The 144,179-nt window shown below is 49.5% G+C and overlaps 1 protein-coding gene across 1 annotated transcript; it reads right to left on the minus strand.

Annotated features, from left to right (window-relative positions):
• Positions 1–14,798: 14,798 nt before the first annotated feature.
• On the minus strand, positions 14,799–117,196 carry LOC140426100 (kynurenine--oxoglutarate transaminase 3-like). Its single transcript, XM_072510455.1, has 14 exons — positions 116,944–117,196; positions 112,101–112,189; positions 107,509–107,567; positions 97,339–97,489; positions 86,526–86,675; positions 84,417–84,503; positions 72,820–72,951; positions 67,355–67,475; positions 65,294–65,370; positions 60,549–60,638; positions 35,709–35,895; positions 34,670–34,743; positions 15,723–15,809; positions 14,799–15,585 (listed from the first exon to the last, which is right to left on the minus strand). Exons 2-14 carry the CDS (start codon positions 112,185–112,187, stop codon positions 15,535–15,537), a joined length of 1,353 nt encoding a protein of 450 aa, XP_072366556.1. The 5' UTR covers positions 112,188–112,189; positions 116,944–117,196; the 3' UTR covers positions 14,799–15,534.
• Between the last annotated feature and the right edge of the window lie 26,983 nt (positions 117,197–144,179).

Here is a 144,179-nt window from a genome sequence, read left to right on the forward strand (position 1 = left end):
CCGGAGAGTGGAGCTGAGTCCACAAAGATCAGCCATGATCTCATTGAATGGCGGAGCAGGCTCGAGGGGCCAGATGGCCTACTCCTGTTCCTAGTTCTTATGCTCTTATTTCCATTAGCTGACCTTTGTCCAGCAGAATATCCACCAGATGAAGCATGACCGTCCGAGGACATTTCCCAGACGCAGGTAGACATTGTTGTGGCGCTCCAGAACTTGGCCCAGTCACAAAGGCTCATGGCTGAGAGCATCGAGAACATTAGCCACACGCTGAAGGACATGCAGCAGTCACAGAGGGACATACATCAGATTGTCATGTCCGAGGCACTGAGATGCGGCATGTTCCAGTCTCAGAGCATCATGGCTGAGGGCTTTAAGACCATGGTTCAAACAATGGAAGCCTCCAGGACTGGCAGCGCCAGATTATGTTGAGGTCACTGGAGTTTATTCCAGTCCCTTCATCCCATGGAGTAACCCCGAGGGCCAGCGAGGATCCTGCACAGGAGGATCATTAAATCCCTGCAATGCAGAAGAAGGCCATTCAGTCCACCGGGTCTGCTCCGAGCATTCCACCTCGGCCCACTCCCCTGCCCTATCACCATAACCCTGTAACCCCACCTAATCTTCACATCTTTTGCCCACCAGCATAACCTCTCTGCTCTTAAACTCTATGCCGAGGCTAATAAAGGCAAGTATACAATATGCCTTCTTAACCACTCTATCCACTAGCCCTGCTACCTTAAGAGACTGGTGTCCACACCAAGGTCCTTCTGATCCTTTGTCCACACTGCCAACCCAGGCCCATCACCCTGGTATGATGTAAATATGACCCGGGGGGGGGGGGGCACTTGTCGTGGGAAGGGGTTAAATGGTAACGGGACGGAATGATTAAAGGATAATGGGAAGATCGATTAAAGGGTGATGGAAAGTGGGGAGGATGATGGGTAGGCATGGTTTGAGGACAAGGCAGGTGATGAAGCTGCCAGACAGTAGGTATCTTAGTCAGTGAATCTTGACTCAATAATACAACCCAGATGCAACCGCCCTGTATGACCCTGTTGATCCTGCTCCCTGTCCTCCTTTGGATCCTCATTGACATCTTCATTGTCCTCCTCATCCTATGAGGCCCGATGTTCCCCATCCTCCTCCTCCCCCTCCTCCATAATATTGCCCCTTTGCTGCTCCAAGTTATGCAGCTCACAGCAGGCCAGCACGGTCTGTGAGGCCCTCTGAGGTCTATATTGTAAAGCCCCACCAGAGCGGTCCAGACAACAGAATCGCATCTCAAGCAGCCCAATACACAGCTCGATGATGCTGCTGGTTGCTGAGTTGGCTTCTTTATAAACAGTTCTCCGCCCCAGTCTGGGGCCTCTGCACAGGCATCATTAGACACTACTTCAGCAGGTAAGCCTTGTCACCCACTAGTCAACCCCTCATCCAGCGCCTTGAAGGTGCTGGGAACTTCAGAATGCGCCAGGATAAAAGGGCTATGCACGCTGTCTGGTTAGCGTGCACATAATGCATGATGTGCAGCTGGTGATCGCACACCAACTCCATGTTCAGGGAGTGGAACCTTTTCCTGTTGATGAAGGGCACCTTGTCGAGCTGGTGCTCGGAAGGCAACAAGTGTACCATCGAACGCCCCGAACCTGAGGCATGGCAGCGAATCCTGTGGTCTGGGCATCCTGGTGGACCAGGCCCAGGTTAAAGGTGATATAGTTTGATGCCTGAACTCATTGAGCATCCATAACATCGCAGATGCTCCTGTGCATCGATGTTTGGGAGATCCCGCACAAGTCCCCTCCCCTCCTTGTGCCCTGGAAGGAACCACAGGCATAGGAATTGAGGGCAGTCATTACCTTGACGCCTACCGAGAGAGGTTTTATAATAATAATCTTTATTATTGTCATAAGTAGACTTACATTAACGCTGCCATGAAGTTACTGTGAAAAGCCGCTAGTCGGCACATTCCGGCGCCTGTTCGGGAACACAGAGGGCGAATTCAGAATGTCCAATTCACCGAACATGTTAACCATCACATGCCACAGGTGCCGCACGCTCTCCTTGTGTCAGCTGGGTCTTCACTGGTACATGGTGCCCGGGAGCTCATTAAAGGACCAGCGCCTTCCTATAGACACTAGGGGCGGGATTCTCTAACCCCCCTGCCGGGTCGGAGAATCGCCGGGGGGGGGGGGGTGGCGTGAATCCCGCCCCCGCTGGCTGCCGAATTCTCAGGCGCCGGGGATTTGGCGGGGGCAGGAATCGCGCAATGCCGGTCGGGGGCCGCTGGCAGCTCCCCTCCCCCCCGGCGATTCTCTGGCCCGCGATGGGCCGAGTGCCGCCCATTTTCGGCCAGTCTCACTGGTGTAAGTTACAACAGGTACTTACTGGCGGGACTTGGCTCCGCGGGCGGCCTCCTGGGTCCTCGGGGAGGCGCGGGGGGCTCTGGCCCCGGGGGGTGCCCCCATGGTGGCCTGGTCTGCGATCGGAGGTCACCGATCCGCGGGCAGGCCTGTGCCGTGGGGGCACTCTATTCCTCCGCGCCAGCTGGTGTAACAGTCCGCGATGGCCGGCGTGGAGATGAACCCCCCCCGCGCATGCACTGGGATGACGCCAGCACACGCTGGCGCTCCCGCGCATGCGTCAACTCGCGCCGGCCGGCGGAGGCCCTTCGGCACCAGTTGACGTGGTGCCAAGCCCCTTCTGTGCCGGCTGGCGCGGCGCAAACCACTCTGGCTCCGGCCTAGCCCCTGAAGGTGCGGAGGATTCCACACCTTCCGGACGGCCCGCGCCAGAGTGGTTCACGCCACTCCCCGGCGCCGGGACCGACCGCACCGCCGGGAAGGGGAGAATCCCACCCAAAACCTATTGTAGTGCGGCCTTGATTTCCCCTCCTTGGCCAGGTTGGGTGGCCGGCACTTGAGCCTCACCACTGGCCCCTGCTGTTGTGGGGCTGACTCCTGTCGTGCAAGGTCTTGCCCGGCTGACCCTGGCAGTCTCGCCACTGTGCATCTGCAACCGCAGCACTGGCCATACAGACAGCTAGCATAGCTGGCTGCATTCCAAAAATCATCTTTTATCTGTGAGGGGGTGAGAAGGAGAGACAGTCAGCTAGGTCTGTTATTTGTGTAAACTAAACTCTGCTAATCCCCTGCTTCATCTGCTGTGGAGCTGTGCAATCAAGGAGTCCCATGATGTGCCCCAACACCTGGGGGTCCTGAGATTCAGCTTGGCCACGCCCATCGCTTTGATTAGAGTGCTAATACAACCATGAGGGTTTCCAGACAGGCGGGGTGCATGGAAGCCACATGAACAGGAGACCTCAGGAGACCTCAGAGCACTTCAATGAAACTGACATCATACAACAGCATTACCAGTCAGGTTCCTGAATGTAACATCTGAGCAGTGAGTTACTAGTCTTTCACAACACCATTAGTATGTTTGGCCACTGCATCCCCACCCTGAGAGTGATTCCCAAGTACAAGCCCTTGCCACCAAATTGATCCCCACTACCCCCAGGTCATCAGACTACCACCCCTCAGAAAATCAGAATAAGCAGCACGGTAGCATAGTGGGGCAGCACGGTAGCATAGTGGGGCAGCACGGTAGCATAGTGGGAGCAGCATTGTAACATAGTGGTTAGCACAATTGTTTCACAGCTCCAGGGTTCCAGGTTCGATTCCTGGCTTGGGTCACTGTCTGTGCGGAGTCTGCACGTTCTCCCCGTGTCTGCGTGGGTTTCCTCCGGGTGCTCCGATTTCCTCCCACAGTCCAAAGATGTGCAGGTTAGGTGGATTGGCCATGCTAAATTGCGCTTAGTGTCCAAAATTGCCTTTCGTGGGTTGGGTTATGGGGATAGAGTGGCGGTGTGGGCTTGGGTAGGGTGCTTTTTCCAAGAGCCGGTGCAGACTCAATGGGCTGAATGGCCTCCTTCTGCACTGTAAATTCTAAAATCTGAAAGGCACTTACCTCCTTTCTCCCCCAGGAACCCATTTTAAATATTTGCACCAAATCATGCAACAGAGGTAGCAATTAAATCAGGCGTCCAACCCGATAATAGCATTCAAATGAATGCTGATGGACACTTGGCACGTTCTCATTAGGAACAGCGGGGTGGGCTAGGAGACTCGCGATGGTTCTAATAAACGACTGATGCGAATCCCAATTTTGGTCCAAGGCGGGATCTTAGAATCACTATAGTGCAGAAGGAGGCCATCGAGTCTGCATTGACCCTCCAAAAGAGCACCCTACCCAGGCCCATGCCGCATCTCATCTCCGTAACCCCACCTAACCTTTGGACATAAGGGACAATTTTAGCATGGCCAATTCACTCTTCCCCCAAGGCTCACGAGTAATAGTGAGTCACATACAGGTGACTAGAAGCTTACTCCAAGAAGTATGTTTTAAGGAGTTTTTTTGAAAGGAGGAGAGAAATGTAGAGAGGTGGAGTGGTTTAGAAAGGGAATTCCAGAGCTTAGCGCCGAGCCTCCAGATGAAGGCTCAGCTGCCAATGGCAGGGTGATGAAAATTGGAGCTGGCAAGAGACCGGCATTGGGGCAGTTCAGGAATCTTGGCTGGTCGAAGGGCTGGAGGGGATTGCAAAGACGGGAAGGGCTGACACCATGAAGAGATTTGCAAACAACAATGGTGCGTATTATGGATCATTGTTCTCTGCTGACTAAAATTAAGTAACATTGCATGATATAGAATAAGGTCAGACTCCCACAGCAGTTCCAATCTATGTGTCAGCAAATCAAGGACACTACTAATGTAGCAGGTTCCAATGAGATTATGCCAAGGACACATCTGGCAGAAAAGGCCTAATTTTGATACTTAGAGAGTGAACTATCACCAAATGGTGTGCAGATATGGCAAACAGTTGAAAAATAACAGAACTGCTAACAAGCCAAGAGGTCTCAAGCTGGTTTAAAAGAAGATAGGGATAAACAACTGAAATTCGTAGATCTAACCTTGTGCTCCAAGTACAATAATTAATCCATGGGCGCTTTGCCCCAGTAAGTGGGTTCTAAGAAGTCTGAAGAGGATAAGTGAAATGGGTATTGTGAGGCAAGAAATACCAATGGCAGGAATAGTAAGACCAAGTCCTTGCTTGAGTCAACAGATCCAGATCGCTTGGGAGGATAGACTGTCAAAAGTCATCGAGGAATATGTAATAAAAGATAATTTTTTGAAACACAACTTAAGTAAAGGATTAAAGGAAATAAGTCTGGCATCCAACTCCCTCTGCTCCCCAGCTGAGTAAAATTAGTGATCATTAATAGGAATAAAGTTGCATTTGTTCCTATACAATGAAATCTTGGGTGATAGAGAAACCCTACATGTCCCAAAATCTTATGACTATAGAGAATTGGAGAGGGGGGGGGGGGGGGGGGGGGTCTATGAGTACAGATCATTAAATTGCTATGAACAGCTACAGATGGGCCAATGGGCGGCACGGTAGCACAATGGGTATCACGGTGCTTCACAGCGCCAGGGTCCCAAGTTCGATTCCCGGCTTGGGTCAATGTCTGTGCGGAGACTGCGCGTTCTCCCTGTGTCTGCGTGGGTTTCATGGTTCACATGTGGTCCCACCCGGCGGGACCTCGGTGTTCTGGCTGCGGGGGGTGTCCTGGTGGGGGAGCCGGGGGGTACCGACTCCGGGGTGGCGGCCTCCACGGTGACCAGGCCCGCGATTGGTGGCTACGGCGGCATGCTCATTCCGGGGGGGGGGGGGCTATGTTCCTCCGCGGCGAGCCCCTGCAGGGCTCCGCCATGTTGCGCGGGGGCCGGTGTGAAGACGGCCGCCACGTGCATGTGTGGACCCACGGCCAGCCGCCGTGTGCATGGGCGGCCACGCGGACATAACTGCAGGGCCCTGCCGGCAGCCAGAGCTGCGGGGCACACGCCGGGGCCCTGCTAGCCCCCTTGAAGATGGAGAATCACCCCAGACTTTCTAGGAAAAGGTCCAGAGTGATTCCCGCCCTTTTTCCGGCAGGCGTGGGGGACTTTGTCCCCAGAGGGAGAATCACGTTGATTAGACTTGAGACAGCCTTCCCGACTCAACACTGAGTTCAAGAATTTCACATCACAACCTCGATCCTCATTTTGTTTTCTTTCTCTTGGCAGGTTTTGGTTTCATTTTTGTTTTCCCCTTTTGCTTTCAGACTAGTGCTGTTCATCATTCTGCCATTCACACCTCCTCTAAAGACACCAGGCACGATTCTCCAACCTTGTTGTGCTCTCGCTCAAGCGTAACGAGGCCAGTGAATAGCGGGAGCGGCCAAAAACGAGGCCACTGTCCTCAGTGATCCTCAACGTGCCTGGCCCTCCTAGTTCTACCCCAGTATGGCTAGCTGTTTTCCCAGGATTCACATCTGAGGTGGAGGCAGCCAGCTGCCTACCTCATCCTGTGGCCCTCGATGCCCCTGGCGGCGTCCTCTGGGGCCGGAGGGCCCCGGTTCATTTGTCGGCGGCACATGCACAGCTGTGCTGCCCTGTCCTGTGTGCTGACCTCGACACGAGGCCTCATCAGATGGGTGGAACTCGGGGGAACTGGTGCCCACCCTCGCCATTACATTGGACGGGTGCAGGTTGACACTCAGTGCCCCTCGTCCCGGTCAGTACCCATACGGCCCTGGGGTCCACCTTGGGGTGGGGAGGCAGCTGGTTCAAGCCCTGGCTGCCCCTGCACCATGTGGCTCTGCCAGCCCTGGTGGTTCCCTAATGTCTGCGCCATGGTGTTAATGCCCTTGGCGATGCTCCTGAGTGACTGGGACATGCTCTGCAGTGCCTCAGCCATGCCCACCTGAGACTGGGACAAGCTCCGCAGCCCCTCGGCCATGCCCGTCTGAGAGCGGGTCATGTCCCTCAGAACTTCATCAAGGCAGTCTGGTGCTGGGTGACATCCCCAGAGAGGCAGTCATTCTGCTGAGGCCCTCAGCCATGGCCGTCACCAACTGCGCAACGCCTTGGACGTTTTCACTCATGGTGCCAACGTCGTGCACCAAGCCCTCCACTGCGGTCGCCACCCTAGCAGTGTTGGCCTCAATGCCACTCATTGCCTGCGCCATCTGCTGCGCCCGTAGCCTCTTGGAATCCTCCAATCAGCTATGGATCTGCTGGAGCGACGCTGATATCTCCCTCTGAACGTCCTGGCCGTTCTCTATCGTCTCCATCAGCTCCAGGTAATCCACCTTCAGAGGCTCAGCATTGAGCTGGGACCCAGCTCGGTCCTGAGATCCGACTACTGTCTCATCTGGCGGTTCCTGCCTCCACCAGATGTGCATCATCAGCGGTGTGGTGCTCACCAGATTGTGCCTCAGATGCCCGACCACTAACATGTCCCACCGAAGTGTGTGTATCTGTGCTGGTGGAGGGTGGGGATGACAGCTGTGCTGCAACTATAACAGTGCATCCTCGAAGCTCCCCTCCGAGGTATTCTCCTCGGAATCAGGAGAGGACGTTCGGGATGGGCTGGCTCTGTCGGCTGTGTGAGAGAATGGGCATGTGGTCAGTGGAAGGGATGGGTCAGTCACTAAGGCAATCGGTACTCATGTTTGACAGGTCCCCCGGGTGGAGCCAAGTGATTCCTCACCTCTGCGGCGTCCGCCAGCCTCCGCGTGGTTGACCGCCCTATCCTCGGCCACACCAGTCACCTCCTGGGCCCACTCCTGAAAGGAGGTGAGGAGTCTGATGTCCGGCACCTCACCACCAATCTGGGCCCTCTCCTGCTGATAGTGGGAGAGCTTATCCTGAGGAGACACAGAGAGGGCGTGGTTCACTGTCGTTGGTGAGGGGTGTGAAGGCGGGTTTGAGGGGGTTGATGGGGGGGGGGGGGGGAGGGGCTGGGGGTTTGCGAGGGTGGATGCTCCCTTGGGGGAGGGGGGGGGGCATTGGTGTCTATTCAGTCGTGCTGCCTGGTGTAGGTTGTTGACCCTTTTCAGGCACTGAAGGCCAGTCTTCCTGGTCACACTCCCCGAGCTGACGGCTGCTGCCACCTCGTCCCAGGTGCCATTATTGCGAGCTGACTGGGGTTGGCTGCGCAAGTGCACCTTGTGCTGCTCGAACCTGGGCCGGGATTCTACCCTACCCGGCGGGGCGGAGAGTCCCGGCGGGATGGAGTGGTGTGAACCACTCAGGCGTCGGGCCACCCCAAAGGTGCGAAGCACTCACCGTGAGGGGCTAGGCCCCTGCCGGAGTGGTTTCCGCTCCACCGGATGGCGTGGAAGGACTTTGGCACCATGCCAGCCGGGGCCGAAAGGACTTCGCCGAGCGGCGGAGGTCCGCGCATGCGCCGGAGCGTCAGCGGCTGATGTCATCCCCGGGGGGTGTCTCTCACGCGTCGGCCATCGCGGAGGCTGTGGCCGAGGCGGAGGGAAAATGTGCCCCCATCGCACAAGCCCGCCTGCGGATCGGTGGGCCCCGATCCCGGGCCAGGCCACCGTGGGGGCACCCCCCGGGGCCAGATCGGCCCGCGCCCCCCCCAGGATCCCGGAGTCCGCCCGCGCCGGCGAGTCCCGCCGGTAAGTGAGGTGGTTTGATTCTCGCCGGTGGGACAGGCATGACAGCAGCGGGACTTCGGCCCATCGCCGGCCGGACACTCCCCGGGGGGGACCCGCCGACCGGTGCGGCCCTATTCCCGCCCCCGCCGAATATCCGGTGCCGGAAAATTCAGGAACCGGTGGGGGTGGGATTCACGCCAGCTCCCGGCGATTCTCCGACCCGACTGAGAGTCGGAGAATCCCGCCCATATTAGCAGGAGGCTGGCAAGCGCGGTCCCGGCGAATCATCAGTCATTTACGGCAAGAAGCCCATGAGGCCTTGTTAAGTGAACCAATTAGCATTGAATTGCGTTGCCGGCCTCGTTGGGCTGAGCGCCGGTAAGCTTGCCGTAATTCCCACTCACTACCACAATAATCCCGCCCATCTTTTGCTTTCCTTATTTGTCCTATTACCACTCCCTTTGGCTCTGTGGCACTGATCCCATGGCTATTAAATTCTTCCTGTATTCAACCCAATGACAAATCTTCCTTTTTGTATCTTTTCCACTCGTCACATTTCACTTGTTTACTTTTCTAACTTTTCCCTGTTCTGATGAAAGATTGCTCTCCACAGATGCTGACTATTTCCACCATTTTCTCTCTATTTCAGATTTCTAGGACTTTGCTTTCTCTCGGGAGTGAATTTAGGAAATACTTATACGAACAAAAGGTGGTAGAAATTTGGAACACCATCTGCAAATGGTAATTGATGCAAAATGAATTGTTAATCTTAAATCCGAGTTTGATGAATTACTGTTGGCCAAAGATAAAGTTATATGGGACAATGGCAGATATATGGAGTTGGATAGCAGATCAACCGTATCAATGGAGGCAGAACAGGCTCAAAGGGCAAAAAGGCCTACTTCCTGTTTCCATGTTCCTAAATTGCTCATGTTAGGGCCTTGGAGTTATGACTTGTGTGTGGAACATGTGTGAAAACTGTGACAAAGATAAAAGGAGACAATAAAAGTAGAGTTAAAAAGTTTCAATGCAAGGTGTGGTATTGCCTTGAGTTTTTCAGTTCAGCGGTGGGGGAGTCTGGAGATGCTCCCCATGTTTCTGCACGTTAGTTATAACAAAAAATGAAGGGAGGCTCCTGTTAATAAAATAATCGTTTGTCCACACTGTACTAAAACATCTCAAACAGGGACCGCAGTGAGGGGGCTCAGTTAAAGATGGGTATGACTGCAGTGCCAAATTGGTTACTATTTCTCCTTCCACTGATATTGCCTGATTTGCAAAATATTTTCCAGTATTTTCTGATTGTAGCATCAAGTGTTACGCTTTTGTCCTCAAAGTGGAAAAGCCGTCACCGGGGTGGGGGGGGGGGGGGGGGTCCTGCATGTTATTTCCCCACAATCCCCTTCTCTACCCATCATATGTGGGAAAGTAGATCAGCCACAATCATAATGAATGGCGGAGCAGTCTGGTCTGGCCCACTGCTCCAATTTCCTATATCCTTTCTTCTGTTAGTTCCTTCATTATTCGCCCAAGATGTGTGAGGACTGCAGAGCTTTGATCTGATTCATTGGTTGTGAGTTTAACAACATGGGACAGAAACAGTGCATCATTTATGCACCCATACGCCACTTAACTGCTGAATTCACCAAATTGTAACGTATGCCCATCTTTTACAAAACATTGGGCAAGATTCCCTGCTCCCGCTCCGTTTCAGAGAATCGCCTGAGTCGCCAAATGTTCCCGCGTCGCCGGTCTGACGCCCTCCCGCGATTCACGGAAGCGGCCAGATCGGCACAATCGCGTTTTGCGCGGCGCGGTCCAGTGAATCGCCCGAGACAGCCAAAATGGCGATTCACCGGTACCCCCGCGATTCTCAGTGCCGGATGGACTGGCCTGCCCAAAACGGCGGGTTCCCCCTGGCGCCGTCCACACCTGGTCGCTGCCGGCGGGAACAGTGCGGGAACGTTGGGGGGGGGGGCGGTCTGCAAGGAGGGGGGGGAGAGGGGGGATCCCGCACCGGGAGGGGGGCCTCAAATGGGGTCTGGCCCGCGATCGGTGCCCACCGATCGTCGGGCCAGCCTCTCTGAAGGAGGACCTCTTGCGGGGAGGACGGCAACCACGCAAGCGCGGGTGACGCCAGTTATGCGGCGCTGGCCGCGTCATGTATGCGGCGCCGCGTCATTTCCGCGCGCCAGGCCTTGGCGCCGCATAAAGGCGGCGCCGCATACATCGGTCGGGAAAAGGGCCGTTTTGCGCCATCGTGAACCTTGACGGCGTTCACGATGGCGCAAACACTCTGTCTCCATTTCAGAGAATCGCGCCCAATAACTTTCATTCATATAGTCCCTTTAAGATAGTTAACCATGTCTCAAGGTTTTGCACAGTTTAACATCTTTTTGACAAAGAGGGTCTTAAACAAGAAGTGAGGAAAGGCAAAGGGTTCTCGGGACGGAATTCCAGGGCAAGGAGACTAAGTGGCTCAAACTACAGTTGTCAATGATGGGCGAATGGAAGGGGCAAACATTATCGGAGCCGATTCAGAGGAATAGCGAGTTCATGGGAGTGAGGGGTTGCAGAATTGGTTGTTGTAAAGATAGTGAGATGTGAGGCCATGGAGGAATTAAACACATGAAACCATTGTCGATTGTGGTGAAAACCCATCAGGTTCACTGATGTCCTTTAGGGAAGGAAATCTGCTGTCCTTGCCTGGTCTAGTCTACATGTGACTCCAGATCTCCAGCAATGTGGTTGACTCTTAAAATACCACTCAGTTCGAGCACAATTGGGGACGGGCCTGTGGCCCCCACATCCCATGAGAGAAAAAAAAAGCAAGGATGAGAATTTTTAAATATGAGGTATGGGGTGGGGAAACAGGGAGTCAAGCTCGATCAGTGAGGATTAGGTTGCTCATCACACAGGACATATAACTAGGAGCAGGAGTAGGCCATCTGGCCCCTCGAGCCTGCTCCACCATTCAATGAGATCATGGCTGATCTTTTGTGGACTCAGCTCCACTTTCCGACCCTTAATCCCTTTATTCTTCAAAAAACTATCTATCTTTATCTTAAAAACATTTAATGAAGGAGCCTCTACTGCTTCACTGGGCAAGGAATTCCATAGATCCACAACCCTTTGGGTGAAGAAGTTCCTCCTAAACTCAGTCCTAAATCTACTTCCCCTTATTTTGAGGCTATGCCCCCTAGTTCTGCTTTCACCCGCCAGTGGAAACAACCTGCCCGCATCTATCCTATCTATTCCCTTCATAATCTTATATGTTTCTATAAGATCCCCCTCATCCTTCTAAATTCCAACGAGTACAGTCCCAGTCTACTCAACCTCTCCTCGTAATCCAACCCCTTCAGCTCTGGGATTAACCTGGTGAATCTCCTCTGCACACCCTCCAGTGCCAGTACGTCCTTTCTCAAGTAAGGAGACCAAAACTGAACACAATACTCCAGGTGTGGCCTCATTAACACCTTATACAATTGCAGCAGAACCTCCCTAGTCTTAAACTCCATCCCTCTAGCAATGAAGGACAAAATTCCATTTGCCTTCTTAATCACCTGTTGCACCTGTAAACCAACTTTTTGCGACTCATGCACTAGCACACCCAGGTCTCTCTGCACAGCAACATGTTTTAATATTTTATTATTTAAATAATAATCCCTTTTGCTGTTATTCCTACCAAAATGGATAACCTCATATTTGTCAACATTGTATTCTAGCTGCCAGACCCTAGCCCATTCACTTAGCCTATCCAAATCCCTCTGCAGACTTCCAGTATCAATGAAATGAAAATCGCTTATTGTCACAAGTAGGCTTCAAATGAAGTTACTGTGAAAAGCCCCTAGTTGCCACATTCCGGCACCTGTTCGGGGAGGCTGGTAGGGGAATTGAACTGTGCTGCTGGCCGGCCTTGGTCTGCTTTAAAAGCCAGCTCTTTAGCCCTGTGCTAAACCAGCCCCTGGTGTTAGATATATTCCTAAAATGGTTATATTTTGGGATTATGACTTTAATTTAGGATAAATGACCGGGGTTATCCAACCTCTTCTGAAGTGTGCCTGACAGCAGATCTGGGTAACGAGGCTGTTAAAGTTTTAAAGGGAAGCTCAGATTGTTTGCTGGAAAGGTGCAAGGTGTTCACAATGGGAGGCAATGGTAGCAGGATTCCAATGGTTTGACTGCTATAATCTCCAAAATTCCAGGAAGATACATACGAATTAGGAAGAGGAATAGGCCACTTCATCCCTCAAGCCTGCACCACCATTCCATAAGATCATGGCGCATCTGATTGTAACTCCAGCTTCACATTTCCCACCTAGCCTTTCATCCCCTTGCTTATCAAGAATCAATCTACCCCTGCCTTAAAAATATTTGATGTGGAGATGCCGGTGCTGGACTGGGGTGGGCACAGTAAGAAGTCTCACAACACCAGCTTAAAATCCAACAGGTTTATTTGAAATCACAAACTTTCAGAGCGCTGCTCCTTCAAAAGAAGTGTTGTGAGATTTCTTAAAAATATTTAAAGACTGCTTCCACTGGAAGATGTTGAGAATATCAGATTATAACCAGTTATGCCTTGAATGGTTAATTTACTTCCAAGATAAAAAGAGAGTTAGGATACCAAGGATAATCAGCATTTCTACCCTGGATATAAGACCCATGTGCTTTATGTCGCCACGGAGATGGGTTTTGAAAGAGAAGATATCCCGGAAGCTGACAGACACAGTTAGTCTGTCAGGGTACAGGAGATAGCCCATTTGTTTTAATGGTTCACCACATAGGAATGCAGCCTAGAGCTTATGCTTGAATTGGAAAGACCAACTTTGCCAGGACTTGAAAAAGGCTGGATGATCTACCTAGGTTATGAAAGATTCTGCAAGAGAATCCTTCACCTGAAAGACAATTTTGGTGTTGATTGTTATCAGGAGCGGGATTCTCCGACATCCCGCCGGGTCCGAGAATCGGCGGGGGGTGGCGTGAACCTCACCCCTGCCGGCTGCCGAATTCTTCAGCACCGGAGATTCGGCGGGGGCGGGAATCGCGCCGGTCGGCGGGCGGGCCCCCCCCCCCGGGCGATTCCCCGGCCCGTGATGGGCCGAAGTCCCGCTGCTGTAATGCCGGTTCAGGCGGCACGAGTGTGCTCCGGGATCCTGGAGGGGGCGTGGGGCGATCTGGCCCTGGGGGGTGCCCCCACGGTGGCCTGGCCCACGATCAGGGCCCATCGATCCAATGGCGGGTCTGTGCCGTGGGAGCACTCTTTCCCCTCCGCGTCAGCCGTGTAGGTCTCCGCGCTGGCCGACGTGGAGGTGACCCCCCCCCCCCCCCCCCGCCCGGGGATGACATCAGCAGCCAATAATGCTCCCGGGCATGCGCGGACTTCCGCAGGCTAGCGGAGTCCCTTCGGCCCCGGCTGGCGTGGCGCCAAAGGCCTTCCACGCCAGCTGGCGGGATGGCAACCACTCCGGTGCGGGCCTAGCCCCTAAAAGTGAGGGCTTGGCCCCTAAAGGTGCGGAGAAATCCGCACCTTTGGGGCGGCCCGACGGCGGAGTGGTTCACGCCACTCCATCCCACCGGGACCCCCCGCCCCGCCGGGTAGGGGAGAATCCCGCCCCAGGTTAGGGAAAAGAAAGGAAAGGAATGGAAGGAAATACTCAGGAGCTAAAAGTTACCTTAGACTGGGTACAGGAAAATCGAAAAGTACTTAAGGGAAAATGTAATGTGTACCTGTGGAGAGTGGGTTTTTTGATTATCATAGAATTTACAGTGCAGAAGGAGGCCATTCGGCCCATCGAGTCTGCACCGGCTCTTGGAAAGAGCACCCAACCAAAGGTCAACACCTCCATCCAATCCCCATAACCCCACCCAACACTAAGGGCAATTTTGGACACTAAGGACAATTTATCATGGCCAATCCACCTAACCTGCACATCTTGGACTGTGGGAGGAAACCGGAGCACCCGGAGGAAACCCACGCGCACACGGGGAGGTTGAAAGTAAAATGAGAAAGTTGTGTTCTGTAATTTGAAGTATACAAGTTGCCTACAAAATGTGTTTAGTCACAGGTGCTTTTAGTCCGTTACAGTAAATTCTTAAAATGTGAAATCTTGTTGTGTCAACTCGTCAACTATTTCACTAGAATTTCAAATTTATTTTTAAACATCGGGGTTTAAATAACAGAGATTGTAGCAGATAAGATATGGCAATTGAGTTTTGAATGAACTGATGGAGTCGATAAGAGGATGGATGATAGGAGGCTGACCAGGAGAGCAATGTAGTAAAAAATTATATGATCAAACAAAAGCAGAAATTCACTTTAATTAGCCATATTAATACATTCAGAAATGTACACAGAAACGTACACAGAAAACAGAATACAACCATATCACCAAAACCCACCTTCACTTTCTCTGTAGTGTAGCGTGCATGCTACATACATTTCAAATAGACTTGTCAATAAAACCTTCTCAAAATTAACTTTTATAAATGATTGCCAAATGATTCTCACTGGTAATCAGAAAATGCAGCATCTCCCTCAAAACAATTGTGGATGGAACAATTTTATCTTTCGTTCTTCTGCTTTGCTGCTGCATTTTAAAGAAATACACTATGGGTAAAAACAAACACTTTTCCAAGTCCTTTGCTGCAGTGAGTGGTACTATCATTGGACCGTCAAGTTAAGAGTAGCAAAAACACAACTTGATGAATCCTGCAAAGAACCAAACCCTGAGCAAGATCTGGATAATCCACTTTTATTCTAGTGCTTTCTGTTCATAGAGAGAACCTTTGCCAGATCTGTACCATATGGATTTCAGCACTGATATATGTGTTACTATATTAAGAAATCGCGCTAATCTCAAATCACTGCCAGGTGAAACCTCAAAGCCCAAATGATATTTAACAGGCTGGTGGTTTTTGCAATCTTTGACCTGTTCAATTCAGTGTTTTGAGGAAAGAAAATGAGTTGAAGACTTCTGTATTAAGGCCAACACAGGTTGATAGGTAGAATTCTGCTCCTTCAGTGAAACAATGGCTTTCATTTCCAGTTCCTCAGAATGGTCTCTGCCGAATCCAATGTGCTATCTTGCTGTTTAAAAAAAAAAGAGGGATTAGAATGACAATTTACATAATCGAGATGTGCATGTACAGCTTTGTGAATTCTCAGCAGCGGGGCTGGTAAGTAGATCATGCCTCCACCCTCAACGTGTAAATCAGTAGACTTACCTTGATAAAGCAGAAGCGAATGTACTTCTCAAATTGACTCTTGTCCTGGTCACTGACAAATGAAGACACAGGGATGGCTGCCAGTCGCTGAAAGAAAATAAATTTAAAATTATAAACTCTCGTGTAGTGCAGTGTACAGAGATAAACACAATTCAAAGTGTAGCTTCAGGTTCAATTCTATGGCGATGATCTAACGGCCACATTGGCCGAGGGTGCAAATCTTTTGATGACCACTAAATTTCACGAGAGGCCTAAAACAAGGTTATAGGGCTCGTCACCATAACATTCGCCCTCTCCCTATCCTCCCACCCATGACGTCACACAGGGACAGGCCCTCTGGGGAACATCATTTGTGTGTGTGTGGGGGGGGGGGTTCCCTGATATGTGGTGGAGGGGGAAGAGTCCAGGGGAGGAGGGGGTGACCCGATGCTTGTGTGGGGAGGGGCTTTTATTTAAATCAGAGACTGGGGCATCCTTTAAAAAAGGCTCCCTAATCTTGGGATTCCTGGCCTTGCCATTTTTCTTAGGCGCTATCCCTTCATTTCAATGCGGCGAGAAAAGTCGACAGTGCTGCTTGCGAGCTTCACACCGGTTTTCTCGCCTGAGACAACCCTGTATTTTTGGTAAGATTCCACACCATGGGCGAAATTCTCCGGTATCGGCGCGATGTCCGCCGACTGGCGCCAAAACGGCGCAAATCAGTCGGGCATCGCGCCGCCCCAAAGGTGCGGAATGCTCCGCATCTTGGGGGGCCCAGCCCCAACCTTAAGGGGCTAGGCCCGCGCCGGACCAATTTCCGCCCCGCCAGCTGGCGGAAAAGGCCTTTGGTGCCCCGCCAGCTGGCGCGGAAATGACATCTACGGGCAGCGCATGCGCGGGAGCGTTAGCGGCCGCTGACGGCATCCCCGCGCATGCGCAGTGGAGGGAGTCTCTTCCGCCTCCGCCATGGTGGAGACCGTGGCGAAGGTGGAAGGGAAAGAGTGCCCCCACGGCACAGGCCAGCCCGCGGATCGGTGGGCCCCGATCGCGGGCCAGGCCACCGTGGGGGCACCCCCCGGGGCCAGATCGCCCCCCCCCCCCCCCAGGACCCCGGAGCCCGCCCGCGCCACCTTGTCCCGCCGGTAAGGTAGGTGGTTTAATCTACGCCGGCAGGACAGGCATTTTAGCGGCAGGACTTCGGCCCATCTGGGCCGGAGAATCGCGGGGGGGGCCGCCGACCGGCGCGGCGCGATTCCCGCCCCCGCCGAATATCCGGTGCCGGAGAATTCGGCAACCGGCGGGGGGGGCGGGATTCACACCAGCCCCCGGCGATTCTCCGACCCGGCGGGGGGTCGGAGAATCTCGCCCCAAGTATCTGCATGGTACATGACCGTAACAAGTAAACAGTTTCATCATTCCAAAAACAACCTATTATGATAGGAATAAAAAGCTATGGGCCAGGATTCTCCGTTCCTGAGTCTAAGTGTTGATGCCAGAGCAGGATTTGTGGTCTTCCATGACAGCAAAATCGGAGCCACATGGAGCACAATCGATTCCAATGAGAAACGGTGCCGGATTCACGATTGACACTCAGGAGGCCGACAAGCTGCAGCTGCATATACACACTTCACACCCCACACACACAATCCCAGTCAACAAGATGGCAGCAAGGAAAGCGGTCCCGAGATTCATAGGCGCCAAGCTCGAGACACTCCTGGCCCTGCGGAAGAGAGTCGGGCAACCCTATACCCCGGCCGGGGAAGGAGGCTGCCAGCCGCCGCCGTTCACTGTGCCTGGGCGCAGGTGGCAGAGGCAGTAAGTGCCACCAGCAACACTGACCGGACTGGCCTGCTGTGCAGTAAAAAAACTGCACAGCCTCAAGAGGGCAGGGTAAGTAGGCAGCACTGTGCCCCTGGCACCAACCCCCTCCCAACCCGGTGGGTGGCCAAACCCCCACCCTGCGCCACATGCCAGCACCCATCCTGGCCGCCATGGCAGAGTGCCCTGGCCACTGAAGCCACCAGCTACCCATCCCCTGGGCTGCACGTGTTGGACTGTATAACACTGTGCATTTTCTGTTCTTCCCCCACCCTCCCCACCCCCAGGTTCCCTGTGACACATGTGTCAACACCTCTCCCCCCCCCCCCCCCACCCCCACTCCCAAACACTATCCTCACCCCCACACCAGCTCCACCCACCAGTCTAATCATGTATCTTCTGTGTCTTGCAGGAGATGCTGGTGATGGGGCGGGCCCTTCTGGTGTCCCTCACCCACAGCCACAACCCCCACTGTGGAAAACCAAACAGCAGGGCCATTTGAGCTCAGTGCTGAGTTCAAGCAAAACCCATTTTTGCCATAGCAAGGGCCTTAACCCACAGTGCAGGAGTTACGAATTTAAGGAGATGTAAATGCTCATGAAGGGCAGATAAGGTATGTAGAACTCAAGCTGTGAAGGTTTTTAAATCCCCAGTACTTTAAAAATTAAAAAATAGCCTGCATGTGTCAATGGGTGTTGAAAATAATCTATTTTAGCAGTTATAATAGTCCAGGGTCTATCAATATATCATTATTAATGGTTGGCTGTTTTTCACAACACATACCTAAAGATGTTCAGGTTAGGTGGATTGGCCATGATAAATTGCCCTTAGTGTCCAAAATTGCCCTTAGTGTTGGGTGGAGGTGTTGACCTTGGGTAGGGTGCTCTTTCCAAGAGCCGGTGCAGACTCAATGGGCCGAATGGCCTCCTTCTGCACTGTAAATTCTATGATAATCTATGATTAATCTAGGACAAAGGTTCGGCACAACATCGTGGGCCGAAAGGCCTGTTCTGTGCTGTATTTTTCTATGTTCTATACTTATCCCAGCAGGAGGGTTGTAAGTTCACAAAGGATTACCTTTGATGTGATGTTATGAATGCACGTCTGTTTATTTTGATAGGCTTTTAAGTACTTAAGGGGCTTTGAAAGTTTTATAAATGCTTTCGTGAGTAGGAGTTTTTTCATTATAGTGAAAGATTAGAATCACATTATTGTGATTGATATTTATATCTCTATTTTATTTCACCTCAACATGGCTCCTCGAGGTCTCCCCATGGTGGATATGAGGCAAGTTGGCATTGAGAGTGTAAGAAACGTAGAAAATAGGAGGCCATTCTGTCCTTCAAGCCTGCTCTGCCATTCATTATGATCATGACTGATCATCCAACTCCATAGACTAATCTCACCTTTCCCCCCTCCCATATCCTTTGAGCCCCTTCACCCCAAGTGCTATATCTAACCGCCTCTTGAAAACATGCAATGTTTTGGCCTCAACTACATTCTGTGGTAACGAATCCCACAGGCTCAGCACTCTCTGGGTGAAGAAATGATCTATCCCAAATCCACAGACTGGCGACTGGTTCTGGACACCCCCACCATCGGGAAAATCCTTCTTGCATCTACCCTGTCTAGTCCTGAGAGAATAGGTTTCTATAGGATCCCTCCTCATTCTTCTGAACTCCAACGAATACAATCCTAACCGAGTCAAACTTTCTTCATGCACAAGTCCTGCCACCCGAGGAATCAGTCTGGTAAGCGTCTGTTGCACTCCCTCGAGAACAAGAACATCCTTCCTCAGATAAGACCAAAACCACACACAATATTCCAGCTGTGGCCTCACCAAGGCCCTGTATAAATGCAGCAAGACATCCCTGCTCCTGTACTCAAATCCTCTCACTATGAAGGCCAACATACCATTTGTTTTTACCACCTGCTGTATCTGCATGCTTACCTTCAGTGAGTGGTGTAGGAGGACACCCAGGTCTCATTGCACATTCCCCTCTCCTAATTTGTGGCCAGGTAATAGACTGCCTTCCAACCTCGCATTTATCCAAATTATACTGCATCTGCTATTCATTTTCTCACTCAAATTGACCAAATCACACTGAAGGATCTCTACATCCTCCTCACAGTTTACCCTCCCACCCTACTTTGTATCATTTGCAAGTTTGGAAATTTTTTAATATATATATATATAAATTTAGAGTACCCAATTTATTTTTTCCAATTAAGGGGCAATTTAGTGTGGCCAATCCACCTACCCTGCACATCTTCGTATTGTGAGGGCGAAACCCAAGCAAACACGGGGAGAATGTGTGATGCGCAATCAATTGCACAAAGACACAGATTGGGTACAACTGTGGCTTTATTGCAGTCAGATGCGTGGCCTCCTGCTGCAGCTGGTGAAATGGCAGGGCACTGGAGGTCACACATATTTATACAGATCTTAGTGGGCGGAGCCAGCCGGCAGGAGCTACCGGCGAACCGTAGTGCAGGTCCTACCTTACATCCCATAATACCAGTGGTTCACCACATTCACCCCCTGTTAAAAATGAGTCCGGCAGGGGTGATGTGAAACTATATACACATAGTACAATTATGTACAGTGTTAAGAATGGGGAAAACAAGGAAGAAAAAAAGTCCATGTTGACGGTCTGGAGTCCGTCAAAGGTTCAGCCGATCCGGTGCTTTGGTGCTTCGTTGGGAGCGGCGTAACGGTGGCGGCGAAGTCGGTGGTGGAGGTGGCACCGATGGCGGTGGTGGCGGTGCTGATATTGGCCAGTCATCAGGGAACTCCGGGAGCTTGCCGAAATCTTCTTCGTCCTCTTGTGTGGGAAGTGGGGTGAAGGGGTTGGTCTGGTGGGGTCAATGTTGGTGGGGGGGGGGGGCGCATGGGTGGGGGAGTGTGTTGAGGTGGAACACTGATGGTGCCAGGTCCCTGAGTGAGACAGTATCTTGGCGGCCGTCGGGGAACTCCACGTAGGCATATTGAAGGTTGGTGTGGAGCAGGTAAACCCTGTCCATCAAGGGGTCCGCCTTGTGGAGTCGGACGTGCCTACGGAGAAGGACCGGTTCTGAAGCTGCGAGCCAAGTCGGGAGCGACACCCCGGATGTGGACTTCCTGGGGAAGGTAAAAACACATTCATGGGGTGTGGTATTAGTGGCGGTGCACAATAGTGACCGGATGGAGTGTAGAGTGTCAGGGAGGACGTCCTGCCACCGAGAGGCTGGGAGGTTCCTGGACCGTAGGGCCAGCTGGACGGCCCTTAAAACCATCCCATTCTCCCGTTCTACTTGCCCGTTTCCCCGGGGGTTGTAGCTGGTCGTCCTGCTGGAGGCGATACGCCTGCGGAGCAGGAACGGACGCAGCTCATTGCTCATGAATGAGGATCCCTGTCACTGTGGATGTAGGTGGGGAAACCGAACAGAGCGAAGATGGTGTTGAGGGCCTTGATGACGGTGGCAGACGTCATATCGGGGCATGGGATGGCGAAGGGGAATCTGGAGTACTCATCGACCACACTGAGAATGTACGTGTTACAGTCGGTGGAGGGGAGAGGCCCTTTGAAATCCATGCTGAGGCGTTCAAAGGGGTGGGAAGCCTTCACCAGGGGCGCACGGTCCGGCCGGTAGAAGTGCGGCTTGCACTCCGCACACATCTGGCAGTCCCTGATGATTGTCCGTACTTCCTCGACGGAGTAGGGCAGATTGCGAGCTTTGACCAGATGATACAATCGAGTGACCCCCGGGTGACAAAGGCTGTCGTGTAGGGCCCAGAGTTGGTCTACTTGTGCGCTGGCACATGTACCTCAGGAGAGGGCGTCTGGGGGCTCGTTGAGTTTGCCGGGGCGATACAAAATCTCGTAATTATAGGTGGAGAGCTCGATTCTCCACCGCAAGATTTTATCATTTTTGATCTTGCCCCGCTGTGTGTTATTGAACATGAAGGCTACCGACCGTTGGTCCATAAGGAGAGTGAATCTCTTACCGGCCAGGTAATGCCGCCGATGCCGCACAGCTTCAACGATAGCTTGGGCCTCCTTTTCGACGGATAAGTGTTGAATTTCAGAGGCATGAAGGATGCGGGAAAAGAATGCCACGGGTCTGCTTGCCTGGTTTAGAGTGGCGGCAAGGGCGACGTCTGAAGCGTCGCTTTCTACTTGAAAAGGCAGTGACTCGTCCACTGCGCGCATCCCGGCCTTGGCGCTGTCTGCTCTGATGCGGGCGAAAGCGTGTTGTGCCTCAGCCGCAAGGGGGAATTGGGTGGACTGAATGAGTGGGCGGGCCTTGTCCGCATAGTTTGGGACCCACTGGGTGTAGTAGGAAAAGAACCCCAGGCAGCGATTGAGGGCGTTGGGGCAGTGGGGGAGGGGGAGCTCCATGAGGGGGCGCATGCGGTCGGGGATGGGCCCGAGAAGTCCGTTTTGGACTATATAGCCAAGAATGGCTAACCGGGCCGTGCTGAACACACACTTCTCTTTGTTATAGGTCAGGTTGAGAAGAGTGGCAGTGCGTAGAAATTTATCGAGGTTGGCATCGTGGTCCTGCTGGTCATGGCCGCAGATGGTGACATTATCTAAGTACGAAATGGTGGCCCGCAAATCGTACTGGTCGACCATTCTGTCCATTTCCCTTTGGAAGACCGAGACCCCGTTTGTGACGCCGAAAGGGACCCCAAGGAAGTGATAGAACCGACCGTCTGCCTCGAACGCAGTGTATGGACGGTCCGACTTCCGGATGGGGAGCTGGTGGTAGGTGGATTTCAGATCAATTGTTGAGAAGACCCTGTACTGCGCAATCTGATTGACCATATCAGATATGCGTGGGAGGGGGTACGCGTCGAGCTGCGTGTACCGACTGAGGGTTTGGCTGTAGTCCACGACCATCCTGTGTTTCTCCCCAGTTTTAACCACTACCACTTGGGCTCTTCAGGGGTTGTTGCTGGCCTCGATAATACTCTCCTTAAGCAGCCGCTGGACTTCGGACCTGATGAAGGTCTTGTCCTGGGTGCTGTACCGTGTGCTCCTGGTGGCGACGGGCTTGCAATCCGCAGTTAGATTGGCAAAGAGGGAGGGGGGGTCGACCTTGAGGGTCGCGAGGTCGCAAACAGTAAGAGGGGTAGGGGCCCGCCGAATTTGAGGGTGAGGCTCTGGAGGTTGCACTGGAAGTCCAGGCCCAACAAGAGTGCAGCGTAGAGATTACGAAGGACATAGAGGCGGAAGTTACTAAATTCTACGCCCTGGACAGTGAGGGTGACTGTACAGAAACCTCGGATCGGGACGGAGTGGGATCCGACGTCAGGCTTACTGGTGTATAATTCTCTGTTTTCTCTCTACCTCCCTTTTTAAATTGTGGGTTAAATTGGCAGGATGGACCGCGAGGGAGCAGCGCCTTACCGTATCTGGGTGTACAAAGCTTTCGGTGCTCCCGGAGTCCAGCAGGCACAAGGTCACATGGCCGTTGATTTTCACCGTCGCGATGGTCCAGCATCATCGAAGTGAGCTGCGGGTAGTCGTCGAATGCTTCGGATGGCGAACGTTTGCGGTTCCGATCTCGGGATGTCCGGAGAACCTGTGGGGAACAAAATGGCAGCGCCCATGGTGCGCACATTGCGGGATCGGGACAAGATGGCGGCGCCATGGGCCGCACGTGGCCGAAGGAGGACAAAATGGCGCGCCCATTGGTCGCACATGGCCCCGGGAGGAGAAGATGGCAGCTCCCATTGTGCGTTTGGCGTGGGGGAGGGGGCGATAGCGGGCGCAATCGCAGCGACTGCGCGGGCCTGGCACACAGCCGCGAAGTGGCCCTTCTTACTGCAGGATTTACAAACGGCAGTGCGGGCTGGGCAGTGTTGACGGGGGTGCTTCTGCTGGCCACAGAAGTAGCAGCGGGGACCCCCGGGGTTCGCGGATCGGTGTGCGGCGCAGGCATATTGGGAAGGCAGGGCCCCAGCTGAGGAGGTCGGTGGCGGGGTCCAGGAGGGATAAGTCTGTACATTACGGGATGCGACCGTCATGGAGAGCGCCAAGGTTTTCGTCTCCGCTAGTTCGAACGTGGCCCCTTCCAGTAATCGTTCCCAGATGCAGCCCAACGCAATCCCTGTCACAAAAGCATCGTGCATTAGGAGATTAGAGTGTTCAGCGGCCGTAACGGCCTGACAGTCACAGTCCCGGACGAGTGGAATTAGGGTACGCCAGAAGTCTTCGATGGACTCACCAGGGAGTTGCGAGCGGGTGGCGAGTACATGCCTGGCGAAGAGCGTGTTCGTCTTTTGAGCATAGTGTTCTTTAAGGAGTACCATTGCTTTCGCGTAATCCGAGGCATCTTGGATCAACGGGAACACGCTGGAGCTCAGTCTGGAGTACAGGACGTTTATCTTCTGAGACTCCGTTGGCGTGGGGTCCAGATCGTTGATGTAGGCCTCAAAACAGGCTAGCCAGTGAGTAAAGGCTTTTCTGGCGTCGGGCAAGTGCGGATCCAGCTGCAGGCAATCGAGTTTGATTCTGATATCCATTCTGTAGAAAAATCTGACTGCAATAAATTGATGCGCAATCAATTGCACAAAGACGCAGATTGGGTACAACTGTGGCTTTATTACAGTCAGATGCGTGGCCTCCTGCTGCAGCTGGCGAAATGGCAGGGCACTGGAGGTCACGCATATTTATACAGATCTTAGTGGGCGGAGCCAGCCGGCAGGGGCTACCGGCGAACCTGTAGTGCAGGTCCTACCTTACATCCCATAATACAGTGGTTCACCACAATGTGCAAACTCCACACCGACAGTGACCCAGAGCCGGGATCAAACCTGGGACCTCGGCGCCGTGATGCAGCAGTGCTAACCACTCCGCCACCGTGCTGCCCCGCAAATTTGAAAATATTGCATTTAGTTCCTTCATCTAAATCATTAATATATACTGTGAAAAGCTGGGGTCCCAGCACCAATCCCGGTCATACCCCACCCCACCAGTCACTGCCTGCCAGTTGAAAAAAGACCTGTTAATTCCTACTTTGCTTCAGGTCTGCCGACCAGTTTTCTATCCACCTCAAATCACTATCCCTAATCCCATGCGCTTTAATTTTGCATGCTAATCATATGGGACTTTGTCGAAAGCATTCTGAAAGTCCAAATAAACCACACCCACTGGCTCTCCGTCGTAACCTCTACTTGTTACTTCCTCGAAGAATCCCAGTCGATTTGTCAAGCATGATTTCCCCTTCATAAATCCATGCTACTCTGTCCCATCACTGTTTTTGAAGTGATGGGGCGGGCCCTACTGGTGTCCCTCACCCACAGCCACCCACAGCCCCCCCCCCCCCCCCCCCTCCCGCCGTGGAAAACGAAACAGTAGGGCCATTTGAGGTCAGTGCTGAGTTCAAACAAAACCCATTTTTGCTATAAAAACTTTAATAATGGATTCTAGAATTTTCCCCACTACCGACGTCAGGCTTACTGGTGTATAATTCTCCGTTTTCTCTCTACCTCCCTTTTTAAATTGTGGGTTACATTAGCTACCCTCCAATCTGTAGGAACTGTTCCAGAGTCTATAGAATCTTGGAAGATGACCAGCAGTGCATCCACTATTTCTAGAGCCACTTCCTTGAGTACTCTGGGATGTAGATGACCAGGCCCTGGGGCTTTATCAACCTTCAATCCCATCAATTTCCCCAATACCATTTCTCTACTAATATTGATTTCCTTCTGTTCTTCCCTCTCACAACCCAGCATTCCCCAATATTTCTGGTATCGTATTTGTGAAGACAGAGCCAAAGTACATTTTTAGTTGAGCCATTTCTTTGTCCCCCATTATAAATTCCCCTGTTTCAGATTGTTAGGGACCTAATATTTGTCTTCACCAATCCTTTGGCTACAGGGTGGTGGCTGGGCTCAGGATAGAGGATATGCTGGCATGGATGAATAGAATAGAATAGAATTTACAGTGCAGAAGGAGGCCATTTGGCCCATCGAGTCTGCACCGGCTCTTGGAAAGAGCACCCTACCCAAGGTCAACACCTCCACCCTATCCCCTTAACCCAGTAGCCCCACCCAACACTAAGGGCAATTTTGGACACAAAGGGCAATTTATCATGGCCAATCCACCTAACCTGCACATCTTTGGACTGTGGGAGGAAACCGGAGCACCCGGAGGAAACCCACGCACACACGGGGAGGATGTGCAGACTCCACACAGGCAGTGACCCAAGACGGAATCGAACCTGGGACCCTGGAGCTGTGAAGCAATTGTGCTATCCACTATGCTACCGTGCTGCCCTAAATGGTGCATTGTGAGTGGGTGGGGCGGGGGGGGGGGGTGATGGGGTGCGCGGGATGAGGGCTGGAGGGTCTGATATTGAACAAAACAACTGGGACAATTTCCCAACTTGAGCTCCATGCCTCAGGAGCAAATGTCCAGGCCCATTAACCCTGTTTTCTCTCCACAGATGATTCCTGACCCGTTAATTTTTTACCAATATCTTCTGCTTTTATTTCAGGACTTCCAGCATCCACAGTATGTTGCCTTTTTTTATACCTTCACTTGGTAAGTGATATAACTAAAAAGCACAAGCAGTCAACCCAATATTTAGAAAGCTGCACAGTAGCAGCTTCATTGATGTGCTGGTTCTATATTTGAATTTGATTGAATAAAAACCTTCGGCTTCTTTAAATATGTACAAAGTATGAAAAAGCTGAAATCCTCCACTGTAAAGATTAGCCAAGTATGCAGAAGCTGCAACAGAAGCTTCCTGTTTTAAATTGCACGTCATCTCCTGAAAAATAATGGTTGTTCTCAGAAACCTCAGACCCAGTCTGCACTTTTTGCCATCAACCTAGCTGAAGGCAGACAAAAGTGAACTGTATTAAACAAACTTTCAATACAACTAAGGTTAGTTGTTAATGTTTATAGACCCTTTAATATTTTTGCACAATACATTGCAGAAAACCTCATCAATTCCATGAACATCTGAAATTAGATTCATGCTAGCATAAGAAAAAAGCTTGTCTACGTCTTCATGCAGGACGCCAATAAGGGCAGGTATGCTATACGTTCATTTAGTTCCGTCTCCAGTAATTCACTTGCCAAGAATCCTTTGACACCAGATTCACTTTTTCCAAACTTACCTCCTTTTCCCACACACTGTTCTTTTTCTACATCAGTTATCTCTTCAGCTCGTTATCTATCTCGATCCACCTCGATCCACTCTTCTGCTGATGATTCCACATCAAATTTATCATCTCCCCATAGGTTACATGTTCTTATTGTGCACATCCTTCATTCCTCCTGCAGTGCAATGGCTGGACCACTGCATCTTCATCCTCATGCTGTCCTTCAATGCATCAGTGACATATCTGGTTTCTTTCAGCTTTTCCTAGACATTTTCTTCACCCATTTCCTTCACACAATCTTTTGCTCCTAAAACCTCAATCTGGCATTAGCTACCTTCAGATTATTTCAGATTAAAAATGTCAATACTGGCCCTGTTCTATGGGAATGGGTCTTTCACCTTAGTTTATCAACTTAAAATAAGACAATGTGGCAAGTGTAGTTTGATGTGAGAAAGTGAGAGGCCGTTCACTTTGAATTTAAGCAAGATAAATCAGCCTATGCTCTTAATGGTGAGAAACAAAGAATGGTGGAGGTTTTGGTGTCCCATGTACATGGCCAAAAATTAATTAACCCTAACCCTAATTAACCTTCATCTCAAGGGCTAGAATGCAGTTGTATAGACACTTGGCCAGTCCACATCTGGAATACTGCGTTCGATTTTGAGTTCCAGAAAGGGTTTACTGACTTCGGAGATGATATGTTGCATATTCACCAGAAGGATATCAGGGCTTAATGTTTCTTAAATTTAGAGTACCCAATTATTTATTTCCCGATTAAGGGGTAATTTAGTGTGGCCAATCCACCTATCCTGCACATCTTTGGGTCGTGGGGGTAAGGCCCACGCAAACACAGGGAGAATGTGCAAACTCCATTCGGACAGTGATCCCGGGACCTGGATCGAACCCAGTAAGTCAGCAATGCTAACCACTGCACCACCATGCCGCCGAGAGGGTCTAAAATTAAAGGTGGGCCATTCAGGAGTGAAATCAAGAATTACCTTTTCCGCGCAAAGGCTAGTGAAAATCTAGGAATTCTCTTGCAAGAAATCTGGGTATACAGGGGGTCAATTGAAATTTTCAAGACCCAGATAAATACATTTTTGTTGAGGGAGGCTACTGAGCCTATGTATTAGGAGGAGTAGGAATAGGCCCCTCCAGTCTGCTCTGCTATTCAATAGATCATGGCTGATCTGATCGTAACCTCAACTCTACATTCCTACCTACCCCAAATAACCTTTCATCCCCATGCTTATCCAGAATCTATCTAGTTCGCTGGTGGCGTGATTCTCCACTCCTGACGCTCGTCAATGGGATTTCCCTAAAAGCCAACTCATGGCCGTCAGGAAACCCATGGGTGGGGGAGTGCTTCTGGCAGGAAAAGCGAATTGCAACTGCTGGTGAATTCCAGCCTCTGTTTCTACTGCCTTTTGAGGAATATTCACTACCCTCAGAGAAAAAAAAAACTTCTAATCTTTGTTTAAAAATAAAGGCTCATCCATTTAAGACCGTGACCCCTAGTTCTAGATTCTTCCCAAGAGGAAATATCCTTTCCACATCTACCCTGTCAAGATCCCTCTGGATCTCATACGGATACAATCCCAGCTTTTCCAACCTTTCCTCAACAACCCTCCCATTCCAGCTATTAGTCTAGTAAGCTTCCTCTGAACTGCTTCCAATATATTTTTCTATCCTTCCTTACATGAAGACCGCCAATACTCCCTGCACTGTACTCCAGATGTGGTCTCATTGATGCCCTGTACAACTGCAGTATAACCTTGTTACTTGAGAGCTGGTTTAGCTCAGTGGGCTAGACAGCTGGTTTGTGATGCAGAACAAGGCCAGCAGCGCGGGTTCAATTCCCGTACCAGCTGGGAATTCTGAATTCTCCCTCTGTGTACCCGAACAGGCGCCGGAATGTGGCTTTTCACAATAACTTCATTGCAGTCTAATGTGAGCCTATTTGTGACAATAAAGATTATTTATTTATTTTATATTCAATTCCCCTCGCAATAACTGATAACATTCTATTATCTTTCCTACGTTTTGCTGTACCTGCATACCAAACTTTTTTTAAAAATTAACCTTTTATTGTCACAAGTAGGCTTACATTAACACGGCAATGAAGTTACTGTGAAAAGCCCCCAGTCGCCACACTCTGGTGCCAGTTCGGGTACACAGAGGGAGAATTTAGAATGTTGAAATTACCTAACAGCACGTCTTTCGGGACTTGTGGGAGGAAACCGGAGCACCCGGAGGAAACCTTTTTTTTGATTCATGTAGTAGGACATCCAGATTCCTCTATAAGACCATAAGACATAGGAATGGGATTAGGCAGTTCAGTCCTTCAAGCCTGCTCCACCATTCAATATGATCATGGCTGATCCATTATTCCTCAGATCCACTTTCCTGGCCTTTCCCCTTTGTGCTGCAACTTTTCTCCATTTACATAACACTGTGCTTTTGTTCTCCTTCCAAAATGAGCAACTTCACATTTTGCATATTATACTCCGTTTGCCAACTTTCTGCCCACTTACTTAAGCTAACAATATCTCTTTGCAAACGGTTATGTGTCCTGCATGCAACTTGCCTTTCCACTTGTTTTTGTGTCATCTGCAAATTTGACTACAATATATTCCCTTCCTTTCTCCAAGTCATCAATGTGTATTGTAAACAGTTGCGGTCCCAGTGCTGATCACTGTAGAACCCACTGGTTACAGGTTGCCAACCTTAAAAAGAACCCCTTATCCCTACTCACTGGTTCCTGCCCATTAGCCAATTTTCTATCCATGCCAATATATTACCTCCCAACACCATAGGCTCTTATCTTACAACTTATTTTGCGAGGTACCTTGTCGCATGCCTTCTAGAAGTCCAAATACAACACATCTACTGGTTCCCCTCTATCCATTCTAGTTGGGAATTCCTCGTAAAACAGACACTATTTCCCTTTCATGAAGCTATGCTGAATCTGAGCGATTAGATTATGATTTTCCAAATATGCCTTATTCTTCTTCAATACCGGATTACAACACTTTTCCAACAATAGATATTAGACTATAGTTACCCAACATTTTGCCTCCTCCCATTTTGAATAGGCGTGTCACATCGGCAGTTTTCCAATCTTCTGGTTCCTCTTTCCAATCCATGGATTTTGGGAAAATTACACCCAATGCATCCACTACCTCTATAGCTACTTCTTTTAGGGTCCTAGGATGCAAGTCATCAGGGCCAAGGGACTTATCTGCCTTTAGCCCTATCTCTAGTGATGGTGATGGTATTTACGTGCTTCCCCCGTATTCTTTAGTGTTAATGGGATGTTCAAAATACCTTCCACTGTAAAGACTAATGCAAAATATCTGTTTAACTCCTCTGCCATTTCCTTGTTCCCCATAACTATCTCCCCAGAGATTTATCCCTCTCTTAGAATCTTTCCTCCTCACTGGTATATACTGCTCAGGTGTAACCCGTCCAGTTTGTACTGGTCCCACACCCAGGCCGGCCTCAATATCCCAGGAATCTGAAACCCTCCCCCTTGCCCCATCTTTCCAGTCACGTATTCATGCAATATATCCTGCGATTTCTACTCGGACTAGCATGGCACTGGTACCAATCCTGAGATCACTATCTTTGAGGTCATACTTTTCAAATTATTTCCTAACTCCCTATATTCTGCTTTTAGGATCGCATCCTTTTTTACCCATGCCATTGGTACCGATGTGCACCACAACCACTGGCTGAACACTCTTCCCTCCAGAATGTCCTGTAGCCTCTCTGAGACATCCTTGACCCTAGCACCAAGGAGGCAACATACAGCCTGGAAGCGTATTTGCGGCCACAGAAATACCCATCTATTCCCCTTACAATTAAATGCCGTACAACTATTGTATTCCCACATTCTTTACTCCTCCTCTGTGCAGCAGAGCCAACTGGGATGCAATGAAATTAGCTGTCGCTGCTCCCCACCCCCCCCCACCCCCAAGAGACAATTCCCCTCAACAATATCCCCCCATTTCCTTCCTTCCTGTGAAGCCTTACCCTGCTGTGTGACCACATCTCTTTACACATGCTATCCATGATACACTATGCTCCACAGTGTCCCCAGCCGCCGCTCCAGCGGCATATATCCAGGGCAGCACGGTAACATTGTGGATAGCACAATTGCTTCACAGCTCCAAGGTCCCAGGTTCGATTCCGGCTTGGGTCACTGTCTGTGCGGAGTCTGCACATCCTCTCCGTGTCTGCGTGGGTTTCCTCCAGGTGCTCCGGTTTCCTCCCACAGTCCAAAGATGTGCAGGTTAGGTGGATTGGCCATTCTAAAAATTGCCCTTAGTGTCCAAAATTGCCCTGAGTGTTGGGTGGGGTTACTGGGTTATGGAGATAGGGTGGAGGTATGGATCTTGGGTAGGGTGCTCTTTCCGAGAGCCATTGCAGACTCAATGGGCTGAATGGCCTCCTTCTGCACTGTAAATTCTATGAAATATTTGTTTGCAGGGCCTGCCTAGTATCTTGCCCTGCCTGATGCTCCCCCATTTCCTTCCTGCCTGTGAAGCCTTACCCTGCAGTGTGACCACGTCTCTTTATACATGCTATTCATGATAAACTATCCTCCACAGTGTCCCCAGCCGCCGCTCCAGCTCCGAAACCCACACTTCCAGGAGCTGCAGCTAGAGTCACTTCCTGCACACATGCTGGTCCTGGGCACTGGAAATGTGGCCAGCTTCCCACAGAGCAGGAGCAAACCACGGCTTTGGGCTTTCCTGCCATAACTTGTCCCTTTGGATTAAACCTTTAAAGGACTCGTACAATAAAATATCATGTATGTTAGGGCCCTTCTTCCCTTGTCCTTGTTAATACAGCCCTTACAAACTGTAACCACAAAATAAGTCTTTATTAACTCTAAGCGATAATAGTAGTATAAATATTCACCGTCTGTACTCCTCCAATCAGCAGCTTCCATTTCATCACCTCAGGAGGCCCTCCTCTGGATTGATTGAAGGTACGCTGGGCTGTTCTTTTAAAAATGTTTCCACTACTCTGCTCAGCTGCTCTTCTCTCTCTGACCTTCAATGCTCTGAACTGTAATAGTTACTTAAAGTCCCTCTTTCCCCTTATGCTTCAAATTCCCCAAGATTATACTTTTATTTTAAAGAGCAGAAATACCAGAGAAAGAAAAGGGACTGATCACCCAGTTCCTTTTTTCACCAAACTCCAGCTGCACTTCTAATGCAACAAGGCAGCACTTGGTGCAGTCTGCATCTCAGAGCTCTGCAATCATTCACCATTTAGATAATATATCTTGGGCAGGATTCTTTGACCCCCCCCGCTGGGTCGGAGAATCGGCAGGGGGAGGCGTGAATCCCGCCCCCGCCGGCCGTCGAATTCTGCGGCACCGAAAATTTGGCGGGGGCGGGAATCGCGCCGCGCCGGTCGGCGGGCCCCCCCCCCGGCGATTCTCCGGCCCGCGGTGAGCCAAAGTCCCGCTGCTGTCATGCCAGGCCCGCCGGCGTGAATCAAACCACCTACCTTCCCGGCAGGACTGGCGGCGCGGGCGGGCTCCGGGGTCCTGGGCGGGGCCCCGGGGGGTGCCACCACAGTGGCCTGGCCCGTGATTGGGGCCCACCGATCCGCAGGTGGGCCTGTGCCATGGGGGCGCTCTTTTCCTTCCGCCTCGGCCATAGCCTCCGCGAAAGTGACCCCCCCCTGCGCATGCGCGGGGATGACGTCAGCAGTAGCTGACGCTCCCGCGCATGCGCGGACTTCCACCGACCGGCGAAGTCCTTTCGGCCCCGGCTGGCGTGGCGCCAAAGGCCTTTCCCGCCGGCTGGCGGCGAGCCAACCACTCCGGCGTGGGCCTAGCCCCTCAAGGGGAGGACTTGGCCCCTGAAGGTGCAGAGAAATCCGCACCTTTGGGGCGGCCCGACACCGGAGTGGTTCACGCCACTCCATCCCGCCGGGACCCCGCACCCTGCTGGGTAGGGGAGAGTCCCGGCCCTTATTTTTCCTCCCAAAATGGACAATATCACATTTTCCCACATTATGCTCCATTTGCCAGATCTTTGCTCATTTAACCTTTCTATATACCTTTGTAGCCTCCTTATGTCCTCTTCACAACTTACTTTCCTAACTATCTTTGTGTCATCAGCAAATTTAGCAACCATGGGGGCGATTCCCCGACCCCCCGCCGGGTCGGAGAATCGCCGGGGGGCAGCGTGAATCCCGCCCCCGCTGGAGGTGCCCCATGGCCCCGGGAGGTGCTCCAGGGTGGTCTGGCCCGCGATCGGGGCCCACCGACCCGCAGGCGGGCCTGTGCCGTGGGGGCACTCTATTCGTCCGCGTCGGCCGTTGTGGTACTCCGCGATGGCCGACCCGGAGATGATCCCCACTGCGCATGCGCTGGGGATGACGCCAGCACATGCTGGCGCTGCCGCGCATGCGCCAACTCGCGTCGGCCGGCAGAGGCTCTTCGGCGCCGGTTGGCGTGGCGCCAAGCCTCTACCCCTACGGCGCAAACCATTCCGGCTGCGGCCTAGCCCCTGAAGGTGCGGAGGGTTCCGCACCTTTGTGGCGGCCTGATGACGGAGTGATTCACGCCACTCCTTCCCGCCGGAGTTGCCCGCCCCGCCAATTCCTGCAGAATCCCACCCTATACCTTTCACCTCTTGATCCAAGTCATTTATACAAATTGTAAAATGTTGAGGGCCCAGCACTGACCCCTGTGGCAGACCACACATTACATTTTGCCAACCAGAAAATGATCCATTTGTGCTTACTCGGTTTCTAGTTAACAAGCCCATTTTCGATCCGCCATGAGCTTTTCTTTTCTGCAATAGGCTTGGATGCGGCACCTTATCAACTGCCTTCCGAAAATCTAAATACGGTACATACACTGGTTCCCTTTCATCCACAGCACATGTTACTTCTTCAAAGAACTCCAATAAATCCGTTAAACAGGATTTCCCTCAAAACCATTTTGACTCTGCCTGATTACGTTGAAGTTATCTAAGTACCTTGTTGCTTCTAACATTGTTAAGCATATTGGCCTATTGTTTCCTGCTTTCTGTCTTCCTCCCTATATAAAAGCTAAATTAGCTATTTTCCAATCTAATGGAACCTTCCCCGAATCTAGAAACTTTTGGAAAACATGATTTCTCTTTCACAAAACCATGATGACTTTGCCTGATTATTTTGAATTTTTCACAAGAGCCCTGCTATAATGTTTTTAACTATAGTTTCCAACATTTTTCCTGTGCCATTTTCCCTATTTCTACCAAAGGGATAAGGGTCAAAGACAAGTAAATGAAAGACACATTGGAAAGACAGATCAGGTTGAATGGCCTCCTCGTGTTCATATGATTCACCAGGAGGTGGAGAAATAATCAAACCAAAAGATTCATCCCATTTCTATGGCTTGAAATTCCAAATCAGAGGTGCAATGAGAAGAATTTAGAGCGCATCTTCATGTCCTGAGGGCTTTTCAAAGTGTTTCACAGTCAATGAAGTATGTTGAAATGTAGTCGCCGTTGTTAGTAAATGCAAACAGGACAGCCAACTTCTACAAGAAATACAGCAATGACAAAATGATGAGATAAACCTTTTAGAGTGGAGGCAGTTAAAGAATTCCCAAGTTATGAGAAATGCTGTACTGTGGTCTCCTTTATGCCCACCGGAGAGAGGGCTGATGGGGCCTGTTTAATGTCTTACCCAAAAAGACAGCCCCTTCACCAGTTGAGCGCTCCTTTAGTAATGCATGCTAGAGTGTTAGCCATGTTCTGTGCTCAAGTCTCTGGAGAGGGGTTGGTACCCTTAACCTTCTGATTCAGAACCACAATGCACATTGTCATAATAATGAATGAAAAATGAAAATCGCTTATTGTCACAAGTAGGCTTCAAATCAAGTTACTGTGAAAAGCCCCTAGTCGCCACATTCCGGCACCTGTTCGGGGAGGCTGGTACGGGAATAATAAATGTCCTCCTTCTGTGCCTTAACATTTGTGATATTCAATATGTAAACACTTATTGCATATCATTGAAATCAAGTTGACCATACCTTGTTTTTAAGCATCCACTTCACAAAAATGTTGTCATAAGGCACATTCCCTTCCACCTTTGGGAGATCCACATCTGGATATTGTGCAAAAGATTAGAAGAAATTGATCATTTTATTAGCTCGGATCAGGTTTGAAATTTCTGAGATCTTGGGGACGCAGCATTGTACAGGACAATGTACCCATTGACCAAACAATTCCAGAGCTCCAAAAGTAGAGTATGAGCCCCCAAAAAGTCTTCCTTCCTTCTTGCCTTTACTGTCCACCTGCTCACGTTCTCTGAAGGCTCACCCAGTGTGTTCATTCCCGAAATGGTGAACCGTGGCAGCAAGTGTCAATAGATTATTCAACCACATTGGAGACATCACCAGTATGTGGATTATTGTCCTGTTCCACCCAAACTTCACACATTTTTCCAGCGTGACAGAATGACAAAGAGCTGGGGTAGGAACCGGCACTTTGTCCTTGCTTAGAGATCAAAAGGCCATTCAACCACTGCTCCAGCTAACATCTGCCAAACCTACCCACACCAAAGATCCACCAAGAACCTTGGTTGACATGGGTGGAAATACCAGATTTAGTTCGCGACTGGACTGGAACACTCCTTAGCCTGGCAGTTTCTGTTTTCATGTCTTACAGCATTTGGCAACTACCCAATAAAGGGGTATTTCTTTAGCGATCTCATCACCATTTCGGATTAGTCCAATAGCAAAAGAAAGCAGCAGAAACGTCCAACTGACAATCTGTCGTCTGCACAAATTCTTGGAATACTTTCAAATCAGAACTGTGAGCCCATTTATCCTGTACCAGGTCTTTAATTTGTTGAGTCTAAAGTCAGACTTGAATATACGATGGGACTAATCCAATTTTCCATTCATAACAAAACTTCTCTGTTACTTTAATGCATCATTCAAGAAATAGAAGAAAACCGCTATGTGTCCCTACTGGCACCAGCACAATATCCAAGCAAAGCTCAACAATTGTGAAGCGTTAATCAACAGCGCTTTAAGTGGGGGAGGGGTGAAGAGGAAAAGCACTTACCTAGAACTGAAATATTTGCAATCATAAAGTATCCGCCTTCAGGGATGACCGGCCTCATCCCGGCAGCATCGAGAAACTTTGCCATACGATTCCGCTTGACTTCCAGTTCACGAGGTAGAGAGGAGAAGTAGCATTCCTGATCGTTCAGGAGGGCATGCTCCTTCTGAATACCTTGGGCAACAGCTTCCTGTGCAATAGAAGACAACAGACAACTTCAGTCAGTGTGCTTTGCAGATTTCCAATTAGGGCCAGATTTACAGGTATTATTTGCTTGTAAATATTCAGTGCGAACATTACACAAGAGTTGACAGCTTAGAAATGGGCCTCTTAGCCCACATGTACATGTGGACGTCAATGGCCACAGGACCCTCCTCCCACCAATCATCTCACCCCGTCAATACAACTTTCTATTTCTTTTTACCTCACATAGTTATAGTTAGCTCAACTACTCCCATAAAGTGAATTCCACATTCCAACCAAAATTCTCTATTGCATTTTTAATGACCATCTTTAAGCTGATCCAAACACAGCATACATTGGGTAAATATTATTGATATATTTTGCTGCTGCATAACAGAGGTCTGTTCAAATTGGGTTCCAGACTTCCGGTGGCGGCTATGCGGAGCTAAGCCGCACGATTCGGCAGCTCCCGCTATCACGGACTTTCGGGCTCTTTAGAGGAGCCCCAACGGAAATTTTTTTGAAGACAACCCGTGGGGAAGGGAAGAGAGAGGTCCCCCTTCAACTTTTGTGGACCGGACCAGAAGTGAAACGGCCAAAAAAGCGGCATTGGAGCAGCGGGAGAAGCGAGGGGGAAAAAGCAAAATGGCGGCGGCCGGGGACAAAGCAGAGTGTGGGCCGGAGCTGCAGGAGATCATCAAGCGCTGCTTCGAGGAGCTGCGGAAGGAGATGCTGGCGCCTATGTTGTCAGCAATTGAAGGACTCGGGATGACCCAGAAGGCCCACGAGGTAAAGATCCAGGAGGTGCAGAAAAGAGTCAGTGAGAATGAGGACGAGATCTTGGGCCTGGCGGTGAGAGTGGAGGAGCACGAGGCGCTGCACAAGAGGTGGGCGGGAAGACTCGAAGACCTGGAGAACAGGTTGAGGAGAAAGAACCTGCGGATCCTGGGTCTCCCTGAAGGAGTGGAGGGGGCCGATGCCGGGGCATACGCGAGCACGATGCTTGAGACGATGATGGGCGCGGAGGCCCCTTCGAGGCCGCAGGAGCTGGATGGGGCACACCGGGTGCTGGCAAGGAGGCCCAAGGCAAACGAGCCGCCAAGGGCGATGGTGGTGAGATTTCACCGTTTCACGGACAGAGAGAGGGTCCTGAAATGGGCCAAGAAGGAGCGGAGCAGCAAGTGGGACAATGCAGAGATCCGAATATACCCGGACTGGAGCACGGAGGTTGCAAAGAGGAGAGCGGGTTTCAACCGGGCCAAGGCGGTGTTGCACCGGAAAGGAGTGAGATTTGGAATGCTGCAGCCAGCGCGACTATGGGTCACGCACAAGGATCAACACCATTATTTTGAAACGCCTGAAGAGGCGTGGATCTTCATTCAAACCGAAAAGTTGGACTCAAACTGAGGGTTTGTGAGGGTGGGGGGGATGTTTGATGTTTGATGGTTGTTGTATATAGGGTGTCAATCACGAGCAGGAAATGTTACATGGGCTGGGGGAGAGAGACAAGGCCGCGACAGGAGCTTCGCCAGAGGGGGCGGGGTAGGCTTAGGAAAGCGCGGGGTTTTTCCCGCGCTAGGGAAGAAAGGCGGAAAGGGGAATGGAGGAACGCACTCTGATTGGGAGACTCCCACACGGGGAGGTCAATGGGACGGCGGGGGAAGCCGGGGTCAGCAGGTGTCAGCTGACTTACGGGAGTGATATGGGGGAGCAAAAAAGCTAGACACGGGTCTAGCGGGGGGGGAGGGAAGGGGGGGGGGGGAAAGGGTTGCTGCTGCACTGGCCGAAAAGGAATGGGACACAGAAGAGGTGGTCGGGGCGGGGGTCTCCCGGCTAGGGGACTGGAGGGTGAGGGCGGCGCGGACACGGGACTGGCCTAGAAAAGGAGATGGCTAGTCGGCGGGGGGGGGGGGGGGGGGGGGGGGGGGTGAGAGCCCCTCCAATCCGGCTGATAACGTGGAACGTGAGGGGCCTGAACGGGCCGGTGAAGAGGGCCCGAGTGTTCGCGCACTTAAAGGGACTGAAGGCAGACGTGGTCATGCTTCAAGAGATACATCTGAAGGTGGCGGACCAGGTCAGGTTAAGAAAGGGATGGGTAGGACAGGTATTCCATTCGGGGCTGGACGCGAAGAATAGAGGGGTGGCAATATTGGTGGGGAATCGGGTGTCATTTGAGGCCAAGAATATCGTAGTGGATAACGGAGGGCGATATGTGATGGTGAGCGGTAAGTTGCAGGGGACGTGGGTGGTGTTGGTAAATGTCTCCGCCCCAGACTGGGATGCTGCTGGATTCATGAAGCGCATGTTGGGGCGCATTCCGGACCTGGAGGTAGGAGGCCTGATAATGGGTGGGGACTTCAATACGGTGTTGGACCCAGCACTGGTCCGTTCCAGATCGAGGACTGGAAAGAGGCCGGCGGCGGCCAGGGTGCTTAGGGGGTTTATGGATCAATGGGGGGGGGGGTGGACCCGTGGAGGTTTGCCAGGCCGCAGGCCAGGGAATTTTCTTTTTTCTCCCACGTGCACAAAGCCTACTCCCGGATAGATTTTTTGTCCTGGGCAGGGCGCTCATCCCGAAAGTGGAGGGAACTGAGTATTCGGCCATAGCCGTTCCGGACCATGCCCCGCACTGGGTGGAACTGGAGCTGGGAGAGGAGAGGGACCAACGCCCGCTGTGGCGGCTGGATGTGGGACTGCTGGCAGATGAGGTGGTGTGTGGGAAGGTGAAGGGGTGCATCGAAAGGTACTTGGAGGCCAACGACAACGGGGAGGTGCTGGTGGGGGTGGTATGGGAGGCGTTGAAGGCGGTGATCAGGGGAGAGCTAATCTCCATCAGGGCTCACAGGGCGAAGGCAGAGGGCATGGAAAGGGAGAGGTTAGTGAGGGAGATTTTAAGATTTTAAGAGTGGACAGGAGATACGCAGAGGCCCCTGAGGAGGGATTACCTGGGGAAAGACGACGTCTCCAGACGGAGTTTGATCTGTTGACCACAGGGAAGGCAGAGGCACAATGGAGGAAGGCGCAGGGGGCGAGTCGGATGCTGGCACACCAGCTCCGTAAGAGGATGGCAGCGAGGGAAATAGGGGGAGTCAAGGATGGAAGGGGAGCCACGGTGCGGAGTGCGACGAAAATAAATGAGGTATTCAAGGCCTTCTATGAGGAGCTGTACAGATCCCAGCCCCCAGCGGGGGAACAGGGGATGAGACGATTCCTAGACCAACTGAGATTCCCGAGGGTGGAGGAGCAAGAGGTGGCTGGTTTGGGGGCACCAATTCAGTTGGAGGAGCTGAGCAAGGGTTTGGGGAGCATGCAGGCGGGGAAGGCCCCGGGACCGGACGGGTTCCCGGTGGAGTTCTACAGGAAGTACGTAGATCTGTTGGCCCCGCTACTAGTGAGGACCTTTAATGAGGCAAGAGAGGAAGGGACCCTACCCCCGACAATTTCGGAGGCGACGATTTCTTTGATCCTAAAGCGGGACAAGGACCCACTGCAATGTGGATCGTACATGCCGATCTCGCTCCTCAACGTGGATGCTAAGTTGCTGGCAAAAGTGCTGGCTACGAGGATCGAGGACAGTGTCCCGGGGGTGATCCACGAGGACCGTGTCCCGGGGGTGATCCACGAGGACCAGACGGGATTTGTAAAGGGCAGGCAACTAAACACCAATGTGCGGCGGCTCTTAAACGTGATAATGATGCCATCGGAGGAGGGAGAGGCGGAGATAGTGGCAGCTATGGACGTGGAGAAGGCCTTTGACCGAGTAGAGTGGGAGTACCTCTGGGAAGTGCTGCGTAGGTACGGGGGAGGGTTTATCAGTTGGGTTAAGCTCCTTTACAGAGCCTCGATGGCGAGTGTAGTGACGAACCAGCGGAGGTCGGAGTACTTTCGGCTGTACCGAGGGACGAGGCAGGGTTGCCCCCTGTTGTTTGCATTGGCGATCGAACCCTTGGTCATGTCATTGAGGGAGTCTAGGAAATGGAGGGGGTGGTTCGAGGGGGAGAAGAGCATCGGGTGTCGCTTTATGTGGATGACCTGTTGCTGTATGTGGCGGATCCAGTGGAGTGGATGGTGGAGGTCATGCAGACTCTAAGGGAGTTTGGGGATTTTTCGGGCTATAAGCTCAATGTTAGGGAAGAGTGAGCTTTTTGTAGTACAGGCAGGGGACCAAGAAAGGTGGATAGGGGATCTACCGCTGAGGAGGGCGGAGGGGAGCTTTCGGTACCCGGGGATCCAGATAGCTAGGAGTTGGGGGGCCCTACATAAACTGAATCTGACGAGGTTGGTGGAGCAGATGGAGGAGGACTTCAAAAGATGGGACATGTTACCGCTCTCGCTAGCGGGTAGAGTGCAGTCAGTCAAAATGGTGGTCCTTCCGAGGTTTCTGTTTGTGTTTCAGTGCCTTCCCATCGTGATCACCAAGGCCTTTTTTAAGAGAGTAGGTAGGAGTATTATGGGGTTTGTGTGGGCGAATAGGACCCCGAGGGTAAGGAGAGGGTTTCTGGAATGCAGTAGGGACCGAGGAGGGTTGGCGCTGCCAAACCTAGGGAGCTACTACTGGGCAGCAAATGTGGCGATGATCCGCAAGTGGGTGATGGAGGGAGAGGGGGCGGCATGGAGATGGCGTCCTGTAAAGGAACAAGCCTGGGGGCGTTGGTGACGGCACCGCTGCCGCTCCCGCCGTCAAAGTATACCACGAGCCCCGGTGGTGGCGGCAACGCTAAGGATCTGGGGCCAGTGGAGACGGTACAGGGGTGCAATGGGAGCCTCGGTGTAGTCCCCGATCAGGGGTAACCACCGGTTTGTCCCGGGGAAGATGGACGGGGGGTTTCAGAGCTGGCATCGGGCGGGGATTAGAAGAATGGGGGACCTGTTCATTGATGGGACGTTTGCGAGCCTAGGGGCACTGGAGGAGAAGTTTGAGATACTCCCGGGAAATGCTTTTAGATAGATGCAGGTTTGGGCGTTTGTGAGGCGACAGGTGAGGGAATTCCCATTGCTCCCGGCACAAGAAATTCAAGACAGGGTGATCTCGGGTGTATGGGTCGGGGAGGGCAAGGTGTCGGCAATATACCAGGAGATGAAAGAAGAGGGGGAAGCGCTGGTAGAGGAGCTGAAGGGTAAATAGGAGGAGGAGCTGGGGGAGGAGATTGAGGAGGGGTTATGGGCTGATGCCCGAGGTAGGGTTAATTCCTCCTCCTAGTGTGCCAGGCTCAGCCTGATACAATTTAAGGTGGTTCACAGAGCGCACTTGACAGGGGTGAGGTTGAGTAGATTCTTTGGGGTAGAGGACAGATGTGGAAGGTGCTCAGGGAGTCCAGAGAACTATGTCCATATGTTTTGGTCATGCCCGGCACTGGAGGGGTTCTGGAGGGGAGTGGCGGGAGCAATATCTCAGGTGGTGAAAGTCCGGGTCAAGCCAAGCTGGGGGCTAGCAATATTTGGAGTACTGGACGAGCCGGGAGTGCAGGAGGTGAAAGAGGCCGGCATTCTGGCCTTTGCGTCCCTAGTAGCCCAGCGGAGGATCTTGCTAATGTGGAAGAAGGTGAAGCCCTCCAGCGTGGAGGCCTGGATAAACGACATGGCTGGGTTCATTAAGCTGGAGAGGATAAGGTTTGCCTTGAGAGGGTTTGCGCAGGGGTTCTACAGGTGGTGGCAACCGTTCCTAGACTATCTCGCGGAGCATTAGAGGAAGGTCGGTCAGCAGCAGCAGCAACCCGGGGGGGGGGGGGGGGGGAAGGGGGGCTTGCCTGGGGGGGGTGGATGAGCAAGAGAAAACATGAAGGATTTGGGAAACTGGCACGTGCGGGAGAGAGCCAGTGTACAAAGCTATGTAACATATAGTTTTACCATGTATATATCTTGCAATGTGCGATTTCTTGCTATTTTGTTACGGGGGGGGGGGGGGGGGTTATTGTTTGTAAGGGTGAAAAATTGTGTTAAAAAACTTTAATAAATATATATATTTTTTAAAAATTGGGTTCCATCATTATGATGCAATGACACAACAATTAAAGCGCAGAAAGATCCTCTGTTCAACCATGGCCTACACCAAGTTACGTGATCCCATCCGAGGAGGCAGGAGTGCAGAATGCCTGTGCCAATATAACCCTTTCCCCACTGTCTTCCAGCCCTTCCCATTTGGACACACTCCTGTGGCCAAGCTATGATGATTTTAAAGTACAGGCTTGGAGACCACAAAGGTACAAAACAAACAAGAGCTTTATTAGAAAGGTGTTTTCTCACAGGCTGCTACAATAGCCTGACTATTAGCCTGCCCACACTGCCGATGAAGTCATCAATAAATCATGTGATCAAACTGTGACCTCCAACTAGGGACAAACATGAATATGCAAAGGGACTTTCCTCCCCACTTTACATCAGAGGTTCCTGCAATGAAACCATAGTATAATGTTATCAAAATGTGCAATAAGAACAATTAATAAACACAAGTCAATAATTTGGATGTTTCAGAGGACGTTGATTCCTGTATAGTTGTCAGTGAACCTCAGGCATCTGCTTTTTCATGCTGACTGAAACCTCTGTTGTTTTTGGTTGAGTTTGGAAGTTGTCCGTAGTTTTCAACCAGAGTCATATGGGATTTGGGGAGTGATGTGGTGTTGAAATGTCCTGAACTGACGTTCCACTGTTGTTTCAGGTATTGTCAGGTTCTCAGGTGTGAACAGGTCTTCACTTGGCAATTTGTTGCGGTCCCTTAGTTTCTAGAAGACTTGTTCTAACTGCTAAAAGTTGGTCAGCGTGTCTTCTCCACACAACATTGTCCAGAGTTTGAACGGTGTAGGAGACCGATCCCGTCAGTGCCAAGACAATGATAGGTATCCACTTCGCACTGGTGGTATTGTTTCTTGCCAGTACTTTGCCAGGCAGGCCCGTTGTGAAGATTAACATGACAGGCGCCTCACATGTATCAGGTGTAACATGTTTTATAAGTGCACACAATAGACATTTCAATTTCCCTAGCTACAGATAATGATCACCTCCGTGCCCCCCAGACGTCTTCATCTTACGTGGCCTAGTGCTACGTCTAGGTGTGTTCCCTGGATGCACCAAGATGGAGGCAACTTACTGTTTTCCACGCCCTGTGGCCTTTGATGGCCATCCTCTGAAGGTCTGGAGCCCTGAGTGGCTTGCCCATGTCACTGGCATCGCTGTGCCATCCTATTCTGCCCGCTGCCCTTGAGATGCACCAGTGTCGGGGGGGCGGCGGTAGAGATTCAGGAGAACTGGAGATTGCTGCCGTCTCCATGATGGCAGGCCCCGGGTTGGATTCCAGTGCTTCCTCCTCCCTGACAGTTACTGTAAGGTCATGGAGTGAGCTCCAAAGACCTCGGAGTCATCTGGTTCTGCCCGTCCTGGCAGTTCCCCATTGTCTCAACACCCTCAGCAATGGTCCTCAGTGACTGGGACAGGCTCTGCAGCACCTCGGCAATGTCCACCTGTGTCAGGGACACGTCCCTCAGAGACTGGGATATGCTGTCAAGGCGCTCAGCCATGTTTGGCACAGACGGAGCCACACCTTGGATGCCACTGTCACGGACATTGTGCAGCAGGCTTTCCACTGCAGTTGCCACCCTAGCAGTGTTGGCCTCGGTGCCACGCAGTGCATGTCATCATCTCCTGCGTCTGAAGACTTTTGTACTCCTCCAATTGCCTATGAACTTGCTGGAGTGTCACTGACGTCCCCCTCTGAATCTCACGGCCATACCCTCGCCTCCGCATCAGTACCGGGATAGCCTGGTCCAGAGGCTCGGCATTTGACTGGGACTCAGCTGAGTCCTGGGGGTCCTGCAGACCTTCGACTGCTGACTCCTCTTGATGTTCCTGCCTCCACCTGATGTGCGGGTGGAGTCAGGAACATCAAGCCTGTCCACTAATGTCGCCCACCAAGGTGTGTGTCTCTGCGCTGGTGGAAGATGCAGGTGACAGCTGTGACTTATCGACGGTGGTCACCTCGGAGCTCTGCTCAGAGGTGGTCTCTTGCTCGTTGGTTTCTTCCGACGCTCGATGGCAATCTTCCTGTACAAGCTGCCCGCACTCACTGCAGCTGCCACTGCCTCCCAGGCGGCATGGCTGGCCGCAAAGCGGACCTCCAACCCCCTAGGGGAACAGGGGTCAGTCTTGCATCCACCGCGTCTGACAGCCTGTCCAGGTCGGTATTGGTGAGGCGAAGGGCTGGTCTGCGTGCGGCCATTCTTCTTTGCTGACTGGAGTGAGTGGTGAGGGAGTGTTTAAAAGCAGCTCCCTCTTGCTAGCGGTGAGCAATTAGGGCGCAAGTCTGGTGAATCAATGGCGAGCGAGCCAGGAATGGCGAGATGGTCATAGGGGCTCATTTTCGGCACATCCCAGCAATCGCGCCCAAAATGACACTTGAATTTTTTACATTAGATTACGGCCAAAAAGGTTGTATAAAGGCTTGAGAATAGTTGCCAGATTAGGGACAGACCATCCATAATACGTTAATAAGCCCAAAAACGATTTATTTACGTTTGAGGCGCAGGTGCCTCAGTGATGGATTTTACTGTTGAAGCTAATTTGGGCAGTCCCTTTGCACCTATTAAGTGCCCCAGATATTCAGAAGATGATTTGAATAATTCACATTTAATCTTCTGTACTCTGTGTTCCATAGTCTCTGGAGTGCAGCATCTTTCCAGTCACTAAGATATCGTCTAAGTAGCACTGGGCTTCTTCCAGTCCGCTTAGAATTTGATCCATGGCACGCTGGAATAATGCAGGTGCAGACGGGTTATCAAATGGGAGTCTTTTATATCTGCACTGCCCTGTATCTCTCAATTATCAAATACTGTTGCGAATCTGAAATCACATTTACCTGGAACTGAGCTTGCCAGAGGCCAACTTTACTGAAATGCTGGCCTCCAGCCAGCCCAGCAAATAAATGATCAATTAAAGTAAGAGGGTCTTGCTCTGCACACTTTACTGGATTGATAGTGACTTTAAAATATGCATAACTGAACCACCTTTCTTCATCACGGATACAATGGCATTGCCCAATCTATTAGATCTGATTTGACATTAGATCTGATAGCATACGGCTACGGCACTGACTAGCCTTTAAGCATCGTGCTTGCCTTTCGTCCTTAATCTTTAGCTTGACAGAGATCTCTTTCATGCTTCCCAGCTCGCCATTAAAGACAATAGCATTTTTCTTTAGAATCTTCGGTAGACATGCCCCAGACTCCGACATGAGATTCACCTCAGCCCAGTTTAGCTTGATTCTCTCCAGCCAGGTTCTCCCCATTATGGCTGGATAGTTACCTTGAACAACGTGCAGGGGCAGGCTGCAGTCTGTCCATTTACATCGATGCAGCCCTTCAACGGAACCACTTCCCCGATATGTTGAGTATGGAGGGTTTCAAGGCGACATGTCATAGTTTCTGGGACCAACGATGATGACTGCGCCAGTGTCCACCTCCGTTTTCACCGGTTGTTCGTCCAGTGAAGGAGTGACCCAATACCGGTTGGTTACACCAGTAATGACCAGTCCATTCAATGACAGTTCGTCATCTGACTGTGACTATCACATGGATACTTTTCCCTTGATTTGATGTTTATTTTGCCCTTGCTTTTTATAATTCTGGTTTGAAACTTCTCCGACATGGAAATTCGATGTGTCCCTTTTTACCATTATCCTTGTAATCTTACTCCAGCAATCAGTTGCTGTGAGCCCATTTTGTGGACATTGATGGCAATTTCGAACCCACGTCTGTGTTCGGGTCTCAGTCGACATGTATTTTGTGCTCGAGCTTAATTATTGCGGTTCCTTTGTTTCTTTGTTCCGTAGCGATCGCGACTTCTAAATTCTTCTTTAGCTCTAAGTTGCTTTCTCCTAACAGCCTTTTTTGGATTTCTTCACTTCTTAACCCACACACAATTCTGTCTCTAATGGTGTCTTCAGGCATCTCCAAATTCACAGAATTCAACTCATTTCTTCAAAGTAGCTATTAATTGTGTGATTGATTCACCTTTGATCTGGTCGCTTTTGTGGAACCTGAACCTCTCGGCCATGACCAAAGGTTTAGGTGAGAAGTGGCCCTTCAATATCTCCACTATTTCACAATAGGTTTTCGAACCTGGTCATTCTGGTTGCATCAGATTTAGCAGGACGATTCCTCTCCCCCCCCCCCCAAAATCGTGCTCAGGAAGTTCGGGACTATGTCCGTCGCAATTTTTTCACCAGTATTTGAATCTTTCAATGTATGAGCTCCAGTGCTCAGTGCTTTCATCATACAGTCCCACAATGCCAAAAATCCTCACCATTCTTACTATGGGAAGGCTTGCGTAAGCAAAAGGGCATAGAGTCATACAGCACAGACATGGCCCACCATGTCTATGCCGACCATCAAATACCAATCTACACAGATCCCATTTACCAGCACTTGGTCCATAACCGCCTCTACCATGGCAATTTAGGTGCTCGTCCAGATACTTCTTAAATGTGGTGAGAGTATCTGCCTTCACCACTCTCTTAGGCAGTGTGTTCCATATTTCCACCACACTCTGGGTGAAAAAATGTTTCCTCAGGTCCCCCTCTAAACCATCTCACCTTAAAACCGATGTCCTCTAACCTCTACCATGGGATGAAGATTCTTACGATTTACCCTAGCTATGCCTCTCGTACACCTCTTATTAGATATCTGCTTAGCCTCCTCTGCTCCATGGACCGGCCTAGCCGGTCACTCCTCACAGCAAAAACGTTCCATCCCAGGCAACATCCTGGGCCACAAAGTTTTTGACATTGCCTCGATTTTTCTTTTCCCTTTCAAACAAGGTAACCCCGAGTTCAGCCTGTTTCTTTCCGAGTGTGTTGCAAAATTCCTCTAGCTCTCAATTAATAGTTGCAGGGTTGTTGTTACCTTACTTGCTACTCATCGAGGGAGCGCTGTTCCCGAACTTTGAGGCAGAGCATGTGGCAAGCTTCTTTTGATGCTGTTTTCACCAAGACCTTTGTTTAAATTTTGGTTCCTTCGATGGTTGCTGCTATTATTCGGCACCCTTCCATTGGCAGCTATGCCAGCATGGTGTAGTCATGTTTTTAAACTCTTTAATCTTTTTTGGATTTAGATGATTTTTCTTACTCCATTGGATTTCTTTTTCGGGTGTTTGCAGTGTGGATCGAACACCTCATCGCCAGTTTCTTTGCGGTATTTTTAAAGTACAGGCTTGCAGACCACAAAAAGTACAAAACAAACATGAGCTTTATTAGAAAAATCAAATTCAAAGTAACTTTGTGCCAACTAGCAACAAACGTGAATACACAACAAAAGTGACCTGCTTACAAAATCCCCCATTTTACTTCTCACGCAGACAGAGTAGGTCGGGTGGAACAGACAGAGGGCTGTCGACATATGTCTCCCCCTCCTCAACTGTCAATGGTAACCAACTCCTGAAAGTGCATGACGAGCAAACCCCAATAATTGTAGAACACCTCCTTCGTCATCCCCCCCCTTTTGAACGTCACCTTCCCCAGGGTCAAAAGCTCCAGTAGGTCCCGCCGCTACACCGAGGCACGGGGTGGAGAAGCAGAGCTCCACCCCAACAAGACCCACCTATGAACGATCAGTGAGGCGAAGGCCAAAACATCTGCTCCCGCCTGCAATTCGGGCTGGTCAGACACCCCGAATATGGCTTTTAGGGAATCAGGCTCCACATCCATATGGAAAACACCCGAGATTGTGCTGAATACCTTCCTACAAAACCTAACCAGCTTCGGTCAGGACCAAACCATATGCACATGGTTCAAGGGGCCCTCCCACACCGCTCACAGACATCCTCCACCCCCTCAAACAGCCGGTTCAGCCTAGACTTTGTGAGGTGCACCCTATGTACTACTTTCAGCTGTATCAGCCCCGACCTCACACACAAGAACGAGGCCTTAACCCTCCGCAGCACTTCACACCACAGTCCCTCATCCATTGGCCCCCAAGCTCTTCCACTCACTTCGCCTTAATCCTCCCCCCGCCCCCCCCCCCAAGGACACCCTATCCTCCTCCAGGATCCTCCCGTAAATCGCCGAAACAACCTCTCCAACTCTCCCGCTGGCAGCACCGCCTCCAGCGACGAAGAGACCGGCGCAACCGGGAAGGTCGGGGAAACCGTCCTTGCAAAGTCCTGAACCTGCATGCATCTAAACTCTTCCCCCTGCACCAACCCATACTTTTCTCCCAATTCCTGTCGGTTCGCAAATCACTCCCCCCCCCCCCCCCCACCCCTCCGCCCAGGAACAAATCCTTACTTTCCTTAATTCCCCCTCTCATCCCACCTTCAAAACCTCGCAAGCATCCCAGCTCAAACCCATGATTCCCCCAATTCGATATTCCCCCCGCCGACCCGTCACTCTGCTTAAAATGCTGCCTAAACTGCCTCCAAATCTTCAATGTGGCCACCACCAGCGGACTCAATGAATACTTTCCTGGAGCCATCGGATGCGGTGCCATTGCCAACACCTGTAACCCCAACCCCCTACACAAGCCCACCTCAGTCTTTACCCACAGGGCCTCCCTCCTCCCTGCTCCAACCCCGCACCTTCTCCGCATTCGCCGCCCAATAATAATAGTCTCCCTTCACCCCCCCCCCAAACCCCACCGCCTGTCGTCCTCTCTGCAGAACCACTCTCCTAATCCTGGCCACCTTCCCCCCAAAACGAACGAGGAGATCAACTTGTCCAACCCCCTGAAAAAGGACTTCAATAAAAAAACCATCAGGCACTAAAATAAAAACAAGACTCGCAGCAAACCATTCATTTTAACTGCCTGCACCTGGCCCACCAACGACAGAGGGAGGTTGTCCTACCTCAACAAATCGGCCTTCACCCTTCCCACCAAACTAGTGAAATTATATTTTTGTACTCCTCCCCATTCTCGGGCAACCCCATGATCGGGCAGCACGGTAGCACAAGTGGATAGCACTGTGGCTTCACAGCGCCAGGGTCCCAGGTTCGATTCCCCGCTGGGTCACTGTCAGTGCGGAGTCTGCACGTTCTCCTCGTGTCTGCGTGGGTTTCCTCCGTGTGCTCCGGTTCCCTCCCACAGTCCAAAGATGCGCAGGTTAGGTGGATTGGCCACGCTAAATTGCCCCTTGGTGACCAAAAAGGGTAGGAGGGGTTATTGGGTTATGGGGATAAGGTGGAAGTGAGGGGTTAAGTGGGTCGATGCAAATCGATGGGCCGAATGGCCTCCTTCTGCACTGTATGTTCTATGTACCTGAAATGGGTTACCGCCAAATCGAATGACAGCCCCACCACCACCTCCCCTACTACTCGCTCTTGCCCAAATTCAATTTATACCCAGAGAACGTCCCGAATCTCTGGACCAGCTCCATCATACTCCCCGCCAACATTCCCGAATCTCTGGACCAGCTCCATCATACTCCCCGCCAACATTCCCGAATCTCTGGACCAGCTCCATCATACTCCCCGCCGCCATTCCCGAATCTCTGGACCAGCTCCATCATACTCCCCGCCGACGTTCCCGAATCTCTGGACCAGCTCCATCATACTCCCCACTGACATTCCCGAATCTCTGGACCAGCTCCATCATACTCCCCGCCGACGTTTCCGAATCTCTGGACCAGCTCCATCATACTCCCCGCCGACGTTCCCGAATCTCTGGACCAGTTCCATCATACTCCCCACTGACATTCCCGAATCTCTGGACCAGCTCCATCATACTCCCCGCCGACGTTCCCGAATCTCTGGACCAGTTCCATCATACTCCCCGCCGACGTTCCCGAATCTCTGGACCAGCTCCATCATACTCCCCGCTGCCATTCCCGAATCTCTGGACCAGCTCCATCATACTCCCCGCCGACGTTCCCGAATCTCTGGACCAGCTCCATCATACTCCCCACTGACATTCCCGAATCTCTGGACCAGTTCCATCATACTCCCCGCCGACGTTCCCGAATCTCTGGACCAGCTCCATCATACTCCCAGTCGACGTTCCCGAATCTCTGGACCAGCTCCATCATACTCCCAGTCGACGTTCCCGAATCTCTGGACCAGCTCCTTCATACTCCCTGCCGACGTTCCCGAATCTCTGGACCAGCTCCATCATACTCCCCGCCGACGTTCCCGAATCTCTGGACCAGCTCCATCATACTCCATACTCCCCGTCGACGTTCCCGAATCTCTGGACCAGCTTCATCATACTCCCCGCCGACGTTCCCGAATCTCTGGACCAGCTCCATCATTCTCCCCGCCGACATTCCTGAATCTCTGGACCAGCTCCATCATACTCCCCGCCGACATTCCTGAATCTCTGGACCAGCTCCATCATTCTCCCCGCCGACATTCCTGAATCTCTGGACCACCTCCATCATACTCCCCGCCGACGTTCCCAAATCTCTGGACCAGCTCCATCATTCTCCCCGCCGACATTCCTGAATCTCTGGACCAGCTCCATCAAACTCCCCGCCGACATTCCTGAATCTCTGGACCAGCTCCATCATTCTCCCCGCCGACATTCCTGAATCTCTGGACCACCTCCATCATACTCCCCACCGATGTGCTCAGTTCCGAGATATACAACAGCAGATCATTAGCGTACAGGGATACCCTATGTTCCCCCCCCCCCGCCCCACACTCCCCCCTCACTATCTCCTTCCTCAGCCCCGAGCTCTTCCATTGCCCCGAGGCAATGGCTAAGGGTTCTATAGCCAATGCAAACAGGAGGCACTCCTGTAGCGTACCGCGGTACAGCGCAATGTACCCAGAGTTCACGTTGCTCGTGCGAACATTTGCCATCGGCTCCTTATACAGCCACGAACCTTGGCCCAATTCCAAATCTCTCCAATACCGCTATCAAGTACCTCCACTCTATTCAATCAAATGCCTTCTCTGCATCTAGTGCCACCACCACCTCCGCCACCTTTCCCGCCGCTGGATACAGGACCACATTTAACAACCACCTCACTTCAAAAACAGCTGCCTTCCCTTCACAAATTCCGTCTGATCCTCGCCAATCACCTTCGGGAGACATCCCTCCAACCTTGACGCCAACATCTTTGCAAATATCTTGGCATTTACATTCAATAGAGATATGGGCCTGTACAACCCACACTCCACTGGATCCTTATCCTTCTTTAGCAGCAACAAAATAGAAGCTTGCCCCATCATTTGTGGCAAGACACCCCTACCTATCGCATCCTCAAACATTCCCATCATCAGCGGCGCCAACTGGTCCTTAAATTTCTTACAAAATTCAACTGGGAACCAGTCAGGCCCTGCCGCCTTTCCTGCCTGCACACTACAAACTGTAAATAATAACAGCAACTCTCGCTCAATTCATTATGTTGCCTCAGTTCATTCGCAGTCCATGGAATCCACCTCAGGTGACCTTTAAGACTGTATTTGCATTATAAGATCCAAATTGATCCCATCGCAGAGTTGAGGGTCAGACTGAGAACATGATGGCTCTGATTTTAACTCGGGTCACGTGTCAGGCCGTCGAGTGGGGAGGGGAGTTGGAAGCTCACCCACTGTTGTAGAAATCAGCCTGGGCCTCAATTTAGTACTACTGACCAATCCCAGGTGATGAATTTTTCATTCTGGAAGTCATAAGCTGTTGGGTGGGGTTCCAGAGCAGAGGGGAGGTCTGAAATGTCCTTATGGTGCTTAGGTTTTAGGTGGAATTCACTCCTGCTGCTCATGGTCTCCCACAAGAAGACAGGAACACACAGGAACTCGCCAAGTCACCTGAGGCAGCACCTTCCAAACTCATGACCATTACCATCTAGAAGAACAAAGGCAGCAGACATATGGAAACACCACCAGCTGGAACTTCTCCTCCAAGCCACTCACCATCCTGACTTAGAAATATAATCACCGTTCCTTCACTGTCATGGAGTTACAATCCTGGAATGCCCTCACCAACAGCATTGAGAGTGTACCTACACCACATGGACAGCAGTTCAAGAAGGCAGCTCGCCTCCACCTTCTCACTGGCAATTATGGATGGGCGACAAATGCTGGCCTGGCCAGTGATATTCAATTCCCTTGAACACTTTTTTTAAAAATTCCGGTCTCACTTGGGGGCAGCTCCTCTTTGTCCCAGATTGAACAGACAGGAGGGCTATAGCCACTTCCATTCATAGGCTTGAGCTAAAAGTGGAGTCGGTCCCATTGACAACATTGTGATCTGACATAATTTTGGAAAGATGCCACCAACTTTGACCAAGCAGGTTAAAATGACTGTGTGGTAGTATGTATTGGGGGTCATGTGGGACTGGAAGCCCTAATGTCATTGGCTGACAGATCCCGGGTCCTGGTTGGCCGTTGACCTCTAGCTCCGCCCTGAAGGCGGAGTATAAGAAGCCGAAGTCCTCCCCCGCAGGCCAGTCTACTATTGAGCTGCGGGGGAACAGACACGCTTAATAAAGCCTCATCGACTTCACTCTATTCGTCTCACGGAGTCTTTGTGCGCTACAATTTATTAAGCGTGCCTAAAAAGGACTATGGAGCTCAGGATCATTCCGGAATGCCTGAGGATCAGCCCCCACGCAGTGAACGTGGCAGCAGCCTTCAAGCACTGGCAGACTTGTTTCGAGGCCTACCTCAGAACGGCCACCGGCCGGGTCACAGAAGACCAAAAACTACAGGTCCTGCACTCGAGGGTGAGCACGGAGATCTTCTCCCTCATCGAAGACTCGGAGGATTTCCAGACGGCGTTCGCAGCATTGAAAAGTCTCTATGTCCGCCCAGTTAACCAAATCTACGCTCGCTACCAGCTCGCGACGAGACGGCAAGGTCCCGGAGAATCGATGGACGAATTCTACGCCGCGCTGCTGATTTTGGGACGAGCCTGCAGCTGCCCTTCGGTGAACGCAAATGAACACACAGACATGTTAATGCGCGATGCTTTTGTGGCAGGTATGAATTCCTCCCAAATCCGCCAAAGACTTCTAGAAAGAGAGTCGCTAGGACTCTCAGAGGCCCGGGCCCTAGCAGCCTCCCCAGACGTGGCCGCGCGTAATACCCGCGCCTACGGCCCCGACCGAGCGGCAGCCCATTGGGCTCCGTACGTGCCCGTCGCGACAAACCCACCCCCCCCCGGACACCCCACAGGCTTGCGCGGTCCAAATGCCGAGTCACACCGGGGGCGCCCGCTGTTATTTCTGTGGCCAGGCGAAACACCCCCGGCAGCGCTGCCCGGCCCGCGCAGCTATCTGCAAGAGCTGCGGGAAAAAGGGCCATTACGCGGTTGTGTGCCGGTCCCGCGAGGTCACCGCTGTCCCGGGAGAACAGGGAGTTCTGCAAGCCGTTTACGCGCCCCAACCCTCCCAGCACGCCATGTACGACCCGCAGGCGCAGCCGCTCTGGGTCCCGACCACCGCGGTCCCAGGAGAACAGGGAGCCCTGCACGCCGCTTCCGCTCCCCAACCCCCCTCCCCGTACCCCATGTATGACCCGCCGGCGCTACCGCTTTGGGTCCCGGCCACCACTCTCCACGGAGAAGAGGGAGTTTTGCGCGTCCCTAACGCCCCCCTAACCCCCACCCTGCGCGCCACGTCTGACCCGCCGGCGCCACCAACTTGCGTCCCGACCACCGCTGTCCCCGGTGAGGGAGCTCCGCGCGGTCCTAGCGCTCCCCAGCCCCCTCAGCGCCCCATGTGCGACCCGCAGACGCCGTCATTTTGGGTCCCGGCCACCACGAGGGGAGGAAGGGCGCCGCCATCTTGGACCGCCCCAGACCTGTACGACGCGTGGGGACGGCCATTTTGTCCACCCCCATCGCCATCTTGTGACCCACCAGCCACGTGCGATGTATGGGGGCGGCCATTTTGTCCATCCCCGACGCCATCTTGGACGGCAACAACGGACCCCACTCCACTACTACAACCACGTCTCGCTTCAATTACGCTCGATCAGGCTCGGCCCCGGACACTCCAGACGACGACGACAACGGTGCTAATAAACGGCCACGAGACGCCATGCCTAGTCGACTCCAGGAGCACGGAGAACTTTATCCACCCCGACACGGTAAGACGCTGTTCCTTGACCACCTGTCCCAGCGCACAAAAAATTTCCCTAGCTGCTGGATCCCACTCCGTACAGATCCAAGGATTCTGCATAGTTACCCTAACGGTGCAGGGGAGGGAGTTCAAAAACTACAAACTAAACGTCCTTCCCCAACTCTGTGCCCCCACCTTGCTGGGATTAGATTTTCAATGCAATCTACAGAGCCTTACGTTCAAATTCGGCGGCCCAATACCCCCATTCATTATCTGCGGCCTCGCAACCCTCAAGGTGCAACCCCCGTCCTTGTTTGCGAACCTCACCCCGGATTGCAAACCCGTCGCCACTAGGAGCAGACGGTACAGCGCCCAGGACCGGACCTTCATTCGGTCCGAAGTCCAGCGGCTACTAAAGGAGGGCATAATCCAGGCCAGCAATAGTCCCTGGAGAGCGCAGGTGGTAGTAGTGAAGACAGGGGAGAAACAAAGGATGGTCATAGACTATAGCCAGACCATCAACAGGTACACATAACTAGACGCGTACCCTCTCCCCCGCATATCCGACATGGTCAATCGGATTGCCCAATATAAAGTCTTCTCCACCGTGGACCTCAAATCCGCCTACCATCAGCTCCCCATCCGCCCAAGTGACCGCAAGTACACAGCCTTCGAGGCAGACGGGCGATTATACCATTTCCTAAGGGTCCCTTTTGGCGTCACAAACGGGGTCTCGGTCTTCAAACGGGAGATGGACCGAATGGTTGATCAACATGGGTTGCGGGCCACGTTCCCGTATCTCGACAATGTAACCATCTGCGGCCACGACCAGCAGGACCACGACGCCAACCTCCAAAAATTCCTCCAGACCGCCAAAGCCTTGAACCTCACGTACAACGAGGACAAGTGCGTTTTTAGCACCAATCGGCTAGCCATTCTGGGCTACGTAGTGCGCAATGGGATAATAGGCCCCGACCCCGAACGTATGCGCGCCCTCATGGAATTTCCCCTCCCGCACTGCCCAAAAGCCCTGAAACGCTGCCTGGGGTTCTTTTCATACTACACCCAGTGGGTCCCCCAGTACGCAGACAAGGCCCGCCCCCTAATACAGACCACGACCTTCCCTCTGTCGACAGAGGCTTGCCAGGCCTTCAACCGCATCAAAGCGGATATCGCAAAGGCCACGATGCGCGCCATCGACGAGTCCCTCCCCTTCCAGGTCGAGAGCAACGCCTCCGACGTAGCTCTAGCGGCCACCCTTAACCAAGCGGGCAGACCCGTGGCCTTTTTCTCCCGGACCCTCCACGCCTCAGAAATCCGCCACTCCTCAGTGGAAAAGGAAGCCCAAGCCATAGTGGAAGCTGTGCGACATTGGAGGCATTACCTGGCCGGCAGGAGATTCACTCTCATCACGGACCAACGGTCGGTAGCCTTCATGTTCGATAATGCACAGCGGGGCAAAATCAAAAACGACAAGATCTTAAGGTGGAGGATCGAGCTCTCCACCTTCAACTATGAGATTTTGTATCATCCCGGAAAGCTGAACGAGCCGTCCGATGCCCTATCCCGCGGCACATGTGCCAACGCACAAATTAACCGCCTCCAAACCCTCCACGAGGACCTCTGCCACCCGGGGGTCACTCGGTTTTTCCATTTCATCAAGTCCCGCAATCTCCCATACTCTTTAGAGGAGGTCCGTACAGTCACAAGGGACTGCCACATCTGCGCGGAATGCAAACCGCATTTTTTCAGGCCGGATGGAGCGCACCTGATTAAGGCTTCCCGCCCCTTTGAACGCCTCAGTCTCGATTTCAAAGGGCCCCTCCCCTCCACCGACCGCAACGCATATTTTCTTAATGTGGTGGACGAATACTCCCGCTTCCCTTTTGCCATTCCCTGCTCTGACATGACCGCGGCCACAGTCATTAAAGCCCTGAACAGCATCTTCACACTGTTCGGTTACCCAGCATACATCCACAGCGACAGGGGGTCCTCTTTCATGAGTGACGAGCTGCGCCAGTTCCTGCTCAGTAAGGGCATAGCCTCAAGCAGGAATACCAGCTACAACCCCCGGGGGAACGGGCAAGTAGAGAGGGAGAACGGCACGGTCTGGAAGGCCGTCCTACTGGCCCTACGGTCCAGGGACCTCCCAGTTTCACGGTGGCAGGAAGTCCTCCCAGACGCTCTCCACTCCATCCGGTCGTTATTATGTACGAGCACTAATCAAACACCTCATGAGCGTCTCCTTGTCTTCCCTAGGAGGTCCTCCTCTGGAACGTCGCTGCCGACCTGGCTGGCGGCCCCAGGACCCATCTTGCTCGAAAAGCATGTGCGGGCACATAAGGTGGACCCGTTGGTCGAAAGGGTTCGCCTCCTCCACGCGAACCCGCAGCATGCTTCCGTGGAGTACCCCGACGGCCGACAGGAGACGGTCTCCCTGCGGGATCTGGCGCCCGCCGGCAACACACACACCCCCCCCGACACCATTCACCCCCCCCCCTTCCTGCCACAGCCGCACCCCGTGACCACCCCCTTCCCAGGAGGATCGGTTCCCCTCCCCTCAGGCCCGACCAAGAATAAAGCCCAAGCTGAAACCGTAAGGCTCCCGGAGACGACAACACCGATACAAGCACCACCACCACCACCGGGACCGAGGCGATCGACACGGACGACCAGACCGCCCGACCGACTCATGGCGTCGATCTAAATCAAAATATGGACTTTTCACAAGAACATTTTGCTTTTCTCTCTATACCCTCTATAAATAGTTGAAACAGGACAAAATTGTACAATACTGTATTGCCATGTGAATGTTTTTTTTTCCTCCCAGGACCAGCCCTGTAAACCCTTACCACCATACGAAGCATCACCCCGCCGGGTTCATTTTTGACAACGGGTGAATGTGGTAGTATGTATTGGGGGTCATGTGGGACCGGAAGCCCTAATGTCATTGGCTGACAGATCCCGGGTCCTGGTTGGCCGTTGACCTCTAGCTCCGCCCTGAAGGCGGAGTATAAGAAGCCGGAGTCCTCCCCTGTAGGCCAGTCTACTATTGAGCTGCGGGGGAACAGACACGCTTAATAAAGCCTCGTCGACTTCACTCTATTCGTCTCACGGAGTCTTTGTGCGCTACAGACTGACAGCCACAGTGGAGCCAACAGGATCTTCCTAAGTAACCCTGGCATTTTAACAGGGATTAAAATCACTCCTAAGGTATATATATATATTTTTTTTACAGGTGGAGAGGAGTTACAGAATCTTTGAAACAAGTAGGAAAGAGAAATATTGCTATCGCATATCCTCAACAAATTAATCCCAATGTTAGCAGACTGGGGCTATCAGAAAACTCAGGGTTGAGAAGAATCCTACAGAAAACAACAAGCCTCCAGTTACAATAGGTGGCACCATACCAGAAACTTGCCCAAACTGAACAAAGCAAACAAGGTTTGGATCAGAGACCTAAGCAGAGAAGGTATCATCATCCAAAGGGATGACAATCATCAACGATCTTGATTCACATCACAGGAAGCACAATAAGAATTAAAGAACAGGAGAAATCTGATCCTCGTTCCTCAAGAAGAACCTTCGATTATATATTTGAGAGAATCAGATGTTGAGAGTTAAACTGATAATGCAGATACTGCAACTCTTGGCAAAGACCAACCGAGTCAAAGCCCAAAGGGGAGACTACCGATCTTCCAAACCTCACACGGACATGATCAGGGAAAGTCGTGAAACCTTCAGACTGCCTAAACCTATAAGGGAGACTTGTGGGGAGAACGGTTAATATGTAAATATACACAGACAAAGATTTGGGAGAGATGTAGCTCTGGGGAGGTCAGAACTGAAAGAGTGGATGTGGGGGCGACGCGGCACGGTGGCGCAGTGGTTAGCATTGCTGCTTCACGCTGCCGAGGATCCGGGTTCGATCCCAGACCACTGTCCGTGTGGAGTTTGCACATTCTCCCCATGTGTGCGTGGGTCTCACCCCCACAACCCAAAGATGTGCAGGGTACGTCAATTAGCCATGTTAAATTGCCCCTAAAAAAATAGAGTTGACGCGTTGGACTGCAGACAAATATTACCGCCCACTTGATGATGTAAGAGGGTCACATGACTAAGAATTTGGAAGGAGAATGTTCATGCCTCAGACCGTCTGATAGTTCTGTTCATCCAATAAGACATGTCCAGACATATCAATGTCTCTGTGACCTTTTGTAGCTAGCCACAATTAACAAACCACAGAGAACGATGGTTTGGAGTTGCAGAAGATGCGAGGGAATCTAGAGGCTGGTTCACAGAAGAGGAGGTTTGAATATGCAGGCCTAAGATTGAATCCACCGAAATAGTTTAAACAATAGTTCAATGAAGCTTTTTTTTTTATAATCTGCCTCAAAACACAATGCCACCTGAAGGCCCCAGCACCAAGGAAGGAATCACAGGTTTGCACCACAATGACCAGAGCCTTTAATTACAGCCAGGCTGAAAGCAGTGGGTGGAATTTTCCAAACCAGACCAGGACTGGGAAGTGTGGCAAGCCATTCACTTTGATGGGACCAGAAGATCTGGCCGGCAGGAGGAGCCAGAAAATTTAAGCCTGTGAGATTATTGACATCTCACCAGATATACTCAGGTTTAGAAATGAAATGCAGAGTTAGGGTATCACAGGCCCTTAATTCATAAACAGAGCATTTAATTGCATTGGTGATCTTCATCTCAACAGCACCTATTGGCATAACAGAACAAAGAACATTACAGCACAGAAACAGGCCCTTCGGCCCTTCCAAGTCTGTACCGGTCATGATACCACCCTTGGCCAAAACCCTCAGCACTTCCGAGTGCCATATCCCTCTATACCCATCCTATCCATGTGTTTGTCAAGATGCCTTTTGAACGCCGTTAATGTATCTGCTTCCACAACCTCTCTTGGCACGCATTCCAGACACTCACCACCCTCTGCGTACAAAACCTGCCTCGCACATCTCCTCTAAACTTTGCCTCACGGACCTTAAACCTATGCCCCCTGGTGACTGACCCCTCCACCCTGGGAAAGAGTGCCTGCCCATCCACTCTATCCATGCCCCTCATAATCTTGTAGACCTCTATCAGGTCACCCCTCAACCTCCATCGTTCTAATGAAAACAGTCCGAGTCTGTTTAGGGCTGGTTTAGCTCAGTGGGCTAGACAGCTGGTTTGTGATGCAGAACAAGGCCAGCAACGCGGGTTCAATTCCCGTACCAGCTGAGAATTCTGAATTCTCCCTCCGTGTACCCGAACAGGTGCCGGAATGTGGCGACTAGGGGCATTTCACAGTAACTTCATTGCAGTGTTAATGTAAGCCTACTTGTGACAATAAAAAATATCATTATCTATTCAGCCTCTCCACATAGCTAACATCTTCCAGACCAGGCAACACCCTGGTAAACCTCCATACAACTGTAGCATGACGAGCCAGTTTTTATACTCGTACTGCAAGGAAATGTTGATGTTTTAATATTGGAATTTACCACAAGTTTTCAAAGTATTTGTCCTCGCTGAACATTTTAATTTAGATAGATATCGGAGGCAGTGCTGTAAACGAAGGACCATTTTGCAACTTCCCTAAATTTCAGCTGAGATTTGCTTTGCTTCCTTTGTATTGTAAGCCTGAAATTATGATGAAAGATTTGTACCGATTGGAAATAAGTTAACACAAACATTTGGCCTGATCTGAGACACATATGTGCAGCAAATTTAAAATTGTACTACTTCCTGAGGATGAGCTGCAGACCAGGAATTCCCATTCCCACATGGAATGAAGGTCATGGAATTAAAATATAACTAAAAAAAAAAAAGAGCTGTGCAGCCCAGTGGTACCAGGGCAGCAGAAATGGAGAAGATAGTTTCACGATCGGAGCTCCAGTTTCTCAGCTGGACTATCATACAGGAAGGTACTGAGCAGCCACTTAAAGTGCTGCAGCGGGCAAGGTCTGGAACCCAATAAGGAAGCTGACCCGACCTTTGAAAAGAAAGCACACTAAGAAACGAGACAGCTGAACGTTTCAATGTAAACAGAATTTGATTGCAGAGTAAAAATTCCCAAATACTTGTGGTTGTTGGTTTTATATTTGGTTGGTTTATATTCGAACTACCAGCTGTCCGGTCATGGGGCCGGTTTAGCCCAGTTGGCTGGTTCGTGATGCAGTGCGAGGCCAACAGCATGGGTTCAATTCCCGTACCGGCTGAGGTTATTCATGAAGGCCCCACCTTCTCAACCTTGCCCCTCGCCTGAGGTGTGGTGATCCTCAGATTAAATCACCACCAGTCAGCTCTCCCCCTCAAAAGGGGAAAGCAGCCTATCGTGATCTCGGACTATGGAGACATTAATTAATATATTTAAACAGTTTTAGTGGCTAATAAAAGCTAAACATTCAAGCATTCATAAACAGATTCAGTTAGTAATTTTCAAACAAGAAATGAATAAATAATTATGGGGGTGGTGAGGGGGAATTACAGGGTTATGCTGTGCAAGTAAAAGCAACAGGACTAACTGGATAACATTTTCAAAGAGCTGGCATCACAGGAACGATGAGGTGAATGGCTTCCTTCTGTGCTTGATTAAACTGTTCAAGCAAGGAACACGGATTGTTTTCTGAAGTAGTCGTTATTTATAAGGATTTTAGAGTTAAACCTTCGTACCTGAATAGGAGTGCAGCAAGTATAAATGGTGTTTTGTTGAACAGTCTGCAGATGTTTTATCAGGTGTTCTGGACCAATAGACCAACCAAGCTGCCAGAGGGGATAAAATCCAAACCATAAATAATTATTCTCTTCATTTTGTACAAACTAAACATTACATTTTTATAGTCATAGTTGTAATGTAGGAAAGATAGCAGCACAACAAGTAACCACAGACAGCAATATGATCATCACCAGGCAATTGTTTTTCAGTGATGCTGACTGAGGGAGAAATATTGGCCAGGAACTTGGGGATAACTCCCCCTATTCTTCTTTGAAATAGTACCAGGAGATCTATTATGCCTGCCAAAAAGGATGGAGTCCACACCAAGTTGCAAGGTTAAACAGGAGGTTTATTTCAAAGTATAAGCAGCGAGTCCAAGCAAGTGCTTCCCAACCGGGTGAGTAAAGCCGGCCGGTTCCATACCGGAAGCTCACGGTTGTTCCGCCCCTTTTAGTGGGGAGCGCAAATGATCCGAGGGATTCTGGGAGGACCAGAGCCCCAATACCATAGGCTTCGGCAGGGCCAACCCCCTCCTCCTCAAAGTCTAAAGGACTGCTGGTCCTCGGGCCCGGATCCTCTGGAACCGTTGGGGACATAAGGTGGTCGGCCCGCCCATAGGTGATCCACATGCCGCCCTAACTGCTGGTTTCCAACCTGAACCCGATAGGACACCGGACCAGTCTGCCGAAGTATAGTCCTGGAAAGCCAACAGGCACAGAGGGTGAAATTTCGAACAAATACTTAGTCCACCTGGGCAAAGACTGGGTGGATCACGCGGAGCAAGGCTGCGCACCTGCTGATCCTGGGCACAGCGCACCTTTGCCCTGATATCCGGAATTAATAAACCCAACTGAATGCGGAGTCACTGGCACACGGGTAGCTCCGCCTGAGCCACCTCGTTATGGTATGTGGCGAGGTCTGGTACGCAAACAAAAATCTGGCCAAGCGTGTGTCCAGTGAGCCCGTTTTCTGCTTGCGGAGGCCCTGCCTGAAGGTTTGGACGCCCTCTTCAGCCAAACCGTTGTATACCCGGTGAGGGGGGGTTGGTGTTCTCACATGCCGATTGCCATTGGTCTTAAGAAATGCCTCGTTAAGGAAGCCCCGTTGTCTGTCACAAGGACCTCAGGGATGCCATGCGTGAAAAGGAGAGATGCATCTTCTCCAGCGTCACATTAGAGGTTATGGTCTCCATCTGATGGACCTATAACAATTTGGGCTAGGTATCCACTAACAAGAGAAACGTTGAGCCCATGAACGGGCCAGCGAAGTCCGCATGGATCCAGGAACAGGGGCTGCCCGGCCACTCCCAAATGTCGAGAGGTACGGCAGCTGCTGGTGTTCCTGGCAAATGGGACATTGTTGAGCCAACTTTTCAATGTCTGCATAGAGTCCCGGCCACCACACATAGCTTTGTGCTAGCATTTTCATCTTTGTCGCCCCGGGTGCCCGTTGTGGAATTCACGCAACAGGAGTGACTGGCTGGTAGCTGGGATCACAACCCGTGTACCCCAAAAGTAGGACCCAGTCTTCAATACCAAGTTCAGACATCCTGGAAGAAAAAGCCCGTAGTTCACCGGGCAACTGTCGATGCTGACCACCTAGGAGGATGACGAGATGTCACACCAGGGCAAGGATGCGATCCATCCGGATCCATTCGCGGATGCGAGACGGGGTGACTGGCAGGGAGTCCATAAAATTCAACACGGCCACCATCTCGTCCACCTGAGGGGGAGATGAGACTTCGGTTGGTAGGGGCAGCCAGCACAGCACATCAGCATGTCCTATCTGAGCCGCCGACCGATGCCCAAAAGAGTACTCGTAAGTGATGAACAGCTGGATGCGTGCCGACGTGACGGGTAGAGTCACCTTATCATCTCAAAGTAGGCCCAGGAACAAAGTGGCAACCACAGATGTATTGGTGGAACTTTTCACTTTGAAGCCCACCGCAAAACTTCTTTCTCCATCTGCGTGTACTTGCGCTCCGTAGCGGTCAGTGTCCAGGATGTGAAAGCGATTGGCTGTTCTCTACCGCAATGGGCCAGGACGGTCCCAATCCCATAAAGCGATGCTTCGCAAGTGACCATCAGGGGTTTAACCGGGTCATAGTGGGTCAAGTCGCCAGACGAGTATAGCTGCCCAGCATTTCTTCAAAAGGAGGTGGAGAGGGGCCAGTACCACTGCCAGGTTTGGGTCGAACTTGCAGGAGTAGTTCACCAAACCCAGAAATGAGCGGAGTTCAGTCGTGTCCGTCAGAGCGGGAGGCAGCTGTATGGTGCAACCCGCCACGGTCCACACAATAATCGAAGTAGACAACCTCATTGGCGTGAAATGGCGCAGGCCTATGCCAAACTCCAAAAACCACCGGAGCACCGCCTCTAGACCCCGCAAATGCTCCTGTTCTGCCGTGACCAGAACATCATCAAGGTATGCCACGACCCGTGGTAGGCCGCGCAGAATACTTTCCATTACACGTTGAAATATCACACAAGTCGACAAAACCCCAAAAAGCAACTGGGTATATTCATAAAGGTTATGCTGCATACTGATGGTGACATATTTCTGATCCAGCGCAGCTGTAGGTAGGCATTACTCATATTGAGCTTGGTGAACGTGCACCCGCCAGCAAGCTTGGCATAGAGATCCTCTATTGGGTATCAGTCCATTCTCGAGGAGGTATTAATGGTTCATTTGTAGTCGCTGCAGAGGTATATGGTCCTATTCGCTTTCAGAACCAAGACCACCAGTGCAGCCAATCAGAAAAACGCGCAGGCCAAATGATGTCCAGGTTCTCCAGGGGGTCAGGTTCTGCGTTCACCTTTCCCACCAAAGCGTGAGATATGGTCCATGTCCTGAAAAAAACTTGGTTGAGCCTCCGGGTTGATATGGATTTTGGCTATGGCACCTTGGATGGTCCCAAGACCGGGCTGTAAAACTTGGCCCAGCCCTCCGGACCCTACCTGTAGGATGCGGTGCCAGTTCAAGCAGATCGCGCCCCAGGAGGCTGGGACCATCGCCTGGAACTATAATCGATCAGAGAGAGTTGGACTGATTGATGACCATAAACAATGGGGGTCTGCACCGTCTGCAATTGTTCCCCAGTGTATGTAGCCAGATGAGCCGAGGTGGTCACCAAAATCAACACTGAATACTGTTGAACGTGCTCTGGCCCACTACCGACACTGCCGCCCCCGTGTCCAGTTCCATGGTCAGTTACCTACACAGGGATGAGGATGGCGACCACGCACGGTGCCACCAGGCAATGGAGCTGCATCTTGGCCTCCTCTCCATCTAGACTTGCGCCGACCTCTACCAGGGCGCTGGAACCATTGGGGTCTGCACTGTCAGCAGCCACGCTGACAACGGCAGCTGCACGTTGCACATGGACGCACATTGCCATAAGCTGGTTCGGGAAAAGGTTCTGGTTGCGGATGCCGGTTTGGCGGGCATTGGCCAGGGCCCCATTGCCTGCTTGACCGGGTTTTGGGAGGGTGGGCGGCGGTGATGGGGAGGGGGTACCACATGAAGATCTGCGCCCCAGGGCATTGACCTCCATTACCTGGATCTCTTGAATGCGCCTCGCTCCACACTCTCTCAAGACAGGGCAATCTGGACGGCCTGCTGGAGCGTCAAAGTGGGCTCACCCAGGAGCCATTGCTGGATTGCAGCGTCATTGATGCCACAGACAAAGCGACCCTGTAACGCTTCTGAGGGAGGAGGAGGTCCCATATTCTCAAAATTCACCAAAGTTGCATTGTCGGGTCATTCAGTCACAGACTCAACTGGGGCATGTGTCGTTGTATTAAGATGGTAAGTCCAGACGATAACGGATGGATGCGGGCTAAAATGCCACCCAACGAGCCCCACAACCTGGGCGAAGGTATTGGTGTCCAGCACCATGGATAACCCCATACGTCTGAGCCCCACACATTGTCAGCAAGAGCACCGTTCATCTTCAGTGATAATATTTGTGTGAAAATAGCAGCGCATGTACTCTGCATATCGAACCCAGCATCGAACGCGTCTAAGTGGCCAAACAGATGGATCACGGGTCATGACCTGCAACTGGAGTCTCAGGAGGTGGCTGAGCAGGAAGGCCTCAGCGTCGACAGGGTCTGCTTTTGCTCCTCGTCGCCAGTATTATGTCCGCCATAAAAGATGAAGTCCACACCGAGTTATGAGGTTAAACAGGAGGTTTATTTCAAAGTACAAGAACAGAGTTCAAGCAAGTGCCACCCAACCGAGTGAGTGCCAGCCGGTTCTAGCCCGGCTAGGTTTATAAGCTAGATGTAGCTCCGTCCCTTTTAGTGGGGAAGCGCATATTCCCCGAGGGACTCTGGGAAGACCAGATTCCTGACGCCATAAGCTTCGGCAGGGCCTAGGTTATGATTATGACAGGATCTTTCCTCATTCACCTGAGAGAGAGAGAGCACGAGTGACGGAGCCTTGATGTATTTCTTCATCAAAATACAGCACCTCAGACAGTGCAGCACCCCCTCAGTATTGCAGTGGAGTGTCAACCTAGATTTTGTTCAAGTCTTCGGAATGGGTCTTGAACTCATAACCTTCGAACTCAGAGGTGAGAGTACTACCCACTGAGTCACGGCTCAATGATCAGAGGCTTTACGGCGAGGTAATCATGACATGTTATGTAATGAGCTGCTGACTTTTAGTCCAAAACAAGCAAATAGATAAAGCTACTCACCTTCCAGCCAGTCACACTAAACGCTTTGCCAGCACTTCCTATGGTAATAGTCCTCTCCCACATTCCTGGCAAAGTGGCTATGAAAGTGAAGAGAAGAAAATATATCAGACGAAAACAATTGACCACATAACACTGTTGCATTAAAGAACTAAAAAACATAACGTGGTACACACCAGCCTAGTGAAAACACAAGGGATTCAAAAATAGCTCAGTCTGCTGTGGAGAAGAGTGGATGAACCAGGCGGAGGTGTGGTTGTTGTGTCCGTTCCCAATCACTATCCAGTAGTTTGAAGCATCATGCTTGACCAATTGATACTCCCTTTGATAAAATGACCCACGTGGTTTGGGGCAGAATTTCATCCATTTTCCCACCCAAAATCAGGCAGCGGCGATCCTGCCAGGAGCCCTCTCTGAATGTCCGACCGCATCCCATCCGGAAGAAGTGGCCCTGGTCAGGGTGCCCTTACAAGGTAAGGGCAGGAAGAGGCAATGACTGGCTACATGAGATACCAGGGGGGCAATCAATACCCCTGGAAATGTAACCCACCATGGAATCAATGGTTTCAGGGAGAAAGCAAAGATAAAAAGAGCAAGTCCACCTTTAATTGTTGCATGTTAAATAGGAAAAGGCGAGCAGAAGTGAATCAGGTCATTAATGATTTTTGATGAGGGCAGCAAGTTTAACATACTTTTGTTACAGTACTGCAAATGTTATAAAGTTGCCAAGATGCATGTTTTTTTCCATATCTCTCTACGAACATATTTGGGGCGGCACGGTAGCACAGTGGCTAGCACTGTTGCTTCACAGCACCAGGGATCCGGGTTTGATTCACGGCTTGGGTCACTGTCTGTGCAGAGTCTGCGAGTCCTCCCTGTGTCTACGTGGGTTTCCTCCGGGTGCTCCGGCTTCCTCCCACAGTCCAAAGATGTGCGGGTTAGGTGGATTGGTCACGCACGTTAGGTGGGGTTGCTGGCTTACGGGGAGTTAGGGTGGAGGTGTGGGCTAAGGTAGGGTGTTCTTTCAGGAGCCGGTGTAGACTCGATGGGCCGAATGGCCTCCGTCTGCACTGTAAATTCTATGATTTATTTAAAATTCATCTATTTCAGATTCTATTCACCAGCATTGACTGCATTGCCGTTGTTTCATATTAGTTAAGGCACTGTATCATCCTTAGCGTCATCCATGGTGAAAAAGGAAGCTTAACAGGGACTACAAAATTAAAACTTCCACAGAATTTACATCAATCTTTCTCAAAATATTCTTGCTAAATCGAGCTGTCAAATCAGACCAGATCTGTTAAGGCAGGTCACAAATTTTCCCTCGTAGAAGTCAGTGCTGATCCAAGAGGCTGGGAAGAGCTGAAGCATAAAGAGAAAGTATTTCATACCCATCATGGAAAAAAATGTAGCAGAGGAGAAACTCATGTCAAAGATCCATTTGAATGATATAACCACACAATTACTGTTCACCATTGAAGTGAGGACTGGCAGCTTTGCTGGTCTGTTTGGAGACAATGCTCAAGGACAGCCAGAACACAAAATCATCTATTTAAACCTCAGCCAGCAGACCCATCGTAGTGAGTCTCGAGAAAACTTTAAAATGCTTCCCGAAAAATATTCTTGGGGTGGAGGCAGAGTTGATAAGAATACTTCCTCGCCTACAGAGTGCAGTCTTTACCTCAGCGGGTTTATAGAAACTGCTTTACATCAGTTAGAGAAAAGGTATGAAGTTTTGTCGTCGAGAAAAGAACAAGCATTTTTATAGAGCCTCTAATGTTGGAAAAAGTCTCAAGGCCCAACACAGGCGTGCAATCAGACAGAAATTCACATTTAGCCGAAGGAGGAGCTATCAGGACACCTGACCAAATGTTTGTTCAAAGATGTAGGTTTTAAGGAGTGCCTTGAAAAAAGAGAGAGAGGTAGGAATGTTTAAGGACGGACCTCCAGAGAAAAGGGCCCACACGGCTGATGTGAAGTATTGTTTTCATGATGTGCACACACCCCAGCACAGGCCTGGCTTCTTTGGTGACTTTTTCAATAATCTGACATGTTCAGTATTACCTATTTTGATGTGCTTATGTCCACTGTACACGAGCCACTCATACACCTCGTCGCTGATGCAGAGAACATCATGTTTAATGCACAGGTCTGCAATTATCTTCAGCTCTTCCATTTTAAATATCTAAATGCATAAACCACAGTTCATTAGGAACGAAAAAGAGCTCCTGGTCAAAGCGGTAATTTGGCCAATTTTTTTTAAGGCTAGGCTAATTAAAAAACAATCTCCTTCCTTGTAAAAGCTGCAAAAGCAGCACTCAAGTGGCACACAACAGTGCAAAACTCTAATCACAATGTTCATCCTAACCCATTTAAACAAATGGGTTACTGACAGCATTGCAATCAGATAATCTGTGCCAATTGTTTATCAACAAAGTCTTCTGGCCCTGCATTGTCATTTTTATTTTGAAGGGCAGTAACACTTGCAAAGCCTCTTCCGTTTCTTTGATTTGAGGAAGTACAGCTACACTTGGTAAGACCGCTTTAATGGAAGCTATGATATTTTCAGAAAGCAGAAGCACAAAGTGTACGTTAAGAGAACATAATAAACATCCGAGATTTAGAGAAACACACAAGCCTTGCTGTTATAACCCGCATGGGACTCGTCCAGCTGGGGTGGATTGTTCCCTAGTGCCCCAACCCTCCCAGCACCCACTCTCCTTCACAAACCACCCCCCCCCCGCCCCGCCGCCACAACTGTGAATCATGCGAGTGGCTAACGATGCATTCTCGGTCTCCTCAGGAAAAGCTCTCCCATAATCGGCGGGAGATGGCCCCGACAGCCGGTGGGGTGCCGGACTTGAGAATCCTCACCTCCTTCGACGAGCGGGCCCTGGAGCTGACTGGCGTGGTCGAGGACAGGGCACTCATCCATGCAGAGGCTGGCAGACGCCTCAGAGATGAGGAACCACTGAGCTCCTCCTGGGAGGACCTGTCAAACACGAGTAGTGATTGCCTTACTGACTGGCCCATCCCTCCCACTGACCACATGTCCATTCTCCCGCAGGTCCTCCAGCCGACGGCGCGGCCCATCCCGGGCGGTACCATCTCCTGACTCCGAAAAGAACACCTCGGACAAGAGCTCCAAGGATGCATAATCACGGCACTGCTGTCATCCCCACGCTCCACCAGCACAGATACACACCGCAGCGGGACATGTTAGTGGACAGGCTTCTGGGGCACAATCCGGTGAGCACCACAATGCTGATGATACACATCTGGTGGAGGCAGGAACCTCCAGGCAAGACAGCAGTTAGAGGGCTGCTGGATCCCTGGACGCAGCTTGATATTGAGCCTCTGGAACAGGGTTAGCCGGAGCTGATGGAGAAGATAGGGAGCAGCTGGGACGTTCAGATGGAGATGTCAGTGTCATGCCAGCAGATCCATAGCCGATTGGAGGAGCCCCAGATGCTACGGGCGCAGGAACTGGCACCGGCTAGGAGTGGCACCGAAGCCAACATTGGTAGGGTGGCGACCGCAGTGGAGGCCCTGGTGCATGGTATCGGCACCATTAGAGAAGGTGTCCAAGGTGTCGCGCAGTTGGTGACGGCCATGGCTGAGGGTCTCGGCAGTATGACTGCCTCACTGGGGGATGTCAGCCAGTACCAGGCTGACTTTGATGAGGTTCTGCAGGACATGTCCCACTCCCAGATGGGAATGTCCAAAGTGCTGCGGAGCTTGTCCCAGTCGCAAGTGGGCATGGCTGAAGCGCTGCAGAGCGTGTCCCAGTCACTGCGGAGCATCGCCGAGGGCTTCTACATGATGGTACGGACCATGGGGTGCCGCCAGGGCTGGCAGAGCCAGATGATGCAGGGGCAGCCAGGGCTCAAACCAGTTAACCCTCTGTCCCAAGGTGGACCCCAGGGCCCTATGGCACTGACCGGGAGGAGGGGCGCTGAGTGCTAACAAGGACCCATCGTATGGGGCGGTGACGGTGGTCACCATCACTCCTGAGTTCCACCGCATCTCGGGGTCAGCACACTGTATAGGGTGCCATCGACAGGTAAGCCGGGGCCCTCCAGCCCCAGAACTCGCAGAGGATGCCCATGGGATGAGGTAAGCAGCTGGCTGCCTCCACCTCAGATGTACATCCTGCGAAGACACCTAAACGTAGTAGAGCTAGGAGGACCAGGGGAGAGGTGGACCATCAGGAAAGTGGGGACCTATATTGAACAATAAACACCCTTGTGCACAACCAGTAGGCTGCCTCAGTCACTTTCTTCTGCAATGCATCACCGTGTGCAGGTGATGTGTGTGAGCGAGCACTCAGCAGATCGGCAGGGGTCAGTCTCTGGCATAGATTGAGGAGCACCAGCACTCTGCAGGTTATCACCACACTGCCCTCGACAGTGCCGACACAGTCCCTGCACCCTGGAATGATGTGACACATACCCTGGGAGAAGGGGGTGGTGGGTGGGCAAGGTTGAGATGATGGACGAGGCCAGGTCCTCGGTGAAGCGGGTGAGCGTGGGGGCCTCCTTGGCCTTCCGGGCTTGCCAGGTCCTCATTGCTGCCACCCGCCCTGCAGTCTCCGGCTGTGCCTCAGATTCCTCCCTGGCCTCGTTCTCCAGCCCCTGCTGGTCTGGCGCCTCCTCATCCTCGGAGGTGGCCACGTGTTTCTCATCACCAACCTCCAGCTCGTCGCCCTGCTGCTGTGCCAGGTTGTGGAGAACACAGCAGACCAGAACAAAGCGGGCGATCCTCCGGGTGGTGTACTGGAGTACACCACGGAGCGATCGAGGCATCGGAACGCATGTCGAGTCCGATGACCTCTCAGTGACACTCGGTGGTTGCATGGGCCTCGTTCTACCGGGTCTCCTCTTCAGTCTCCGGCCTCCGTACTGGCGTCATGAGCCAGGTCCTCAGCAGATACCCCTTATCCCCCAGGAGCCACCTACCCATCCTGGGGAGCTCCTCGAAGAGGGCAAAAATGTCCAACGGCCCCAGGATGTAGCTATTGTGCACACTACCCGGGAAGCGTGCACACACATGCATTATCTGCATCTGGTGGTCGCACATGAGCTCTATGTTTAGGGAGTGGAAATCCTTTCTGTTAACATAGGGCAACCCCCAGATGGCCCGGTGAGCGCAGGGCCACATCCGTGGCTTCCATGACCCCCTGGACCTGGGGCGACCCGGCAATGGCGGAGAATTCTGTAACCCAGGCATCTTGCTGAGCCTGGTCCATGTCAAAGACTATATAGTCTTCCGCCCGGGCATACACGGCATTTCTGACCTGCCAGGTGCATCTGTAGCCTGTGAGATACCACAAAAGTCCCCACTCGAGTTCTGGAATGATCCCGTGGTGTTATGGCTGAGGGCTGCAGTGATCTTGATGGCCACTGGGAGTGGGTGTCCTCCTCCTCCACGTGGTGCTCGGTCAGTGAGGATACCGCACAGGTGCCGCACCGTTCCTTGTTGAGGCGACGCCTCCTGCGGCACACGCTGTCCGTCATTTGTTCAATGGACCTGCAATGTCTGTACACCCTGGACCATAGCAGGACTCCCGCCTGGGTCCTTCCCTGGCCTGATTGGCGACCGGGTCCAGCACATGGGCCGTCCAATATTCCTGCTATAGCATTCAATAGCTATAAGGCATTGGGACAGGGGGTGGGATTCTCCGACCCCACGCCGGGTCGGAGAATCGCCGGGGGGGCGGCGTGAATCCCGCCCCCGCCAGCTGCCGAATTCTCTGGCGGCGGGGATTTGGCGGGGGCGGGAATCGCGCCACGCCGGTCGGCGGCCCCCCCGGCAATTCTCCGGCCCGCGATGGGCTGAGTGGTTGCCTGTATTTGCCTGGTTCCGCGGGCGGCCTCTGGGGTCCTCGGGGGGTGCGGGGAGATCTGGCCCCGGGGGGGTGCCCCCATGGCGGCTTGGCCCGCTATCGGAGCCCACCGATCCGTGGGCGGGCCTGTGCCGTAGGGGCACTCTATTCCTCTGCACTGGCTGGTGTGCCATTCTGCCGCGATGGCTGGCACGGAGATGAACCCCCCCCTGCGCATGCGCTGGGATGACGCCAGTGCATGCTGACGCTCCCGCGCATGTGCCAACTCGTGCTAACCGGGCGTGGGTTGGCATGGCGCCAAGCCCCTTCCGCATCGGCTGGCGCGGCGCAAACCACTCCGGCACCGTCCTAGTCCCTGAAGGTGCGGAGGACTCCACACCTTCGGGGCAGCCCGACGCCGGAATGGTTCACGCCACTCCTTCGCACCGGAGTTGCTGCCCCGCCGGTTTCCAAAGAATCCCACCCAAGGTCTTAGACTGACAAACAGCAGTGGCTCCCACCCCAGAACCCTCCATTCCTCTACTGATTCACTCCACCGGGTTGCCCGCCCACGTACTCCCGGCTGCAGTGGACACCCGTCAGCGGGCCCCAGACCATGTACCCCGGACGCTGGCCCCCTCCCCGTAGCACTGGCCCACCCTCCGGCCCTGGACATGTCCCCCAGAGCTGCGTCCCATCCCCTAGGAGTTCGGATGTGAGCTGCTGCGTTGTGTGGTGTTGCCTTCCTCAGTGTTCAGCACAGTGTCCAGGCATCGTGGTCTGATTGGGATCCTAGGCAATGACTCCCACATACTACATGGCCCGCCCACTCACGGGAATCCACTTGGGTTTTGTGAAGTGCTCACTTAACCATTATTACCAATCCCCTAAAGGCTAAGCCTTCAGCCGCACGGCCAGTGGCCTCAGCAGTTGGTGGGGGTTATGGATGGTTGGTGGGGCAGATGGGCAGGGACAAGTTTTGCCCTCGGAACGAGTACACACAATACAGGGGTTGATATGGTGGTGATGCGAATGGTTCCCCCCTCCTGGTTGCCCCCTAGCAAACCCCCCCCCCACCCTACCATGGTGGCCCAGCCCTGTGGAGGGGCCCCCACCTCCCACTGAGCACAGGCGCAGCAAGCCCAGTGCCCCCGGGCTCTTTGCCTCTGAGCAACCATGGCTACTCACCTCCTCGGCTCCCCACAGAAGCCCTTCCGCCAGGTTCACGTTTTTTTAAAAGGAGTACTAATCTGCACCATCTCGAGCACTTGCTGGGGTGGTCGCTGAATGCCAGGAGGCGATTGGAGAAGGGGTGGCTCTCGTTAATTGTATGGAAATGGGACTTAATTGTTTTTTCGCCACGCTACGGCGAGATCCCGATTCCACCTAGGACAGCGGGCTGGTTGCATCGCAAACTGTTTGGCGCCTGGTTGGCACGGGTCTCGTTTTTGGCCTCTCACACTATTCACCGGCCTCGGTTCGCTTGAGCGAGAGTGTATCGAGGCCGCAAGATCGCGCCCAGAGTCAAGGTCAGTGTTGTTTGATTTAATTTTAAATTCACAGGTCTTGTTTTTGGTGCAGTCCAAACAAACCCCGTGATCCAACATAGAGAACAGTTTCCTTTGCAAATCGGATTAGATATACAAGCAATATATTTGATGCCTGACTTTTCAAAAAGTCGAAAAGCTGGATATTGCATCCTTACCTTGCCCAATGGATTGTTGGGCGTATTAATGATTATTGCTTTAGTCCGAGAATTAAATTTACTAGCAAGTTCTTCTTCATTGAGTTTCCAATCTCCACTGCTGCATATGCCCTGCTCACCGTTTTCTTGTACCTTTAACAAAGACACAAACAGCATATTTGACATATCCACCAGATATCCTAGCATTGACAAAAAGAAAGGGTGCAAAATATTTGAACATAAGAACGAGGAGCAGAAGTAAACCATGAGGCCCTCGCCCAGCAAACTCCACCATTCAGTGTGACCATGGCTGATATTCTCAGTCAACTCAAAACTTTCCTGACTCCTCCCCAAATCCCTCAATTCCATAGGACAGGGGTGTCCAAATTGTGGAATGATCATTTGGTGTTGTGAGGCAGCAGTGGTAACTGTCGAGCAGAGACTCTGGCGGGACAACCTTGGGATTGGCTCCAAGGTTCCATTAAATGCTTGTGCATGATTCTTAGCTCCGAGATTGCAACAGTCTTTGAAACAGTTATAGACACACCATTGGCTCCCTGTACATCAGCACTCCCCCTCCCCATGTTCAACAACTCCTCCAGCTCAACAACTCTCCACTCCCCCAAGCACTAATATTCAAGAATAAAAATGGGACCATACTCAGAAAACCTTTGAGAAGCACTGACAAAGGAGATCAAAAATCTATTTATCTCAGCCTTGAATATACTCAATGAAAAAGTATCCACAACCATCTGGGCTAAAGAACACCAAAAATCCACAATCCTTTCAGTGAAGAAATCTCTCCACATCCTAGACGTGAAGTAAAGGGATAAGGTGCCCTTATCCTGCGACGACATCTTGATTCCCCGGCCAGAGGAAGCAACCTGTCAGTGGCTACTCTGTCGACCCTTCAAAATCCGGCATGCATCAATGAGATCACCTCTCGTTCTTCTAAACCCCAAAGAGGTTTTAACTTTTAAAGAAAATTACCAGAAGCAGCAAAAAAATCTAAGCAGTGAAAGAGAAAAATACATTTATCGGGATATTCTTTCCTAGGGAGGGAGGGAAGGAAAAGGTACAGAACAAAACTGTTTGCAAGAAGCAATCATGTGGAATTTCCATGTTTCTGGATTGTGAATCTGTCATGTTGCGTGGGCAATATAGGTTTTAGGTCCAACCATCTTCAGCTGCTCCATCAATGACCTTCATTCCATCAGAAGGTCAGAAATGGGGATGTTCGTTGACGATTGCACAATGTTCAACACCATTCGTGACTCCTCAGGCACTGAAGCAGTCCATGTCCAAATGCAGCCAGACCTGGACAATATCCAGATGTGGGCTGACAAGTGGCAAGTAAAATTCACGCCACACAAGCGCCAGGAAATGACCATCGCCAACAAGAGAATTCAACCATTGCCCCATGACATTCAATGACATTACGATATTCAATGGCATTACAATTGCCAAATTCCCCAACGATCAATATCCTGGGGGTCACCATTGACCAGAAACTTAACTGGACTAGCCATATTAATACTGCGGCTACAAGAGAAGGTCAGAGGCTAGGAATCCTGCAATGAGTAACTCACCTCCTGACTGCCGAAAGCCTGACCATCATCTGTGAGGCTCAGGTCAGAAGGATGATGGCATACTCTCCACTTGCCTGGACGAGTGCACCTACAATACTTAAGAAGCTTGATACAATCGAAGACAAAGCAGCCCGTTTGATTGGCACCCCATTCACAAACATTCACTCCATCACCGATGCACAGTGGCAGCAGTGTGTATTGAAGGTTTTGGAGGACGTAACTAGAATAGAAAATGGATGTATTGCATTTGGATTTTCAGAAAGTTTTTAATAAAGAGCCACACCATTGAAAAATTAAAGCACATGGGATTGGGGGTAATATATTGGTATAGATTAAGAATTGGTTGGCAGACAGGAAATAGAGTAGGAATAAATGGGTTCTTTTCAAAGTGGCAGGCGGTACGAGTGGGGGCAGCTATTCACCATAGCCATCAATGATTTAGGGCGCCATCTAATGGGAAAATGTCAAAGTGCTGTAGTGAGCAGAAAATGCCGGGTGTTTCCCAAACAGTTTCTCAAACGGACTAGCGAGTCCATCACCGGTATCTAATATTAATTAAGGCACTTAATGATGCCCCACAGGCTTCACACCGCAAATGACTGTCCCGCCAGCTGATTCCGAGCCTGTGCCCGGCAGCTCCCTGCTAACGAGGGGGAACAGCACTTAAACCAATCCCGCAGAGCAAACCCCAGACAGCACGCAGCCATGCATCCACGCAAATCTGCTCCGCGATTTGGAGTTGCCAACCTGGCCAGACTGATGGACGCGGTGGAGTCCAGATGGAATACCCTGTTCCCAGAGGGGCTTTGAGGTCAGCCAGAGCTGCCTGGGAGACAGTGGCTGCAGCCGTCAGCTCGAGCGCCACCAGAAGGACCACCACCCAGTGCCACAAGAAGCTCAAATGATCTCCACCGGGCCATATGGATGAGCTGGCATCGGCCCCCTGGCACCGGTCCTGCCCGCTATCCCCGGAGAGCAACCCTCCGCACCGCTAACAACCCCACGTCTGATACCACCACCCGCCCCCAGCACAAGACCACAACATGCCCCAGCACACCCTGGCATCCACCAACCCACTCCTCACATTCCCAGCAGTGTTGCACCTGCCTGTTCCCAGTCTTTCCTCTCTCCTCAACAGCCCCCCCCCCCCCTCTCAACCCCTTAGAGGAACAGAACCTGGAGGTCACGGGGTGGCTGAGGACAGATCGGTCACTTATGTTGAGATTGGCGTTCACCGCAGAGGTGAGTATCCACTGGGCCCCACCAAGAAGACCTGTCACACATGAGTTGTTCATGCCAGCATGATGATTCTTCCCTCCGGCTGACCACATGTCCACTCGCAGGATCTCCAGCCAGCAGTGCCGACCCATCCGGGGTCCCTCCGGGGTGGACTTTGGCGAGGCATGGCAGTGCTTGGCGTACTCACAGAGGAGTATCACCAAGGCCATTGACACCATGGTGCAGACATTGGGGAGCAACTGACCTCAGGTTTATCCAGTTGAAATCGCAAGTTGGGTAGCAGATGGTGAAATTTAATTTTGTAAAAATATCATCTGTAATTAAAAGTCTAATGATCATGAAACCATTGTTGATTGTCGCAAAAACCCATCTGGTTAACTAGGAACAAAGAACAATACAGCACAGGAACAGGCCCTTCGGCCCGCCAAGCCTGTACCGGTCATGACACCAATGAAAGATGCTAATGTCCTTTAGGGAAGAAAATCTGCCGTCCTTACCTGGTCTGGCCTACATATGACTCCAGACCCACAGCAATGTGGTTGACTGTTAAATGCCCTCAGGGGTGGGCAATAAATGCTGACCCAGCCAGCGACGCCCACATCCCATGAACAAATGTTTTAAAAATGTTCTCGTGACTGTCACCAGTATCAGCAATAGCCATTGCTCAGGATTGTCTCGTCTGGTATAGAAGGACTAAGATTTGATGGATCTTGCTGCTCCACCTGTTTTTCATTGCCAGGTTTGCTGAAATCCTCATTCCTATACCCACATGCAATGCTACTAGCCTTGAAACCTGCCTTGCCCTTTCTACCAAGCTCTTCAGTTCTGATGAAAGCTATACACCCCAAGAATATTGGCCTCTCTTTTCTCCTGCTGATACTGGCTGACCAACATTTTATGTTGTCGACTTTTCCTCGACTTTCTTGCTCAAGACCCTGGAGCGAACAAGAACACGGAGTGAATTTACAGCTGTGTCTGAGAAATATTTTAAAACATAGAAGCAGGAGTGGGGCACTTAGTCCTAGTCGGTTTTGATCTCTCTGGGAAATACAGAATGTGGGGAAAGGATTGAACAGCAAAGCAGGCTTGGAGGGGCCGTCAGGCTTACGCCAGCTCCTATTTCTTATGTCATTCAATGAGACCATGACAATCCTCAGGTCTGCTGTATCTTCTCCATTGAGGGATATATTTCACCATAGGATAGCTAAAAATGCACAATGGGCTAAACTCTAGAACACACTACAGGTTTTGTGGTAGTATTTCTGCATATTTTCAATTGCCTGCTTCAATCCAAGAGAAAAATGTGTAACAAGTCAATTGCACCATTTGTCTGAACATTTCTGGAAAATTGTTTGCCTTAATAAAGGTGAAAGAACCCTACTGCAACTCAGGCACTTATCTCTGACTGAAGCACTTTGGTTAGTTTCTTTTGGATTGGCAAATTAAAGCATGCTGATGAGCAGAGTGTTACTCTAAACCTTACAGAATTGGGCAGAAGTGACTATGCCCAGTCAACACAGAATCATTGTTGCAGTTGGTGCCTTTTATCTTCCCCCAGATAAGTGGTACTCAGCATGCACAAAGATCTTCTCAGGTGACTTATTTTCCCCAGGTATGGTGCTACTGACAGCAGATAAACATGGCACGTAGGAAGTTATATGGGGCTCGATTTTCACAGTAAAAAATGCGACCAGGATCCAATTCTGGGATTCCCAACCCCATTTCCATGGTTTCAATATATTTACCAGTGCCTTTTAAGGAGGAGGGCTGGTTTGGATCATTTGCCCACATCTTGCACTCCTGACCTGGTTGGCTCTATTGCAGGGATATTCTCGTCCTCTGCATGGAGTCAGGCCAGCTTTTCAAAGTGTCATGGCTCACGGCACCTCAGTTGTCATGAACCATGCTATGGTACTTCAATGCCCATGTATCCGCTATAAATTGTATAAAACCAAAGAATGCTGTAGTGACAGCAGGATGCATTAAAAAAAAAGCTTTTAAAAATGCATTTTGCTACAATAAAAGTGTCAATCATTTAGACCATTTAAAGTATCAATAGAAGAAATTGCAAGTACTTGAAACCTCTTAATTTTGTGTAAATAAACATTGTGAAATTGATCGCATAGATCAGAGACAAAGTTCTCAGCCAAGTAATGTTTCCATGGGGCTCTGATGTTTCAACAGGCTAATGGATTTCTGGGTTCTCAGGCAATCCTCATCATGAGAGCCCAGACATCCATTAGGAGTGCTAAAAGAGAGGGTACAGAAAAGATTTATGAGAATGGTTGCAGGGATGAGGTACTTCCTCATGTGAACCATTGGAGAAGCTGGAGTTTTTCTCCTCGGAGAAGAAATGTTGAGAGGAGAAATGTTCGAGGTGTTCAAAATGAGGGGTTTCAACAGAATAGATAAGGGGAGATTGGTCGTGTTGATAGAATGCTCGAGAACCTGTTTGAGGATTGGCAGAAGAAGCAATGGCAACATGAGGAAAATAATTTTTATGTTGTTTATCTGCATCCTCCTTAAAGGGTAGTTCCCAGAACTCCAATTGATGCCAAATCAGTTCCTTAGAATATAGGTGTCGTTGGTAAGGCCAGCATTTATTGTCCAATTTTTTAATGCAACAAATGGTTAGAATCAGGGCAACAGTGGGGGCGTGGGGCGAGTGGAGTTGTTCTTGCAGCGAGCTGGCACAGATACATGGACCGAATGGCCTCCTTCTGTAACCATTTCATGTCTCTATGAAATAAATATATTTTTTTATAAATTGCTTTTTAGAGGTTGTAACACTACCTTCAGTGGAAAGGATAACAGGCATTCAGTTTCTTTCTAATGAGGTTACAGCACCTCACTTAGAACAAAGATGAATATGCTTTACCATTACAATTGGTTGTAGATTGGGCAGACAAGTGGCAAATAACATTGCACCATACAAGTGCCAGGAAATGATCATCGCTAAATGGGAATCTCCCCATGACTTTCAATGCCATTACCATCACTGAAACGCCCACTATCAACATCCTGGGGGTTACCATTGACCAGAAACTGAACTGGACTAGCCATATAAATACTGTGGCTACAAGAGCAGGTCAGAGGCTAGAAATCCTGCTCACCTCCTGACTCCCCAAAGACTCACCATCTACAAGGCACAGATTAGGAGTAAGATGGAATACTCTCCACTTGCCTGGATAAGCGCAGCTCCGATAATTCTGCAGAAGCAGCAGAGGGCAGTAGGGCGGAGCTGCTGATTGGCCATTGCAGGGGAAATTTGCATACGTCCGTGTGCTCACCCTAACTTGGAGGCATACCTGAACAAGGGACCCTAGCTGTTCAAGTGAAGACAAGCATCCAGCAGAGGGCAGTAGAGTGGAGCTGCTGATTGGCTGTTGCAGGGGAAATTTGCATACGTCCGGGTGCTCACCCTAACTTGGAGGCATACCTGAACAAGGGACCCTAGCTGTTCAATTGAAAACAAGCATCCAGCAGAGGGCAGTAGAGCGGAGCTGCTGATTGGCCATTGCAGGGGACATTTGCATACGTCCGTGTGCTCACCCTAACTTGGAGGCATCCCTGAACAAGGGACCCGAGCTGTTCAAGTGAAGACAAGCATCCAGCAGAGGGCAGTAGAGCGGAGCTGCTAATTGGTCGTTGCAGGGGAAATTTGCATACGTCCGTGTGCTCACCCTAACTTGGAGGCGGTTTGTGGAGGAGCTGTTGTCAAGTGACACTTAAACCCGAAACACTTCTTCAGTGTTTCCCTCCCTACCCCCTCCTCTAACCAAAAAAATCCAACCGCTGTAAGGATCAAGAGGAAGGCTCGAGGGCAGGTAGAAGTGGAAAGTTGAACCATGACGTCACAGCCTGCAGGTAAGGGATTGGCTGGTGACTGGTAAGTAGTTTTTCTTTTATTTTCCCTCAGGTGTTATCGTGCGGGGCGCAGAGTTTGCTGAGTGAGTGCTTGCTGAGAAGGGGAGTGAATAACAGGTAAGCTCTTTCTTTCTTTTTCTTTTTTTTAAATCTAGAGGGGATGACAGGGAAGGTAGTGCAATGTTCCTCCTGCAGGATGATTGAGGTGAGGGACGCCGTCAGTGCCCCTGCTGATTTCATCTGTGGGAAGTGCACCCATCTCCAGCTCCTCAGAAACCGCGTTAGGGAACTGGAGCTGGAGTTGGATGAACTTCGGATCATTCGGGAGGCAGAGTTGGTCATAGATAGAAACTTCAGGGATGTAGTTACTCCGAAGAATAAAGATAGATGGGCGACGGTGTGAGGAGCTGGGAGGAAGCAGTCAGTACAGGGATCCCCTGTGGCCGTTCCCCTTAGTTACAAGTATACCACTTTGGATACTGTTGGGGGGGGGGGGGGGGACTTATCAGGTTTAAGCCATGGGGTACACGTCTCCAGCACAGAGTCTGTCCCTGTTGCTCAGAAGTGAAGGGGGGAGAGGAGTAGAGCATTAGTCATTGGAGACTCCATAGTTAGGGGGATAGATAGGAGATTCTGTGGATTCTGAGAGAGACTCACGGTTGGTGTGTTGCCTCCCAGGTGCCAGGGTGCGTGATTTTTCGCATCGTGTTTTCGGGATCCTTAAGGGGGAGGGGGAGTAGTCCCAAGTCGTGGTCCACATAGGTACCAACGACATAGGTAGGAAAAGGGATGGGGATGTAAGGCAGGAATTCAGGGAGCTAGGGTGGAAACTTGGATCTAGGACAAACAGAGTTATTATCTCTGGGTTGTTACCCGTGCCACATGATAGCGAGACGAGGAATAGGGAGAGAGAGGAGTTGAACATGTGGCTACAGGGATGGTGCAGGAGGGAGGGTTTCAGATTTCTGGATAATTGGGCTCATTCTGGGGTCGGTGGGGCCTCTACAAACGGGATGGTCTACACCTGGACCAGAGGGGTACCAGTATTCTGGGGGGGAAATTTGCTAATGCTCTTCGGGAGGGTTTAAACTAGTTCAGCAGGGGCTTGGGAACCTGAGTTGTAGCTCCAATATACAGGAGGTTGAGAGTAGTGAGGTCATGAGTTGGGTTTCAAAGTTGCAGGAGTGTACCGACAGGCAGGAAGGTGGTTTAAAGTGTGTCTTTTTTAATGCCAGGAGTATCCGGAATAAGTTGGCTGAACTTGCGGCATGGGTTGGTACCTGGGACTTCGATGTTGTGGCCATTTCGGAGACATGGATAGAGCAGGGACAGGAATGGTTGTTGCAGGTGCCGGGATTTAGATATTTCAGTAAGCTCAGGGAAGGTGGTAAAAGAGGGGGAGGGGTGGCATTGTTAGTCAAAGACAGTATTACGGTGGCAGAAAGGACGTTTGATGAGGACTCGTCTACTGAGGTAGTATGGGCTGAGGTTAGAAACAGGAAAGGAGCGGTCACCCTGTTAGGGGTTTTCTATAGGCCTCCGAAAAGTTCCAGAGATGTAGAGGAGAGGATTGCAAAGATGAGTCTGGATAGGAGCGAAAGCAACAGGGTAGTTGTTATGGGGGATTTTAACTTTCCAAATATTGACTGGAAACGCTATAGTTAGAGTACATTAGATGGGTCCGTTTTTGTCCAATGTGTCCAGGAGGGTTTCCTGACACAGTATGTAGATAGGCCAACGAGAGGCGAGGCCATATTGGATTTGGTACTGGGTAATGAACCAGGACAGGTGTTAGATTTGGAGGTAAGTGAGCACTTTGGTGATAGTGACCACAATTCGATTATGTTTACTTTAGTGATGGAAAGGGATAGGTATATACAGCAGGGCAAGGGTTATATCTGGGGGAAAGGCAATTATGATGTGATGAGGCAAGACTTAGGATACATCGGGTGGAGAGGAAAACTGCAGGGGATGGGCACAATGGAAATGTGGAGCTTGTTCAAGGAACAGCTACTGCGTGTCCTTGATAAGTATGTACCTGTCAGGCAGGGAGGAAGTGGTCGAGTGAGGGAACCGTGGTTTACTAAAGCAGTCAAAACACTTGTCAAGAGGAAGAAGGAGACTTATGTAAAGATGAGACATGAAGGTTCAGTTAGGGCGCTCGAGAGTTACAAGTTAGCTAGGAAGGACCTAAAGAGAGAGCTAAGAAGAGCCAGGAGGGGACATGAGAAATCTTTGGCAGGTAGGATCAAGGATAACTCTAAAGCTTTCTATAGATATGTCAGGAATAAAAGAATGACTAGGGTAAGAGTAGGGCCAGTCAAGGACAGTAGTGGGAAGTTGTGCTTGGAGTCCGAGGAGATAGGAGAGGTGCTAAATGAATATTTTTCGTCAGTATTCACACAGGAAAAAGACAATGTCGTCGAGGAGAATACTGAGATTCAGGCTACTAGACTAGAAGGGCTTGAGGTTCATAAAGGAGGAGGTGTTCGCAATTCTGGAAAGTGTGAAAATAGATAAGTCACCTGGGCCGGATGGGATTTATCCTAGGATTCTCTGGGAAGCTAGGGAGGAGATTGCTGAGCCTTTGGCCTTGATCTTTAAGTCATCTTTGTCTACAGGAATAGTGCCAGAAGACTGGAGGATAGCAAATGTTGTCCCCTTGTTCAAGAAGGGGAGTAGAGATAACCGCGGTAACTATAGACCAGTGAGCCTTACTTCTGTTGTGGGACAAATCTTGGAAAGGGTTATAAGAGATAGGATGTATAATCATCTGGAAAGGAATAATTTGATTAGAGATAGTCAACACGGTTTTGTGAAGGGTAGGTCGTGCCTCATAAACCTTATAGAGTTCTTTGAGAAGGTAACCAAACAAGTGGATGAGGGTAAAGCAGTTGATATGGTGTATATGGATTTCAGTAAACGTTTGATAAGGTTCCCAATGGTAGGCTACTGCAGAAAATACGGAGGCATGGGATTCAGGGTGATTTAGCAGTTTGGATCAGAAATTGGCTAGCTGGAAGAAGACAAACGGTGGTGGTTGATGGGAAATGTTCACACTGGAGTCCAGTTACTAGTGGTGTACCACAAGGATCTGTTTTGGGGCCACTGCTGTTTGTCATTTTTGTAAATGACCTGGAGGAGGGCGTAGAAGGATGGGTGAGTAAATTTGCAGATGACACTAAAGTCGGTGGAATTGTGGACAGTGCGGAAGGATGTTACAAGTTACAGAGAGACATAGATAAGCTGCAGCGCTGGGCTGAGAGGTGGCAAATGGAGTTTAATGCAGAAAAGTGTGAGGTGATTCATTTTGGAAGGAATAACAGGAAGACTGAGTACTGGGCTAATGGTAAGATTCTTGGCAGCGTGGATGAGCAGAGAGATCTCGGTGTCCATGTACATAGATCCCTGAAAGTTGCCACCCAGGTTGAGAGGGTTGTTAAGAAGGCGTACGGTGTGTTAGCTTTTATTGGTAGAGGGATTGAGTTTCGGAGCCATGAGGTCATGTTGCAGCTGTACAAAACTCTGGTGCGGCCGCATTTGGAGTATTGCGTGCAATTCTGGTCGCCGCATTATAGGAAGGATGTGGAAGCATTGGAAAGGGTGCAGAGGAGATTTACCAGAATGTTGCCTGGTATGGAGGGAAGATCTTATGAGGAAAGGTTGAGGGACTTGATGCTGTTTTCGTTAGAGAGAAGAAGGTTAAGAGGTGACTTAATTGAGGCATACAAGATGATCAGAGGATTGGATAGGGTGGACAGTGAGAGCCTTTTTCCTCGGATGGTGATGTCTAGCACAAGGGGACATACCTTTAAATTGAGGGGAGATAGATATAAGACAGATGTCAGAGGTAGGTTCTTTACTCAGAGAGTAGTAAGGGCGTGGAATGCCCTGCCTGCAACAGTAGTGAACTCGCCAACACTAAGGACATTCAAATGGTCATTGGATAGACATATGGACAATAAGGGAATAGTGTAGATGGGCTTTAGAGTGGTTTCACAGGTCGGCGCAACATTGAGGGCCGAAGGGCCTGTACTGCGCTGTAATGTTCTATGTTCTATGATCCAGAACAAAGTAGCCCCGCTTGACTGCCACACCCTTAACATATATTCACTCCCTCCACTAGCAATGTGCAGTAGCAGCAGTGTGTACCACCTACAAGATGTACTGTAGGAACTCATCAAGAATCCTTGGACAGCACCTTACAAATCCATGACCATGTAGAAGGACAAGAGCAGCATATACATGGGAACTGCATCACCTGGAAGTTCCCCTCCAAGTCACTCATCATCCTGACTCATCGCCATTCCTTCATTGTCACTGGATCAAAATCCTGGAACTCCCTCCATAACAGCACTGTGGGTGTACCTACACCACATAATTGATCATAGGATCCCTACTGTGCAGGAGGAGGCCATTCAGCCCATCAAGCCCACACCAACGAAAGAGCACCCTGCCCAGCCCCATTCCACGCTCTATTCCTGTAACCGTTGGACACTGAGGGGCAATTTGACATGACTAATCCACCTAACCTGCACATCTGTGGGCTGTGGGAGGAAACTGGAGCACCCGGAGGAAACCCACAAAGACAACGTGAAAACTCCACATAGACATTCACCCAAGGTTGGAATCGAACCCGGGTCCCTGGCACTGTGAGGCAGTAGTGCTAACCACCATGCTGCCCATGGACTACAGCAATTCAAGAAGACAGCTCACCACCACCTTCTCAAAGATAATTGGTAGACAATAAACGCTGCCCTAGCCAGTGAATCCCACTCCCTTGAATGAATGTACAGAGTTGGAGACAATAGAATTGATTACCATACAAATCATGAGTTTAAAACAATTATTTCTGTCCATGCAAATTCAACATCACTGCCAAACCTTAATAGAAAATAGTGTTTCATTGGATCAAATACTCACAGGCCTTAATGCGATGAAGACTGGGATGCCTCCAGCCATTTTAACCATTGGCTCATAACAGTCAAAGAATGGCTCTATGATTATCACCTGAAATTAAAATAGGAATTAAACATCCAGGTTTATTTTTTAAAAAAACAGTACAGATTTGTATTTCGGACAACGTAAATGCACACCCCCGGCAAAGAATTATGACTGACATGCCACTTGTAATGTAGACCAACACAGCAGCCAATCTACACACAGTAAAAACCCACACCCAAAGAAAATCCTTTTTAGCGAGTAACAAACATGCAAGTTTCAAAAGACATTTCTTACTCAGAAAGGTGAATCTGCTCCCTTTCACTTCAGTGGTGTGTGCCAGTGGCAAAGCACTTGCTTTGGCTGTTAACTTTTTATACAGCTTCTCTACTGTTGTGACTAGGTTACTTTGAAAATTCTTTTTATATGAACCAGATTACACACGAGCAAATCAAGAAGTTGAAGTTGCAAGACTGTCCCCCGATTCAAAATAAAGGATTTGTAAGAAGGGCAGGAGCGTAGTGAGATACTAGACAACGTGATTATGACTGTAATTTCTCAGTTGTAGGGAACAACTTAATGTAGCTTTGCTTAGCTTTTTGACTTCTTGTTTGTAGCAACATAGACCGCAAAGCAAAGTTTTTTGTTCAGCGGGGCAAGCAAGAAGTTAAAATCTCCATTCTTCATATCAGCGGGACCAGAAGATCTTGCTGGCGTGAGGGGTCTGAGAACTTCAGCTATGGTGGAAAGCTAATGGGCGGGTTACCCTGTCCAGCGACGCTGGAATCATGAATCACGATTGAGCGGAGAATTGTGCATCAGCCTAAAATAGAGGTCCGTGCCTGGCTCTCAACGGAACGTCACGTTCCAGCGTTTGAGGCAGTGTAAATGCGTCCCACACCCTGCGTCGGCATGGGCATGCAAATTGTACAGCTGTTAGCATATCATTAATGGGCCTGACCCGATAGTCTCCGGCCTCCTGCGATGCTTCGCCTCTACCAGGCAGAACTGATGCCAGTGTGGAACCGGGTACCGTAGCTGCTGAGGGCAAAAGAGGGGGTCAGCCAAGTTTCCAAAGGCGCAACTGTGAGCTGCCAGTTGTGCCGTGGCTGTGGGGAGGGGGGGCAATTCGCCAGGGCGAGTCATGGGGGGTGACGCAGGAGATGGGCTGAGGGTTTGGGGTGTATGTCCCGGACCAGGGTGGCCGCACAAAGCCACCATTGCCATGGTCTGCAAGGCAGCCATCTGGCTGCACCCTCCACTGACTGCCCCCTTGACCCGTAAATGTGCCGAGCGCCACCGGCCGTAAGGGCACTCCCCCTCCCCGCCAGTCCAGCAGCGGGATGTGCATGGCCCAGCATAGCCAGTGGCTCACCAGTTGCTGGCGCCTCTCAGTGCACCCACCGAGGCGCTGCCCTACTGCTGGGAAAGGGGGGAGGATAGTTTTCAGAGGTTGGGACTGTTCTCCTGGGAGAGAAGGCAGCTAAGAAGAGATTCTATAGAGATGTTCAAAGTCATGAGAGGGGCTGGACAGGGTAGACAGGCAGAAACTGTTCCCCATTGTAAAAGGATTGAGAATGAAAGGACACAGATTGAAAGTGATTTACAAAAGAAGCAAATGTAATGCGAGAAAAAACTGTTTCACACAGCGAGTGGTTTGGGTCTGGAATGCGCTGCCTGGAAGCGTGATGGAGGCCAGTTCAAACAAGGCACTTAAGGAGGGCACCTGATGATTACTTGAATAGAAACAATGTGCGGGAGGTACCAGGAATTAGCGGCATTCTACTGCCAAGTCATAGCGCTCATTTGGACAGCTAGTGCAGACACTGTGAGATGAATGACCTCCTTCTGCACCAAGCAATTCTGCGATTATGTTTTAACTTAACAGAGACAACAGAATCCAGATGGATCTTCCCACCTCCATTCCAGAACAAAGCACAAACTAAAAGTGGAACTGCCCTGATCATGGTTCACGTTCACTCATTGGACAAACCCATGGAACAACTGCAAGAACCACAGCACATGGAACTTTTGTAAATTGATTAACACATACCCGCTTGCATGCGCAGAGAAATAACTTTGTTACTTTACCTCATCTCCCTCGTCAACCAGTCCTTGTATAGAGTTGGAAAGGGAACCGTACCCCCCAATTGTTACCACAATCTCTTTATTTGGATTGATGGAACGTCCGCATACATGTCCATAAAGGTCAGCAAGTGCCTTCACTAATGGAGGGTGGCCCTGATGTAAAAAGACACAATATAGTGAGAAATGAGAAGTACAAAAGAATATTCTTTCAGCATTTTGCAAATTCTGTGAAAGCCGCTTTATTTCTGAATATTATTGCGGCGAGTTAGGTTTTGGATTCCAGCAGTGCACTAGGGCAACGTGTTCTTCCTGGGCACTGGGACCCACCAACTTTGATCAACTTCAACTGCACCTCTATACAATTTTTTTTACTGGGCCCAAGGTCAGAAGCAAAAATGTTTTTCTTTTTAAAACAAAAACACATTTGGATAAGTGACCTCATGATTTAAACACCCGATTAGGTCATTTGTGGAATACGAATACATCGAATTAGGAGCAAGAGTAGGCCATCCAGTCCCTTGAGCCTGCTCCACCATTCAACATGATGGCTGATCGGATTGTGGCCTCAACCCCATATTCTGCCGCCCCGATTGACTCCCTTTTTAGTCAAGAATCTGAGGTTATCTATTTCCGTCTTTAAAATATTCGATGATCCTGCCTCCACTGCTCTGTGGGGAACAGAGTTCCAACGACTCAACCATCTGAGAAAACATTTCTTCTAATCTGTCTTAAACAGAAGGCCCCTTATTCTTGAACTGTATCCTTTAGTTCTAGTCTCTCCTGCAAGGGAAGACATCCTTTCAGCGTCCACCCTGTTAAATCCCCTCAGGATCTTGTATGTTTCAATACGATCCCCTCTCCTTTTTCTAAACTCCAATGGACACAGACCCAGTCTGTCCAATCTTTCTTCCATGATAACCCCTCAATCCCAGATACCAGTCAAGTGAACCTTCTCTGAAATCTTTGAATGCATTTATACCCTTTCTTAAATAAGAAGATTAAAATTGTACACAGCACTCCGGATGTGGTTTCACCAATGCCCCATACAACTGCAACAGAACATCCCTAGTTTTCTATTCCATTCCCCTTGCAATAAACAACAACATTCAATTTGCCTTCCTAATCACAGGCTGTACCTGCATATTAACTTTTCCTTATTCAGGGGAATGGGAACCGGATTTGTCGTCCAGCAACTAAGGTAGCCGATGTTCAGGACGCCAAAGCGTGTAGTGAGGCAGTGGGGAAGGGAACACTGACAAAGGAGAGTACTTGCAGGCACGGAGATGGGTTGAAGTGTGTATACTTCAACACAAGGAGCATCAGGAATAAGGTGGGTGAACTTAAGGCATGGATCGGTACTTGGGACTACGATGTGGTGGCCATCACGGAAACTTGGATAGAAGAGGGGCAGAAATGGTTGTTGGAGGTCTCTGGTTATAGATGTTTCAATAAGATTAGGGAGGGTGGTAAAAGAGGTGGGGGGGGGGGGGTGGCATTGTTAATTAGAGATAGTATAACAGCTGCAGAAAGGCAGTTTGAGGAGGATCTGCCTACTGAGGTAGTATGGGTTGAAGTCAGAAATAGGAAAGGAGCAGTCACCTTGTTGGGAGTTTTCTATAGGCTCCCCAAAGCAGCAGAGATGTGGAGGAACAGATTGGGAAACAGATTTTGGAAAGGCGCAGAAGTCACAGGGTAATAGTCATGGGTGACTTCAACTTCTCAAATATTGAATAGAAACTAGATCAAAAAGTTTGGATGGGGTGGTGTTTGTGCAGTGTGTCCAGGAAGCTTTTCTAACACAGTATGTCGATTGTCCGACCATAGGGGAGGCCATATTGGATTTGGTACTTGGTAATGAACCAGGGCAAGTGATAGATTTGTCAGTGGGGGAGCATTTTGGAGATAGTGAACACAATTCTGTTACTTTCACTTTAGTAATGGAGAAGGTTAGGTGCGAGCAACAGGGCAAGGTTTACAATTGGGGGAAGGGTAAATACGATGCTGTCAGACAAGAACTGAAGTGCACAAGTTGGGAACATAGGCTGTCAGGGAAGCACACAATTGAAATGTGGAACTTGTTCAAGGAACAGATACTACGTGTTCTTGATATGTATGTCCCTGTCTGGCAGGGAAAAGATGGTCGAGTGAGGGAACCATGGTTGACAAGAGAGGTTGAATGTCTTGTTAAATGGAAGAAGGAGACTTATGTAAGGCTGAGGAAACAAGGTTCAGACAGGGCACTGGAGGGATACAAGATAGCCAGTAGGGAACTGAAGAAAGGGATTAGGAGAGCTAAGAGAGGGCATGAAAAATCTTTGGCGGGTAGGATCAAGGAAAACCCCAAGGCCTTTTACACATATGAGAGAAATATGAGAATGACTAGAGCAAGGGTAGGTCCGATCAAGGACAGTAGCGGGAGATTGTGTATCGAGTCTGAAGAGATAGGAGAGGTCTTGAACGAGTACTTTTCTTCAGTATTTACTAATGAGAGGGGCCATATTGTTTGAGAGGACAGTGTGAAACAGACTGGCAAGCTCGAGGAGATACTTGTTAGGAAGGAAGATGTGTTGGGCATTTTGAAAAACTTGAGGATAGACAAGTCCCCCGGGCCTGATGGGATATATCCAAGGATTCTATGGGAAGCAAGGGATGAAATTGCAGAGCTATTGGCAATGATCTTTTCGTCCTCACTGTCAACAGGGGTGGTACCAGGGGATTGGAGAGTAGCGAATGTCGTGCCCCTGTTCAAAAAAGGGAATAGGGATAACCCTGGGAATTACAGGCTAGTTAGTCTTACTTCGGTGGTAGGCAAAGTAATGGAAAGGGTACTGAGGGATAGGATTTCTGAGCATCTGGAAAGACACTGCTTGATTAGGGATAGTCAGCACAGATTTGTGAGGGGTAGGTCTTGCCTCACAAGTCTTATTGAATTCTTTGATGAGGTGACCAAGCGCGTGGATGAAAGTAAAGCAGTGGATGTAGTGTACATGGATTTTAGTAAGGCATTTGATAAGGTTCCCCATGGTAGGCTTATGCAGAAAGTAAGGAGGCATGGGATAGTGGGAAATTTGGCCAGTTGGATAACAAACTGGCTAACCAATAGTAGTCAGAGAGTGGTGGTGGATGGCAAATATTCAACCTGGAGCCCAGTTACCAGTGGTGTACCGCAGGGATCAGTTCTGGGTCCTCTGCTGTTTGTGATTTTCATTATTGACTTGAATGAGGGAGTTGAAGGGTGGGTCAGTAAATTTGCAGATGCTATGAAGATTGGTGGAGTTGTGGATAGTGATGAGGGCTGTTGTCGGCTGCAAAGAGACATAGATAGGTTGCAGAGCTGGGCTGAGAAGTGGCAGATGGAGTTTAACCCTGAAAAGTGTGAGGTTGTCCATTTTGGAAAGACAAATATGAATGCGGAATACAGGGTTAACGGTAGAGTTCTTGGCAATGTGGAGGAGCAGAGAGATCTTGGGGTCTATGTTCATAGATCTTTGAAAGTTGCCACTCAAGTGGATAGAGCTGTGAAGAAGCTCCATGGTGTGCTCGCATTCATTAGCAGAGGGATTGAATTTAAGAGCCGTGAGGTGATGATGCAGCTGTACAAAACCTTGGTAAGGACACATTTGGAGTACTGTGTGCAGTTCTGGTCGCCTCATGTTAGGAAGGCTGTGGAAGCTTTGGAGAAGATGCAAAGGAGATTTACCAGGATGTTGCCTGGAATGGAGAGTAGGTCTTACGAGGAAAGGTTGAGGATGTTAGGCCTTTTGTCATTAGAACGGAGAAGGATGAGGGGAGACTTGATAGAGGTTTAGAAGATGATCAGGGGAATAGATAGAGTAGACAGTCAGAGACTTTTTCCCCGGGTGGAACAAACCATTACAAGGGGACATAAATTTAAGGTGAATGGTGGAAGATATAGGGGGGGATGTCAGAGGTAGGTTCTTTACCCAGAGAGTAGTGGGGGCATGGAATGCACTACCTGTGGAAGTAGTTGAGTCGGAAACATTAGGGACCTTCAAGCAGCTACTGGATAGGTACATGGATTACGGTAGAATGATGGGGTGTAGATTAATTTGTTCTCAATCTAAGACAAAATTTCAGCACAACATCGTGGGCCGAAGGGCCTGTTCTGTGCTGTATTTTCTATGTTCTATGTCCCAGAACATCCAGATCCCTCTGTACCTCAAGAGGTCTGCAATCTCTCTCCATTTAAATAGTATACTGTTTTCTATTCTTCCTGCCAAAGTGGATAAGTTTACATTTTCCCACATTATGCTCCATCTGCCAAATTTTTGCCCCCTTTCTTTTGCAGACTCCCTCTGTCCTCTTCACAACTTACTTTACTACCAAATCTTCATGTCATCAGCAAATTTAGCAACCACACCTTCGGATCCTTCATTCAGTCATTGGTACATGTTGTAAATAGTTGAGGACCCAGCAATGATCCCGGTGACACACCACTCATCATATCCTGCCAACCCTTAAATGACCCATGTTACCGCTTCGCTAGCCAGTCTTCTATCCATTCTAATATGTTACCCCTTACACCACAATTGTTTTGAACAGTAACCTCTGATATGACACCTTTTCAAATGCCTTCTGGAAATCTAAATACAGCACATCCACAGGTTCCCCTTTATCTACATTGCTTGTTATCCCTTCAAAGAACTTTAATAAAGTTGTCAAACATGATTTCCCTTTCAAAAACCATGTTGACTCTGCCTGATTGCCCAGTTCCCCGCTTTAACAGACATAGTAATAGATGCCAGCACTCTCCCCACTATAGATGTTAAGCTAACTGGCCTGTAATTTCCTACTTTCTGTCTCTTTCCTTTCTTGAATAAAGGAGTTACATTCATTATTTTCCAATCTGATGACACCCAAGATGGACCAGGGAAATATGAGAAGGAACAAAAAGAGCCTTGATGTCATTGGGAAACAAACCCATGGAATATTTGACATACTATTTGGACCTGGATGGAGACAAGGAACCAGAGGCAACAGAAACTCTACTATCAGCTGGGTGGAAGACATTCCTATTGAGAGACCAAATAGTTCAGTTCGTCCTCAACCTCAAAACGAAAACAGGACCGAATCATGGAGATTAGTCAGGGCACTGCAAATACTGGCCCTGTCTGCGACTCTAGGGAGAGATGTAGGAGTGTGTTTATAGTTAGGATAAAGACGTAGAGTAAAGGCTTATCACATGCACGTGACACTGATGTAACTGTGATGTAATGGTATATGATTAAGTAACTGAGATCTGGTGGGAATCAGAAGTTCAACCTCATTTAGAGTTAGGTAGCATAGTGGTTAGCACATAAAATTCTTATAAAATTGGTTCAATTCCCGGCTTGGGTCACTGTCCGTGCGGAGTCTGCACATTCTCCCCATGTCTGCGTGGGTTTCCTCCAGGTGCTCCGGTTTCCTCCCACAGTCCAAAAATGCACAGGTTAGGTGGATTGGCCATGATAAATTGCCCTGTGTGTCCAAAAAGGACAGACGGGGTTATGGGTATAGGGAGGAGGTGTGGGTATAGGGTGGAGGTGTGAGTATGGGGTGGAGGTGTGGGTATAGGGAGGAGGTGTGGGTATAGGGTGGGGGTGTGAGTATGGGGTGGAGGTGTGGGTATAGGGAGGAGGTGTGGGTATAGGGAGGAGGTGTGGGTATAGGGTGGGGGTGTGAGTATGGGGTGGAGGTGTGGGTATAGGGAGGAGGTGTGGGTATAGGGTGGGGGTGTGAGTATGGGGTGGAGGTGTGGGTATAGGGAGGAGGTGTGGGTATAGGGTGGGGGTGTGGGTATAGGGAGGAGGTGTGGGTATAGGGAGGAGGTGTGGGTATAGGGAGGAGGTGTGGGTATAGGGAGGAGGTGTGGGTATAGGGAGGAGGTGTGAGTATGGGGTGGAGGTGTGGGTATAGGGAGGAGGTGTGGGTATAGGGTGGAGGTGTGAGTATGGGGTGGAGGTGTGGGTATAGGGAGGAGGTGTGGGTATAGGGTGGGGGTGTGGGTATAGGGAGGAGGTGTGGGTATAGGGAGGAGGTGTGGGTATAGGGAGGAGGTGTGGGTATAGGGAGGAGGTGTGGGTATAGGGAGGAGGTGTGGGTATAGGGAGGAGGTGTGGGTATAGGGAGGAGGTGTGGGTATAGGGAGGAGGTGTGGGTATAGGGAGGAGGTGTGGGTATAGGGAGGAGGTGTGGGTATAGGGAGGAGGTGTGGGTATAGGGAGGAGGTGTGGGTATAGGGAGGAGGTGTGGGTATAGGGAGGAGGTGTGGGTATAGGGAGGAGGTGTGGGTATAGGGAGGAGGTGTGGGTATAGGGAGGAGGTGTGGGTATAGGGTGGGGGTGTGGGTATAGGGTGGAGGTGTGGGTATAGGGTGGAGGTGTGGGTATAGGGGGGGGTGTGAGTATGGGGTGGAGGTGTGGGTATAGGGTGGGGGTGTGGGTATAGGGAGGAGGTGTGGGTATAGGGAGGAGGTGTGGGTATAGGGAGGAGGTGTGGGTATAGGGTGGGGGTGTGGGTATAGGGTGGAGGTGTGGGTATAGGGAGGAGGTGTGGGTATAGGGAGGAGGTGTGGGTATAGGGTGGAGGTGTGGGTATAGGGAGGAGGTGTGGGTATAGGGTGGAGGTGTGGGTATAGGGTGGGGGTGTGAGTATGGGGTGGAGGTGTGGGTATAGGGAGGAGGTGTGGGTATAGGGAGGAGGTGTGGGTATAGGGTGGAGGTGTGGGTATAGGGAGGAGGTGTGGGTATAGGGTGGAGGTGTGGGTATAGGGAGGAGGTGTGGGTATAGGGAGGAGGTGTGGGTATAGGGAGGAGGTGTGGGTATAGGGTGGAGGTGTGGGTATAGGGAGGAGGTGTGGGTATAGGGAGGAGGTGTGGGTATAGGGAGGAGGTGTGGGTATAGGGAGGAGGTGTGGGTATAGGGAGGAGGTGTGGGTATAGGGAGGAGGTGTGGGTATAGGGAGGAGGTGTGGGTATAGGGAGGAGGTGTGGGTATAGGGTGGAGGTGTGGGTATAGGGGGGGGTGAGTATGGGGTGGAGGTGTGGGTATAGGATGGAGGAGTTGGTATAGGGGGGGGTGGGTATAGGGAGGAGGTGTGGGTATAGGGAGGAGGTGTGGGTATAGGGAGGAGGTGTGGGTATAGGGTGGGGGTGTGAGTATGGGGTGGAGGTGTGGGTATAGGGAGGAGGTGTGGGTATAGGGAGGAGGTGTGGGTATAGGGTGAGGGTGTGGGTATAGGGTGGGGGTGTGAGTATGGGGTGGAGGTGTGGGTATAGGGTGGAGGTGTGGGTATAGGGAGGAGGTGTGGGTATAGGGTGGGGGTGTGAGTATGGGGTGGAGGTGTGGGTGGAGGTGTGGGTATAGGGTGGAGGTGTGGGCTTGGTTAGGGTGCTCTTTCCAAGGGCTGTTGCTGACCCGATGGGTCTTTTTCCGATTGACAGGCAGTGACTAGTGGGGTATCCTAGGGATCTGTGCCAGGATCCCAATTGCTCACATTATATATTAATGATTTGGCCGAGGACACTAAATGTAGTATCTCCAAATTTGCAGATGATATAACGTTGGGTGGGAGAGTGAACTGTGAGGAGGATACAGAGATGCTTCAGTGGGATTTGGACATGCTGAGTGAGTGGGCATATGCAGTATAATATGGATAAATGTGAGGTTATCTTTTGCAAAAATAGGAAGGCAGATTATTATTTGAATGGGTGTAAATTGAGAGAAGTGGATACTCAGCAAGACCTTGGTGTCCTCGGGCGGGATTCTCCGACCCCCTGCCGGGGGGCGACGTGAATCCCGCCCCAGCTGGCCGCCGAATTCTCCGGCACTGAAAATTTGGCGGGGGCAAGAATCACGCAGCGCCGGTCAGCTGCCCCCCCCCCCCGGCAATTCTCCGGCCCGCAATGGGCCGAAGTCCCGCTGCTGTCATGCCTGTCCCGCCGACATGAATCAAACCACCTACCTTATCGGCGGGACTGGTGGCATGGGCGGGCTCTGGGGTCCTGGGGGGGGCGCGGGGCAATCTGGCCCCGGGGGGTGCCCCCACGGTGGCCTGGCCCGCGATTGGGGCCCACTGATAGGCAGGCGGGCCTGTGCCGTGGGGGCACTCTTTTCCCTCCGGCTCGGCCACAGCCTTCACCATGGCCGATGCGGAAGAGACACCCCCTGCTGCGCAGGCGCGGGGATGACGTCAGCAGCCGCTGACGCATGCGCGGACTCGCGTCGGCCGGCAGAGTCCTTTCGGCCCCGGCTGGCTTGGCGCCAAAGGCATTCCACGTGAGCCGGTGGAGCGGAAACCACTCCGGCGCGGGCCTAGCCCCTCAAGGCCCCTAAAGGTGCGGAAATCCGCACATTTGGGGCGACCCGAAGCCAGAGTGGTTCCCGCCACACCATCCCGCCGGGACCCCCCGCCCCGCCAGGTAGAGGAGAATTCCGCCCCTCATGTATCAGTCACTGAAAATGTGCAGGTACAGCAGGCAGTAAAGAAGGTAAATGGTATGCTGGCCTTCATAGCGAGAGGATTTGAGTGTAGGAATAGGGCTGTTTTATTGCATTGGATAGGGCATTGGTCGGGCAGCACGGTGACCCAGTGGGTAGCACTGCTGCCTCAATGCGCCAAAGTCCCAGGTTCGATCCCGGCTCTGGGTCACTGACCGTGTGGAGTTTCCACATTCTCCCCGTGTTTGCGTGGGTTTCGCCCCCACAACCCAAAGATGTGCAAAATAGGTGGATTGGCCACGCTAAATTGCCCCTTAATTGGAAAAAAAATAATTGGGTAATCTAAATTTTTTTATTTTTTTTAAAGTATAGGGCATTGGTGAGGCCACATCTGGAGTATTGTGTGCAGTTTTGGGTTTTCTTATCTGAGGAAGGATGTTCTTGCTAGGGAGGGAGTGCAGCGAAGGTTTACCAGGCTGATTCCTGGGATTGTGGGACTGTCATATGAAGAGAGACTAAGTCGCTTAGGATTATATTCATTGGAGTTTAGAAGAGTGAGAGAGATCTCATGGAAACTTATAAAATTCTATCAGGATTAGACAGGATAGATTCAGAAATAATGTTCCCTATGGTGGGGGAGTCCAGAACTAGGGGGTCATAGTTTGAGGATAATGGGTAAGGACTGAGTTGAGGAGACATTTCTTCATCCAGAGAGAGTGTTGAATCTGGGATTCACTTCCACAGAAAGTAGTTGAGCAAAAATCTTGTGTACTTTTAAGAAGGAATTAGAAAAGCTCTTGGGGCTAAAGGGTTCAAGGGATATGGGGGGGGGGGGGGGGGGTGAATGTGGGATCAGGGTATTGAACTTTAAGAACTTTTAGATTTGTGACCAGTAAAGGAATTAAGGTTAGTGGGTGGGTAAGTGGAGCGGAGTCTACAAAAAGATCAGCCATGATTTTATTGAATGGCGGAGCAGGCTCGAGGGGCCAGATGGCCTACGCCTGCTCCTAGTTCTACTGTTCTTATGTTGCTTGATGATCAGCCATGATCAGAATGAATGGCTCAAACGGCCGAATGGCCTCCTCCTGCTTCTATTTTCTATGTATGTTTCTATGTATACCCAAGGTGAACCAAGGGCAAAGTCAGAAAATGTAATGTATCAGATCAGCACCAATATTGGCTTTTCTTAGCGGTCAGTTTGAGGAACCGAAAAGCCAATTAAGCATTGAACTCAAACTACTTTAAATACTGTAGCACTATTGAGTTTGCAACAATCTAATTAAAATTTGGTAGCCTTTATTCTTTTGGCATCTCCCTGGCCATGATCCGAAATTATGTGACTCAGACTTCCGCCTCTCTACTATACTTGATGCCTGCATCCTGTCAGTGCCGACAATAGAGCAGGAAAGAGGTGGCAGCAGTGAGTGATGCCATCTCATTCTTTAATGCCAGGCCTCCAAGTGGAACCTCTACCTGCCCCCGACCAATTACAAATTCATACTCAACCAGCGTTTGAGAGTGGAAACCTGACGGGAACAGACCCCACGGAAAGTATAACATAGAGGGAGTAAAATTACATGAACGAGCCAAGGAACCACATCAAATTGTGATGAAAGATCACCAATACGATGAGTGAACAATAGGCATCTAAAACGTGAAGTATGGCACACCAATAAATTGAGCCACTCTTCCATTGCGCTAGGGTATTTTTCCAAAATTAGCTGCTCCTCATAAAAAGGAGTCCATGTGGAATCCATGGCAGAGGTAGCCGTCCTCCATCAACCTGCACATTTTTCTTTGCAGCCAAAGGCTGGTAGTTATAGAGGATCTGATGGAACACAAACAAATCTATATCGGAGATGTTACAGAATGGCCTTTCATGTGGCCGTTGTGAAGCTCTTGCTCTCAATTAACAGCAATGTCTTGTCCATAAAATCCACAAGCGGCCAAATTGGTGAGACTATCTTTTAGGGCAGTTTGGGAAGAATCCTTAGCTTACTACTGGAGTGGCCAGCAGGGACAATTCAAAGACACTGGATGGAATATCTGCCCCCCACCATCCCCTGTTGTGGCAGAGGCAGCCCATCATTGGTTGGCAGCAGGTTCTCCCGCCCCGCCGTTGTCAATGGGGATTTCTGTTGTTTGCAACCTCAGTTGCCAAGGAACCCACGAGGGGGCTCACCATCGACAAGACCGGATGATGCCGTTGGTGGACACGGCCGGACAAGCCCACCCCCTGAATGATAACTTTGCCAGATCCACACGTTGCATTAATACATAACAGTAAAAAAAAACTTTTCAAATATACCATTATTCCAGTACTCAACACTGTAGATTAAAAACTAACTTAGGTAAGAGAGTCATGTGAAGAACTTACAAATCCTCTTGTATACTGGTTCAACATGAAATTTCCACCCACCGCAGCATCAGCCAAGGCCTCTCTGAGATGAGGTGGAGGGGGCATGTCGGGAAATCCCTGACCAAGATTGACCACCCCTGGCTCAGCAGCCAATTTGGTAAATTCAACCCTACAAAACAGGGCAAACTTTAGCAAACAGAGCAAGTGGTAGAAATAACAACTCAATCTGTGAAGAGAAAGACAGGTTAAGACATTCTGGGTGCTAATATTGCATTGGACAGGAAAATAAAAAAGAGTGGATGGATAATTGGAAAGACTGCGTCGGACTCTCCCCCATGCACTCAATGCAGACGATTATTTCATATCGATGGTTGAGAGAAAATCTTCGAAAATTGGCCTTGTACTCTGGGATTGGCAGATTTGAAAGCATATTACTTAACTAGTAATCCAGAGACGTGGCCTAATGAACTAGAGGCAAGAGTTCAAATCCCACTGCAACCCACCTGGGGGATTTTAAATTCTGTTAATTAAATAAATAAAATGTAAAACGAATGAAATTAAAAACCAAATGGATTGAATTTCTGCTCCCAAAGTGTAACTGCAGAATTGAGAGAGTTTCCAATCTGCAAACCTTTCTTGGAAGAAAGTGCCCCAAATCTTCTGATTTTTGTTGCCGGGGTGGTGGGGAGAGGCAGCAGGTGCCCACCTACCCTCAAAAGAGTTTGTAAGGGCTGCAGGGTACCGAGGCAGGCTGCACAAGAGGCCCGAGTCAGTGCTCTTAAACTGAAAAAGCCCACTAACCCTCACCCCTCAGCTCCACATGCCCCATCTATGCCACCTCACACCATCAATGCCAACCCATGCCCTCCATCGCCCCTATGCAAACTTAATGCAAACTCATGCCCCCCATACACACTACCCTTTGCATTTACACCCTCCATGCCAATCCATGCCTCTCCACCTACCTGGTCCCTCATACCTCCATACCAACCCATGTTTCTCACTCATCCTCATACCTCCATTCCAACTCATATTTCCCACTCATTCCCATAACCTTTTGTAGCCCCCATCCACCACTCTTTTCTCTTACACCCTCCATGTCAACTCACCCAGTATTCACAAATGACAGACCTCAGGGGCCACGGTGAGATGAAATGAAATAAAGCTCCAAGCGTCTATTTCTGACTTCACAATATTTAAAAATAACACTATCATAAATAACATTTATTCTTTAAATTACTTAATGACTTATAAAAACAAACATTTCCTTCAAGTACTTAATCCTTCAAAACAAAACCCCTTCAAATGCTTAATCCTGTGTGAAAATAAATATTTGTATTTCTAGTCCCACATCAAGTACAGCTAATCTGTTAATAACCACTTGGAAACTATGAACCTGATAGGTTGTGGAAATAGTCAGGTAGCATTAACCCCTATCATGATAACCTTCAGGCTTGGGTCACTAAACAATGAAATGGCAAACACCATTTTTTCCATCTGTATGCTGTTTTGTCAAAAACTTTAAAGAGCCTGGGAATTTAATTGACTTGACAGCTTGGCAATTCCTAGAAGCTTATCCATTTTTTTTTTTAAAACATACATTCATGTCTACACTTTATAATTCTAATAACTGTCCTCCCTCAAAGAGGTTCCTGATCTCTCCAAAACGTCACCTTCCAAGGGACCATTTTTCTCCAAATAACTCAGTAGCTTTAGAACTTTTCCTCAAATGGTTAAAGCTCAAGTGGTGTTTTGCACATCTCAGTAATGGAAATCTCAGTTTGAAGGCGGAAACGCTTATATATGCGTAGCTGCCACCATGGATTGAAAAGTACAACCCTTCCCCATTCCTCCTCACCCCTGCTGGTGAAAATGGCGAGTACCGGGTTCACGGCTCCAGCACTGTTTTGGCTAAGGCATGGAATCTTCCACCTTTACAAAATTTCAGGCCCTAGTATCAGTTAACTACCAGATTGTCGTGATCATCCATCTAGTTCATTAAGGTTCGTGATCATGTATCTAGTTCATTAAGGTTCTTAAGAGGAGGAAATCAGCCATTCTTATCCAGTCTGTCCTATTTATGACTTGTGATGAATGTAGAAATTGGGCGGTATGGTAGCACAGTGGGTAGCTTCACAGCTCCAAGGACTCGGTTGTGATTCCCAGCTTGGGTCACTGTCTGTGCGGAGTCTGCACGCACTCCCAGTGTCTGCGTGGGTTTGCTCCGGTTTCCTCCCAAAAGTCTCGTAAGACGCGCTTGTTAGGTGAATTAGACATTCTAAATTCTCCCTCAGTGTGCCCGAACAGGCACCCTAGTGTGGTGACTAAGGGATTTTCACAATAACTTCATTTCTGTGTTAATATAAGCCTATTTGTGACACTAATAATTATTATTGTAATGGTTATATATTATATTTCATACTTGTGGCAGTAATGTTATTAAAAACCCTGGTTTAAAATACATACAGACAGTATCTACTAAAACTACAATTAAGAAGTCATAAAAGGTGATGTAATCATTGATTTTAACCATTTACTTGTTAACAGAGAGAGGGTTAATGGAACTCTATTGATGTTTTGGATGGTTCTCTGGGGTATAGACCATTTGAGGGATTGTATTTAGTCCTAGCTAAGCAGGTCGTGGGTGGGACATCTTAGTGGAATATTCAGATGATGTAATTAATGGGAGGAACCAGATCAGTCTGCAGCTTGCAGTATTGCCAAATGCTGTTTAGTTGACCAGCAGCTTGCCATGGGATTAGAGTCTGACAAGATAGAAGGATTTTCAGGTTGTTCCTATAAAGGATCCCTCTCCAAAGGTCTGTGCAGATAAGCAAGTAACCTGTTTTGTTAACTTTATTTATAAGTGACATTTGAATTGTATTGGGTTGCTTAATTGGAATTAGTGGCAGGTATAGATAGCAATTTAAATGTTTTCCTTTTATTTGATAATCATAGAGAAATTTATTTCATGCTAATGTGGTTAATTCTGTTTAAATTAAAGTTTGTTTTGTCATGTGAGAGTACCTTTAAGAAATGGGTGTATATAAATATCTGTAGTGTGAATACCTTTAAGAAATGGGTGTTTTTACTGCAGTGATGTCAGAGAGTGGGTGGAGCTGGGCTGTCTGTCAACTTTTTACTTTTGTTTTAGGCTGTTTGCTGCAGGGTGTGTTTTAGTTTCGTTTCCAGAGCTGGATAGCTGCAGTCACAGCCAGAGGGTGTATGAATCTCTCTCAGTAATCTAAAGACTGCAAATCGATCCTGGTGATTTAAAACTAATAACAGTAGTGACTTTAACCTGATGTGCTTCTGATAAAGGTTTTGTTTTTAAGTCGTATGGATGTTAAAAGGCAAGCTTAAAGGATTACTTAATGTTGTATTCTTTCGGAGTTGTATTTGAATTAATGATTGCTAAGATGTTCACTGTATATTTTAAAAAGGTTAACTTGAGTTCATAGAATAAACATTATTTTGTTTTTAAAAATACATTTCTATTTCTGCTATTCCACACCTGTAGAGTGGGCCGTGTGCTCCCCATACCACAATCTATTAAAAGTTGTGGGACAGGTGAACTCCATGATACATTTTGGGGTTCTCTAAACCCTGGCCCATAACAGTTTTAACATAAAAGGTACTTATTGGTGAGTCGTGGGGTGAAATATCCTTTCCTCACAGTTTTACAAATTTAAACAAAAAGGTTTTGGGGTCCTCGTCTGGTCCAGTATCCTATCAAACTACAGATGAATAGCACTGTGGCTGATTTTTAACTACCCTTTGAATTGGCCGAATTAGTCACTCAGTTCTCAGGAAGGTAGCTCACTACAACCCCTCAAGGGAAATTAGCGATGGGCAATAAATGCTGGCTCAGCCAGCGAGACCCACATCACGTGGATGAATAAAATAAAAATCCCTTTATGCAGTCCTAAGATGCAGTATGCACCTACCTGTCTCACAAAGTCTTGGAAACCCTGGTACAGATTCGTGGAAATTATTCCATTGTTCTAATATTTGTTTTTTTGCAAAAAGCAATTAGTGCAATCAGGATTTGTTTCCAATAATGACGCTGCTTTCAAAATTTTCATTTTGTGACACGAGGCAAAATTCTCCCCTCACAATGCCGCAATTGCACGAATCTGGCGCCCGGCCAAAATAGAGATCCGCGCCCAGCGGCAAACTCCGATCCCTCGCTGGTGGGTACACACCCTGTACCTGAGACACCCGCTAATAACATTACCTGGGCCGGGCGCTGGTCCCCCCCCCCCCCCCCACGGTGCACCTGCCCACTCTCTTTATGGAAGGCTGGTTTAGCTCAGTGGGCTAGACAGCTGGTTTGTGATGCAGAACAAGGCCAGCAGCGCGGGTTCAATTCCTGTAGCAGCTGAGAATTCGGAATTTTCCCTCTGTGTACCCGAACAGGCGCCGGAATGTGGCGACTTGGGGCTTTTCACAGTAACTTCATTGCAGTGTTAATGTAAGCCTACTTGTGACAATAAAGGTTATTTGTTTGGTTGCCAAAATGTCCCCGGTGTAGGGGCCCAGCCCCTGGGTGTTCGGACATTGGCTGTGCGTCCGTGCTGTTGCCTCCTGCGGTGTTCAAGCGCCACGATCAGATTGTGATGCTAGGCAACAACTCCCACATGATACATGGTACGCCTACCCACGAGGATCCACTTGAGAGCTGTGAAGTGTTCACTTAACTAAGATTACCAATTCCCAATTAGCAATAGCCGGCGTTTTGGTCATTCTCAATGGTCCTCAAACAGCCATTTCAGAAAGTAGTTAAGAGCCAACCACATTGCTGTGGATCTGGAGTCACAAGTTGGAAGCAAATGGACGTATTAGTGAGAGGCAGCATGGTTTTGTGAAGGGGAGGTCGTGTCTCACTAACTTGATAGAGTTTTTCGAGGAGGTCACAAAGATGATTGATGCAGGTAGGGCAATGGATGTTGTCTATATGGACTTCAGCAAGGCCTTTGACAATGTCCCTCATGGTAGACTAGTACGAAAGGTGAAGTCACACGGGATCAGGCATGAGCTGGCAAGGTGGATACAGAACTGGCTAGGTCATAGAAGGCAGAGAGTAGCAATGGAAGGATGCTTTTCTAATTGGAGGGCTGTGACCAGTGGTGTTCTGCAGGGATCAGTGCTGGGACCTTTGCTGTTTGTAGTATATATAAATGATTTGGAGGAAAATGTAACTGGTCTGATTAGTAAGTTTGCAGACGACACAAAGCTTAGTGGAATTGCGGATAGCGATGAGGACTGTCAGAGGATACAGCAGGATTTAGATTGTTTGGAGACTTGGGCGGAGAGATGGCAGATGGAGTTTAATCCGGACAAATGTGAGGTAATGCATTTTGGAAGGTCTAATGCAGGTAGGAAATAAACAGTGAATGGTAGAACCCTCAAGAGTATTGAAAGTCAGAAAGATCTAGGAGTACAGGTCCACAGGTCACTGAAAGGGGCAACACAGGTGGAGAAGGTAGTCAAGAAGGCATACGGCATGCTTGCCTTCATTGGCTGGGGCATTGAGTGTAAGAATTGACAAGTCATGTTGCAGCTGTACAGAACCTTAGTTAGGCCACACTTGGAGTATAGTGTTCAATTCTGGTCGCCACACTACCAGAAGGATGTGGAGGCTTTAGAGAGGGTGCAGAAGAGATTTACCAGAATGTTGCCTGGTATGGAGGGCATTAGCCATGAGGAACGGTTGAATAAACTCGGTTTGTTCTCACTGGAACGGCGGACGTTGAGGGGCGACCTGATAGAGGTCTACAAAATTATGAGGGGCATAGACAGACTGGATAGCCAGAGGCTTTTCCCCAGGATAGAGGGGTTAATTACTAGGGGGCACAGGTTTAAGGTGAGAGAGGCAAGGTTTAGAGTAGATGTACGAGACAAGTTTTTTTTACACAGAGGGTAGTGGGTGCCTGGAACCCGCTACCGGAGGAGGTGGTGGAAGCAGGGACGATAGTGACATTTAAGGGGCATCTTGACAAACACATGAATAGGATGGGAATAGAGGGATATGGACCCAGGAAGTGTAGAAGATTGTAGTTTAGTCGGGCAGCATGGTCGGCACGGGCTTGGAGGGCCGAAGGGCCTGTTCCTGTGCTGTACATTTCTTTGTTCTTTGTTCTATACCAGACCAGTATGGATGGCTAATTTCCTTCCCTAAAAAGGGTATTACTGAACCGGACGGGTTTACTGGTGCAATAATTGATGATAGTTTCATGTTCACAAATACTGGGGCTAGCTTTCAATTCCAAATTTATTTCAGTTTAAATTCCACCAGCTGCAGTAGTGGGATTTGAACCCATGTCCCCAGAGCATTAGTCTGGTTCTCTAGATTACTCGCCCAATAATATTACCATTAACCCCACCCTCTCCCCTAGACAGACCATTGGTTAGCTCAGTTGGCTGGGCATCGTGATGTGATGTGGAGTGCCGCCAACAGTGCAGCTTGAATTCCTGTACCAGCTGAGGTTATTCATGAAGGCCCCGCCTTCGAAACCTTGACCCTCGCCCGAGGTTAAATCACCACCAGCCAGCTCTCAAAAGGGGAGAAAAGCCTATGGTCCTTGGGGACTATGGCAACTTTCACAGAAACCGGAGGCGTCATTCTCCGACCCCCCGCCGGGTTGGAGAATCGCCGGGGGCGGCCGTGAATCCCGCCCCTGCCGGTTGCCGAAGTCTCCGGTACCGGATATTCGGCGGGGGCGGGAATCAGGCTGCGCCGGTTGTCGGGCCCCCCCCCCCGCTCGTTTCTCCGGCCCGGATGGGCCGAAGTCCCGCCGATAAATTGCCTGTTCCGCCAGCGTGGATTAAGCCACCTTTTGAATGGCGGGACAAGGCGGCATGGGCGGGCTCCGGGGTCCTGGGGGGGGTGCGGGGCGATCTGGCCCCGGGGGGTGCCCCCACGGTGGCCTGGCCCGCGATCGGGGCCCTCCGATCCGTGGGCGGGCCTGTGCCGTGGGGGCACTCTTTCCCTTCCGCCTCCGCCACGGTCTCCACCATGGCGGAGGTGGAAGAGACTCCCTCCACTGCGCATGCGCGGGAAACTGTCAGCGGCCGCTGACGCTCCTGCGCATGCGCCGCCCGGAGATGTCATTTCCGCGCTAGCTGGCGGGGCAACAAAGGCCGTTTCCACCAGCTGGCGGAGCGGAAATTCCTCCGGCGTCGGCCTAGTCCCTCAATGTTGGGGCTCGGCCCCCAAAGATGCGGAGCATTCCGCACCTTTGGGGCGGCGCAATGCCCGTCTGATTGGCGCCGTTTTGGGCGCCAGTCGGCGGACATCGCGCCGTTTCGGGAGAATTTCGCCCCTGGAGTGGACATTGTTAAAAATTTAATTAATGAGTAATTTCTGTACTTTAACACGTGAAATTGGTTTTAGAATTAAAACGCATGACTCCAGTAAGTCATATCTGGTGCTAAATCACAATTTCAATTTGAAGTTACACTCAAGTGAGTGAATGGCAATCACAGTTTTATTCTATTGCTAAGCTAACTGTTAACTAAGCTCCTTCTCCAGTTGTCAGGTGCAAATTTGATCAGGAACACCATGTATGTTTTTTAATTCTTGGAATCCAACAAGAAGGATCCAACTGTAAACATCAAAGCTTTCAGATGTTTTCGGGATTATTCGCTATAGTGATTACTGCAGGATCTTTATACAAGCACAATTCTAGATGAACATGCTGTTAGAATACCCCAGTGGTGACTTTAGAAAGTGCAGCAATTGCCTGCTGCCATTCAGTCCATTACAAGTTGCTCTAAAACTGGCTGGGGTTCAACATTCTTAATATTCTTCTTACCAGGAGGAAGAGGACAGTTATATCAGACCAGTACTAACTTTCTTTGCTTATCATTAAAGGCAAGAAAGTAGTTGAAATGGATGAATGCATTTAAGGGCTAAGCTAGATAAACACATGTGGGAGGAAGGATCAGGTTCAAGGCAACAGAGTGGGAGGAAACAGAACATGCAGAACATCACAGAATCAGAGTCACAGAATGTTTACGGCACAGAAGGAGGCCATTTTGCCCATGTCTGCACCAACTCCCGAAATGAGCATCACAACTTAGTGCCATTCTCCTGCCTTTTCTCTGTACCCCTGCACATTGATCGAATGCCCTCTTGAATGCCTCAACCACATTTCAAGGGTGTGCATTCCAGACCTGAACCACTTGCTGTGTGAAAAAGTTTTTTCTCACATCACATTTGCTACTTCTGCAAATCACTAAACCTGTGTCCTCTCATTCTTGACCCTTTCACAAGCAGGAAAAAATTATCCCTGTCTACTCTGTCCAGCCCCCATGATTTTGAACATCTCTATCAAATTTACTCTTAGCCTTCTTCTCTCCAAGGAGAGCCGTCCCAACCGCTCCAATCTATTCTCATAATTCAAGTTCCTCATCCCTGGAAACATACATTCTTGTAATCCTCTTCCGCACACTCTCCAATATATTCTCATCGTTCCTATAGTGTGGCACCCATAGCTACACATAATGGGAGAGATCTACCGGCAACGTTGCGCTCGAACGGGAGTGTGACATGGCCGGTAGATGCCGGGTGAAGCCTCCCATGGACTTTCCAGGAGCCACTACGCCTCATTGGATCTACCCAAGTCCTGCGAGGCGTCAAGATCGGGAACCCGCCCACAAGGGCGTGACCAAGCAGCGCTCGCATAAGTAGGCCTTAAACCTACTAAGGCCTACTCACCCGGGATCTATCGGCCTCCCGGCATCTAACGGTCTCCCTAGAGAGTGCCCCAACCCGGTACCATTAAGTACTGGTCCACACAAACGTGGACCAGACGGAACAGCACCTGGGGGAGTGGTGTGGTCTCCAAGGCCATCAGAGACCCCTGGGTGGTCAGGGACAGAGTGGGGTGGCTCCCTAAGACCTCCCTCTGAACATGGACACTTTGGCACTGCTCAGCTGGCACTGCCACCCTGGTGCTTGGGTGGCACTGCCAAGCCAACAGGAACACTGTCAGGGGTGCCAGGGTGGCAGCGCAAGGATGTCCAAGTACCAGCATGGCACTGGCAAGGGTCAGGGCCGGTGGACATGCCCATGAAAGGTGGGTGGAGGAGTGTAGGGCAGGTAAGAAGGGGCCTTTGGGAGATTGTGGGGTCCTGGATGGGGGAAGCCTGTAAGGGGGCACGGGGGGACCTGAAAAGGGCCCCCCCAGGGGCCCCATAGTGGGGTGTGGGGTAATGGGGGAGGGGGGGGTTATTCGCCTCACAGGCTCATTTAGAGATTAGGGCACCCTTTCAAAATGGCAGTTCAATATCGGAGTTCAGCTCCCAGTGACAAAAAGAATTCCAAGTGTGGCGAAACCGGTGAGAAACTCCCCAAGGCCGAAAATAGTGACTAAGTGTCATTAGATAACGGTGGGGAGTTTGCCGACAGAGCCGATGGGAAAGTCACAGCAAAACCCGCCACACATGACACTTAGAAACCGTTCCGTTAGATTATGCCCGATATTCCAACTGAAGTCTAACTAGTGTCTTGTATAATTTCAGCATAACCTCCTTGCTCTTGCGCTCTATGCTCCTATAAATAAAGCCCAGAATGCTATATGCTTTATTAGCTACTCTCTCCACCTGTCCTTCAACCTTGAATGACTTATACACATATATACCCAGGTCCTCTGCTCCTGCACCCCCTTTTAGAATTTTACACCTTCTTTTATATTCTCGCTTTTGTTCTTCCTACCGAAATGCATCGCCTCACACTTCTCCCCATTAAACTTCATCTGCCACCTATCTGCCCACTCCACCAACTCATCTATGTCCTAGTGTTCATAAAAGCCAGGGCTACTGAGTCGAATGGCCTGTTTCTGCACTGTATACACCATGTGAAGCTGTGTAGACACACACCTAACTAGACTACAATCTAACTAGTGAGAATTAACATATTTTAGGTTTCGGTGCTTACTCAGCTTTGACCTATGGAAGTTATAACTTGTTAACAATGAAAATACACTGGAACACATGAGACTTAGGAACAGGTGTAGGCCATTCTGCCCTTCAAACTTGTTCTATCATTCGATAAGATCATGGCTGATCTGGTTGTGGTCTCAGCTCCACCTTCCTGTCTGCTTCCCATAACCCTTAATTCACTTGTCTATCTTAAACAAAAATCTAACTTTATACCCACAGAATTTTTATGTTACTACTTACCATACATTCTTATCCAGGCCTTCAATCCTTTTTGCATTCTTGTGTCTGAATAAAGTCATCTACAAGTTGAAAGAATCAAATGATCTTTTTCATTTAAAATAACGCACAGATCTTTATAAAATAGCGTTAGACTCAATCAACTAAAAATGTAAGAAAAAGGTCCCACCATGTGCATTGCAAAACTTTGCAGGAGTGTCTCATTCCAAAAGGCAGCACGTCCACCGAGTGAAACGAGCAAGCCTTCGGAATATCAAATTACTGCAATGCTTTTAAAACTGGTCACTAATTTTGAAGAATCACTTCCCCCTTTCGCAGGCTTACATGCAAACCATCTTTTTATATAAATTAGCATTTGTTAAAAAGAACCTGGTCAGTTTGGTAAAGCAGTGGCCGAAACAATATTTAACAAATTGTCCATAAATTATTGATCTTTTGTCATGTGGTAACCTTCACTCATCAAAACCCAAAGGACACTCTACAGATTTGTTTGTCTTCAGCTTTTACAGTAACTTCCTTGAACTCTACTGAACCTTTGCATTAGAGGCAGCCATAGCTTTTACAACTGAAAATAGAACACTGCATACTAATAAGGAGTTCACTTTTGTTCCCGCTGTAACTAAACACAATCATGCAAGAGAAGCCACAATGGCAACTTTCAATCGCTTTATTTCCAATGAGTAACTTGTACCTTCTCGGGCACTGCTTTTCCTCTGCTCTCATTTCCTCTTCTCACACTCCCTCCACCATTTGCAACAATCTGTTGCCCAGACCCCCACTCTGATCTCCCACTCTCTAGTCCCTATTTAATAGCCCTGTTGTTTCTTGATCTGAAGTTTATGGATGCTGGAAGATGGATGCCGATCAGGAGACTATTGCAATAAATTAGCCTAGAGTTGAAAATATGTGGCATAAAATGCAATCAGTCCAGTTAACTTCCTCCATTTAAGGGCAGCACGGTGGCCAAGTGGTTAGCACTGCTGTCTACGGCGCTGAGGACCCGGGTTTGATCCCAGCCCCAGGTCACTGTCTGTGTGGAGTTTGCACATTTTCCCCGTGTCTGCATGGGTTTCACCCCCACAACCCAAAGATGTGCAGGGTAGGTGGATTGGCCACACTAAATTGCCCCTTAATTGGAAAAGAAATAATTGGGTACTCTAAATTTATTTTTTTTAAACTTCCTCTATTTAGATTCCTTACCCGGCATAGTTGCCAATAGTTGCATGTAACCACTGGTAGTTCTATCAAGGTTATGAAAACAAAGGCAGTTTTAAGGGATTTATATTTGTATTGGTAAACATTAGAAATAAGTAGGTTTAATTTAACGTTTCTGTAGATGGAACGGTAAAACCTATAGTAGTTTCATGCTGGACAAAAGTGTTTTTTATGTATTGGGGTTGGTTAAATTTGAACTGTGATTCTATTTTACTTTTTACCTGTGGGGGTTACATCATGAAGGGCAAATAAAAGCCTAGAGAGGGATATGTCGTTGCTTAGCAACAAGAGGTTACTTTCCAGAGGGAAGGGATTACATTGGTTCTTAGGTTACAGCTGAATTTGTTGGCAGTTGAATAAGGATACCAGGCAGTGAACATCTCTCAACTATGCCAGAAGATTGGACAGGATGGGAGCTGCAAAGAGATAAGCCTCCCCCAAAAAAGTTACAGTCCAGATAACCAGGAAAATGGAACAGAAAGAATGTCTTAAGACGGCTGAAGTTAAGAGAACAGAGACCAAGGCACTGTTCAGAAAAGAGGAAACAAAGTGTTATGAGTTAAAGAGACAAATGTAGTAACCAGATTTAAACTGAGAAAACAGACTTCAGAGGTAACTCAGAAGTTTGATTCCATTTTTAACAGATTCTGGGAAATGAGAGTTAAAGCAATTGTGAACAGTTTGTACAGCAATTAAGCCAAATAAATCCTAAAGAGGAAGTGGTAAAACCTAGATACTGTTTTTGTTGTTAAAGATGGAGTGGACGCTTTGTTTAAAAGAATCATTTGGAAAACCGGACTGGATTTCAGAATGCAAAACGCTAATGGAAACATTACTTTGAAAGAAGATTTAAAAGCGTGTTTTTGGGAGTGGGGATTGGAAACTCTCATGTGACAATCATCTAGGGGGATTCCGAGGAGAAATCTACAGACACTAATTGTACTTAAAGGGACTGTGTTAATGAGACAATTGTAGCTTAAGATATACGTCCATGTTAGTCTTAAAATCTGTGTGTATTTGATAAACTAAGGGGGGGGGGGGGGGGAGTAAAGCAATATTGTATCAGAATCCAGTTTTTTCATGTTTAATGATATTTTTCATCTTGTTATAAAAACTAATTAGCAGTCCTTTGACTCTGTTCCTCCACGGTTTAGTACAAGAAAAGTAAAAGTTGAAGTCTTTTGAGCCAGTGTCCCATTCTAGGAGCTTCCCATCCAGTTATAACACCAACTGAGATCGTAACAAAAGGCACAATGTTATGTCATCAAGGCTAGGAAATGCAAACGCCTCTGCTTCATCATTGATTCATGGCATCACATTCCATATAGTGTTACATTTTTTGCAACAATATTTGTTAAGCGTATTATTATTGTGGGATGGATGAAGGCCCGCAGGACGGGGCAGGATAGGGCCACTGCATGACAAGGGGAACAAAAGTCAGCAGCAAAAATAATATTATGGAAAGTAGATGAATATAGCATGAAATCAGCAGTGAAAAAGCAGATACGGCTGAATGATGAGTGGATGAGGTTCTTGACATGAAGGAGGATCAGAGTGGATAGACGGTGTGGGGCAATCCGGAGTTAAAGGAGTCAGAGGATGAAGATTGAATTACAACATAACTAGAGTGATTGCAACCTTGACAACAACATGTGAAAAAGTGGGCGGAATTCCCCCCCCCCCCCCACGGCGGGTGGAAGAATCGTCGGGACGCCGCGCATGTCCCGCCACGCTGCCCCGACGCCCACACACGATTCTCCCACCCCCCCAAACCGGCGCGGCGAGAATCACGGCTGGCCGCTGGGAGAATTGCCGCTTGCCGTTTACACCGGGCAAGTGGCAATTCTCCGGCCCGGATGGGCCGAGCGGCCTGCCCAATACGACAGGTTCCCACCGGCGCCATCCACACCTGGTTGCTGCCGGCGGGAACAGCGCAGGAACGCTGAGGGGGGGGGGGGGGGGAGCCTCAAATAGGGTCTGGCCCGCGTTCGGTGCCCACCGATCGGCGGGCCGGCCTCTCTGAAGGACGACCTCCTTTGTTCCGCCGCCCCGCAAGATCCATCCGACATCTTCTTGCGGGGCGGCCTCGGGGAAGACGGCAACCACGCCTGTGCGGGTGACGCCAGTTACGCGGCGCCGGCCGCGTCATTTACGCGGCGCTGCTTTTACGCGGCGCCAATGCCCGGCGCGCGGAAATGACGCAACGCCGCTCCTAGCCCCCCGGGGGTGGGAGAATAGGGGGCTGGGAGCGGCCTCCGACGCCAGAGTGAAACACTCCGGTTTTCACTCCGGCGTTGGCACCTAGACTCCCGATGGGAGAATTGCGCCCAGTAACATTAAAGTAGCAGGATTAAAAATTCTGATCTCCAGTGGTCAGTATTGGAACCTTTGCTATCCTGATATAAATTAATTGGTGTCCAGGGGACAATTTCAAAAGTTGTGAATGATACAAAACTTGAAAGTATTGTAAACAGTGAAGACAACTGTATGTATTTCAAAAGGACATGGACAACAAGCTGGAGTTGGGTGGGTGAAGTTCAATGCGGAGATGTGAGGGGGGCCTGGACAGATTAGATAGAGAGAACTGTTTTCCCACTCGTGAAAGGATCAAGTCCAAGTGGGCATAAATTTACCGATTTGCAAAAGAAGCAAATATGACGTGAGGAACTTTTCAGCGAGTGGTTCAGGTTTGGAATGCAGTGCCTGGAAGTGTAGTAGAGGCAGTCTCATCGAGGCATTTGATGATTATGTGAATAGAAACAACCTGCAAGGGGAAAATGGCTCTCTGCTCAGCATTTTTCTTTTCATCATCCAGTCACAGGATGTTGGTGTCGCTGGCTACCCCAGAGTTTTTTGGCCATCTCTAATCGCCTTAAGGGTAGTGGTGAGCTGCCTTCCTGAACTGCTGCAATCCATGTGGTGTAAGGTACACCCAAATTGCTGTTAGGAAGGGAGTTCCAGAATTTTGACCCAGCAACTGTGAAGGAACGGCAATTTAGTTCAAAGCCAGGATGGTGAGTGGTTTGGAGGGGCAATTCCAGGTGGTGGTATTCCCATGTGTCTGCTTATCTTGTCCTTCTACATGGTAGTGGTTGTGGGTTGGAAAGGTGCTGTCCAGGGAGTTATGGGGGTTCCTGCAGTGTCATTCTAGATTGCCTTCTCAAGTCCTAGAGTTGAGTTAGTAGCTACTGAATCAAAGGCAAGAGCCAAAACTGTTATTCCACATTGTGGATCCGTGAGTGGTGCGCGATCCCCTGGAGGAGTACCGGATTTGCCACTGCATAAAGAAGCAAATTGTAGCCAACCTGCAGATTAGGTTAAAAGGTCTCTTTAAATTCTGCAATGAACCAATCGTTGTCTAAAATTAAACGTCTGCTTACCACCGAAGTGGAAAATCTTTGTGTGTGTGAAGAATGAAGAAGATTCTGTGTGGTTTTGATATATTTCAGCCAACAAGCAAGCTGCATACCTGCAATATGAAACAAAACAAAACAGCAGTAATTACACTCCAGAAAAATAAAATATTATTTATAAAGCAGTTTGGGGACGATCTGTGGATTTGAAGGGAGGCTAATGCAAATGCAGACCTAATTTCTTTGTTTTCAATGCAAGCACTGTGACCAATGCAGGATTTTGGATATATTGTGTGATGATCCTTGTGGAGTCCCTCAAGATGGCTAAAAGTCATAATGCTGACAAAGAACATCAAGCTATGTATTTCAAACAAAGCTAGTTTATTTACACTACTTTAAATGATTCACACACCTTAGTAAGTGATAGCTAAGAAAAGAACGGTATTAAATCTATGCTACAGAAATCTATATCTCTCTAATACCCTATCTCAACCTTTCTCCTAACCTTCTCTCAACCTTCTCCCAGAATTCTAGGAGTCACAGTGTATTTATATGTCTACTCTGTGGTGTCATCTAGTGTTAGATACATGAACATCATCGTGTTAACCCTTTACACTTCCTACATTATACATATCATTACATATTGAACCATGGACATTTGACAGTTTGAGGGTTGGATGCCTGGGGTTAGCCTGTGTTTGGCTGCAAGTGTCATGCTTTTAAAAATAATCTTGTTTGGAAAGACCAGAAAGATTTTCGGAGCCAGAGATGCAAGGTGAATCAAGAGCTTTATGCTTTCTTCTTTCTTGTTTAATCGGGAATAGAGGCAGCAATTAAGGGAATTGTATTTACTGCATGGAGTAGTATTATTTAAGAGTTAATTGTATGCAATTTTCAGGTATGTTGTTAAAGAGTTTAATATTGTATTAATAATAAGGTTGTGTTTTAAAATAACAAATCCCTATTTCATGGTGCAATCGCTGCAGGAGCAAAGTATTCTTTCCGCACAGTCTTACAAAATAAAATAAAGTATTGGGTGTCGGTCCAATATCTTAGCCACTGTTGGAGTCTGGTCTGGTAATAGCACCAACATTTTCATAAACATGCTGCATTCTGATGAGGTTTAAAGTGTTGTAAAACATCTAATTTTGAGACTACATTTGGCCACTTAATACGAGAATGTAATTTTCACAATACAGAACAATTTTCTAATTCATGGCCTCGAACAAGATTTGAAAAGTAAATGGAACAATGTTCAGTGTTTCAATTCTAACCATACATATAAAACGGCAAGAAACTATTCAGAAAAGGAATCGCAATCCTTGGCTCTGTGGTAGCACGCTTTCAGCGCACCTTTGAATTTCCTTCCCCATCCAAAAAATCAATTATTAAACATTCCTCTGCATTCCAGACCCTTCATTATTTTCCTGTGGCCTTTTTTCAGGTTGGGAATGCCTAGTGTGCAAAAATCACACTGCATCCGCTGAGGATGGGTTCCCCATTTCAAGTCAGATTTCCTCGCATCAGATTTTGGGAGCCCATTAAATACATGCCAGGTTTGAGTTTGTGAAGAAAATGGAAAACCCGCTGTGGAGTCAGGAACATTCTGAAAGGCAAGTCTAAAGTGTTTCAACAACTTCCAAATGTCACTATTAGGTGCTGTATTGTAATGTGGGTGTGTTTTTAATGCAGTGATTCAGGGATCTGTCCTTTTATTTAAAGTTATTTGTCTGTACATTGACTAGACTGGTGTATTTGTTCAGTGTTTTCCAATGCAAAGAAAAATGAATTGAATAATCCCATCAGTCCACACTGTCATCTTTTCTACTGTGATTTAAATGCCTCCGGCTGATAAAAAGCCCGATTTTGAAAGTTGAAAAAATTTAAACATCTGTTTCCCTGTATTGATTGGCAGGCACTCTGCTTTGAGACTGAAATGAGCACCATTTGTTCTTTCCTTCCCAGAAAGTAGTGATAATAATGGCAGTTTGAAGAATAAAAGCAAAATACTGCAACTGCTGGAAGCAGGAAATAAAATCAGAAAATGCTGGAAAAACTCAGCAGGTCTGGCTGCATCGGTGGAGAGAGAAACAGAGTTAATGTTAGATCCTTATGACTTCCGCGAAGCTAAAGAAAGGGAGAACTGTGATTTATATTTATCCTGTTTAAGAGGAGGTGGAAGAAAATAGGTCAGTGATAACTGTGGCTGTTTCAAGAAGACGTTATAAAAACAGGTTGTGCCTGTGGGTTTCTGGCTTGTTGACACAAGCTTATAGGATTACAAGAACTTTTCTTCAAATGACAATTCATTTTTTTCTCTCAAAATCAATTATATGGAGGCTTTTATTAGATGTTGAAGTTCAGTTTTTCAAGGAATGTCAAATATTTTCCACTAATATTGCATGGAATCGGAGGATAGTACATGCGGGGTGAGCGGTTGTAAAAGATATATTGGGGGGGTGGTGCTTGGGTGGCACGGAAATCGAAGGGTGCCTGGAGGATTCATGGGGGGTGTAGAGTTGACATGAGCGATTTGAGGGGGCACAGGCTAGAATGGAGCGTTGGGTGAAGTTTAAGGGGCCTTTGTCCTCATGCACCCACCAGGACATCGCAAGAATGTCAAATGTAAAAGGAACAACAATTTATATTGTATGAGAAGAGAGTGCTGATTGGTAGCGGTGTTGCTATGGAGAATGCACTTGCTCACGGATGACTGGTAGTTTAATCACCAAGCTTTGTTTAAATTAAAACCTGACAGTTCAACTAACACAGTAAGAAGTCTTACAACATCTGGTAAAGTCCAACAGGTTTATCTGGAATCACTGGCTTTCATTGCGCAGCACCTTCCTCAGCTGAATGAAGAGGTGGGTTCCACTAACACATATATAGACAAATTCAATGATGAAAGATGATTCGTTGAATGCAAGTTTTTGCAGGTAATTAAGTCTTTACAGGTCCAGACAGGGAGACTGGAGAGAGGGATCATCACAGGTTAAAGAGTTGTGCAACCTCTGCAAGAGGTGCCAGATCATCTATATGGATACCACCATTACACGCGAGAACACCACCCACCAGGTACGCGGTACATACTCGTGCGACTTGGCCAACGTTGTCTATCACATACGCTGCCAGAAAGGATGTCCCGTGGCATGGTACATTGGCGAGACCATGCAGATGCTGCAACAATGGATGAACGGACATTGCGCTGCAATCGCCAGGCAGGAATGTTCCCTTCCAGTCGGGAACACTTTAGCAGTCAAGGGCATTTAGCCGCTGATCTTCGGGTAAGCGTTCTCCAAGGCGGCCTTCAGGACACGCGACAACGCAGAATCGGCGAGTGGAAACTTATAGCCAAGTTCCGCACACATGAGTACGGCCTCAACCGGGACCTTGAATTCATGTCTCATTACATTCACCCCCCCACCATCTGGCCTGAGCTTGCAAAACCCTACCAACTGTCCTGGCTTGAGACAATTCACACCTCTTTAACCTGGGATTATCCCTCTCTCCAGTCGCACCGTCTGGACCTGTAAAGACTCGCATTCAAAGTATCATCTTGCATCATTGAATTTGTCTATATATGTGTTTCTGGAACCCACCTCTTCATTCACCTGATGAAGGAGCTCCGCTACGAAAGCTAGTGATTCAAAACAAACCTGTTGGACTTTAACCTGGTGTTGAAAGACTTCTTACTGTGCCCACCCCAGTCCAATGCCAGCATCTCCACAACAGTTCAACTAGCAAGTTTTGTTTAAATTCAGAACAGGCAGATTAACTAATCGTTCATGGCATGTCCCTGGGAGATGAAGCAGAGTATGGCTGTCATCTATTTTGTTCAGTTGAAGCAGATGCAATGTGTGTACATGTTCTTTCTATCTGCAAAATACAGGGTTCTCTTTATTAATTAATGTAACACCCATCCTGAGCCCTGGCCGATCTGAGACCCCAAATATGGGGTGGCATGGTGGCGCAATGATTAGCATTGCTGCGGTTTCCGCCCACAGTCTAAAGATGTGGAAGTTAGGTGAATTGGCCATGCTAAATTGCCCTTAGTGTCCAAAATTGCCCTTAGTGTTGGTTGAGTGGGGTTACTGGGTTATGGGGATAGGGTGGTGTGAGCTTGGGTAGGGTGCTCTTTCTAAGAACCAGTGCAGACTCGATGGGCCAAATTCTATGAAATTCAGGAGCCCCCCCAGCATTCCCGCAGTTCCCGCCGGCAGCGACCAGGGCCATTTTTTTCGTCTGCCCATCTGGGCCGGAGAATCACCGCTCGCGAGAATCCGAGCAGCCCAGCACGATTCTCGCGGTGCTGGTTTTTAGGGGGGGGGGGCGGTAGGAGAGTCGCGTGCAGGTGTCAGGGTGGCGTCGCACGGCGCCCCGGCGATTCTCCCACCCAGCGTGGGGGGGGGGGGGGGGGGGGAGAATACCGCCCATAGTGTCCAAAACAATAACTAAAGCAGGGGAGAAGAAATGATGCCCACTGGTTGGTAACTCAAGGCCATAAAGATCATCATCAGTAAGAGAATAAGGGGAGAGATTAGTATTTTCTTTTCAGTGCAGAGAGTTGTTAGGATATATTAATGTCACCCCTCCCACAAAAAAAAAAGCTGTCGTGGAAGAACTCATAATAGATTGTCAACCTTGTCCCTCACCTGAGGTGTGGTGTCGCTCAGGTTAAACCACCAGTCAGCCAAGGGGACACAAGCTTATGGTCCTCTGGCGACGTTCGTTTTCAATAGATTGTACAAGAGCAGAAACATGTTTAGCAGGAGTAAAACAAGAGAGGGGTCGGGTGCGGTTATATGCAGAACCCTTTCACAAAGTTACACATGCTCGACCTGAACGACATCTTATCTGCCCATAGTCTTACCGAGTGGTGATATTTGTGGGTTATCTGGACGGCTGGTGACACACTAGACTGCCATTCACTCGAGAGGTCACACTATGTAGGTTAGCAGTGACAGGCAGGTCCCCTGTCTGTCCGGGATGCGACTGGATCCTGTTATCAGCTGACAGCTGCTCCCACAACAGTGCTGTCAGCGGCCCCAAACAAGCTGCTTCACTTTAGTACCGGGTTTACTTTACAAGCACTGTCCCTCCCCTCTTCACATCAGGGGCAGGCCCTTTGCTGTTCTAAACTAACCAGGCAGCTCCGCCCCGGACACAGACACGTCTCTCTGCAACAACCACTCCCCTTTCCTCCAGCAGCACCCACACTGATTTCCTCTGTAAGAACCCCGTGAAGAGCGGTCTCTGCTCACACCCACAAGCACTTTATCCCGGGATCAGGTGCAATGCCTGTCCTCAGCTTGGATGTACTATGTCCCTTTTCTGGGGACCATGAATTGGATTCAATTTGAATTGTTTCTTGGAGCAAGCAAGAAGATGGATTAAAGGTTTCCCCTGTCCATTGGCTTTGTAACTCTGAGAAATGAACACAATTTTTAAAAAATATTCACATTGTAACTGGAGGAAAAGCCAGTACTGTATTCCTTTTTCATTTTCTCACTCTCTCTCTCCCTATCTCTCACCAATTTGACTCTACCCCCTTTTCTTCACCCTGTTGAATACCAAAGACAGTTCCCTACATCTCAGCCACAGAAAAATTCCAGAATCTTTGATGTGAAAACCTGCTGCAGGTTCGCCTGAAGACCCTGAGATCAGTCCTGTACCTCTCATGCTTCTTTCTTTATCAGAGGGATTTTTTTTAACAGTATGAAGCAGAACTGCTTATTGAACATAATATGACAATACAGCAGCAAAAATATTAAATAACCCAGCAGATTGCTCAATGCTGGATTGCATGTTCATTTGCCCTACCGTAGAAACTTAGAAACCAGGAGCAAGATTCGACCATTCGGCCCATCAAGCCTGTTCCGCCATTCAGTGTGATCATGGCCGTTCCTCAATCTCACACCATACTCCTGCACTCTCCCCATATCCCTTGCCACCTGATGCATGATCAATTGCACAAAGACTTGAGTTGGGTACAACTGAGGCTTTATTGCTCTAAGATGTGTGGTCTCCCACAGCAGCTGGCAAAATGGCTGCAGCATGGAGAACACACATATTTATACTCCGCCTACTGGGCGGAGCCAGCAGGCAGGGACTGCCAATGTACCTGTAGTACAGGTCCTACCATACATCACCTAATAGAGGTGCAACAGTGGTTTACCACACCACCTACAGGCGCAGTTTAACCGTCATGTTGCGTCTGGCACAAATCAGTTTGCTCTCTAACCGGCCCGTTCCTGACAGCGAGTTCCGGATCACACCCAAATATGGCGAGCATATCATTAACCCACATTTACATTCATTTCCATTTCATTAGCGGTGGGGATTGGGAGGTGTGGTAAACCACTGTATTGTATTATACCTGCTGTATGTAACATGCCTGAGCTTGCCCCTGCTGGCTCCGCCTGTGACTCCTCTCCTCGGGCTCGGGTATAAAGGTGGCAGGAACAGACGCAGCTCATCGCTCATGAATGAGGATCCCCTGTCACTGTGGATGTAGGCGGCGAAACCGAACAGAGGGAAGATAGTGTTGAGGGCCTTGATGATGGTGGCAGACGTCATATCGGGGCACGGGATGGCGAAGGGGAATCTGGAGTACTCATCGATCATACTGAGAATGTACGTGTTACGGTTGGTGGAGGGGAGGGGCCCTTTGAAAGCCACGCTGAGGCGTTCAAAGGGGCGGGAGGCCTTCACCTGGCGCGCACGGTCCGGCTGGTAGAAGTGCGGCTTGCACTCCGCACAGACCTGGCAGTCCCTGGTGATTGTCCTTACTTCCTCGACTGAGTTGGGCAGATTGCGGGCCTTTATGAAATGGTGCAACCGTGTGACTCCAGGATGACAAAGACTGTCGTGCAGGGTACGGAGTCGGTCTACCTGTGCGCTGGCACATGTACCCCGGGATAGGGCGTCTGGGGGCTCTTTGAGCTTACCGGGGCGATACAAAATCTTGTAATTGTAGGTGGAGAGCTCGATCCTCCACCTCAAGATCTTATCATTCTTGATCTTGCCCCGCTGTGTGTTATTGAACATGAAGGTTACCGACCGTTGGTCAGTGAGGAGAGTGAATCTCCTGCCGGCCAGGTAATGCCTCCAATGCCGCACAGCTTCAACGATAACTTGGGCCTCTTTTTCGACGGATGAGTGCCGAATTTCTGAGGCCTGAAGGGTGCGGGAAAAGAATGCCAGGGGTCTGCCTGCCTGATTGAGGATGTCGGCTAGGGTGACGTCTGATGCGTCGCTCTCTACTTGAAAGAGCAGTGTCTCGTCTACTGCGTGCATCCCAGCCTTGGCAATATCAACTCTGATACGGGCGAAGGCCTGTTGTGCCTCGGCCGTCAAGGGAAAATGGGTTGACTGTATGAGTGGGCGGGCCTTGTCCGCATAGTTTGGGACCCACTGAGCGTAGTACGTAAAGAACCCCAGGCAGCGTTTGAGGGCCTTGGGGCAGTGGGGGAGGGGGAGCTACATGAGGGGGCGCATGCGATCGGGGTCGGGCCCCAGAACTCCGTTCTGGACCACATAGCCGAGGATGGCTAAGCGGGTCATGCTAAACACGCACTTCTCCTTGTTGTAGGTGAGGTTGAGGAGAGTAGCGGTGTGGAGAATTTTGGCACGGTTGGCGTCGTGGTCCTGCTGATCATGGCCGCAGATGGTGATGTTGTCTAGGTACGGAAAGGTGGCCCACAAACCGTGCCGGTCGACCATTCAAAGAACAAAGAACAAAGAAATGTACAGCACAGGAACAGGCCCTTCGGCCCTCCAAGCCCGTGCCGACCATACTGCCCGACTAAACTACAATCTTCTACACTTCCTGGGTCCGTATCCTTCTATTCCCATCCTATTCATATATTTGTCAAGATGCCCCTTAAATGTCCCTATCGTCCCTGCCTCCACTACCTCCTCCGGTAGTGAGTTCCAGGCACCCACTACCCTCTGCGTAAAAAACTTGCCTCGTACATCTACTCTAAACTTTGCCCCTCTCACCTTAAACCTATGCCCCCTAGTAATTGACCCCTCTACCCTGGGGAAAAGCCTCTGACTATCCATAATAATCTTTTTATTGTCACAAGTAGGCTTACATTAACACTGCAATGAAGTTACTGTGAAAAGCCCCTAGTTGCCACATTCCGGCACCTGTTCGGGTACACGGAGGGCCAATCCAGAATTTTCAGCTGGTACGGGAATTGAACCCGCGCTGCTGGCCTTGTTCTGCGTCACAAACCAGCTGTCTAGCCCACTGAGCTAATCCAACCTCCAGGACTGGTCCATCTCTCTTTGGAAGACCGAGACCCCGTTGGTGACGCCAAAGGGAACCCTGAGGAAGTGACAGAGGCGGCCATCTGCCTCAAAGGCAGTGTATGGACGGTCCGATTTACGAATGGGGAGCTGGTGGTGGGCGAATTTGAGGTCTACCGTTAAGAAGACCCGGTACTGTGCAATCTGATTGACCATATCAGATATGCGTGGGAGGGGGTACGCGACGAGCTGTGTGCACCGATTGATGGTCTGGCTGTAGTCCACAACTACTCTGTGTTTCTCCCCAGTTTTAACTACTACCTCTTGGGCTCTCCAGGGGCTGTTGCTGGCCTCGATGATGCCTTCCCGAAGCAGCCGCTGGACCTCGGACCTGGTGAAGGTCCTATCCTGGGTGCTGTACCGTCTGCTCCTGGTGGCGACAGGTTTGCAATCTGAGGTTAGATTTGCGAAGAGGGAAGGAGGATCGACCTGTAGGGTCACGAGGCCGCACACAGTGAGGGGGGGTAGGGACCCGCTGAATTTAAGGGTTAGGCTCTGGAGGTTGCACTGGAAGTCCAGCGGCGAGTAGTAGGGCAGTGCAGAGGTTGGGGAGGACGTAGAGGCAGAAGCCGCTGAATTCTACGCCCTGGACCGTGAGTGTGACCGTACAGTACCCCCGGATCGAATGGGTTCCGGAGGCCAGGGAGATTTTTTGGTTGGCTGGGTGTACCACGAGGGAGCAGCGCCTTACCGTATCCGGGTGGATGAAGCTTTCGGTACTTCCGGAGTCCAGCAGGTAAGAGGTCACGTGTCCGTTGATTTTACCGCTGGTCGATGCGGTGGCCAGGTTGTGCAGACGAGCCTGGTCTATGGTCACTGAGGCGAGTCATGGTCGGTCGTCGCTGGTGTTGGATGATGGAGAGCCCGGGGGGCACAGGTCCTGGAATGCTGGCGGTGCCCATGTGCTGTGGGGGAGACAAGATGGCGGCGCCTGAAGATCTTGAGGAGGACAAAATGGTAGCGCCCATGGGCCGCACGTGGCGAGGGTTGAACAAGATGGCGGCGCCCATGTGCCGCACATGTTGCGCGGAGGGGAAGATGGCGGCGCCCATTGGCCGCGCTTGGTCTGAGGGGGAGAAGATGGCAGCGCCCACTGGCCGCGCGTGGTCCGGGGAGGTGAAGGTGGCAGTGCCCATTGTCCATAAACGAGGGGGGTGGGGGCGATAGCGGCGACTGCGCGGGCCTGGCACACCGTGGTGAAGTGCCCCTTCTTGCCGCAAGCCTTACAAAGGGCAGTGCGGGCCAGGTAGCGTTGGCGGGGGTGTTTCTGCTGGCCGCAAAAGTAACATCGGGGACCCCCGGGTTCGCTGGCTGGCGCGTGGCACAGGCGTATTGGCTGGGTAAGGCCCCCGCTGGGGCGGCCGTCTGTAGGGTCCACGATGCATAGGAGGGGTGTGCCGCGCGGCTGGGGTTGTCAGCCTGAACGTTGCGCGAGGCGACCGTCAGAGAGCGCTAGTTCCTTTGTGTCTGCTAGGTCGAGCCTGGCCCCTTCTAACAGTCGCTGGCGTATGAGGTCCAACCCAATACCCGTAACAAACGCGTCCCGCATGAGGAGGTTTGTATGTTCAGTGGCCGTAACGGCCTGACAGTCACAGTCCCGGACGAGTGGGATTAGGGCCTGCCAGAAGTCGTCTATGGACTCACCAGGGAGTTGAGAGTGAGTGGCGAGCACGTGCCTGGCGAAGAGCGTGTTCGTCTTCTGAGCGTAATTCTCTTTGTGAAGCGTCATGGCTTCGGCGTAGTTTGGCGCGTCCTGGATTAGCGGAAAGACGCTGGGGCTCAACCTTGAATACAGGATCTGTATGTACGCCTCGAAACAAGCTAGTCAGTGTTGAAAATCCTTTTTGGCGTCGCTTGAATGCGGATCCAGCTGCAGGCGATCCAGTTTAATACGGAGGTCCATCTTTTGTAAACCTTAGAGAAATAAATTGATGCACGATCAATTGCACAAAGACTTGAGTTGGGTACAACTGAGGCTTTATTGCTTTAAGATGTGTGGCCTCCCACAGCAGCTAGTAAATAGCTGCAGCATGGAGGACACACATATTTATACTCCGCCTACTGGGTTGGAGCCAGCAGGCAGGGACTACCAATGTACCTGTAGTACAGGTCCTACCATACATCACCTAATAGAGGTGCAACAGCGGTTTACCACACCACCTACAGGTGCAGTTTAACCATCATGTTGCGACTGGCACAAATCAGTTTTCTCTCTAACCGGCCCGTTCCTGACAGCGAGTTCCGGATCACACCCAAATATGGCGAGCATATCATTAACCCACATTTACATTCATTTCCATTTCATTAGCGGTGGGGATTGGGAGGTGTGGTAAACCACTGTATTGTATTATACCTGTTGTATGTAACATGCCTGGGCTTGCCCCTGTTGGCTCCGCCTGTGACTCCTCCCCTCGGGCTCGGGTATAAAAGTGGCCAACCTCCGGCCCTGCCTTCAGTCTGGGGCCTGCTGCCAGCAGGTATCTTTAAGCCAATTAAAGCCACAGTTTCACTCTCAACTCATCTCCTGTCGTTATTGATGGTACATCAGGAGGTTAGTGGGGGGAGCAGAGTGGGGGCCCCTGAGGGGGAGTTGAGATTGGTCGTGGGGCTGTAGCGTTCCAGGTCAGGGGTTGCCCCGGGGCTTTGGGGAGCAGGGGTTGGTGAAGGGCATTTGTCCATGAAGCTTTCAAGCCACCTTTAAATATTGTGGAGACCCATAACAGGGACAACTACCGCTGCTGCCTGTCAGCGGTACCAAAAACTTCCAGGACGGAGTCTGTTCTCGGTTATATGCTGAAGGTCACTTTAACTCCCTTTGATTGTGAACAGCCTCTAGCTTCACAGCTGAAGGCTATTGCTAATAAGGAATTGGCCTTGTTAGTTGTGAGAGCACTTCACAGCTGCAGGTGTGTTTGCTGCTTGTTGCAGGTGGCTGCAGATGCCTTGAGGCTGCTGTAGCTGAGAGTTTGTTTGCTGCTTGCTGTGGCGTTTTTCTGCTTGCCTGCTGCCTGTTCCCCCTGGACCTCCACCTGATGTGCATCAGCAACTGTATGGTATTCACCAGATTATGCCCCAGAAGCCTGTCCACTAATATCATCCACCGAGGTGTGAGTTTCTGCACTGCTGGAAGGTGGGATGATAGCTGTGACGCCAATGATGGTCTACTCTGAGCTCTCTTCCAAGGTGGTTTCTTGGGTGGCAGGCTGGTGGGGGAACGACTCCAGATGGTTTGGCGCCATCAGATGGAGATCCTGCGAGAGAATAGACATGTGGTCAGTGAGAGGGAAGGATCATTTTGTCTGACATGAAAATTCATTTGAGGCAGGTCGTCTGGGTGATGGGGCAGTGGATCCTCACCTCTGCGTGCACATCAACCTCGTTGTCGGTGACTGACTGCTCTCTCCTCGGACGAACACGCAATTTCCAGGGCCCATTCTTCGTAGGAGTGAGGACTCGGATCTCTGGTGCTCTACCCCCCGTCTTGGCCCTTTCCCGATTATTATAGGCTATCTGTTCCTGCGTGGGCAAAAAGAGGGCTTTGTGAGCCGCGCACTTGATGGATCGGATGGCATGTGTGGGCACCGTAACTGGACATAAAGGGGTTGTGCCGGTGGGTGCTAGGGTGTTCTGAGGAACAAGCACAAAGATCAGATGGTGGGGAGGGTGCGAGGTGTCAGCCAGTGACTTGTGAAGCTGGGGTTGGGAATGAAAGGAGTGACATGCAGAACTGATGCCTCGTCGACTCAATCTCTCCTCATGTGACAATATGGAGATGGGTGGGGCTTCCGGTGGTGGTCATGAGGTGAGCGGTCACGCACAGGGTGGCTCCTGCTTGGAGACTTAGTTTTTACCTGGTAAACGGGCGAGGTGGTGGGAAGACAGCTGAAATAATTGAAGTTTGTCGGTTTATCCTCTGGTGTGGGATGCCTGTGGGATTAAACACGAGGCAAAAATCAAATTAGCCCCCCGCTCCAGAGGACACTCGTAGCGGAGTGAAAGAGAACATGGCGGACCTTGCAGTCTCATCAATGTCCACTCCCAATTGCCAATGGAGACTAATGGAATTCATCATGGAAACATTCCAGAAGCAGAGACAGGCAAGGCGGGAAGACCCTGACTAAGGCAATTGAGGCGGCTGTCGTTCCCCTTCGCGTGACCATGTAAAGGTGGAGCAGTGATTGAAATCAGTGGGTACGACAAATCAGGAGGTGGAGGAGACGGTCTCAGACCACTGCGACCGAATTGCCTCTTAGATTTGATTTGATTTGATTTATTATTGTCACATGTATTAGTATACAGTGAAAAGTATTGTTTCTTGCATGCTGTACAAACAATGCATACCGTACATAGGGAAGTATCAATGTTGACATGGCAATGTAGAGGCAGAAGTATCAATGTTGAATGAGGCCCACAAAGTCTTGAAGGGCAGGGTGGACGACCAGGAGAACTGGTCTAGGCATCAGAACCTGAGAATAATCGGGCTACCGGAGGGAATTGAAGTTGCGAGCACCACCAGTACGTGGTGAAGATGTTCGGGAAATTGGTTGGGGACGCGGGTCTTCACAAAACCGCCCAAGGTGGATCTCAATTACTGCGGCAGAAGCGAGATCCAGGGATCCGCCGCGGGCGGTAATCGACTATCTACACAAGTATTTGGACAAGGAGCGAATTTGAAAGTGGGTGGAGGTCAAGCGAGAATGTAGCTGAGAGGGACACTCCATTCAAATGTATCAGGATATCGGGCCGACCTGGTTAAACATCAAGTTGGGTTTAACAAGGCCAAGACGGTGCTCTTCAAAAGAAAAGTACAGTTCAGAATTCTGTACCCGGTGAAACGGTGGGTCACTTTTAAGGACAGAGACCATTAATTCAATACGCCAGAGGAGGCGAATGGCTTGGTGAGGAAGAATGGACTGGGGGAGATCTGATTGGGGTTGTGAGAAGTTTGGGAGTTTTTGAATGACGACAGGTTCACATGTCTTTTTCTTATCATTTACGATGTCTTTGTTATTCTGGGTTCCATGTTTCTTTCCTGCGAGAGTTAGGTTAGGTTGTCTCGTCGAGGGCAGTGCGGGTTCGTTCTTCCTGGTATGTACCATTTTGGATGGGGGAGTGGGGTAAGGGGTTGTTTGAGCTTTTTCTGGTTGGGTTCTTTTCTTTTCTCCCAGTAAACTAGCATAATTAGTGACCCTCACATGGCAAACGATGTGAAGGAGGGGATTGTGGCTGGGGGGGGGCGGGGGTTCTGTCTGGTGTGTGGGGGGTTTCTGCCTGGTTTGTGGGGCTAGATAGCATGCCTAGGTTGGCTGAGTTTTCTTTGTTTGAGGGGGTGGGGGGGAGAATCGGGTGGGTTGGCTGACGATCTTACGGGAGAGGGAGGCTAGGGCAGGGGGGAGAAGTGGTGAATAGGAAGTCGATGAGGGTGGGCATTGGGGGTGTAGAATTCTGGTGATGCAGGTCTATTTGTTGATGGATTTGGGTGAGGGCGGTGATGGTGGCCATTTTGGGTGGGCCTGTAACCGAGGCAGCCCTGGGTCCGGCTGGTCTCCTCACGAGGGGGGTTCAGAGACCCCCCCTGTCAGGATGATCATGTAGAACGCGAAGGGGTTAAATGGTCCGGTTAAAAGATCCCAGGTGTTTGCTCACTTGAAGAGCTTGAAAGCCGATGTAACCTTTTTGCAGGAGACACATTCGAGGATTGGGGATCAAACCAGGCTAAGGAAGGGATGGATGGGCCAGGCGTTCCACTCAAATGTTGATGCAAGGTCAAGAGGCGTGGCGATCTTGTTTAACAGGAGGGTGGCTTTTGCAGCAGCCAATATTGTGACAGATCGGGGGGGGGGGGGGGGACCCGTTGTAGCGGACAGGTGTGAATGGTGTCTAAGGGGGCCAGCAAACCACTCGCACATGTTCTGGTCCTGCCCAAAATTGGTTGCGTTCTGGGTCTCGTTCTTTGGGTCTCGTTCTCTGAGACTATGTTGAAGGTTGTGGGGGTTAGGCTGGAGCCATATTCGCTAGTGGTGATTTTCGAGGTGTCGGCGGATTTGCCTGAGAGTCTTGAGGGGAAGAAGGCCAATGCCTTTGCCTCCCTGACAGCCCCGCGACGAGTCCTGCGTTAATGGAGGTTGGCGCTGCCACCTAAGGCCATGGCATGGCTGGACGCCTTGGCAGAATTTCTGAGATTGGAAAGGATTAAGTATGCCATCAGAGGCCGGAGGAAGGGCTCTCCTCCTAGTGGCAGCTATTCACCGCCTTCTTCAAGGATCTGTTTGTGGCCAGCAGCTGGAGGGATGGGGGGACGGGGGTGCGTTGGCCAGAGGGGGTGGCTGGGGAGTCTTGGGGTTATTACTGTTAGTTTGTTGAAACAAAAGATGACAAACTATTATATTTGAATGTTTCTTTGGTGTGTGTATGATTTTTGTAATGTTTGGAATAAAAATATATATTTTTTAAATGGCGTGGGTGACCTTTCAGTCGATGTTCTTGGGTTGAGAGCCCTGTCTGGCTCAATTACACAGTTTCGAGGGCTATAATGCACTAACGTCATGCTTAAAAAGTACTTGGTTGGAAAGCCTTTTGATTCTAAGGATGCAGAGTTGGGGCAGGGTGGAGGGAGGGGGCAAGGGTGACATGGAGGAATATCACAGTATCAGTAATCCTGAAGGCTCTGGGGACACGGCCTCAATCCAACCACAGCAGGTGGTGGAATTTAATAAATCTGGAAAATAAAACTAGGGCGCGATCTAACCAAAATAAAACAAAGTGCATTCTGGGTGGGATTAGTGGGGTTGTTCCTGCCGTTTGTAGCGTCAGGAATGACCTCGCTACTGAACGGCACTCTGTCTTGTTTCCGTGTTCCACAGGGAACACATTGCCAGGGTGCCAGGCTGGCAGTGGCTGGTTTAGCACACTGGGCTAAATCGCTGGCTTTTAAAGCAGACCAAGGCAGGCCAGCAGCACGGTTCAATTCCCGTACCAGCCTCCCCGAACAGGTGCTGGAATGTGGTGACTAGGGGCTTTTCACAGTAACTTCATTTGAAGCCTACTTGTGACAATAAGCAATTTTCATTTCATTTTTTCATAAATGCTCTTCCATCTTTATTAATTGTTGCAATGTTGGGGAATGTGACAGCTAGGTCACACAAATAGCATTGAGAAAATGACAAAACAATCTTTCTTAGGGATGTAGGTTGAGGGACCATTGTCAGTCAACACACTGAGAGAACACATCTGCTTTGTTGGAAAGCAGCATGAGATTTTTTTTGAATAAAAGCAAATTACTGCGGCTGCTGGAATCTGAAACCAAAGAGAAAATGCTGGTAAATCTCAGTAGGTCTGGCAGCATCTGTAGGGAGAGAAAACAGCTAATGTTTCGAGTCCAGATGACCCTTTGTCAAATGGGATTTTGTAGTATCAGCAAGCAGCCTTGGTTTAATATCTCCTCTGAAAGATGGCATCTCCTACAGTGCAGCACTCCTTCAGTACTACACTAGAGTCTCCTAATGGATTATATGCTCAACTCCCTGAAATGGAGCCTAATCTCACAACCTTCCGAACCTTTTCACTATTGCTGTACCTACCATTAGTTGACATTAGTTAAAAGCTACTTTGCCCCACCCAAAAATCTTAACATGAGCATTTGTGTTGTCATGTCAATAAGATGCATAAATAAGTCACAACTCTGTGTATCAAAACTTTATTTTTTGCTGAACCACAAGGTGACTGCTGTGGGAGTTTTGATTCTCAAGGTTTGCCATTTTTTTGAGAAGCTTCCAACAGAAATTACAAGAGCAAAATAATGCCATTTTAATTCTTGTTGAACCTCACACCCCATTATAAGGTCACATTCTAATCATGAATTTAGAAGACTAACAGATGAACTAATTCCCTCCAACTGGGATGATGAAATGAAAAATGAAAATCACTTATTGTCACAAGTAGGCTTCAAATGAAGTTACGGTGAAAAGCCCCTAGTCGCCACATTCCGGCACCTGTTCGGGGAGGCTGGTACGGGAATTGAACTGTGCTGCTGGCCTGCTTTGGTAGCCAGCAATTTAGCGTTGTGCTAAATCGTGATAACAAAGGTAGAGGCATTGAAACTTGTTATATCTGAAGAAGTGTTTATACCCACTGTTTCGTTCCAAAAGGGAACAACGGATTTTGCCCGGAAACTACTTGGGGGGGGGGGGGGGTTGCAATCCACTCATTAATGGGCCTTGTCACATGACTCCATGCTTCTAACCTTTTGGGCCATTTTAATATTATATTTCAAGCTTCACAGCTCAGTCTGCTGATTCAACACCAATGGAAAGAACGGCATCAGATATCCCGGCCACCATCTCTCAGCTCCTTGAACCGGTATGATTTTATAAAAGTTTCTGATCATTTGCCTGCCAAGTGGTCTCAGCATAGAAACCCCATCATGCTGCAGCATTATTCATTTCAAGGATTTTTGTGTTAGACCATAAGACCATAAGACATAGGAGCAGAATTAAACCATTCGGCCCATTGAGTCTGCTCCGCCATTCAATCATGGCTGATATGTTTCTCATCCCCATTTTCCTGCCTTCTCCCATGACCCCTGATCCTCTTATTAATCAAGGACCTATCTATCTCTGTCTTAAAGACACTCCGTGATTTGGTCTCCACAGCCTTCTACGACAAAGAGTTCCACAGATTCACCATCCTCTGGCTGAAGAAATTCCTCCTCATCTCAGTTTTAAAGGATCTTCCCTTTAGTCTGAGATTGTGCCCTCTGGTTCTAGCTCTCCTACAAATGGAAACATCCTCTCCCCCGTCCACGCTATCCAGGCCTCGCAGTATCCTGTAAGTTTCAATAAGATCCTCCATCATCTTTCTAAACTCCAACCAGTACAGACCCAAAGTCCTCAATCGCTCCTCATATGACAAGCTCTTCATTTGAGGGATCATTCTTGTGGAACCCCCTCTGGACTCTTTCCAAGGCCAGCCAGCACATCCTTCCTTAGATATGGGACCCAAAACGGCACACAATACTCCAAATGGGGTCTGACCAGAGCCTTATAGAGCCTCAGAAGTACCTCCCTTGTCTTGTATTCTAGCCCTCTCGATATGAATGTTAACATTGCATTTGCCTTCCTAACTGCCAACTGAACCTGCACGTTAACTTTAAGAGAATCTTGAACTAGGACTCCTAAGTCCCTTTGTGCTTCTGATTTTCTAAACCTTTTCCCATTTAGAAAATAGTCTATGTCTCTATTCTTCCTACTAAAGTGCATTAACTCACACTTTGCCACATTGTATTCCATCTGCCACTTTGTTTCCCACCTCCCAGCCTGTCCATGTCCTTCTGCAGCGCCCCTGCTTCCTCAATACTACCTGTCCCTCTACATAGTTTTGTATCATCTGCAAATTTAGCAACAATGCCCTCAGTTCCTTCTTCCAGATCATTAATGTATATTGTGAAAAGTTGTGATCCCAACACCGACACCTGAGGCACACCACTAGTCACCGGCTGCCATCCTGAAAAAGACCTCTTTATCTCCACTCACTGCCTTTTGCCAGTCAGCCAATCCTCTTTCCATGCCAGGATCTTACCCTTAACACCATGGGCTCTTAACTTATGCAACAGTCTCCTATGCGGCACCTTGTCAAAGGTCTTCTGAAAATCTAAATAGATCACGTCCACTGGGTCTCCTTTGTCTAACCTCCTTGTTACCTCCTCAAAGAATTCTAACAGATTTGTCAGACATGACCTCTCCTTGACGAAGCTGTGCTGACTCAGTCCTATTTTATCATGCGCTTCCAAGTATTCCGCAATCTCATCTTTAATAATGGACTCTAAAATCTTACCAATGACAGAAATCAGGCTAACCGGCCTATAATTTCCCGGCTTCTGCCTCCCTCCCTTCTTAAACAGTGGTGTTGTGTTAGCCACTTTCCAGTCCCCTGGGACCCTTCCTGCCTCCAATGGTTCCTGAAAGATCACTACCAATACCTCCACAATCTCCTCAGCTACCACCTTTAGAACTTGGGCGATAGTCCATCTGGTCCAGGTGATTTATTCACCTTCAGACCTTCAGTTTCCTCAGCACCTTCTCCTTAGTGATGGCTACTACATTCACCTCTGCACCCTGATTCTCCTGAAGTTCTGGTATCCCACTGGTGGTATCTTCCGTCGTGAAGTCTGATACAAAGTAACTATTCAGTTCCTCTGCCATTTCTTTGTTACCTATTACTACTTCTCCACGTTTATTTTCCAGTGGTCCAATGTCTATTCTTGCCTCTCTCTTATCTTTTATATATTTAAAATACTGTTCCTATCTTCTTTTCTATGACTAGCTAGTTTACACTCATATTTCATCTTCTCCCTCCTTATTGCTTTGTTCGTTGTCCTCTGCTTGCTTTTAAAGGCTTCCCAATCCTCTAGTTTCCCACCTCGCTACCTTGTATGCTTTATCTTTTGCTTTTATACTGTCCTTGACTTGCCTCATCAGCCAAGGATGCTCATCCTCGCTTTAGCATGTTTCCTCCTCCTTGGGATGAATCTTTGTTGTGCCTACCGAAAAACCCAAAAAAAAGCCTGCCATTGCTGATCCATAGTCTTCCCTGCTAGGCTCCCCTTCCAATCAACTCTGGCCAGCTCCTCCCTCATGTCTTTGTAGTTACCCTTATTCTATTGTAATATCGTTACATCTGATTCCAGCTTCTCCCTCTCAAACTGCAGGGTAAATTCTATCACACTGTAGCCACTACCCCCTAAGGGTTCCTTCACCTTAAGTTCCCTAATCAAGGGTGGGATTTTCCATTTATGAGACTAGGTGTTGACGCTAACGGAGAATCCGTGGACTTTCACGACAGAGAAATTGGCGCCGTACCTGCACCGATTATGCTACTATTGATAGGCTAGCATCGGTGCTGCGTGGAAAACAATCGATTCTAATGAAGAACAGTGCAGGATTCGCCGGGTCCATGATTGACACTCAGGAGGCTGACAGGTTGCAGCCGCACATACACATTACAATCCCACAAACACTTATCCCAGCCAAAAAGATGGCACTGATTGTGCTGGAGTGTGCCCATACAGCTGATGGGTGGTCTGGGACGAGAGGGCACCCAGGGGCAGCCCTGAGGGACACCGATACAACTATGGCAACAAGCTCAAAGTGGGCTGTTAGCGGTGAGCGCAGTTACATGGCTGCCTTGCCGGCTGCGGCAATGGTGCTCCATGCTTTTCCAGCCCGACCCCACAGCCCACCTCCTGGCCACCCCCCACTACTCCCCCCAGCCCTGGCAGAAGCTCCCCGGCCAGCGGCACAACTGTCAGCAAACTATGGCAATGATGGACACCACCCGTACCCTCTCTCCCTCTCTCAGCAGCCGCCACGATTTTTAAAAGCGCTGTCCAGAATTTGGCCCATTGGACGCAGAGAATCGCGGAGGCCCTGGAGAGTACTGGGCCGAACCCATTAATGATATGTAAACGGTGTCTACTTTATGTGTGGAGTGAAATGCATTGACGCCGTTTTCGAAGTGACAGAGAATCGCGATTTGGCACCAAATCGGCGCCTGCCGCAATTTTGGTGTCAGAAGCTATTCTCTGCCCAATTGTATTTCTCGATTTCGGAGTCGGCTAACAGAGAATCCCGTTTGGGATCGACCAGAAGCTGCTCCAAAAAACCATCTCGTAGACATTCCAAAAATTCCTTTTCTTGGCATCCGCTACCAACCTGATTTTCCCAGCCTACCTGCATATTGAAGTCCCCCACAATTATTTCAATATTGCCTTTCTTATATGCATTTTCTATCTCCTGATTTATATTCTGTCCCGCACCCTTACTACTACTAGGGGGCCTATACATAATACCCATTAGGATCTTTTTACCGTTGCAATTCCTCATCTCTACCCACACAGATTCTATGCCTTCCGATTCTATATTGCATCTTGCTATTAATTTAATTTAATTCCTTACTAACAATGCAACCCCCTCCCCCCCTACCCATATGTCTGTCTTTTCGATAGGACACAGACCCTTGGATATTTAGCCTTGAGTCCTCTGCAGCCACATCACTGTGGCAATGAAGGTTGCTCATTTTTATCCCAGAAGAAATATATTTCTGCATTGCTTTTGTCAAACCAGTTCTGGTGACAATAATGCTCAAACTTAATGGATGCAAGAATCTAATATAGCTGGCTTTACTTGATCCCACTGTTCTGTAATTTATTTGGATGTGGGAAGATTTTCTAGATTAGTTGTAAATTGCACTTCGAGTTCCTCTCCGGTCAGCAGCTTTAGATCTGAGACATTGATTTTCTTCCTCTTGGGTTTTTGGGATTGGTGATGTGTTGGTGTTAGGTGGATGTTCAGCAGCAATAAATGAGTTAATTATCTGTCCAGCCGGCAGCAATCTCCTGCATGGGTCCGGTGACGCAGACATCACTTAGATCTATGACTCGAAGAATGAAACAATCCAAGATGTGTTTTGATCTAGGATCTCTCTGTGTGGTTTTGTATTTTTCCTTCTGGCAGGAGAGGGTGTCTTTATAGTGAGGCCATGCTGAGCACACTTTGTAAGCAGGAGGGCTTTTGCCACCCACTTTCTTTCCAATGCTCCCTCTGCAAACATCAGAATCATAGCCAACCCTGGCATTGAATGTTAACAGCTGGTTGAATATGTTGCGAAAGGTATACCGGTGACGGGCGTTGATCGATTGAAGATTGAAATCAGATGGAAAATTAGGCTACTGGGACACTGGGTTGTAATTGGGAAGTAGAGACCTATAACACTGCATCTCTGAATAAACCTACTACCAAGGGAAAGGTCTGTGTCCTCATTCATACTTCATCATCTGAATCCATTTACCAAGCAGAGAATTGTCTTCTAAAGGGAGGACTTATTTTCACAGACAGAAGACTGTGATCATCCTTTTGAGAAGGATAGATGAAACCAAGGGTATGATTTCACTCTGATGGTCTGCCAATATGAACTTTATGACCAATGGAAAAATGAGGTTGATATACGGACTTGGGTTTCATCCTAACTGAATCCAAAGCATAGAATGGTCTTGGCACTTTTGCTTCCTAACAAAAGGAGGATAAGGTGCAAAAGTATTTTTGGAGCTAGAGGCTTGTTAGTTGGACACTGAGGAAGATTTGGATAGTTTATTAAGCTTTATGGGTAAAACCTGTCAGAAAGAAATGGCAGGACTTTCTGCCAGCCCGCAGTGTGTTTTGTGGCAGGGGAAGTGGCCAGCCATTGGACAGAAGTATGATCTTCCGGTCGCTCCACTGTCGATGGCTTTTTCCGTGGTTCACACCCTGGGCTGCCGGGGAACCTGTGGAAGATCCCACTGGCGAGAAGAGCCGGGAGATTTCGGCCACAATCTATTAGATGCATACGAAGCATATTCAGCCTTTCATGGATTTAGAAATGTGAATGAATATTCCATTGAGGACTATTTAATGGAATTTAGCAGACTGTATACAAGATTGTAGAAACTCTATTTGGAAATTGCTGATTCAGGGCTTGCTTTCAAATTGTTGGATTGTGCGGAACTGTCGCACGTGGATAGGCTCCTATCTAACTGGAGTTAGATTCCCAAGAAGAGACATGCTTTTGGGTCCAATGTCTGAGGTTTTAAAGAAAAGGTCCTGGGAAAGCCATTATTTCTAGTAGCCTTCAAGGCACAAATAACGTCACAGGAAATGGAGGATTTAATGCCCGCAACATTTCAATACTGTTCAGATAGGGGGTGTAGTACAACAGAAGAACCACAGAGAAAAGACATGAGGATTCAGTCCTTTTCAATAGCTCTTCGCTTGATAGAAATGGAGTAACAATAACAGAAGAGTGAACCCAGGAATGCCAGGGGAATTATTAACAGATGTCTCAGATGTGATTCAAAATATCATTACGCAATAAATCTGAAATGGAACAACAGGAATTTAAAGGCGATCCACAGCATGGAAAGTTGGGAAGGGGAAGATGACAATATTGATCAGCTGTAGGTAATTTACTGGGCACAAGAAGCTTCAAGTCTATCCACATAATTGAAGTTCCTCATTCTGGAACCATTCCCATCAATCTTTTCTGCTATTACTCTCAGACCTTCTCATCCTTCCTAGGACCAGAGGGTGGTGAGCATCTGGAATGGGCTGCCAGAGGCAGTGGTAGAGGTGGGTGCGATTTTGTCTTTTAAAAAACAGTTAGACAGCTACATGGGCAGGACGAGTATAGAGGGAAATAGGCTAAATGCGGTCAAGTGGGACTAGCTGAGTGATAGAAATTGGGCGGCATTGACAAGCCGGGCCTAAGGGCCTGTTTCCATGCTGTAAACATCTATGACTCTATGACTCATCCCAGTAATAAGCGTATTAATTGTGGATTCATTTAATTACACCATGTAGGACAGCAGTCGCACAGTGGTGATTTCATATAGACTAACAAGGGCAAGCCACTTAATTTTTACAGATGTAATATCTAGAGAGGATACCCTGTTGCTGAGTAAGCCACCCATGAAAAAGACACAAATGAAACTGGACATGGAACATGATAAAGCAATTGTCTTTGTTAAGTCAGTAGGTTTGCAATTTACCGAATCAGGACATTATTGTCCTGGAGGTTGGATTAGCTCAGTGGGCTAGACAGCTGGTTTGTGACGCAGAACAAGGCCAGCAGCGCGGGTTCAATTCCCGTACCAGCTGAAAATTCTGGATTGGCCCTCCGTGTACCCGAACAGGTGCCGGAATGTGGCAACTAGGGGCTTTTCACAGTAACTTCATTGCAGTGTCAATGTAAGCCTACTTGTGACAATAAAAAGATTATTATTATTGTATCCCGTTAGCAAATCCGAGCATCTCTAGTCAGTAAGTTAAAGAAGTGTGAATGGCATCAGGTGAGAGGAATTTGAGCGAATAAAAAGCAAATTGACCTTAAATTATATCGACAAATTACATTGACAATTTGCTCATCTCTCTTGTCACAGATTAAAAATCCTACTGAAGGATGCAGGGGTAGTTGATAGAAGAGTGCACAAAGCTTATTGAAGAGGTTAGTGAAAAATGTGATATATGCAAAAATTAACAGAGGACACCATCAACACAATATTTTAACAAAGTAGTAGTTATGGATTTAAAGGTGTGAGACAAGGATAGAAACAATTTTGTTTTGCATTTCATAGACATGGTACAAGATTCTGCCTCTCTATAATAATACATAGTAAAGACAAAACCGTCAATGTCAATGAAATCATGGGAATATAGGTAGGGACCGGACTGGGAGTATTGGCCAAATTCCAAGATGTTTCCTTTGGTTGGGGAGTTTAGAACCAGGGCGTATAATTTCATAATAAGGGGGAAGCCACTTATGACGAAATGAAGAGAAATTTCTTTACACAGCGGGTTGTGAATCTTTGGAATTCTTTATCTCACAAAGTAGAAATTGATTGATTCCGGATGAACAATAATGTAAAGGTTTATGGGGCTAGTGTGGGTAAAAGGCATTGCAGTGTTCAATCTGCCATGGTCCTGTTAAATGGTGGAGCAGGCTTGATGGGCCAAATGGTCTACTCCGATGGTTCCAGACTGACAAAGGGGGGGGAGGGGGAGGGGGGAGCAGGGGGAGGAATTTGCCAATGATGTATGTACAGACATGTGTGAAAATATGAACATTGTAGTGATGACCAGTGCAGCTGAAAGCCCTTTCAGTCATAAGCTTTGTGAAAGAACTATGCAGTGATTGATGAGATGCTCCATTAACCTGTAAACTGTAAGCTAACATCTGCCCTGGTGTGGGCAGTCCAGGCGGAAAATTTGCTTCAAATCTATGGGGGTTATAGTCTGCATCTATTGGTCTAGGGGAGAAACTTCAGTTCTGAGGATAGATTAGAGAGGTTGAGACAGGTCTCTTTGAAGGGAAGAAGGTTAAGACGAGATTTGATAGAGGTGTTCAAAATCAGGAGGTGGCTGGACAGAGTAGATAGGGCGAAACTATTCCCATAGCTGGAGAACTATTCCCCTAGCTCGTAAACGGATCCAGAACGAGAGGGCGCAGCTTTAGTTTTTTGCAAAAGAAGCAAATGTGGGGCGGGATTCTACGCAATTGGCACGATGTCCCCCGACCGGCGCCAAAAATGTCGCGAATCAGTCTGGCATCGCGCCGCCCCAAAGGTGCAGAATTCTCCGCATCTTGAGGGGCTGAGCCCTCACCTTGAGGGGCTAGGCCCGCGCCGGACTGATTTCCTCCCCGCCTGCTGGCGGGAAAGGCCTTTGGTGCCCCGCCAGCTGGCGCGGAAATGACTTTGCCATGCGGCGCATGCGTGGGAGCGTCAGCGACCGCTCACGGCATCCCCGCGCATGCGCAGTGAAGGGAGTCTCTTCCGCCTCCGCCATAGTGGAGACCATGGCGAAGGCGGAAGGAAAAGAGTGCCCCCACGGCATAGGCCCGCCCGCGGATCGGTGGGCCCCGATCGCAGGCCAGGCCACATGGGGGCACCCCCCGGGGCCAGATTGCCCCAGGATCCCGGAGCCCACCCACGCCGCCTTGTCCCGCCGGTAAGAGAGGTGGTTTGATGCTCGCCGGCGGGACAGGCATTCCAGCAGCGAGAATTCGGCCCATCACGGGCCGGTTAATCGCACCCCCGCCGAATATCCGGTGCCGGAGAATTCAGCAACCGGCGGGGGCGGGATTCACGCCAGCCCCCAGCGATTCTCCGACCTGGCAGGGGGTCGGAGAATCCCGCCCGTGATGTGTGAAAAAACATTTTTGCACACGTCGTTCGGGACATAGAACATAGAACATTACAGCGCAGTACAGACCCTTCGGCCCGCAATGTTGCGCCGACCTGTGAAACCACTCTAAAGCCCATCTACATTATTCCCTTATTGTCCATATGTCTATCCAATGACCATTTGAATGTCCTTAGTGTTGGCGAGTCCACTACTGTTGCAGGCAGGGCATTCCACGCCCTTACTACTCTCTGAGTAAAGAACCTATCTCTGACATCTGTCTTATATCTATCTCCCCTCAATTTAAAGCTATGTCCCCTCGTGCATCACCATCCGAGGAAAAAGGCTCTCACTGTCCACCCTATCCAATCCTCTGATCATCTTGTATGCCTCAATTAATTCACCTCTTAACCTTCTTCTCTCTAACGAAAACAGCCTCAAGTCCCTCAGCCTTTCCTCATAAGATCTTCCCTCCATACCAGGCAACATTCTGGTAAATCTCCTCTGCACCCTTTCCAATGCTTCCACATCCTTCCTATAATGCGGCAACCAGAATTGCACGCAATACTCCAAATGCGGCCGCACCAGAGTTTTGTATAGCTGCAACATGACCTCATGGCTCCTAAACTCAATCCCTCTACCAATAAAGGCTAACACACCGTACGCCTTCTTAACAACCCTCTCAACCTGGGTGGCAACTTTCAAGGATCTATGTACATGGACACCCAGATCTCTCTGCTCATCCACTCTGCCAAGAATCTTACCATTAGCCCAGTACTCAGTCTTCCTGTTATTCCTTCCAAAATGAATCACCTCACACTTTTCTGCATTAAACTCCATTTGCCACAACTCAGCCCAGCGCTGCAGCTTATCTATGTCCCTCTGTAACTTGTAACATCCTTCCGCACTGTCCACAACTCCACCGACTTTAGTGTCATCTGCAAATTTACTCACCCATCCTTCTACGTCCTCCTCCAGGTCATTTATAAAAATGACAAACAGCAGTGGCCCCAAAACAGATCCTTGTGGTACACCACTAGTAACTGGACTCCAGTCTGAACATTTCCCACCAACCACCACCCTTTGTCTTCTTCCAGCTAGCCATTTTCTGATCCAAACTGCTAAATCACCCTGAATCCCATGCCTCCGTATTTTCTGCAGTAGTCTACCGTGGGGAACCTTATCAAACGCTTTACTGAAATCCATATACACCATATCAACTGCTTTACCCTCATCCACCTGTTTGGCCACCTTCTCAAAGAACTCAATAAGGTTTGTGACGCACGACCTACCCTTCACAAAACCGTGTTGACTATCTCTAATCAAATTATTCCTTTCCAGATGATTATACATCCTATCTCTTATAAACCTTTCCAAGATTTTTCCCACAACAGAAGTAAGGCTCACTGGCCTATAGTTACCGGGGTTATCTCTACTCCCCTTCTTGAACAAGGGGACAACATTTGCTATCCTCCAGTCTTCTGGCACTATTCCTGTAGACAAAGATGACTTAAAGATCAAGGCCAAAGGCTCAGCAATCTCCTCCCTAGCTTCCCAGAGAATCCTAGGATAAATCCCATCCGGCCCAGGTGACTTATCTATTTTCACACTTTCCAGAATTGCTAACACCTCCTCCTTATGAACCTCAAGCCCTTCTAGTCTAGTAGTCTGAATCTCAGTATTCTCCTCGACAACATTGTCTTTTTCCTGTGTGAATACTGACGAAAAATATTCATTTAGCACCTCTCCTATCTCCTCGGACTCCAAGCACAACTTCCCACTACTGTCCTTGACTGGCCCTACACTTACCCTCGTCATTCTTTTATTCCTGACATATCTATAGAAAGCTTTTGGGTTATCCTTGATCCTACCTGCCAAATACTTCTCATGTCCCCTCCTGGCTCTTCTTAGCTCTCTCTTTAGGTCCTTCCTAGCTAACTTGTAACTCTTGAATGTCCTAACTGAACCTTCATGTCTCATCTTTACATAAGTCTTCTTCTTCCTCTTGACAAGTATTTCAACTGCTTTAGTAAACCACGGTTCCCTCACTCGACCACTTCCTCCCTGCCTGACAGGTACATACCTTTCAAGGACACGCAGTAGCTGTTCCTTGAACAAGTTCCACATTTCCATTGTGCCCCTGCAGTTTTCCTCTCCACCCAATGTATCCTAAGTCTTGCCTCATCGCATCATAATTGCCTTTCCCCCAGATATAACTCTTGCCCTGCGGTATATACCTATCCCTTTCCATTACTAAAGTAAACGTAATCGAATTGTGGTCACTATCACCAAAGTGCTCACCTACCTCCAAATCTAACACCTGTCCTGGTTCATTACCCAGTATCAAATCCAATATGGCCTCGCCTCTCGTTGGCCTATCTACATACTGTGTCAGGAAACCCTCCTGTACACATTGGACAAAAACGGACCCATCTAAAGTACTCGAACTATAGCGTTTCCAGTCAATATTTGGAAAGTTAAAGTCCCCCATAACAACTACCCTGTTGCTTTCGCTCGAATCCAGAATCATCTTTGCAATCTATATCTCTATATCTCTGGAACTTTTCGGAGGCCTATAGAAAACCCCTAACAGGGTGACCTCTCCTTTCCTGTTTCTAACCTCAGCCCATACTACCTCAGTAGACGAGTCCTCATCAAACGTCCTTTCTGCCACCGTAATACTGTCCTTGACTAACAATTCCACCCCTCCCCCTCTTTTACCACCTTCCCTGAGTTTACTGAAATATCTAAATCCCGGCACCTGCAACAGCCATTCCTGTCCCTGCTCTATCCATGTCTCCGAAATGGCCACAACATCGAAGTCCCAGGTACCAACCCATGCTGCCAGTTCACCCACCTGATTCTGGATGGGACTGGAATGCACTTCCTGTAAGTGTGGTGGAGGCAAGTTGAATCGAGTAATTCAAGAGGGCATGAGACAAGTAATGTGCAGCAGTACGGGGAAATGGCATTCCAGTGCAGACATGATGGACCATAGGACCTCCTTCTGTACTATAATGAGTCTGTGATTGTGTGAAATCCAAAAATACCTTCTGTGATGTGTGATCCCCCCACCCGCCCTCCCCCCATACCGCCAACCATCCGGCCTTGGAAGGGGCTACAATTAACTCCATCTTTTTCATGCAGGCAGAGGGGCACTCATCATGGCAGAAGTGTCAGAGAGAACTCAACAAGCCTTACAGCAGCACATGGGGCCATCAGCGATACACTTTGATCATGAGGATTTAGTACACCATAAAAGAGAGTGTCAGAAAGAGTGGAAAGGTCTGGGACAAGTGATAGGGTGTGATGAAATTCAGTAATTCTCCACCATGGTAATTCAGCTATAAGGGTACATTCATCTAGATTAATTGCAAATTGTTGGGATTCTCGTTCAGGATCCTGACATTGTAAGAATACGTTAGAAGCGGGTTGATGATGGTAGATAAAATGATACCAATGCACAGGTTACAGCTATTTGTCTCAAAGGTCAATTTCTGAAAGTCGATACTCGGGTAACATACATACTGGATAGATTCAGGGAATGAAGGGATGTCATCATTGTAGGAGGGGCAGGGAAAGCTACTGGCAGATTCAAACATTGGCTATATGTTCAAGGTGATGCACTCGAGATAGGATCTATGGCCATTTTAATAGATTGCTTCACAGAATCACAGAATTGTCACAGTGCAGAAGGAGGCTATTCAACCCATTGTAATTGCACCGGATCTCCGAATGAATTATTCACTTAGTGCCATTATGTCCAACATTATTTAAAGTCTTGTCTGAAAGTTCACAATATACTGGAGGGTGACACTAGTATAAAGGAAATAATGCCAGGAAAGGAGATCTCCAACATAGAATGGGTTGGCTCAAGTCCCAAATATCTTTTGTTATGATGAGTTGTAGGAAATACAGAAAAGCATTTTTTTAGATTGCATTATGTTTATTTAAAGCCATAAGACATAAGAGCAGAACTACGCCACTCGTCCCGTCGAGTCTGCTCCGCCATTCAATCATGGCTGATATTTTTCTCATCCCCATTCTTCTATAAGGCCATAAGATATAGGAACAGAATTTAAGTACGTTAAAAAGCTTTTTGTTTAAAGAAAGAAAAGGGTATCTATTAATGGTTTGATTGAGTTGTTAAAGGTGGGCTGGCAAGCAGGTGGAATGACCTCCTCATTAGCCATTAACAGGTCGAGGCAGTGGGCAGTTGAGAGGCCACTCAATCTGTTTGTCTGCCTCTGTGCTGTGGTGATATCGGAAAAGGAGCACGGGGTGTCCACTGATACACTTGGGACTTTCCACAAGCGGTGGGAACCACAGGGGTTGGAATGCATAATCAGCCCCAGGATCGTTATTTAATTTGGTGAGTTTCCTTTAAAGTTTTGTTTTTTGTTACAGTACCCTTTAAGGGGACATCAACTAATTAATTTGTTTATTTGATCTTTGTTTACTCAGAAGAGTACAAAGAGGGGCTTTGCACTGGGCACTGGGTCGGTAGTTGGGATGTAGAAATCAGTAATGTTGCATCTTGTGAATAAACAAACCAAAGGGAAAATCAGTGTCCATTTCACATTAAAGTCTTCCAGAAGGATGATCTTTGAGGACTTCATCAAGGTCAGAATAGAACATTTCCTGAACTTCTCCATCGAGATTCAGGGCATAAACACTGAGGACGGTAGCATACCGATGGCAGCTAAGATGAAGTGTAGGTGAAGCTTTTTATTTATACAATTGGGTGTTCTGGCACTGCATCCAAGACCCCATTTCCTATTGCAAAACTAACTCCATGGTCACTGCCAGCATTTTCTTTCCAGCTGAAGGTAACTTGTTCCTGCCTCAGTTGCTCCTTCCCAGGAAGGCAGGTCTCACTGTCAATTTGGAATTTGGTATCTCACGTGATATGGTTGAAGTTCCTCATTCTGGATGGTCACCCTGGGATTATCCAAGTTGCAAAATGTTTGTTTCCTTGACCATGAAGATGGTGATCCTGCCAGGTGTGGTTTTACCAACCAGGAGAAAGTGGGACAACAAGAGCACAAGAGCACCTTTCCTGGCCCCCTTCCTATTTGGAGCAAGCAGAGTGAGAGGACTGTTTAATCATAGATGCGGGGGTGGATTCTCCGCCCTGCCGCACCACCTTTCTGCCGGCGGGATGCTCCGTTACGCCGGCTGGTCAATGGGGGGCTGGATTCTCCGTTTCAGGGACTATGTTCTCACGCTGTCGTGAAAACTGTGGTCTTTTACTCCAGAAAAACTGGCGTCAAAAGGCCACATATTCACAGCCCTGCAGGGGACTAACAAGGAGCCGCCGTGAAGCTCACAGCTCTAGCTGCAGATACGACCCCCCGCACTTCTGGGTTGGAGGCTGCGCCGTGCTCCTTGGCAGACTCAGACGGCGGAGCTGGACCGCGGAAATAGTGTCCCCAATCGGCCGCGTGCCCGACCTGGACTGCCTGCTCAAAAATACCTTGGCGCCCCCCTGCCCTCCGATCGGCCCGTCCCTGACCATGGCGGCCGCGGACTGAGTCCAGCCACCAGGCGAGTATCCCGAACGGCAGGACCAGATTAGATCCACGCCGTCGGGACTTTGGCCGGGTGGGGGCGGAGAATAGCGGGGCGGGCCTCTGGCAATGGCTACAGGTGGGGGATATGTGGTGCGGCGTACTCTCCGAGTGCACCGCTTTTTGGGCCCGGAGAATCGAGGAACTGGCACCGGTGCCGATTCCATGCGTGGAACTGGATTCTCCACCCCAGCGCCGGCTGTGATTTTGGCCTCATGGTGCGGAGAATCCAGCCCGGGGTTTCCCATTGTGGGGCAACCCCACGCTGTTGGGAAACCCCCGGGCTGCTGGCAAAATGGAGCATCCCACCAGTAGAGAATCCAGCCCGCGGTTCCCCAACCTCTGTCCCAACACAGATATCCAATGTCTTTCCTAAATCTGTCTCCTGTGTGCAGATTCTTGACTAGGAGCTCCCAGGTTCACAGCCATCTCCATCGCCAATTCTCCATTACCGCAGGACAGGGTAAATGACACCTTGTATAATCCTCCATGTGACTTTGTTCAACATGCGGACCTTAGGATGCTGACATTGTTCACACAATCTTGATGGGTTGGAGATCAGGTTTTGGTGATGTGTCAAATCACGATGACCTTTCCACTGCAGCCTTCTTCTGCCTTCGCAGCCAGTGAGACGGACAGTCTCTCTTCATCTGCAGGGAGCTCCTGACAGCGGCGCTCAAAGCACCCAAGTCCTTCCCCCACATTATGGTGTTGATCCACAAAGAGGATGCTTTCTAGTACTGGTGCAAGGTTTGAAACCATAAACTCCTGACCTCGAAAGTGGCATATAATTTAATAACCTCGCACATTAAAACAAACCCCTGAATAGCAAAGAGGGAATTGGAACCCAGTCTATCTTTAGGGGGGTTTGAAAAGCCTCTAATATAATTTTAATGATCCACCATTCTTTGCTTTAATCAACCCCATCAAACTAATATCTAGTGGAATATAGGACATAATTAATCCATTCATGATTTAGCCAACTCAAAAATAATTGGAACAGTTGTCTATCTGTAAAGTATCTACTAAACCGCAAGGGGGTCAAAGAATGAGATTTAAACAAATATAAAATGTGCCTAAACCAGACGGTACCGAACGGTTGTGTTTTCGGGGGCCGGAGAATCGAGGAACCGGCGCCGGTCCCGATTCCATGCGTGGAACTGGATTCTCCGCCCCGGCTCCGGCTGGATTCTCTACAGGTGGGATGCTCCATTTTGCCGCCAGCCCGGGGGTTTCCCAACGGCGTGGGGTTGCCCCACAATGGGAAGAGTATAGAAAGGTTAATGCAGTTACGAGAACGGACTCTTGTCCTACCCCACGTTTGGAGGATTGCATTGAGAAAGTGGGACAATCAACTTTTATTTTCAAACTGGATTTACTTACAAGTTACTGGCAGGTACCTTTATCCAAAATAGCGAAGGAGATTTCAGCTTTTATGACTCCAGATGGTATATACCAATTCAAAGTTATGCCATTTGGCATGAAAAACACCCCAGCCACATTTCAACGGTTAACTA

Source organism: Scyliorhinus torazame, chromosome 7 (genome assembly GCF_047496885.1).
Source record: "Scyliorhinus torazame isolate Kashiwa2021f chromosome 7, sScyTor2.1, whole genome shotgun sequence".
NCBI classification, from domain to species: Eukaryota; Metazoa; Chordata; class Chondrichthyes; order Carcharhiniformes; family Scyliorhinidae; genus Scyliorhinus; species Scyliorhinus torazame.

Coding starts and splice junctions, on each gene's coding strand:
- LOC140426100 (XM_072510455.1), bottom strand. CDS start 112,187: ATGCAGCTTGCTTGTTGGCTGAAATATATCAAAACCACACAGAATCTT. Junction 67,476..72,819: donor CCAACAATCCATTGGGCAAG/GTAAGGATGCAA, acceptor TTATGCATTTAG/ATATTTAAAATGGAAGAGCT. Junction 15,810..34,669: donor AGTGGATGCTTAAAAACAAG/GTATGGTCAACT, acceptor ATTTTCTTTCAG/CGACTGGCAGCCATCCCTGT.